Consider the following 111360-nt stretch of genomic DNA (forward strand, 5'->3'; position numbering starts at 1 on the left):
AACCACACCCTCAATAGAAAACTGCCGCGCTAAGCGCTGCACACCTATTACAGAGAGATCTGAGCCTGTCCAAAGACCAGGGAAACCACCTCCGGGAAGAGACGCTTGAGTTGAGATGTGTAGGATGGGTAGGTGCTGATTCTGTGGCAGGAGGGAGGGGGGGAGCGGGAGAGGGTGCTCCAGGTGGCGGGAACAGCGTGGGAGGAGAGAGTGATGGCGAGGGGCTGAAGGGGATGAGGGCTGCGGCCGAGGGAGTAGAATGAGCCCACAACAGATAGGATGGAGAAGAGAGCAGGGGAGGCCGTGGGCAGGGCAGGCCACGCTCCGATCGGCATCTTGCCGTGATGCCCAATGCCCGGGGCTGCTCTGGGCAGGGCAGGATGGGAAGGGCCAAAGGGGAAGCCGGGAGGATGGGAGCAGAGGGAGAGCTCGAGAGAAGTGGACTATTCAAGAGATACTTAAAAGCTACCCAAGCTTTCTCAGGGGAGCGGTTAGCGGGAAGCCAACCCAGGGCCCATTTCAGCTGCACAGAGGCCTCGGTGCGTTGCTTTATTGATGGAAATTAATTGTAAATATTATTCAAATTTACCTCCCAGTGCACAATTACATTTCTCAGGGGAGCCCTCTGAGCACATAATAAAGCCCTATAAATAATACATATATTAACCTAAGAGGAACGGAGGCATATTAATGTGCACTTGTGGGTGGCGGCTGGGGGGAATTTATGCAGACAAGACACTAAGTGCCTGGACTAGGGTTTGACTTTGGAGGTCACCTGAGCTCTGTCCCAGGGAGCTTCCAGAAGTCTCTCCCCCCGGGGGGCAGCCAGTTACTGCCCAAAGGCCTGGTCAACGGGCAGGTGTGGGCAAGGAGACAGGTAGTCCAGGGGGGAGGAAGCACACGTGCACTGGACGCTTATCTTGGGCCCAAAGCCTCAAGAAAGCACGACCCATAATAATAATAGTAGGTCGTATTAATTGAGCATGCCCGGGGCTTGGGTACCCTCCATGTGCTTTGGTGTCATTATCTCGTTGAATCCTTAGGACGAACTTTGTGGTAACAGCCATCCCTATCCCCATTCCCCATGAGGAAATGAAGGTTCAGAGAGGTTCAGTGTCTTGCCCAGTGTTACACAGCTAATAAGTGACAGAGCTAGGATTCCAACCCAAGTGTGTTTGACTCGAAAGCAACTTGGAAACACAGACTGTCCTCTAACGAGACTCCTCCCTGGAGAGAGGCAAGCATACACTCTCTGTCCGGTGTCAGATTTTAAGGAGGTGGGAACCCGGGGTGGGGGGGATCTGACGGATTGCTTTTTCCTCTCGGAGGAAGGAAACAGTGTCTGGATGGGCTTGTCATTTCCTCACAGCCCTAGGAATCTTAAAAACCGCATCCCTTCCCATCCCCCCCTCCTTTTACAGACGGTGAAACTGAGGTTCTTTGCAGATCAGAATGGGACCTCCCACCTCCCTGACTGTTGGGACAGGAGATGTGTGGGAAAATGCCCACGTGAGCGACTTTTCTGAGCACCGCTGTTCTAGAACAGACCTGGGCATTCACCGAGCTGCCAGTTTGTCAGCAAGGGCTTTGGTACTGAGCTGCCCCGAAGGACCCCTGTCTGGGATCTGGGCGGGGGGGGGGGGGGTCGTCATTGGGGCATTTCCAGCGGAATCCTATAAAGGGGAAGCAGGGAACCTTGGGAAACCCTGGTACAGGGCAGAGACAGGCCGTGTTTGTTATCCCTCACAGTTGTCCTGCACAGGGGAGACGATGTGCTCTACCTGGATCTAGGTGGTAGGTACGTGGCTATCTTCATCAAACCATCCATCATTTGTCTATACGTATATGATTATTGCACTTTATACTGTAGTAAGTTAGGCCTCAATAAAAGTATTTTGAAAAATAAATTTTAAAATGTAAAATTTAGGGGCGCCTGGGTGGCTCAGTTGGTTAAGCGACTGCCTTCGGCTCAGGTCATGATCCTGGAGTTCCGGGATCGAGTCCCGCATCGGGCTCTCTGCTCAGCGGGGAGTCTGCTTCTCCCTCTGACCCTTCTCCTTCTCGTGCTCTCTGTCTCTCATTCTCTCTTGCAAATAAATAAATAAAATCTTTAAAAAAAAAAGTAAAATTTATGAACTAATTCATGGTGCCTGCAGGAGGGACGCCCCACTCCCTTTGGCACTCTGAACAGAATCAGATTCAAGAGAGCAAGTCAGGGGGAGATTACGTAGGCTCAGCAGGGTCCATCCAGGGAGGCAGCATCTCAGGAAGGACTGAGCTTTGCCAGGGGTCACCCCAGCCCTGTCCCCATAGCCTTTGACGGCTACGACAGGGTCATGTGGGCTCAGGTGTCAGAAGGCTTGGGCTTGAATCCCAGTTCCACCATTGACATCGGCTAGGGTTAGGGCTTCAGTTAAGGCTCTATGACTTGGACAAGCAGCTCGTCATCTCCAAAGCTTCAGTTTTCTCATCTGTAAAATGGGTATAAGAAGAATCTGCAGCTCACGGGGTTGCCGTGAGGATTCAAGAGGTCACACATAAGCACTTAGCAGGTGCCGGGCTCGCATACACCACCCACTTTCATCTGGAAGTACGTCAGCCTCCTCCCTGGTCTCCGTGCTCCCAGCCTTGCCCCCCACAATCCACCCTCCACGAAGCAGCGGGAGTGAGCTTCCATCACGGAGCCCAGCAATCCAAACCGCTTGAGCCTGTCCAAAGACCAGGGAAACATCCTTGGGGAAGAGACGCTTGAGTTGGGATGTGTAGGATGGGGCTTGCGAAGTCCTAGAGGATTGTCACCGCCTCCTCCGTCTTCAGCTCGTGCTGCTCCCCATCCAGGCGTCCCTCCCTGCCTTTGTATTTGCTGTTCCCAGACCGCTGATAGCATGACCGGGCCCCCCTCCTCTTGCCAGTCCCAGCCTCTCCCGAGTGAGGCCCTTCCTGACCCCTCTGACCCCTCCCTGCAGATAAAGCAGCCCCATCCCTATTCACTGTCTATCAGATCTCCTGTTTTCCATCCCTGACACTATTTCCTGCCATCTGGAAGAAATTTGTGTATTTGTGTTTAGCTGCCTTCAGTCTGTCCCTCTGCTGGGCGGAGGAGCCCTTGTCTGTCTGGTACAACTCTGAATCCTCAGCACCCAGAGCGGAGCTCAGCCCAGGAAACGTGCTCACGATCCTTTGCTGTACAAATGGAGAAATAACCATAAACGGACGTTCCTTTGATCAAATCCTCACCATCATCGAGTTTTGAGACGATCGCTATTACAATACACCGTTTCCAAAGTGTTTTCACTTTTTTTTTTTTTTCCTATCCCGAGGAAACTTGCGGGAGGGGACTATCGCCCATTTCACAGACGTGGATACTGAGCCCTCCCTGCCCCAACCTGGGCTCGCTTGCTTCAGAAGCAGGGAAGCCAGCACGGAGGTCTTGCCCCGGTACCATCAGGAGCGCTCCCAAACCGAGGAGGTTTCCATTCAGTGCTTTTATCTCCCCTGGCCTTTTCCTTTCCCCTTTGTCTGATTAACTGCAGCCTGAAAATAAAGGAACCAGATGCCTCCCCTCCCACCCACCACACCCCGCCCCCCGCATTGTTTTGTAGTTCTTTTCCGGACCAGGACTCTGTTAAGGATTTGGCTGGTACAACCGCAACCACAAACTTCCTGTGTTTATCCTTCCACTTAGAAATCATGGATGGAGCAATCAGCCGGGCGCCAGGTCTGTGCTGGGCACTGGGCGAAGCCACGGCAGAAAGTCCAGCTAGACACCTGATGCTCGAGGACCCTTGGAGCCCAGAGGTGGACCCCAGGATTTTCTTTTCCCTGGTTTCCACCATGCAGCTGTTTGGCGCCCATGCAGCAAATATCGGGGTGATTGACTGAGTTTCTGGTTGGCGCCCAGACGTTGGAGCTGTGGAGGAAGGACACACACGCACACGGGGAGGTGGGAAAGGGGGCTCTCCGCCGTGGCTGGTGGGTGGTAATAGCTGGCGAGCCCCCGGTTGATGGCAGGCAGCTTACTATGATGCCCAGGCCACGGCCGAGACCCTAGTGCTTGACTGGGAAGGACTGACTTGTGATGGCATTTCAGGCACTGTGACAAGCAGCCAGACGCCACGCCACATCCATCATCTCGTCTCATCCTCATTAAAAACCCGCTGGCAGGGCGCCTGGGTGGCTCAGTCGTTAAGCGTCTGCCTTCGGCTCAGGTCATGATCCCGGGGTCCTGGGATCGAGTCCCGCATCCGGCTCCCTGCTCTGCGGGGAGCCTGCTTCTCCCTCCCCCACTCCCCCTGCTTGTGTTCCCTCTCTCGCTGTGTCTCTCTCTGTCATATAAATAAATAAAATCTTTAAAAAAAAAAAAAAAAAAACCCGCTGGCAAAAACCACCTTCCCTTCAGAGATGAAGACGCTGAAGTTCAAAGGGGTCAAGGACGTTTCCCAGAACCACACTGATAGCCACCCATTGATTTTTTTGTTGAGCACCTACTATGTGCCCCAGACTGTGCTGGGCTCTGGGGACACCTCAGCAGGCACCGCCCTAACGTTCGTGAATCTCGCGTTAGTATGTACAAAAGCTGGGATTTGAACCCACGTCTGGAGAGCTTTGTGGCTTCTTCTATTCCTCCACTAGGCATGCTGCTTCTTGAGTTACAGAACCGTACAGAGGAATCGGTACGGAATGCAGAGAAAAGCTTCCTGTTGCAACGCCTCCAACCTCTCGGGAGTTAGAGAGAGAAAACTCACATCTTGGCTGGGAACTGAGATCGATTCTGGGAACCAGGAAGCCGCTGTCAGCAACTGCTCTCCGCTCCCTGACTCCTCAGAATAGGACAGTGATTGATCCCCCAGCTCTTTCCCTCCTTTGAAAGACCAGCAGGGAGATGGCACTGCTTAACCCCAGAGAATGGCATGCTCGAGCTGGACTTGCAGGAGCTGGGGCAGACCGACAGAACATGAAATTGGGAATGGAATGGCTTCCACGGTCCCCTCCCAGACTCACGATAGGATCAATAGGGTTTTCATCTGAAATGTCACCTTTTCTAGATCCCGGATTATAAGCCTCGTCCTGATCCCCTGGCCGCAGCATCATCAAGGATGCCGATAGATCGATGGAAATGGCTTGTTCAATCTTAATATGTCAGATGACCAGGTCCTTATGGTCAGTCGAGTCAGAGCCCTGTCCAGGGGAGGGAGGTTAGTCCCACAATCCATCAGGGTGAGCCAGGACAGGAACCCAGAGGTCCCCATGCCCAGTGATCTTGTTCCCAGCTCTTGCATGTGATCATTGGTGCCCTTCAGTGGCTCGGTCTTTTGTCACAGTCTGGTTCAGACACATCAATCCGTGTAAACTTGAGAAGCAGAGAAACAGACAATCAGTGTATCTTCCAAGGCCGGCAATATAAATAACACAAATAAAAGTCCTAATAATCCATGCTGGCTGGCATTCATCTTCGGACTCACCATGTGAAATAAACCCAAGTGAAGGCTGAAAGAAATAAGATTACAGCAATCAGGATGCATTTGGCTGCAAGTAACAGAAACCACAACTCCAAATGTCTGATGCAACAAGGAAAGCGCATTCCTTCACGCGATGAGAACGCCTGTAGGTTGGGAATTCAGCAGCTGGGTGATGACGTCAAGGGCCCAGAGTGTTCTCTTCTCTCTGCTCTGTCATCTTCAGAGGTTAGGGTTTGTCCCCGGGATGGCATCCCTCCTGGTCATAAGAGTTTCCACGCATGTGACATCAAGCAGAAGGGAGAGATGGTTTCAGAATGTTGCAAGGGCCCCTAGCATGCTCCCCCCGCATCTCATTGGCCAGAACTGGGTCGCATGCTACCGCTGAACCAATCGCTGGCAGGCAAAGGAGATGGCTTAGACCAATCAGGATCCACCCAGGAACCACACGTGAGAGGAGTGGACAAACACAATCAGGGCTCTACCCCGAAGAAGGGGTGGGGGTCAGGGACAGGCATCCAGTGGTGTCTCCTACAGAGGAGGTAGGAGATGTAAGTTGATCAGCCTCCAGATTTGCCTTCTTGTCCTGGGGAAACAGAAATTCTCAGATTGGAGCGTTTTAAAACTACAGAGGGGCCTGGGCGGGGGAGTGGGGGGGGGACAGCTCTTAGAAATTAAGAACTTATTTCTTAGGAAAGAGCGTGCTTTATCCTTTGAGAGTAATGATTCCTTCCTGTTCTTTATATTAAGTAAAGCATAATCTTTGGCAAAAAAAAACTTAAAATATATGAACGAGCAAAAATCAAAGGAAAATCACTTACGATCCCAGAGATCACCCAGGTATCATCATTATTAGCATCTACAGTCTAGTCTGTTTTTCTTTATCTTACAATATCTATCAGTCTAGCAAAAAAAGATTTGTATATATTTTCTCTTCTATAACATTTTTGTCCTTTTTTTTTTAAATCAGGTCATCCAGTGTACCCTAGCATTGCTTATTCAAGTTGCCAGGCAGATCTGGTAGTCCCACAGTTAATTTAGCCAACCTCCTCTTGATGGACATTAGGTTGTTTCCTTTTTAGAAGTATGATTTTTGTTGTTTTTGTCATCCCCTGATGGGTTTTCCCAGGAGAAGCTACTATAGAACCCAAGCCCTGGGTGGCCCCCAGATCTAAGCTGAGCTTTCTGCCCACCAGCCCAGCCTCTGGGGTCCCTGCACTCTCATCTCCCCTCAGAGGAGGGAAGAGTTCTTGAGGCTTTAAGAAGAGGTCAGCCGGCTCAGGAAAGATGGGTTGGCGGGGTGGGCAGTGACCTCACATACAGGCTCTGGACTCGGGCCAGATTGATCGGGACAAATAACTGTTGCTCTCTGAGCCCCCGTTTACCCATCTGTGAGATCAGGAGTGTAATAGAAAAAGCCTTGTAGGGCTGCAGGAGGATTCAATAAAATAATCCATTTAAAGAGCTTATCACGGCACCTGGAAAATATTATGTGCTTAAAAAGTTGCTAGAGCTCGCTTTTGTAATGTTCGATTCCAGTTTTCCCTCTTACCAGGGCTACAAGACTGCATTTGTTTTGTTATCTCGGGGGGCCATGCTTAATCCAGGCCAGTGATTTGGGAGACTGTGCAAATCTGCCTAAATTGTATATTGGGGTTGCACATTGAATGCTTGCTACAATTTGGCTGTGTGAAGAAAAGGTAATTTCTTTGTAGCCCTCGTGGTCTGACTTATGACGTCTCTCCCAGCCCCTCCCACCCCCCACCCCACATTGGCATAAAACAAAACAAAAACCAGAAAACAAAAAATTAAGCTTCACCCATGTTATGGGTCGAATTGGGCCCCCCTAAAATTCATGTGTTGACGTCCTCACTCCCAGCACCTCAGAATGTGACCTGCTTTGGAGACAGACCCTTTACAGACGTCATCGAGTTAAAATCGGGTCATTAGAGTGGGTCCTAATCCAGTATGACGGGTGTCCTTAGAAAAGGGGGATATTTGAGTGCAGACACGTAGAGGGAGGTGATATGAAGAGATACTGGCCGAAGAAGGCCATCGACAAGCCAAGGAGAGGAGCCTCAGAAGGAGCCAACCCTGCCGGCACCTTGACCTTGGACTCCCAGCCTCCAGAACTATGAGACCTTACGTTCCTGTTGTTTGAGCCCTCCGGTGCCCTCCGGTCTGTGGTGCTTTGCTATAGCGGCCCTAGCAAACTAAAATAGCCAGTTTTAGCATTTTAGTTCAAATGTTAGTTTTACAGGTTCCTGAGCTAAGTCTCCCTTGGATAAACATAGTCATTCTCTCCCAGGTGCTGCCCTCACCTGCCTTTCTCCTGGGCTTGTTGGGGCACATGGCGGGCAGGGTTTGCTCTGATGTCTCCGGAGCCTGGCAGAGCACAGAGGTCCCCAGGGTCCTCTGCCTCCTGGTGCAGAGAGGTGTCCCACACATGCAGGTGGAAACTCGTGGAAAGAGGATCTGGCTCTGGGCGTGGCTGACTAGTTTCCCCTTGGATCCCCTCTACCCCCGCCCATGCAAACGTCCCACCCCTGATGCCCCAGAGCCCTGCCATCCTCCCAGCTGGGATGGGGATGAGCATCCTCCGTGTACCAGGAGCATAGCAAACGCCTGGCCAATCCTCTCTCCAGAATCCCTCTCCCCTTCTACAAGTCCTGGTTCTGGGAAAGAAGCAGCTTTTCTTCTCCTCTGCCTGCGCTCTGTGTTCCCATCATCCGGTGGTCAGCCTCAGAGTTGTACAGGGAAGGGGGTCAGCTGCTTGCCCGGGCAGAATCCGGGAGCTGGGCTTTTGTGTGTCGGAGAAGGGGAATAAAGGAAATTGGAAAATCCTCCCTCGAGACAGTGGCCTGACTTGAGTCCATAGCTTTGCGGCATGACCCCTCGTAGCCCCCCAGCGCAGAGCATCCCCCTCCCCCATCCTCCCTCTTCTGTAACAGAGCCTGCCCTCTTCCCCTGCACACGGGCTCATCAGAACACTAACAAGAACAGCTTCTTCGTGATTTCCAGAAAAGCCACCCATTACCATTACTTCTCGATACCTTCTGCTGTTCCCAACAGGCTTTGGGGCTTAAAAATTGGAATGAGAAAGTCAGAATGATACTATTACGATGAGGATTGACAACCCTTCAGTGGTTACCGATGAGGATTCCATGCCTCGCAGTTGGGGAGGAGGTGAGTCACCCGCCTAAGGTGACCCGGCTGGGACCTGCGGTGGAGACGGACGTGGAAGCCACCTTGTCTGACTTCAGAGGGCTTCTCTTTGCACGTCGAAGGCTGTGCCGTGGCAGCCCGGCGGGGCGTCGGCCCGGCTGTGAGCAGCGTCTGTGCCCTGTTTCTGCTCGCTGATGTCGAGTTGCTCACCAGACTTCTGGGAAGCTGGGGATGGACCAGCAACGGGGTTGGAAAAGCTCCGTGGGGAGGGTGGTGCTTCGTGCGATCCCCTAAGGTTCATAGTGTATCTGTAATAGGATTAGGGTTGCCTGGAATCCTGGGCGTCTGCCCTCCCTTCCAGAGCGGCCTGTGGCCCCTGGGTCTGAGGGTTGCCAGGAATGAGGAGCCCACCCGGGGCTGTTGCAGCTACAGGAACAGATGTGCAAGCCGTCCTCTGAACGCTCCGTGCGCAGAGCTGCCTACGGGCAGTTGCGTTGTCTACCACGGGGCTTTCACACCACCTCTTGACCTCACACCACCCCGGAGGTCCACTGGGACGGCCTGATGGGCCCCGCTTTTATTTATTTATTTATTTATTTTTTTAATTCTTATGTTAATCCCCATACATTCCATCATTAGTTTTAGATGTAGTGTTCCATGATTCATTGTTTGTGCACAACACCCAGTGCTCCATGCAGAACGTGCCCTCCTCAATACCCACCACCAGGCTAACCCAGCCTCCCACCCCCCTCCCCTCTAGAACCCTCAGTTTGTTTTTCAGAGTCCATCGTCTCTCATGGTTCGTCTACCCCTCCGATTTCCCCCCCTTCATTCTTCCCCTCCTGCTATCTTTTTTTTTCTTAACATATATTGCATTATTTGTTTCAGAGGTACAGATCTGAGATGCAACAGTCTTGCACAATTCACAGCGCTTACCAGAGCACATACCCTCCCCAGTGTCTATCACCCAGTCACCCCATCCCTCCCACCCCGCCCCCCACTCCAGCAACCCTCAGTTTGTTTCCTGCGATTAAGAATTCCTCATATCAGTGAGGTCATAGGATACATGTCTTTCTCTGTTTGACTTATTTCACTCAACATAATACCCTCCAGTTCCATCCACATCGTTGCAAATGGCAAGATCTCATTCCTTTTGATGGCTGCATAATATTCCATTGTATATATATACCACATCTTCTTTATCCATTCATCTGTCGATGGACATCTTGGCTCTTTCCACAGTTTGGCTATTGTGGACATTGCTGCTATAAACATCGGGGTGCACATACCCTTTCGGATCCCTACTTTTGTATCTTTGGGGTAAATACCCAGTAGTGCAATTGCTGGATCATATGGTAGCTCTATTTTCAACTTTTTGAGGAACCTCCATACAGTTTTCCAGAGTTGGGCCCCGCTTTTAAAGAGGAGGAACCAGACGCTCAGGGAGGTCAAGGTATGTGCCCAAGCAATGCTGAAGAACAGTGGGTGCCAAGACCTGAGTCCAGGGCCTGGTGGCTGTGGAGCTCCTGTGCTCAGCACCCTACTGGGTGACCTTGGCCACTGAGTGCCCACTGCTCTGTGTGCCTCAGTTGTCTCATCTGCAAAATGGAGAGGCAGCTCAGGATCTGAAATGAGATGCCAAATCAGGGGGCAAGAGACTCGTGTTTGAGTCCCAGCTCTGTTACGGGGTCTCTGTGTAACCTTGAGGTCTCCTTCCCTTTCTGGGTCTCCGCCTTCCCTTCGGAAGAGTGGGAGATGATGGGTTTTGACAAGAGTGCGGTTATCAGAAGTTAGCATATAACAAGTACCTACTATGTGCCTAAGGTGCTTAAGACACACAGCATTTCACAGACCCCCCTCCCCAAGCCCTGGTCGGCCGGCCGGCATGGTTCTGCACATTTTACAGGTGCAGAGACTCAGGTCTGTGTGTTTGCAGAGCCTTGCTCTTGGACAGGACAGCCTCTGAGGACCCCATAAGATCTGGCTTTCCAAGATTCCAGGCAGAGGGTTTAGACAGATCAGGGTTCAAATCCTGCCTCTGCCACTTCCCAGCTGTGTGACGTTCTGGACAAATTGCCTCTCTGAGCCTCAGTTCGTTCATCTGCAAAATGGGTCCATTGGGTCCACCTTGCAGAGTTACTGGGATAATTATATGATCTGCTACAAGTCCACTCTCAGGCTCACAGTTAGGTAGTGGCTCTTTCTGCCCTTTCCCTGCCCACATTTGAGGGGATGCTTGAGAGGAGCCACATAAGCCAGGAGGCCAGAAGAGTTCTTCTCTCCCAGCAAAATCCCGGCCGCCCCTCCCTCGTTTCTGTTCTGCTCTGCCGCACTCCAGCTCCAGCAGCTGCATTTAATTGGATTTAACTTAATAGTTTTATTGATGCCTTTTGGTTCAGGGGACAAAGAGGCTTCTGGGTAATTTGCACGTTTCTAACAAACCAAATAAAGAGCTGATAAGCATAAACAAGTCCGTTTTAATTGGATTAAGGGAAGCCTTGGCTTGGGGACTGCTAAACCATGGAGGAGCTAGAGAAAAAAGGACTCAGATTTCAGATTTTCTGCTTCCTTGGACCTCCCGAGCACTCTGCACAAGGCGCTCATTTCCTTCTCAGGAACTGTGGGCTGGCGTGTTTGCATCCATCCCTGCCTTGTTCCATACGTTGCACAGGGCTTCCCCCCACCCCACCCCCGCCGCCACCCATCCTTCCGCACCTGCTGTGTGCCCTGTGACAGGTGGTGCCACCCTCCGGCTTGGTCTCAGACGCCCTGAAGTTCAAGTCCTGCCCTGCCTGTTCCATGTTCATCTTGAGCAATGCATTGAATCCTGTCAGCCCAATTTCCTTCGTTGTAAGAGGGGATTGTGGTGGTTTCTACCCTGCAGGGTTAGTGTGAGAATTACACGCTGGTAGATGACCTGCTACTAAAAAGGTTCACCAAAGTGGTAGCCTCTGATAACCAGAGTCAGAATGAGGGAGGGATCACAGTCCCTGCTGTCACCGGGGTCCCAGCCAAGGAAAGAAACAGCTGCCCAAGGGTATGACACTTGCTAAATAGAGGGCCACCTAACCCAGCCTAGGGGATCCAGGGGACAGCTTTGTGGACCAAGAGAAGAGACAGAGCTAAAGCAAAAAAGCATTTATTTGGGGTCTCACAGTTGGGATTTGGGGAGCGCAGATTTGGGCAGGAACCCAAATAGTGTTTCTCTCCACCCACCTCCAGAACAAGTCAAGGCTTTTTAAAGATAAAAGAGAACACTGGTTTTTGTCAGAATTCTGATTGGTGTTGGTGGCGGAAAACTCATCTTGGCTGAATATAATCGGTTTTAAAGCAAAGTCTCTTAAGCTGTAGCAAGTTGCAGGTGTTGTGGTTTGCCCTGGTTCATGGTGCCGCCGGGGGAGGACGTGCATGAGGCCCACCTCCTTATGGCCTCCCGGCTCTGTTTGAAAATCCCTTGACATAAGTTACCCCACTTTATTTCACTTTTCACAGCTTTCAGGTGGGTCTTGAGGAATGAATAGGAGTTGCCTGCAGTCTCGCATCTCAGACTTGACTGCACGTGCAAATTCCGGGCGATTTTCTTGTTAGAATGTAGATTCTGATTCCATGGGTCGGAGGTGGAGCCTGAGATTGAGTTCACGTTTCTGATCAGCTCCCAGGTGATGCTAGGAGGCTGTTTAGAGGACCACGCCTTGAATAACAAGAGGCCAGAGGGTTGATGGGGTCCAGCTCTGGGGCCAGTCTGACCTCAAAACCTGCCTTCTCGTGAGCCCACCAGGAGGACGGGGTGCAGGTATGTGGGGGCATCTGGCAGGGGAGGTGGGCCAGGGATGCTTGTACTTTGGCATTGCTTTATTTTATCTTGAACCTCTATGGCTGATTTGCATTTGACTCTGCGCTGCGTTCGAGCCTTTTATGATATAAAAAAGAACTGTGTCCTGCGTTTTCACTGCAAGCATGTATATATATATTTTGCCATGTAACTAATTGGCCATAGCTCAATTTTGCCGTAAAAGATAAAATCACGAGAAATAAAAGGGCATTCATTAAGGACATCATAAAACATAAAAAATGAATAACAAAACTAAAACGGCTCTATTGCGAAATAACAAAATATGTGAGTGCATTTTAAGTGGGTGTAGATTCACGGCAATGCTATGGAAACTGGATTTTATTTGGGGGGCTGTACTTAAGCCCTTGACTTCAAAGTCTTTCATTCATAGTATTATACTTTTTTTTTTTCTTGGTTCATCTCGTTCCACATCACACTTTTTCTTTTTTCACTAAAATTTCTTCCTTTGTTAAGAGAGGTATCTATCCCCTTCCAAATACCAGGATGCGTATTTGTAACTGAGCTTCATTTGCGTTGTGAAAGCCATCTAGACCGTTGTTTGTTCTTGGCACATTGTCCCATGTCCCCTGATAAACCTTGTAAAGTTCTGTGGGAAATGTGGGTTCCAAACTTTGCACCAGTGTTTAGACCATTAGGAGGGCTGAGATTTATAGAATATACAAACGGGAGCACTGTGTCGGTGGAGAAATGAAAACAGTCAATCACTTTTTTTTTAAACTTTTTACAGCTGAATTGCCTTACCACTAAGGAGATACGTAATGAAAATGTTTATGGCAAAGATGCATTTGGCAAAACTATCTAGAACCAAAAATCACAATCCCCTCCCTGAAGAGTCTTCTTATATTCTAGTAAAATGGATGCTCCAGGAAGCAGCGACTCCCCTATTCGTTTCCTCCGATGAGTGGTGGTCATGAGTGATTGCTGGGCTGGGCACCCATTTACTGGCTCTTCCTGGGACGGTACAGTCTGCCCTGGGCCCCGTCTCAGCCTGACTATATTAACTCCTGGAGGTGTGTGTCCTGAGACACATGTGGTGGGTTTTGTTAATGCAGGAATCCGGCGTGGAGGATGTTCTATAGGAAAATCCCAGCACATACCTCTGGTTGAAAATGTGTTTGTATTTTAGAGAAGGGGGAGAGAGAGCAATGAGAGGTGGAGGGAATCTTAAGCAGGCTCCATGCCCAGTGCGGAGCCCAGTGCGGGGACTGGACCTCACGACCCTGACATCATGACCTGAGTCGAAATCAAAAGTCGGACCTTTAACCGACTAAGCCACCCAGGTGCCCCACTGTGCCTCTGACCTTCTCTGTAAATTGGGACTCTGCTATGAGGCCTAAGTGAAAAAAAAGGGATCCAGGACTGAGCACACACCTCATTTTAAGTGCACATTGAACATATTATCACAATTTGAACATACCTGTGTCCAGGGTATCTAAGTGCCTTAAATGTGATTTTCATTGAAGTGCTTAGCCCAATATGCAGAAGGTAATTTATACCAAAAAGCCCACCGTCTAGCACCTGGTTGCCACTCAGCAAATGTTAATTCTTTCCTCTCTGGGGGCTCAGTTTGCTCAACTATAAAATAGGAGCATTGATCTAGTCCAAGGGTTGGCACACAGCCTATTTTTGCAAATTTTGCAAATATAAAACATCAGGGGTTTGGGGTGCAGGGTCGAAACTCCACATGTAACTTTTGGCTCCCCAGAAAGTAACTTCTAATAGGATTGGAGGCCTTGGTGATAATATAAACAGTGATTCACACATATTTGTGTGTTCTACGCATTATGCCCTGTATTCTCACAGTAAAGGAAGCTAGAGAAAAGAAAATGTTACTAGGGAAATCATAAGAGAAATTAAATCTACAGTACTGTGCTGTAAAACAAAAACAAAAACTACGTCTAGGTGGACCCGTGCAGTTCAAATCCATGTTGTTCAAGGTCAGCTGTATGGTTTTGTTGGCCCACGACCACGCCCCTTCTTTACATACTGTCTGGCAGCTTCCCTGCTACAAAGATTGAGGTGAGCAGTCTCAACAGAGACCTTATGGCCACAAAGCCTAAAATATTTGCTATCTGACCGTTGACATAAAATGTTTACTGATCTCCTCCAGTGCATTGCAGAGTTTTATTAGCTGATGGGACATTTTTAGTTGCCTTTCATTGCACATCGGGTTTTCAGAGAAGCAGGCTCTGAGATGGAGCTGAATGTGCAGGACATTCTTTAAGGCGTGCACTTGGGGAAGGTGGGGAAGGAAGTAGAAGTCGATCTGCAATGCCAGGCTTGATGACAGCCAGCTGACCCCATAGAGAAATAAGATGGCCTTTGGGGGTTGTCCCAAGTTGGGCTGAGGTGTTGAAGCCTTTAAACCCTATGGCAGTCAGTTGTTGGGTGTGGGATGCGTGGCCTTGGGCAAGGTGGCTCTCTGCAGCTGAATCAGTCCTTAAAGGGGCTGACCGCTGAGGTCAAGGCCTTTATTGAAAGAGTATATTGAAGGGGAGGCAAGAGATTCCAGAGTCGTCACTACCCCATGGCCGTTCTTACCTCTTCCTTGCTGACAGAATTCTGGTTTGGGGCAGCAACATGACCAGCCCCTGGGATGCTTCCTGACTTTATTAAGACTCTCCTGCCTCTCCTCTTCTCCTGTACCACGTATTTACTTTTTTCAGCCTCCTTCACAGCCAGCAGTGGTTTACCTGAGTCTAGTTCTGGCCAATAGAGGATAAGGGGAAGTTTGCAGGGACAGGGCAGTGTGGTTCTGAGAAAGATCATTTGTTTTCTAATTAAAAGGGACAGGCATGAGAGTAGGAAGAGTTGGCTGCTAGTCCCTCTCCACTTTCTTCCTGCCCCAAATGCAGGCATTTATGCTTTGATCTATGGCAGCCATCTTGAGCCCATGAGGCAACATACATGAGTTCATCAAAAGATGAACACACTAAGAATGGCAAAAAAAAAAAAAAAAAATCCTTGGTGTCATTATTGAGACATTGAATTGGGCCTGGAACACTCTACCTCCAACCCTCTTGTTAAGTGGAATAATAGTTATTGTATAAAGTACTGCAAATCTAGGCTTTGGAGTCAGGCAGAACAAGGCTGAATTCCATGTACCTCTAAGCTGTGTGACTTTGGGCAAGTCTCCCTCCTCCACCTGGGCGTTAGGTTTTTCATTCCCAGTCTGTAAGATGGGATAAGAATAACACTTCCCTTGTAGAGCTGCTGTGAATCCTCAAATATCTCGGCATATTTGAAGTGAACTATATGGGAAATAGGAAAGCTCAGAAGGATTCTATGATAACTGAGCTAAAGAGAGGAATGACAAATATAGTAAAAGGCATCATTACCAATGAGGATCACCAAATTCGTAGAAATAAGGTAGCAGCTTGAGGCAGTTAGCTCTACAAGATTTTTCTTGCCTTTTAAATATATATAATACAGATATGCACATAAAGCTATATATTACTATACACACACACTGAGTTAGATATAGTCTAGTACTTACTGTCCAAAGCATTCCAAACTGATAGGGCAAGGAATTGTTTTGTCATATGAAACCCTACACAAAACTTCAATATGTAAAACCGAAAACTAATAGTATTCTAGTTAAAACTAAATTGGGGGTTTATACTACCCCCTTATACTCACCTCCCTCTGGACACTTCCACAGACCTTTAGAACTCTAAGGAACCCTATTTTCAAACCCTTAGAATGGGTAGTATATCTGTTACCTATTGCTACCATAATGCTGTCTAACAACCCCAAATTTCAATACATATAACAATCAGGGTTTGTTTGCTGTGTTGCTCACTCCTCTGAGCTAGTTGGCTGGGCAATTCTGCTGATCTTGGTTGGGCTCACTCAGATATGTGGGGATGGCTGATGGTTGGTTGATCTGGGATGGCCTACACTTGGGCAGTTGGGATCACTAAGCTTTGCTCTCATCTTTCAGGGGTGGCAGACATGCAAGAGGGAGATCAAGTCTAGTCATGCAAGTACATTTCCCACCTCTGGTTACATCATATTTACTAACCTCTCTTTGACCAAAGCAAATTATGTGGCTAAGCCCAGAGTCAGAGTGGGAGGGTAATTCAAAGTCACATGGTGACAGGTATAAGGAGAGATGAAAAACTATGGCTTTAAAAAAATAATATAGGGGCACCTAGGTAGCTTAGTCAGTTAAGCGTCCTGACTCTTGAATTTTGGCTCAGGTCGTGATCTCAGGTCCTGGGATCAAGCCCTGCATCAGGCTCTGTGCCCAGTGTGGAGTCTGCTTGAGATTCTCCCTCTCCTTCTGCCCCTCCCCCTGCTTGCAAGCTTGCTTGCTCGCTTGCTCTTTCTCTCTAATGATATCTTTTTAAAAAAGATTTTATTTATTTGAGAGAGCTAGAGAATGAGAGAGAGAGAGAGCACATGAGAGGGGGGAGGGTCAGAGGGAGAAGCAGACTCCTTGCCAAGCAGGGAGCCTGATGTGGGACTCGATCCAGGGACTCCAGGATTATGACCTGAGCCGAAGGCAGTCGCTTAACCAACTGAGCCACCAGGCGCCCCTCTAATAAATGAAATCTTAAATAATGTAACACATGTGGTCTCTGAGAATCCTCCTGATTTTAAACACATGACCTTGAAAGCTCCATAGAAACACCTTAAGAAGATAGCTTTTTCTATTTCACAGGTTGGGCCACATAGTTTTGGGGGTTATTTCTTAGGGCTTGTGCTGCAAAAAGTACAAGCTCTCAGATGCTCAGGCCAGCTAGTTGTTGGTCAGTTCCCCCATTTGTATGGCTACAAATATGACCTATCTGCCATCTATATCTCTAAGTTTAAGCATAAGACTAGAAGCATTGCACTAGGAGGATCAAAGAGCTTATGACCCCAACTCAAATTGCCTAGAGTGGAGAGGGGGCGACTCATAGTTCAGGAACATGGGAAGACTATCAAACATCCATGAAATCAGCCATATAAAATCGTGGAACTTAAGTCACAGTTCGACTTGTTCTATGATGCATAAATTTCACCAAGATGAAAAGGAAAACCCCAAGGATGCTTGTATAACTAACTGAGGCTGACACAGCAAGTATGCCCTGTTGGTGTGGGGCTTGGTTTACTTTCTTGCCCCCAAGAACTTCTTTGTGTGGCACCCACACAGCTTTGTGCTCCTGAGTACATGTGTTCTCACTCTGCTTCAAATACTTGATTTCCTAGTCCTGCTCACATGTGGTTTCTTTCCTGGGAACTGCTACCACTTCAGAATTTGTCCAAACAAAAGTCTATCCTTACCTCATCAGTCTTTTAAGGGAACTGTCTGCCTCTGTGCATTTATGCATCTTATTTTTATTCCTGCCTTTCATTCTCTCTTCTTTCACCTGGATTAAAATTCCCAGGACGGTTGGCTTGACGTTAAGGGAGTTTCGAAAGAAACCATGGTTCCTTAGCATAAATGATGTTTCAGAACCATGGACAGAGCACCTCCCACTCTGTAGATATGGTATGCCTACAATGCAGCCTGTAGAGAACACTTAATTTTCCTCTATGTAGGTCACCATTTCATCAAAAGTTGGTTCAGTGGTTAACAGCTTGAGTCTGGGGTTAGAATGTCTGCGTGTAATTCTGCCATCCCTCCCATTACTAACGGCTTGACTCAGCTGTAGTTTCTCATCAGTAAAATAGAAATCACTGAAAGTGTCTAACACCTAGAGTTGTCAGGATTACATGGCATGGTATATTGAATTATTGACCTTGATTCTTCATCCCTACTGGTTTGCATGCTATGTAACTTGGCATTTAATTCTGCAAGAGTCAAGAGTCAAAGCCTACCTCTTGACCTCAGGCTTGGCCATATGGCTTGTTCAGCATATAGGATGTTTGCAGATGTGATGTAAACAGTGACCACAAATATGCTTGGAAATGCTCTCTTGTGCTTCTGTCATTACTATGAGCAAAGCTTCCCACAGGCTGTTGCTGCCTCTCTAGCTTGGGCCCTAGAATAAGCATATGGGAACACATTTGAACTTAACTTTCAGTCTGAAGCCTGGAGTCCCATCTGTCCCTGCCAAGTTGCAGCCCACACCCAAACCCATGAGAATAAATGGTTGCTGTATTAAATCACTGAGTTTTGGGGCTATTTGCTATGCAGCATTGTTGAGGCAGTAGCCAACCAATACAAGTAGAACAATGCATGTAAAACACTTAAAACAGTGCCCGTGCAAAGTAAGTGCACCATTCCTTTTGGCTCTCAAGGTCATTGTCAGGAGGAGATGTGAAGATCAGTGGTACATTACTAAGATCTGGCTGTCTGACCCTGGGCAAGTCATTTAACCACACTGGTCCTTACTTTGCTTGTGTACAAACTGAAGCTAGGAATACCCTTCTGAGTATATCTGAAATCCTCAAAAGGGACATGAACCTAAAACAGCATTGGAAACTATGGATTGGTCAACAATGAAGGCAATGTGATCAGGTGCTTCTAACATCTCCCACGTGTTAGCAACAACATTCAGATTCCATCTGAAGACACACTAGTACCAATGAGGGCAACAGCCATGAAATCAACAAGCTACCAGCTTTAAACTAATTTGTCAACACTACACTTCCTACAGATTTGATGCTAATTCCCATGTACAGAGTCAGGTCTCATCAGAGACCTCACACATGTTGTATAATTTAGCATCAGGAGAAGATCGAAGTAGCTCCCACCAATTTCTTGTGATAGCTGGGGAAAAAAATGCTTCCAGGGGCATTCTTTTGGAGTAAGGAGCTTGCTTTTGCAGGTCCCCTTGAAAAGGTGTCTAAGTCACTAAGAACAGAGACACAATGATAATTACACATCTACAAAAGATTAGCAAGCTATCCGCCAACTGGGAAAGGGAATGAGATAAGTGCAGATGTATTTTGATGGTGGGCATGAGGTAGGCTGGAGGAACAAAACACAAAGCGTGAAATCCGGTCAAGGAGTAGGAATTGGAGGGGGAGGATAGAGGAAACAGACAGTGGTGTTCGTGAAAGGTGGTAGGAATTGGGTCTCAATATGCCTGGGTGCAAGCGTATGTGGAATTTACACAAAGATTTCTTCAATAGGATGCAAGAAGTACAAACTGAAACAGAAGAACTGAGAAGTTGGGCTTTGTTAAAATGAACAATTCTTCCTCTTCAAAGATAATGTTAGGAAAATGAAAAGGAAAGCCACAGACTTGCAGTGAAGCCCTTATACCTCGAATATATAAAGAATGCCTCTAATTCATTGATAAGAAGGCAGCACATTTTTAAAGGGCAGAATATTTTTATTTTAAATTCCAGTATAATTAACACATAGTGTTACATTAGTTACAGATATACAATATAGTGATTCAGAGTCCAGAGTGCTAACCATTACACCATGGAACCGCCATTACAAAATAGTGATTCAGCAAGTTCATACAATACTCCATGCTCATTACGACAAATGTACTCTTAATTCACTTCACCTATATCAACCATCTCCCCTCCTCCCCTCTGGCAAAAACCAGTTTGTTCTCTATAGTTAGGGGTCTGTTTTTTGTTTTTTTTGTTGTCCTTTTTTGTTTCTTAATTTCCACATGAGTGAACTCCTATTATATTTGTCTTTCTCTGATTTATTTTCCTTAGCATCATATCTTCTAGATCCATCCATATTGTTGTGAAAAGTTCCAGTACTACATTGAGTAAAAGTGGTGAGAGTGAACCTCCTTGTCTTGTTCCTCATCTTAGGGGAAAGGTTCTCCGTTTTTCACCATTGAGTATCTGGATTTTCCATATTTGGCCTTTATTATGTTGAGGTATGTTTTCTCTAAACTTGCTTTGTTGAAGGTTTTTATCATGAAATGTTGTATCTTATCAAATGCTTTTTTCTGCATCTGTTAAAACGATCCTATGATCTTTATCCTTTCTCTTGTTGTGATGTATCACGTTGATTGATTTGTGAATATTGAACCACACTTGCATCCTAAGAATAAATCCCACTTGATTGTGGTGAATTTTTTTTTTAATGTATTGTTGTATTTGGTTTGCTAATATTTTTCGGGATTCTTGTATCTATGTTCATCAGAGATATTGGCCTGTAGTGTGTTTGTTTTTGTAGTATAACTGGGTTTTGGTATCAGGGTAATGCTGGCCTCCTAGAATGAATTTGGAAGCTTTCCTTCCTCTTCTATTTTTGGGACTAGTTTGAGAAGAATAGGTATTAAGACTTTAAATATTTGGAATTCACCTGTGAAGCCATTTGGTCTTGGACTTTTGGGAGGGATTTTTTTTTTTTTTCTCATCCAGTTTCATTGCTAGTAATCATCTGTTCAAACGTCTATTAATGATTCATTTTGAGGCCATATGTTTCTAGAACTTCCTTCTAGGTTGTCCAACTTGTTGGCATATAATTTTTCATAATACTATAATCCTTTGTATTTCTCTGGTGTTGGTTATTTCTCTGCTTTAATTTCTGATTTTGAGTCCTTTTTTTTGGAGTCTGGCTAGAGGTTTATCAATTTTGTTGATTTTTTTCAAAGAATAAGCTCCTGGTTTCATTGATCTGTTCTATTGGTCTTTTAATTTCTATTTCATTTATTTCTAATTTACTCTTTATTATTTCCTTCTACTGGTTTTGGGTTTTGTTCTTTTTTTTTTTCTGGTTTCTTTAGGTGTAAGAATAGATGTTTACTTGAGTTGATTCTTGAGTTAGGCCTGTATTGCTCTCATCTTCCCTCTGAGAACAGCTTTTGCTGCATCCCAAAGATTTTGGTCCATGGTGTTTTCATTTTCTTTGGTCTCCATGTATTTTTTTTTTTAATTTCCTCCTTGATTTCTTGGTTGACCCATTCACTGTTTAGTAGCATGTTATTTAGCCTTCATGTATTTGTGTTCTTTCCTGATTTTTTTTCTTGTGGTTGATTTCTAGTTTTATAGTGTTGTGGTCAGAAAAGATGCATGGTATAATTTTCACCATTTTGAATTTGCTGAAACTTGTTTTGTGGCCTAACATGTGATCTGTTCTGGAGAATGTTCCATGTGCATTTGAAAAGAATGTGTATTCCACTGTTTGGGGATGAGATGTTCTGAGTATACCTATTAGATTCATCAGGTCCAATATGTCATTCAAAGCCACTGTTTGCTTGTTAATTTTCTGTTTGGATTATCCATTTATGTAAGTGGGGTGTCAAAGTCCCCTACTATTATCGTATTTCTATCAATTTCTTCCTTTATGTTTGTTAATAGCTGCATTATGTATTTGGATGCTCCCATGTTGGGTGCATAAATATTTACAATTGTTATATCTTCTTGTTGGATTGTTCCCTTTATGAGTATGTAGTGTCCTTCTTTGTCTCGTTACAGTCTTTGTTTTAAAGTCTGTTTTTTCTGGGGTGCCTAGGTGGCACAGTTGGTTGAACATCCAACTCTTGGTTTCAGCTCAGGTCGTGATCGTAGGGTCATGAGATTGAGCTCCAAGTCAGGCTACACGTTTAACACAGAGTTTGCATAGAACTCCCTCTCTCTCACCCTCTGCCCCTACCCCCCCCCCCCAAATAAACAAATCTTTTTTTAAAAAATTCTATTTTGTCTGATAAAAGTATTGCTACCCCAACTTTCTTTTCACTCCCATTTGCATAATCAATATTTTTTCATCCCCTCACTTTCAATCTGCATGTGTCTTTAGGTCTGAAATGAGTTTATTGTAGGTAGCATATAGATGGATCTTTTTTATCTATTCTGTCACCATGAGTCTTTTGATTGGAGTGTCCATTTATATTCAAAGTAATATTCATGTACTTATTGCCATCTTTATGGTTGTTTTTATAGTTCTCAGTTTCTTCTCTTGCTCTCTTGTGGTTTAATGGCTTTTTTTTTTAGTAATATGCTTAGATTCCTTTCTCTTTTTTTGTGTATCTATTACAGGTTTTTAATTGGTTACCATTAGGTTTATATATAATATCCTATGTATAGGAGTCTATATTAAGTTGATGGTTACTTAAGTTTGAACCCATTCTAAAAGCACTAAGTTTTTGCTCCTCCCCCTCCTGCCCCCACAACACACATGTTTTAGGTATATGGTGTCCTATTTTACATCCTTTTTTTGGTGAATCTCTTGACTGATTTTTATAGATATATTTAATTTCCATGATTTTTGTGCTTCCTACTTTTCTTACTCCTGCTTTTGGTCTTTCCTTTCCACTCAGAGTCCCCTTTAACATTTCTTGTAAGGCTGGTTTAGCGCTGATGAATTCCTTTCACTTTTGGGGAAACTCTATCTCTCCTTCTATTCTGAATGATAGCATAGCTGGATAGAGTATTCTTGGTTGCAGGTTTTTTTTCCTTTTAGCACTTTGAATATATCATGGCACTCTCTTCTGGCCTGCAAAGTTTCTGCTGAAATATCGGTTGATAGCCTTATGGGGTTTCTCTTTATATGTAACTGTTTCGTTTTCTCTTGCTGCTTTTAAAATTCTTTATCACTACTTTTTGCCATTTTAATTATTATGTCTTGGAGTGGACATCCTTGGGTTGATTTTGTTGGGGGATTTTTGCACCTCCTTGGTCTGGATGTCTGTTTCCTTCCCCAGATTTGGGAAGTTTTCAGCTATTTTTTATTCAAATTTTCTGCCCCCTTTTCTCCTCCTTCTGGGATCTCTATAATGAAAATGTTATTAGACTTAATGGTGTCACTGAGTTCTCTTAACCTATTTTCATTTTTTATCCTTATTTTGTTTTCCTTTTCAGCTTGCTTGCTTTCCATTACTGTTTTCCAGCTCACTAATCTGTTCTTCTGCTTCTTCTACTCTACTATTTATTCCCTCTAGTGTATTTTTAATTTCAGTTACTGAGTTAATCTGATTCTTTTGTATATTTTCTGTCTTTTTCTGTTGAGGGTCTCCCTGAGATCCTCCACTCTTAAGTCCAGTGAATATCTTTAGGACCATTACTTTATATTCTCTATCAGGCATATTGATTATCTCTGTTTGATTTAGCTCTATTGCTGTGATTTTTATCCTGTTCTTTCATTTGGGACTTATACCTCTGTCTCCTCATTTTGTCTAACTGTTGGTGTCTGTTTCTACGTGTTAGGCAAGTCAGCTCTGTTTCCTGCTCTTGAAAATAATGGCCTTATGAGGAGGGCACAGTATTTGAATAAACACTTCAAAGAAAATATAGAGCTAGTAAGTACATGAAAAGATGTGCAACACCATTCACCATTAGAGATGAAAATTCAAACCACAGTGAGATGCCACTCACATGTACTAGAATATCTAGAAACAAAAAGGCAATACCAAGGGTTGGTGAGAATGTGAGCAATTGAACTCTCATACACTGCTGGTAGAAATACAAAATGGGCTGGCCTTTTTGGAAAACAGTTTGGCAGGTTTTTTGTTTTTGTTTTTATAAAGTTAAACATATTTGTGACCCAGCAGCAGTTCCACTCTTAGGCATTTACTCAAGAAAATGAAAACTTATGTCAGCACAAAGACTTGTATGCCAACTTTACTGATAATAACCCCAAACTGGAAAGAAGCCAAACTGCTATCAGTTGGTGAATTGGTTAAAAAAAAAAAAAAAAGATGTGGTATGTCCATACAATGGAATACTACTCAGCAATGGAAAGGAACAAACTACTGATACTGATCATGCAACAATTTGGATAAATCACAAAAGCATTGTTAGCTGAAAGAAGAGAGACTTGTACGATTCCATTTATATGAAATTCTGGAAAATTATAAGGATAGAAAGCAAACCAGTGGTTGCCAGGGGCCAAGGGGAAGAGCACAGTGGAAGGAGGGAATTAACTGCGAAGGGCATGAAAGAACTTTTTGAAGAAACGGTTATGTTCTATAGCATTATAGTGATGGTAGTCCTATGATTATATCATGAGTATTAAAATTCGTCAACTCATATACCTGAAATTGGCAAATTTTGTCATATATAAAATATGTTTCAATAAAACTGACCAAAAAGCAAAAGAAAACACTGAGCTCATGGTAAAAGAAATACTAATATTGACAACAATAATTAAATTGCTTCAATGGGTCAGATACTCAGCATATATTTGTCTCCTTTTCTAGACTAGATAGCAGATGCTCAAAGACATGAAGCAACATTCCTAATGCCACACATCAGGGAAGTAAGTGGCAGGGCTGGGACTTGAACCTGCAAAGGTAAAGGCACAGCCTATACACTTTCAGCAGGAGTCCTCATCTGGGTTCTGAGACCAACCAGCCTGCCATCCTATGGTTTAGAAATTGGATGAATTGCTGGAGAAAGATGCAGCCCTAACACCTGAGGGGCTTCTGGTTTCTCCGCAGGAATTAGCTAACAATTACCAAATCCATGCATTTAATGAGGTGGAAAGTGGCCTATGATAATAATAATTAGCACTTGAACATTGCTCTTTAACATTAGCTTGCTTTAAAGGCATGTTTATTAAACACTTTGCACAGCCTTAGGAGGCAAGAGAAGGATGGGGTGGCTGGCTTTCCAGAAAAGCCAACTGAGGCGAGGAAGTGGGTATGGTATCTCCCAGGTCAGGCTCCTGTCAGCCTCCCCTCAGGAAACAATGACCTCAGTTCATTCAACCCATCAACATACAGAGAAAGGGCACATGGTGGGTGAAACCTCTCTGATTCATAGCTTTGACATCAGGGAAAGTAGGTGTGAAATACCTTTGCCTTTGGACAAAGCCCTTCTCCTCTTTGGGCCTCGTTCCCCCAGTGGGTTGGTGTGTATGATTCCAAGTCCTGCATATGCCCTTAGTCTTCTCAATCCAGGGATGATTGAATCCTTGGGGGATTGCCCAGTTCAGCACACTGGTTTTGCAGTGGTCTTTCTGAAGCAAAGTTTAGTTCCATGAAGGAGGAGTCCCTGAAAACGCCACTCTGTGGTTCAGTCCTTGTAGGATAGCCTGGATCTGAGGGAGGGCTGGATACATTTGTCGAGTGTGTTGGATAAATAGAACTCACTGGTGAGTGAGTAAGGGGGTGGTGATGAGTAGATTATGAGCCAATAATTTCGTGAATAAGCAAATGAATGAATTGATGGGTGATGGGGCATACTTTCCTGTTTCTTTGCATGCCTTGTAATTTTTTGTGGACAGCATTTTGAGTATTATAATGTGGTAACTCTGGAAATCAGATTTTCCCCCACCCTCTTCCCTAAGGTTTGCACTTGTTGATGGTTGGGGGCTGCAACTGTCTGTTTAGGGACTTTTCCAACCATCCAGGTCTGCCCCCACCCTGCAAAGATGGTATTCCTTGTCATGTGTGGTCACCGAAGTGTCATCTCCATGGTCAGAGATCTGAGTCCTGTCACTTCCTTAAAATGCAGAAATCCAGTCCTTAAATTGTTTTCTTCATTAAGCATGCCCTGGTTGTTGGAAGTCTTAGATTAGATTTCAAAGCTTTGACTTTGTCCAGAGTTGATTTTTGTCAGTCTTTGCAAGTTAATGGTTGTTTCAGTGAAGAGTCTGATTCTTTGAGTGGCCTACTCCATGATTTTTTGTGATGCCAGTGGGATATAGAATTCCCACTTCATCAGTTCCCAGCCCCCCTTTTGCCTCCCCCCAGCCCCCACCAATGCCAAGTTGGCTGCTATGTAATACCACACTGGTGTATTTTTCTTAGAGTAGAGAATGAGTTCTCTGGACATGTCTCTAGTAAAAGTGTGAAAATTAGGGATATGAGAGCCCTATGTTTCAAGAAAATAAAAGGGGGAGAGTATATTTCTTTATGGAGAAGAGGAATATTCCTTTGTGTTCAGTATGTGGACTTACTGTATACTTAACTCATGTATGGTACTCAACTGGCTCCCCCAGGCATTCGAATTTGAGACCTTCTACCAAAGCTGGTCTCATGATTTTTTACTTGGAAGAATGGAAAAAGGAAGATTTTCGTGTGTTCTCACTGAGCCGAAGTCAGCTGGAACCTGCTCTGGAAGTGAGCTGCAGATAGGGACTGGGGATGTATCAAATGAGCTCCTCCGTGAAGACCATTATTGTGGCATTAATCCCCAAAGAGCCTCCTAGCGACTCCCTCCTTCCCTCCCTCCCCTGCCAACCTGCCCTCCATTTCACCCTTTGTCACAGAGTCCCTCAGAGGCACCCAATTTTGCTTCCTAGGAATTCATTCTGTGGCATAAATCACATCAGACAGGCTCCTGAAAGTGAGGCAGATTGCAGAGCGGAGAAAAACTGCTTTTGGATCAGGGCTCCTGCTCTGGCAGTAAGGGGAGAGCACCTACTGTATGCTTTAAAAAAACGTAAGCTCAGCCCCTCCTCCCAGCAGCTCTGTGAGAGAGGTACCATCATTCCTACCTTACAGAAGGGAACACAGAGACTCTGAGAGTTTCATCCTCAGCGGGGATGAGATTTGAGCCCAGAAAGGGAATCGTATGTCCACGGTGCCACACCCTTATTTGCTCACTTTGGCTTTCAGTCGTGGCTGGTGTGGACAGTTCTGTTGGGGGGGCCTCCCTTCACGTCCTTGTTCCCGTCTTGCCTCAAGCATGCGCCACACACCTTACTTTTGGTCCTGGGCCTCTCCAGTGCCATGAACTCCTGCTGCATCTCATGTGGGCCCATACAAGGGAGTTTGAACCCCCACTGATGACCCCTGACCAGTGAAGGTGGAGAGCTGATGGGCAGATGCTCCCAGCTCCATTCAGTGCATGGTCTGGGAGGTCTTCTGTTAACTCTTGAGGAGGTCCTGGTGGGATAGCCGCTTCCCTTCCCCACCGTGGCCTCCAGCTGAGACCTTCATAAGATACCAAACATTGGCCTTTTCTTCCTGTCTCATCTTTCCTGCTCCCAGGAGTTGCCTCTTGATTAAATGGCCTGCACACAAATCCTTGGCCCAGGCTCTGCTTTCAGGAGACACCACCCACCCCCCAAGCAAAGGCAAGCAACATGGATATCTTAAATCAAGAATCATCCCCAAAGATGGATGTTGGGGTTCTAATTGGTGAATGTAGGAAGTGTAGGTATACAATTATAAGGCAGAGTTTTCTACAAACTGCCAGACCAGACATGCCCACAAGGGGGTTGTCTGTCATCTTCAAGGCAGTCCTTGTGACAAGTGTCGCATTTGACATTGATGAGAGACGTTCATCTAATTTGGGGCTAGTTTATAAGCTACACAGGGGGAAACAGTCCCGTGACCATGCTGTTATGGTAGGTTTTCGGTCTGACAAGACAACTCTCGGCTTCATCACGTCCGTGGAGGCTGCTGTAACAGAACATCACAGACTGAGGGGCTTAAACAAGACCTTTATTTCTCATGGTCTGGAGGCTGGGAAGGACCCTCTTCCTGCCTTCTTGCTGGGTCCTCACATAGTGGAGGGAGGGAGAGGGGTAGAGCGACCTCAGTCTCGTGTCTTTTCCTCCTTTTATAAGGGCATGCATACCATTGTGACTTAATCTAATCCTGATTCCATCCAAAGGCTCCACATCCTGATACCATCACACTGGGGATGAGGATGATGCATTTTGGGAGGACCCCTTCAGTCCCTAGCAGTCCTTGGTCCCTCAGGCTAGCCAGGGAGAGATGCTTCTCTGAGTTATTACAAACTGAATCCCTCATTTGTGAAATCTTCCACACCACCATTAATAATGTCCTGACAATAAAGAGTACAATACCCTTGTTCTTTGCTTCCCCTATACATATGGTCCTGTGCCCAGTACAGCAAGCCCCGTGGTTATAGTTCACGATAACCTCCGTTTTAGAGATGAAGATACTAAAGCTCAGAGATGTTGAGCGGCTAGCCCCAGGTCACACAGCCGAGTCCCCACTCCTCGCCCACTTTACTGAATCAACGAACGAACGAACGAATGAATGAATAGCTCCCTTTTTTTGATATTACACCAGGGTTTGTCAACCTTGGTGCTACTAACCTTTTTGGGCAGATCCTTGTGTCGTGGCGGGAGCTGCTCGTGCTTTCTGGGATGTTGAGCGGCATCCCCAGACTTTACCCAGTACATGCCAGTGGCACCTCTCCCTCCCCCAGTTGTGACAACACAAAATATCTCCAGACATTGTTAAATCCCTGGGGTGCAAGATCGCCCCTGATGAGAACCCCACTATTAGAGACCTCAGATTTGGTTTTGATTAAAGATAGGATTCCGTTGCCCTAATTTGGAAACCACTAGATTAGATGATTTAATTTCCTACTTTAGGTCCCAAGGGATCTGCACAGTCCCTGAAACTACACAAAACTCTGCGTGGGAATAGGTGCGTGCTCACACTCTTCTAGGGAGGTAATGCATGGTTTGCATGAGATTTTTATGGTGGTCTGAAAACCGCCTTCTGCAGTCCCTTCCCAGTCTGATGATTGGACCTTTGGGGTTTTAAGCCCCTCTTTCTCTTTTCTGCTGCCCCCTACTCCAATGTCCCTTCTCCACTGTCCTAATAAAAGGGCCTTGGCTCATCTTCTCCAGCACAGTTTCTCCTGGGGAAGAAGCTGTCACCTTGCCTCCGTGGGCTGGGGGGGAGTGACAGTGAAGGGAGGAGGAAAGAATTTCTAGAGAATCACTGAGCTGTGGAGTAAGAGATTATTGCTTAGCAGTTGCCATGGGGATCTATAAATCAGCCTCGCTGCTTAGAACCCAGCAACGTCTGGCACACCACCTCCCTGCCTGCTTCCCCGCCCCACCCCGAGGGTCCTCAGCCCCAGAAAGGCCAACCCTTCCCCTGGCTTATTTTCCTCTCTCGCCTCTTGTGCTATACTGCCTGTCTTCTCTCCATTGCCTTGCCTTCCTTCTCGGCTTGGGGCTCATTTCTCCCCCTAGGATGCAGGGTAATGGTTAAATTTATGGACTCTGAAGCTAGACTGCTTGAGTTCAAAGTCCAGTTCCATCATTTCCCAGCTGTGAGACTTTGGGCAAATTATTTACCTTCCCCGAGCCTCCATTCCTTAATGGTAAAATGGGGATACTGAGTCTCTGCCTCCCAGAGAGCATTGGTGATTCAGTACATTACGCATGTGAAGCTCCTACCTTAGTAGATATATAATTAGCACTCCAGCATATAATTTGTCCTCAATAAATATTAGTTACTCTCATGAGGAGTTTCTCATTTCCCTTATTGGCCACTGTCTGGGCAGGTGGATCCTTCTACCCATTCCTTGCAAAGTTTGTGAGCACTGAGGTTGGGGGATAGTGTTAAATGGGATCTTTCATTCTTTCATTGGCTCAATATTTGCTTACTACCTAGTTTGTGTTGGGGGCCATGGAAATTCAGAGGTAAAGACATGGTTTCTGCCCTAATAGAGCTCATGCCCTGGTGAGAAGAGCGAGGTAGAGAGAGAGATCGATCCCAAATTACTCAAGTGATCACAACAATGGCCATGTCTAAAGCTGTGATCAAGGTTAGAGGAAGAGCTGAATTTGGTCTGCGTAGTCCGGGGAGGCTGCCTGGAGGAGGAAGAGCCTGAGCCAAGTCCTAAGGAGGCGAAGATATTAACCAGATAAAGGCTTTCCCGGAAGAGGGGATAGTATGAGGGTGTGTGTCTGTGTGCTGTGAGCAGTGGTGTGCTGGTAAATACTTAACAACGGCTGTCCCCACCCCCCAGAAAGACAACTCTGCCTGACTTGTAGCAGTCGCCAATTTCCATGGTATAATACCCTCACCACAGCCAATTTCAAGCTACCAGCGCGACATCACTGAACACGAATTTGAGAAGAGATGTGCACACTTGTTTCTCAAGAGCCAGTAGGAGTGGGCTGGGCTGAGCCATTGGCTTTGGGGATTCAAGCAGGGGGTCAGTGATTAATTCAGTATTACTGCAGATAAGATTCAGGGCAGCTAAGGGAATAACAACTCAAGTCTGCTTTGGCTGATGACTTGTGGCTTTTCTCTGAGTATCCTTTAGTATTCCTTAATTCGCTTACTCAGCCCCACACACATTTTCTTTGCACTTACTATGTGCCAGGTACTGAGCTAGTTCGAGGTGTACAGAGATCCCAATGCATGAAAAGCCGGGATGCGTGGATGATAGCAACAATCCTTTGTAGGCTTCGGCTGTGGTGATGCCCAGAGTGGGGCCAGTGGTCATCAGTAAGACCACCATAAGCGCACCTTTGCCTCTTCCGCGCCCCGTGGCCCCCCCCCCCCCCCCCGCCCCGAGCTCCCATCTTTGGGAAAATCTGACTCAGAAAGTCTGACCTAAGGCCTGGTGGACATTCTGAGCTTCGAAAGCCCAGGTAACTGATTACACGTTGGGTGCGAACTCAGGTCACAGAAGAGAATTTGGCCCCAAGGTTGCCTTCCCCTTCCTGGTGCCCCTACCCACCCCCCCTCCCCGTTTAGGACACACAGGAATCTGGTCCACACCGAGATGGACCCTCTCACTTCTGGTTGACTGTTCATTCCCCGTAATTGTTGAGCAAATGACTCCAGAATACACAAAAATCCTCTCGTTACCCCCGCATTCCATTCCATTCCATTCCATAAGGACTGTTCGTTTCAATTAGCCGTCAGAGGCCCGAAGCAGAGATGCAAGGCCCTGCTCCGATCAATCCCCACCTTTGTTGGAAATTGGATTTAAGGCAGCTGGGGCGGGGGGAGGGGGTGGAGTGGGGGGATAAATATTTTATCATTTCTTCCTCCCCGATGTTCTGCCAGTTCTCATTTCCATGTTTCTCCCCCTGCACGCCGGCAGACTGCAGACTGTAAATTTGAGAGGAAATGGTAAACGCACAAACATGATAAATAAACATGTTGCTTTTGCGAGGACAGATATCATCTGGATTTGTAGCTTTCCTCGCCTGCACGTTTTATTGCATTTTGGGAAAAGCAGAGCGAGGTTTCCGTGTTACATTGATCAACTTTCTGCCCTTCGCCCCTGTCACCCCCCTGCCACCCCCCACTGAGTCACTGAAATATCAACCTGGACCGGGGACACAATTTCTCTCCCAGGAAGGGAATGCATCTTGACAGGTGTTTTCTTTGGGGACTGTTATTTATAACTGCAACAGCGATCGTGCTGCTGGGCACTGTGGTCTACTCCCTCCCCTTCCTCAATTCTCAAAAATGGAACATATATTTGTTTTCCTGGTGGGGAAAAAGTGGCAAATCAGTGATTTAAATCTCTTCTCTGTTCCTCTGTCTCTCTGCCTGTGTCTCTCTCTCTGCCTCTCCATAGTCTACCCTCTCTGCCTTCCACCTTCTGGTGGACAGGCTCTGGATCATGCCCAGGTTCGAATCCAAGTGTTGCCACCAATTTGTGTGTCATATGAGCAAATTACTGACCTTCTCTTGCAGGGAGAATTGCAGGAGGTATTTCTGTGCCTGTCTCACCTTCCCTCTCCCGGTCTCAGCCCAACTAGATGGTGAAGGCTTGGGGCCAGGGAGCTGTATCAGCTTGCCATCTTTTTCTCCCACCCTCACCTGCTCCTCAGGCCCCACGTTCTCCATCTGTCATGGGCACAACCTTGGAGGCCCCGCTCACCACATCCAGCCTGTCCCCCGGTCCTGTGGATTCCTCTGCATGCCTCTCTGTGCTTCCCCCACCCCTCCTATGTTGGAGTGTCCCCAGAGTGCCAGGCACTGACCACTGTCCCCTCCCAGGGTCCCGACAGTGGTGTCTTTCCGGGGACTCCTGGCCTGGCGCCCCCTTCCCCCTCCCAGTACTTACTGTAACAGCTAAGGGACGGGGCAGTGGAGCCCGTCCTGCAGTTCTGTTGCTAAGGAAACCACTTCCTTGGTTACCGGCCTGGGTAGCATTTGTCTCACTGTGTCTGCCTCCTGCAGAGTCGCCCCCACTCTCCGGGAAGATGATGAGGAGGAGGAGGAGACAGGAGAGGACAACCGGGCTGGGGGGCGAGCAAGAGACAGGGAGACAGAGATCAAGAGATGAACAGGTGCTGGCACAGAGCAGAAATCAAGGAAGAGATAAGAATGGGGGCGTTGAGAACAAGACAGAAGAGGTTTAATGAGCAACAGGAAGAAATAAAAGCAGAAAGAGGGAAATGGAGCCCAGGAGGCATGTGGAGAAAAATGGAGAGAAACCAATGAGAGAGAGAAGGGGTCTGGGCCTCTGGGAGGAGCTGGGTCCTTGTGGGACATGCTCCCCGTATTCCCTCTGTGCCCCCCCACCCCTGCATCCCCTTTGCGCCACCTCCCCCTGCACCGGGCAACCCCTGGAATCCCCCGGCTCTCTCCCCTCCACAGATGCGAGGGTGCCGTCTGTGTGTGTGTGTGTGTGTGTGTGTGTGCGCGCGCATGGAAGCACTTTCTGGAGAAGGCCCGGTTCTGCTGTGACCTCTGTGGGGCTTGGGCCAGTTCCGGCCAGTCTCAGGCACTGGTGTGCGTTGCTCCCATGCGTTAGGGTCGTCAGTAACCCCCGGGATTTGGCCGGGACCTACCTAGGTAGGGCCTTTGCCTTCTTGCCCCGCCATCCCATCCTCAAAAGCTTTCTGCCACTTACAGGTATCTGGTTGGTACTTGGTAAAATGTAAGCTGTGCAGGAACGGGGATTTTTGTCTGTTCTGTTCCTCTTTAAGTCTCTAGAAGCTAGAGCAGGGCCAGGCACACAGTGGATGCCCAGTAAATATTTGTGGAAGGAATGAGCCCTTGGGCCCTTCTGGGTCTGAAGTACAGATTTGTATTGAGAGGGTTGCTGAAGTTGCAGTGAAGATGGGCAGAGACTGGCTAGAGAAGAGGCTGCTAAACTGTCCACCTCGCCACCCCCCTGCCCTGCAGTGCTCTGTGGTGGGGAGGAGGACACGGTACAGGATCTGTGAGATCTGTGGCGGAGCGTCCAGCAAAGCGTGGGTCTGGATGATCCCTGGCTTCCCTCCCTTCTGGTCAGGGAGGGAGAGATCGTAGAAAAGGTCAAAGAAATTGGCACAGGGCTTCAGGGCTCAATTTGGGACCAGAGTCAAGGCTCGATCTGAGGTTGGATGAGGGCCCAGAGGGACCAAGGGAAAGACTCCTCCAGGGCCAGGACTGAGGCTCAGTCTCCAACCAGAATCAGAGTTGTGGCAGATTCGGGCTCAGTCCAGACACACACCATCAGCACTGGTTTGGGGGCAGGTCAGGATTTAGCCTATGACCTCGTTTGGTGTGTCACCAATGACCTGGGTCGGGACTCAGTATGGGTAGGGCCAAGGTTCGACATGGGGCTGGAATCGGGCATCAGTATGAGACAGGATCATGGATCAGTAGGTGTTGAGAACTAGGGCTCAGCTGTCCAACAAGATCAAGACTGTAGGATTGGGACTCAGTCTGTGACCAGGTCAGACTGGGTTGGAGCATTCAGCCTGGGGCTGGTGAGTCCTCAGAGAATTTCTGAAGCCAACACCAAGCCTCAGAAGAGAAAGACCCTGCCCTTGGTCCTGGAGCAACCTCACCCCCTTCCCCCCCCCCCCCCCCCCGCCCTCTCTGAGCTTTTTCCCTTCAGAGAACCCAGGGCTGGGGCCAGGTAGGCTGCCTCCCCCACTCCTCCAGAGCTCTCCCCACTGCTGCGGAGAAGTCTCTGCCTCCCCCAGCTCTGCTTACCACCTCCCTCCCCGGTTCTGTCCACAAGGCAGTATATAAACCCTCGTTCCTCCCAGAAGCCTTTGCTTCTTCTCCCTTGTGCCTTCACTGGTTTTTCTCTGCACACACAAGTGCACAGCACTGCACACTTGCTCACACACAGGACACCCCTCCTAGATCCCCTCTTCCATACCTACGCACCACCCCCCCCCGCACACACGCACACTTACCGAGGACAAAGGGCGGAGGCAGGAAACCCCCCTCCATGACAGGCCCCTTCTCTGGCCCGGGGCTCCCACACTCTGGCCCGTTCCCCCCTCTACACACGCTCAAGTCCACACACGGGAGCCTGCACTCACAGCTTAGAAATGGGGCAGTCACTGCGTCAACATGGGGGACAGTCTCGAGACCCAGAAGGGCAGGTGACCACAATTTTACACACACACACACACAACCCCCCCCCCCCTTACTTCCCAGGCACAGAAGCAACCACCAGCCCCAGAACAATTGCCTTACACCAAAAAAAGAAAAGCCCATTTGTGAACTCGCCTTATACAACACTCTACCCTGCGGTAGAATAATCAACAAAACTCGCTTTTAATGATGTTGACCTGAGGAATCTTCAGACAGAGGCTTGTGGCCCGAGGTGACCACCCGCAGAATGGGCCCAGGTCTTGGACCCGGGGTCTCCCAGAGAGCACGGACATCCACGTGGGAGGGGAGGCCACACCCTCTACGGCTTCTTGAAAGACTAGAAATTAGCTGGGGGAAAGAAACATGGTACAAAATACATTCAGGGCCCCCTGGCTGGGCCCTGGGGGGGCCGCCAAATCCCACAGATGAGGGGATCAGGGAGGAGAACCACAGGCCCAATCCCTAAGCCCTTCTTCTCTTTGCGTGGCCAGGTGCCAAGGGGCAGAATGTATTCGTTATATTCCTCTTAAAAAAATATATCTCTTTACACTCGCCTTCTCCAGTCTCTCGGGTATTTGGGAACAAGCATTTACCTGCACCCCAAGCCTTCAGAGGGGCTGACGGGGGGGTTGCTCCAGACAGAATAGCAAAGATCTGGGACCTATGGCTTTTGCATCTACGTGGTAGGGGAAGGCGCAGGTGTGGGCTGGCGGTAAAACCACTGGTATCCGAGGTGGCGCAGGGGGGGAACGATGGGATCCTGAATTAGGGCTTTCTAAGACCGGTGACTAGCACCCCAGGTCCTTGAGAATCCTTTGGTTTGATGTCTTACCACCAAGGGAAGAGTGTTTCTATGGAAATGGAAGAACCATCCTCTTCCTTCAAGAACCATCTCCAGGAAGCTGGCCCCATGGGACTATGACCAAGGGGAAGTCTGGGAAGCTAGTGGGGGTCTCTGGGGGTCAAGGTCCCACCTGATTTTGGAGTACTCCTGGCTCTCTAACCTGGATAGTAAAGGACCCCCTGGTAAGGGTCGGAGGGCAGTGTAGGATCAGTGGGCCCCACCATGGAGAGAGGCCCCTGGGGCCGTCAGTCTTACTCAAGGTTCTGCATGTGGTGTGTGGCCATCCTGGGGTTAACTGCTGGCGCCTGAGGAACCCTGGAAGCGGGATCAAAGATGCCAAGGTCCCCTCCTGGCTACAGCGGGGCGGGGGGGGAAGAAAAGGGCAGCATTCTGGCCCTTGAGGTGGTCCGGCAACCAAATTGTTTCTCAGGAGCTGGGGCCCACATTGGGGGACCCGTTCACCTCCTGGGAGCACCACTGCCTCCGTAGCCCACCGGGCATGTCAGAGACCCTTCTTCCAGCGGAAGGGGCCTGGGTCCATGTTGGTGCCTCTGCTTGCCCGGGGGTGGAGGAGAAAAGGGGAGGCCGTGAGTGCTCAGCCCAGAAGGGAAGAGCATCCGGGACCACTTTCTCCTGCAACAGTCCCTTTAGCGCTTGAATCAAGATCCTTGTCTTCTGCAATGGGGCACCCACGTCTCGGGGACACCGTGAGCCCTCCCTCCCACAGGTGGGACCCCCAAGGGGGTGGGGTCAGGGGCACGGGAGACAGGAAAGGGTCCATGTGGCTGGAGCGCCCCCAAACCGGCGGCCCCCTCCGCCTCCAAGAGTGGGACTGGGAGTAGGGTGGGGAGTGCCCAGACGGTCTCTTGCCTTGAGCTTCCTTCGTCATGCAGGAAACTCCCTGAGGGCCACCAGCAGCCATAGGGATTGTCCCCAAACCAGAGAGGACAGGCGGGTGGGGGGTCCCCAGGGCGTCTCGAGACCCCCCGGCTGGGTGGGGACTCCCGGCCCCCCCCCACCCGACGCATCATCTGGGGTAGTAGTCATTGGGGACGCCTGTGAGGTTCCTCCCCTTGAGGGCCGCGTCCACCATCTTGATGTAGGCAGAGATGACCTTGTGCATGTCGGCCGTGTAGGGGTCGTACTCGAGCTTGCGCAGCCCCGAGCGCTTGAAGTTGCCGTCCTTCTGGCCCTCCACGCACAGCAGCCGGTCCTCCCTGACAGCCACGCCCAGCAGGCTGACCATGCGGCCCAGCTGGACGAAGAGCTCCTGCTTCAGGTCCTCGAAGTGCACCACCAGCACCTTCTTGCCGAACTTGAGCCAGTCCAGCGTGTGAGTGGCCCACCACGGGGCGTAGTTCCTCACGAACTCCGGCCACTCTGGGGGGGAGAAGAGGCAGGGCCCAGTCAGAGGAGGGGCTCAAAGGATCAGGGTCAGACGGCGGTGGCCGTGAACAAGTTAGTTACAGCAACACCCTTCGCTCCTTCCCATCCCAGACTGGCCCGGTCCCTCCCACCTCCATGCTGTAGCTTGCGGCCTGGAACGTTCTCAGCCTTTCCTTCTCTTTGGGGAGAACAGTAACCCCTGCGGGGTGCTTACCGCAGGCCCGGCCCAGGCTTCTCCATAAATGCGTGTGACTCTATTTTTATATACATTTGTATTAGTATAACTAGTAAATGCCTCACGACAGCCCTGTGAGACAGGTTATCAGCCTTTTCTTTGTTTAATAGAGAAGTGAGGCACAGAGAGGTCAAGTAACTTGCTCAAGGTCACACAGCTACTAATTGGCAGAGCCAGGATTTGAAACCAAACAGCCTGGTTTCAAAGTCTGGGCTTTTAACTATCAAGTTATCCTGTGTAGTCCTAGCTACCCTGTTTAGTAATGGTATCTACTCTCAGGGTGCTAATAGGACCTTTGTATAGAGAAGTGGATAAAAGCATACGAGGTTTGGATGGGGGGAATGAGGTCACTGAGTGAAGGGCATTAAGGAGGGCACTTGATGTAATGAGTACTGGGTGTTATATGCAACTGATGACTCCCTAAATTCTACCCCGAAATGAATAATACACTATGTGGTAACTAACTTGCATTTAAATAAAAAATAAAAAGGACTTGCCCAGAAACAAACAAAGCATATGAGGGTTTTAGCATGGTGCCCCGTACCCAGTAGGTGCTCAGTAAATGTTGCCTATTACTCTTCCCGCCATTATTCTGTTCTGAGATGGGACATCGTCTTCCTGGACTCCCCAAGCTCAGGCGGGTGCAGTCTCTGGGCTTCACTGCCCCCTCCACACCCCCCACATATGTTGTCGGTCTCCCCAGTAGACTGGGCTGGGGTATAGTTTAAGTCGGATTATCTGTACTGTTATCCTTGCCTTACTGTTCTACTTTTTATTACGGTTTGGGTGGTTTTGTTTTGTTTTGTTTTTTTTGCAGTTTATTACCTTGCTGTGGTAATCTGGCAGGGGGGACTGCCACCAGCCTGGGGAAGGTGTGTTAGGATGGTCTGACTTGAAGGCAGGCTACAACAGAATGTGGGTGATTGCTTGGGGAGCCCCAGAGAGAACCTCAAAGAGCCACCAGCCAGCCCTGGAGCTGCTGAAAGGGGCAGAACGAGAAGCCAGGTAACTGCAGGGGTGGGGGGTGTCATGGAGGACGTCGGGAAGGGAGAAAGGGATCCTGAGCCCCACTGGACAGTCACGGGGCAGGTGCTCCGAAACCCTGAAGCCAGACCCACTGCTTCTCACAGTGGCAACACCACCCTGCACCCTCCAGAGGGATCTGCTTATTGAACGAGGGTCTGTGAGTCTCCTAAGCAAGGCTGGGGGAGCCCTTTTCGTTCTTAGTAACTCAATCCTCCTCCTTTGCTGGGTGATGGGTACCTACGATCTCATTTAATCCTAAAGACTACCCTGAAAGGAAAGGGCTACTGTTGACTTGTATCACCAGTGAGGAAATGGGAGGCTCAGAGAGGGGAAGTGACTGGCCCAAGGGCACACAGCCAGGCAGCACCATCCAAACTAGGCCTGTCTGAGGCCAGGTCCTGATCTTTCCCAGGCACCAGCAGCCTCAGCCCCACTTCCTCCCCCTGCCGTACCCCCAGCAGGGGCTCAATAAATGGCTGTTGAACTAAATTGGAATTCCCCACCGCCCAACTGTGACATGATAAAGGGTTCCTATTTCTTTGCAAAACACATCAGACCCTGTGGTGAGGCTCCTTCTCCCCCCGCACCCCCCTGGACCACCACTGCTGCTAGGGAAACACGGATGCTGGGGACGAGGATAGCTTTTCTCTTTACGATAGTTGATTTACAAGGTATCTGGCTAATTGGGCCCACACTGTTGTAATGGGTTAAGACCAGATGTATCTGAGTGATTAGAAAAACATAGAGCATGTACATAATCTGTTGTAATTTTTTTTTTTTTTTTTCTTTTTAGCATCTGCCCCCTCCTGAGTCCCCTGCTGCATCCCTGCTGGTTGAGCACTCTTACGGTAGAGGCCCAGGTGGATGAAGGCGGGACTCTGTCGCCCAGGAGCATGCAGGTCGGATTTCTAGGCTTGGCCACTTTTGACCAACCATCTCAAGTATTTGCTGGAGGGGGGCTGCACAGTGGTCCTCAAGGAAGAGGGAGGACCTGTCTGCATGGTGGTTGGGGTCCTGCAGAGGGTGGCCCCAGCCTTGGGTGCAGATGGGCTGGAGATGGCACGGCCCCCTTGTTGATGGCAGATCGCCCTGGGATGGGAGCCTATGGGGCCTGAGCACCTGCTGTGTGTCCATCACTTTACGTTTTCTGCTCCCAAGAAGCCTGGAGAGGGGGGATTACTAGCCCCATTTTATACACGGGGAGGTTCGGGGGGGAGGGAAGGAGGCTGCTCCAGGCCATACCTTGCTTGCCCGAGACAGGATTCGAACCCTGTCTATCCAGACTGAGCCTGGCTCCCGCCCTCCTACAAGCCCTTCCAGAGCTCCTGTTCGGATCAGCTCCTTCAGGTGTCATCCAAGACTCGGGGTCTGTGCACAGCCCACTTTGGAGGCAGACTGGCAGCATTCACAACCCTCTTCCTCTCTACGTTAGCTGTGACAGTGTGGGGACCTCAGTCGGTCTCCTTGCGGCTCAGTTTACCCATCCGCAAAACTGTGCTAAGACCTGCATCCTGCATGTACAGATGGAATGGAAGCACAGGGCCAAGGACCGCGGGCCTGGGAACCAGGAGGTCGTCCCTCAATGCCGACTGCCGTCACGAGGACTGTTGAGGTGGGTGCCCTGGCGTCACCAAGATGCACCCCCTCATGTCCCATCAGCTGGGTCAGAGCTTCCCGCCGACAACACCTGAGCGCCCCAAGCTGCTTCAGCAACAGCTGTTTGCCTACCCCCCGGATTCCTCCCTGGGGGCTCCTGAACTACTTCATTGGAAAGAAGAAAATTAAAAAAGCCCTGATGAGTACAGGATCCCCTTCACCGTGGGTCACGGTGCCGGTTCTGCCAAACTGTCACCCGCAGCACCTAGCAGGGTCCCGCCGGCCCCTCTGCGCTCCCTCGTGTCTGGAGGAACCGGGGCCTGATGAATAGCCTAACTGCGCTTAATGCCCCGCAGAATCATTAAACACAGTCTGTTTCATTAAACAGATCCAGGACAATTCACCTTGTGTAATCGTATCACATAAAACTTTGTTTTGGCCCCACTCCAGGGAGATTGTAAAATTAACGTTATGGAACCAAAAATGGGGGGGTGCAAGGGCCTTTCCCCAGCTCTACATGGGAAGGGGGCACCGGCAGGGTGGGGTGGATGTGCTCAGCAGCTGGGGGAACTCTATTCTTGGGGGGGGGACCCTCACATACTAAAGCAGTGATGCTCAAACCTTCAAGTGCATGGGAAGCTTCTGGGGGTGGGGGTAGAGATCTTGTTCAAATGCAGATTCCCATTCAGGGAGCCTGAGGGCTCAGACAGGCTTTTCTAAGAGGTCTTCCAGGTGGGGTCTAGGCTCTGCTGCAGAGACCCCACTCTGAGCAGCACGGGTTTAAAGTGGTGGTTCTTAAATTGGAGGATGCGTCAGAAACATCTGGAGGGATTAGGAAAACACAGCTTGCCAGGCCCCCTCCCAGAGTTTCTGACTCAGCAGGTCGGGGTGGGGCCAGAGAATCTGCATTTCTAACCAGTTTCCCAGGGCTACTGCTGCGGCTGGTGTGGGTACCCCAAAGCCAGGGTCTCAGACTCCAGTGCCCAGGGACCAGATGGGAAAGCAGAGCGCAAAGAAAGAAATGGGTTCTTTGGGGGAAGGCTCCCGGAGCCCTGAAGACCTGGGTCAGCCTGGGAGGGGATGCAGGGAGAAGGCTCCCCATCCCCAACTACTGTGGGGGACCCGAGGCCCCCGCCAGCAGATGTGCGTGCTGGAACCTCCTCTCTCCCTTGCCCTGCAGCCCCGTGGTTCCGCCTGTCCTGACTCCTCCCTAATCTGCGGTTTGAAAGCTCCCAGTTGCCCTGAGGAAGACTGGAACTGCCTGGACCTGAGACCAGGTGCCAAGCCCGTCCGAAGCTGTGAACTCATCACAAAGTCACCCCCAGGTTAAGAGACGGCCTGGGAGCGGATGCCTGGGATTGAATCCCAGTTCAGTCAAGCCTGGGGTGGGGAAGGCTTAGCCATGTGATTGCGCCCTTCCTGGGATGGTTTTCTCACCTGTGCAATGGAATGCCACCTGGATGGGCAGCCTTTCTTACCTCCTCTGGGCATTAGGTTTAGATGACCTAATGAATGCAAAGTGCTCAGAGTTCAGAGCTTCCCAAATGAGGTCCCTCCCTTATCCCTGGGGGCAGCAGGATGCCTGGGAGGCAGAGAGCTGGATTCTACTCCCTCCCCTAAGGTCCTGAATGACCGTGGCAGGTCCCTGCCTCTCTCTGGGCCTCAGTTTCCCTGTTAATCAACAGAGGATCAATCAGTGGTTTTTGGTCCTACCTGCACTCCAGAAGCAGCAGGGAGCTTTAAAAAAAAAAAAATACAGATGCCCAGATTCCGCTCTAGCAATGGTCCTGGTATGATTGGGGCCCTGGGATTTGCCCACACTCCTCCAGGGATGTGTGGCTGCCATGCGGCTGGGCTGACGACCCTTGGGCTTGGTCCTCCAGGTCCTTTGGGCAGGAAAGGACTCTGCTCAGGCCAGGCCTCTGCCAAGTGCACCTGCAGACTTCTCAGCCTGGCCCTGAGGAGTGTTCATTTTCAACTGTTCCCAGAAGAGGTTTCTGATTTATTTGTGGAACAATAGAACAAATGTCACCACCTGTCTAAGCTTCCACCCTCGGAGATGGGGAGTGAAGCAAGGGGAGGGACAGAGGACCCCCTTGACTGAACTGGGAACCCAGGGCACAGTTGGCCAGACAGGTGCAAGGGTTTTAAGGAATGACATCATTAACCGCTGGATTGCTGCATTAACACCATGCTGCCAAGCGCAGGACCTCTTTGCGGGGGGAGGGGGGGAGCTTTAGAGCAGCTTTAGGAGGGGTGAAGTAGAAAGCACCCCTCAAGGCTGAGGCTGGAGCAGCCTGATTCCTGGAGGCTAAGGTGGAGGGAGCTCACATTTACGGAGCACGTCCTGGACTGAGTGATCCCACTGTTCCATCGACATATTGTCCCATCCATTATCACAGTGGTTAAGGGCTTGGGCTCAGGAGCAAAACTGTCTGGGGTCAAACCCCAGGTCCACTACCTCCTGGAAAAGCCTCTTCACCTCCCTGAACTTAGCTTGTCCCATCTCTAAAACAGGGTTAATTATGGGTTTTAAAGACTCTCCCTACAGTGATGGAGATGTGGGTGATATTGGATATGGGATTTTGAGAGCCAGAGGAGTTAAAGATACTCAAGATGCTAGAGGTTGGGTCTGACTTCAAAGCTCTCACCATTATCGTGGGCCACCGGCTCTGGAGTGAGACCTTCCGTCACACAGCCGTCATCTACTAAGTGCCAGAGGTGAGTCTCAAACCCCAATCATATTAAGATTCACTGCTGGGGGGCCAACATTGTCACTTCCTGGCTGTGTGACTTGGTACAAGTCACTTAACATCTCTGAGCCTCACAACCCGGAGTTGGATTCTCAGGACCATGGGCTGGATTCTTGTCTCCTGACTCCCAGGAAAGGGCTCTTAAAACCATTTCCATCCATCCCGTATCAATTACATGAGCACCTTCGTCTCCATAATGAGTCACGTTTACTGTTTTTAAGGGATTGAATTCTTAGAGCCCCGCCATTATTACCCCCATTTTATAGAAGGGACAAGCCTAAGTTCAGGGAGGTAGTGATGGAGCTAGGGTTTGAACCCAGGGAGTCTTGCTCTTGAGCCCAGGCCCTTGACGGCTGGGCTAGGACATCACCCGTCTCCCAGCAGGTGCTGCTCAGGCGGCGGTGGGCCCTGGGGAGCCCTTCTGGGTCCCTCGCAGCAGACAGCACTGGCTGCACCCCACCCCCTCCACCCCCTCCACCCCAGCTGTACCTTTGCCCTTCCAGTGGGCATGCGCAGCAAAGCCGATGTGCCCGCCGTACTTGCGGTTGAACTCCGCCATGAGCGCCTTGTAGGGGTTACGGATGAGCAGGATGGCGGCATCGAAGGCCTCGATCTCCTTCTGGCCGCTCTCGTGCGTCTTGATGCAGATGGTCCTGCCGCTGCGCCAGTGGTCCCGCTCGCCCTTGAACCCTGCCACCATCAAGGAGGGGGGCGGGGTAGTGAGCCCAGGGAGGTGAGTCCCGCCCAGTCCCCCCGGCCACCTCAGGAATCCTCCCGTCTTCACTCGTTTCCTTCCATATTTACTGAGCACCTACTCTGTGCCGGGCACTGTGCTGACGTTTGGGAGTAAAATCTGCAAAAATAGTCATGGGTCTTGCTGTCTTTGGGAGCCAGATAAGGCAGATCATGACATCCACGAACACAGTGAGCCAGCAAGCTGCAGAGGAGGCAGCGATTTAATGCCCACATGCCCCAAGAAGCACCTGACAGGGACACACTGGGGGAGTCCTCTTTGGGTGGCATCTCCATCCCCGGGGAATGGCCGTATGACTCGCTCTGGCCAGTGGAAGGAGGACAGAAGTACGTCTCTGTCGCAGTCCCAAGGTGCATCACAGGTTCCTGTGTGCTTCTGCCATCAGGGTGAGGAGGCGCTAGAAGGCTACTGCTCCCAGGTGGTGAGAGACTCACGGAACAGACATGGGCACAACCTGCAGGCGGGTGCTGAGCAGCCCCAACAGCCTAGCCCAGATCACTGACCTAGTGAGGCGGCATCCAGAAAGGTTTCCTGCAGGGAGAGCGGCTTAAGCTGACATGTGAAGGAGAAGGAGGAATTTACTAGCCCAAGAGAGGATGGGAAAGGTGCTGGGAATGGCACATGCGAAGGTCCTGGGGTGGGTCAGAAGAAATGTCTCACTGCATGACTTCTGAGAGCAGAAAAGAGGGGAGTGTGAAGCCGGATGGGATTGTAGTGGTTGCGATGGAGAGCTCAGTACTAAGACCACAAAGATTAGACAGCCCTGAAAAAGGATTTAAGCAAAAGAAGGCGGGACATGATCAGATTTTCCTTTCAAAAGCTGAGAAACTGAGAAAAGTTGTGGGTTGTTGGAGAATGTTTCTCTGGCGCCAACTGTGTGCTGGACGCTGGTCTGAGCCTTTTATTAGTTAGGCAACTCCATGCTCTCAATGATCCTAGGAGAGATTTTATAGATAAGGAAACTGAGGCACAGGGAGATCAAAGAATTTCCCCAAGCTCTAGAGCGAGCAGGATGCAGAGCTGAGATTCAAACCCAAGCCATCCAGGCACCTGAGACTGAGTTCTTGGGCCTCCTGCTCTCCCGGGAGCTAAGGCACTTGGATGGCATCTTGAAAGCCAAGTAGAAATATTCTCAGATGAGGCCTTCAAGATAACGGCTGTGTTTCCAACTCCGTGTTATTTCTTTGGGCCTCTGTTTCCTCATCTATAAAACAGAACCATGCCGCTTCTCTCTCACAGAGCTGTTCGAGAAAATCAATGAGGCACAGAGGACGACTTCCATCAATGGCAGCTCAATGAGAACAAGTCTTGGGGGGCCATGATGGGCCGAGAAGCCACCCTACCTCCCCTTTTCTCCCTTTGCCCCAAGTACAAAGGTTTCTGAGGCTTTTAAGGTGGATTCAAATGAGGCCAGCATGGTATCTACTCCTGTTCCTGGAGATCGGGTTTCAGGAAAGGTACACCCCCCCCCCCCCCCCCCCCCCCCCCCCGCCGCCAGGGTCACAAGGAATGGAATGTCATTTCCTGACATTTCCTGAGCCAGAGTCCATCCTGGGACTTGCCAAGTGAGGCTGCAGGAAGTACACTGGCCCCTGCCCACAAGGAAATAATCACCCAAAGCCTTTGAGGCCCATGGACCAATTGTCATGGGACAATGAGGAGTGGTGTCTGGGAGCCTGAGAACTGAGCCTGGGACACAGACTTGTCCCACAAGGTGGCACTGGAGCCGATTTCAAGGTACATAGTCATGCATGCCATCGGTAAAGAGCCTCATGATGCAGACAAGGACCTTCCCATCTAGAATTATGTTTTATCTTTGCCAAAATGTATTTCAGCACGAGCACAGCAAGAGAAAAACATGCGTGGGGATTACACAAGAACACATACAAGTTTTCAGAGAAGACATAAATAGAAACCTGGCAGAGTGGTCGCACTAGTTTAAATCAGCTCTCCTGCTTTGTGAGACCTAGATCCCATTTCTCTCTGTTACATGATGGAGTCAACCTAGCACCACGTTTACCAAGATACAAAGACTATGTACATCGGAAAAGACCTGCTCTAGATTCCAGATGTGGTTCGCCTAAGAAGTTAGTCTGTAAGGTGCACTGGAAAAGCTGGGAGGTGGAGACAAATCCATTTAGCACAATGCCTCCCAGAGAGAGGATTTCCGTGTCTGGGAAGGAGCCTTTAAGAAGTCGCGTGGGATCCGCTTGCCTGAGAAACTAGGGTTGCTCCGTGGTCCTCCAGGGAGGGTCCTCTAGGTGATTACGGAGCAATGAGGGATGCAAGCCGGGGGCCAGAGCGGAATTGCTGAACTCCACCACCAGGAGGCCCCCTCTCCGCTCTCCCTGATGCAGGACCCAGCTCCTCCATTGCCTCAGTGTGGTATATTTCAATCCCATTCCTTTGAGGGTTCCCCACAATAGCAGCTCATCTGGGGCACCCACGGGACCTCAGAGGGATTGAGGAGCCAGGCAACGGTCCGAGGCTTTGGAGAAATAAACTTGGGGGTTTAGGGCCACAGAGAGAATAAGCTATGTGTTCTCCTTTCCCCCTTCCCAGCCCCCCCGCCCCCACTATGACAGTTGCCTGTGCATTTTGCCGTTAAGGAAGCCGTCGTGGAGAAGGGCAGGAAAGGCCCCCCACCCTGGCTCTGCACATGGATACCCGGGAGGCTGCTGGTCCTCCAGGGATTATGGGCTCTATTTTGAGGCAGTCCTCAGGAATCCAAGGGCCTGCCTCATGGATACCCTGCGGCATCTGTGGGCCCCCAGGAGCAGAGAAGGGCCCTGCCAACTCTGGGCAGTCATCCCAGCCCCTCCTGCCTCTGCATTCTTTCAGGCCACAGAGCTGGAGCCTGCACTCGGGGGCAGTGGGATCCCTGAGATGGGGAGGGGGACAGAGAGGGGAGAGGAGGCCTAGGGAGAGGGAGGAGGAAGGGGAGACGCAGACACAGAAACAAAAGAAAAAGATCAAAGAGAGACAAGGAAGGAAAAAGAGGGAGACAGAGCAAGACCAAGAAAGAGAAACGGACAGAGGGACACAGACACCAAGAAAATCATGTTTTGCAGATGACCAGCCTCTCTGGGTAATGGGAAGAGGAGGCAGAACTCAAGTGGTACGACACTTGGATTCCAGGAGGGGAGAATCCATCTACCCACCCACCCACCCACTCATGCTCTCCCTCCATCCCTCCTTCACTCAGCAGTCCCTAAGGGGGGCAGGCTGTTGCCAGGATGAGAGAAGAGACGGATGCAGAGAAAGTGCCAAGCAGCCCATCAGACCTAGGAGGGCTCGGGGGGTCACCCACCCAATGCAAGCTTGTTACAGAGGATGAAATCGAGGTTTCAAGCCGGGGTGGGGGTTATCGAGCTAGTTAGTGGCAGGGACGAGGGAGGAAACTAAAAAATCCTCCAATCAGCAGGAGTCCCTGGATCATCAGCTCATTCTACAGAAACCAGCCCCTCCGGGCCCATCACCAAGGCCCCTCACTTCCAATCAATGGGCTCCTAATGTCCTTCCCACTGTCCCCTTGTCCCCCACTGCTGTCCCTGCAGCTGAACATCCTATCCAAGCTCTGTGGCCAGAGGGGTATTTCACACATGCCCATCTCAGCACACCACTCCTCGGCCTGAAATCCCTCCATACCCCACTCCCTGCCGGGCCTGTGACCCCAGGAGAGTGTGCATTCAGGGCCCTTGCCTACCCAGTCCTGGCTGCCCCTCCTGTGTCACGCTCCCAGCCCTCACCTCTCCCATCGTCCAATGCCACCAAACTGGGACATTGATCGATCCCACTGTTTCCTCCTGCGCCTCTGCCTGGGACTCCCTCCGCTCCTCTTGGGGGAGTCCTGTCCACTTTTGCACACCCCCGCCCAAGCCGGAATCACAAAATATATAAAGCACCCACCCCAGAGCTGGGCCCATTGCAGACATTCAATAAACACCCACGATGCTTAGTATTATTAATAGGTACATGACGTATTCATAATAATAAGGACCACGATGAAGGAGGGCCCTGGGTACAAGGAAGATAAGACAGGAGGACACGTGGGTCTGCCAGAGATACTGCAGAGGGGGTGTGACCTGCGGCTTGGGGAGCAGGTTTCCAGGCAGAAGAGCTAGGACGGGCTGGGGGCGGGGACTGACGTCCCAGGGCGAGGAAAGCCGCCTGCACACGGCTAGCATGCTTTCAAACTACGAAGACCTCCTCCTACCTGGAGTCCGATGCGCTAAAGGGGCAGCAGATCGGCCAGCCAGGGGGGGCAAATCCTGCCCCCATGCTCCACCCCCCAGGGTTTGAGGGCTTCCTTAAGCTAAGTATCTCTCAGCTGCAAAGGTGATGTGGGGAGGGACTTGGGGTTAGCAGGACGGACTGAAGCTATTTTAACACCATAGCTTCACACACATTGTCTTATATTTTTTTTTTCAAAACCACTGTGCATTCACTATTGACATCCCCATATTATAAATGGGGAAACTGAACCTCAGAGAAGTAAAGAAATCTTGCCCAAGGTCCCATACCTGATAAGTGACAGAGTTCAGTCTGAAGATTCAAGCCCCTGACTCCCTCTTAAGATTGTTTCCCTTTGTCTGAAGTTAGGAGGTTGAGTTAGATCAGAGGTGCTAATATCTGGCACATAGCCCACCATTCCCCCTTCTACTCCCTCAACAGGCATCACTACTAGATTAAGGCACTTTGTTTCTGAAAGACAAGAGAACCTCAGAATCCTTCTTAACACATCAACCTAAAACAGGGGTTCACTGGAATGGACACATGAGATGAAACCACTTTGCATCCCTGGATTGATGATCCTGAAGGACCCATATATTTGTCACATTGTAGAGTTCCATGAACAGGGTTCCTGCCTCAGCCACAGGGAGGTTAGGATGTGGGCCAGCCATGGGATGCTTCCTGAGTCTGCTTCTCCCTGCCACTCTCCAGGACAAGCCAGAGAGATTCCAGACCCTGCCTGGGTTCCTCCCAGCAACCCCCATAAAGGCAGCACAACGTAGTGTTTAAAAGCATAGAGACTGCTGGCAGCCAAGCCTGGGTTCAAATCCTGGTATAAGAGTGACAAACCCTCAGCTTGGAGCCTCGAACATAGTACGTGCTCAATAAATGACGGCTTAAGCCCAAACCAAAAATTCATCAGCATACAAAAAGTCGGGATTCTAAGGCAGACCCTACCCCTTGCTAACTCCATCCTTCAACCTGCCCCTTTCCATCCTTCTTGACCTTCCGCCCTCCTGCTTCTCACCCTCAGACGGATGCCCCCCCTGGCTCTCCCTGAGCTGGGATTCAGGGATGTCAACACCAGCTGCGCCTGGCCAGTGCCTGGCCCCCAGACCGTACTAGTCACAGCCTACATCGACAGCACACTTACTCTGGGCTAAGCGTATTACACGTAGCAACTCATTACCTTTCAAATGACCTCACCAGGTACATACTGTGATCTCTGATTTGCGCATGATGACGCAAGATCAGAGAGGTGCAGAAACTTGCTCAAAGTCACACAGCCAGGAAGGGGGTCTTCATCTGGTTTGCAGACACAAACATCCACAGCCACGGGCTGCCCCACATATAGACAAAACCTCTCACAAACAGAGCTGCTTCCCTGATACTCCCCTCTGCCAGACCTGGGAGGGGGCCTCACATCCAATGGGCATTACACGCACGGTTTTCAGTTCCCCAGTAAGAACCCCCAGGGCCTTCTTGCCTGGGTGATGGGAATTGTAAGAATGCGGGCTTTGAAACTGGGACACCCTAGGGTAGAATCCCTCACCAGCCCGTTGAAAACAATCTGTGTGACTTGGAGTAAGTTACCTCTTCTCTCCAAGTCTCGGTTTTTGCATCTGGGAAATGGTACCACATCCTGTGTCCCAGGGTTACTATGCAGAGCTAACTAAAACTGGAGCACCTAGCACAGCTCTCGGCACCCAGTAGGTGGGCCAAGGAAGTCTGTCCGTGGCCATCTGAACCCACACGAAGCTCCCGGCACACAGTTGGTGCTGCATAAATGCCTGCTGGGAGACCACACTTAGGATGTGCGTCTGGAGCACGGCAGTGCTCGGTAAACATCCGTGAGCAGAATGAAAATAAAACACCCGCACGACAGATACCCCTGGCTTCCGGGTAGATAAGACACCTGATGCGTAGTAGGTGCTCAGTAAATGTCCCCCCAAATGAACCTAGTTTTGTTCCTCTGTATACAGCACAGAGTTGCTGGTCACTCAACGTCTGCAGGGAGGGACCTGCCTAGAGCAGGCGCTCAAGACATGTTTGTGGCACCCCAACCAGACAGAGAAGGTGGCACGCACATAGTAGGTGCTTGATCCATGCCCGTTACTGAACAGATGCGGCTCAGGCGACGTTTGTGGGGTGTACGCGGAGGCAGGGTACCAAGCACCCAGTGGGTCTTGGCAACCACGCCCGGGCGAGCTGAGCGGCACACAGTAGGTACTCGAGAAGAAGGGTCTTCCCCTGCCCTCCCGGTGGGTCCTCTCCGCTCCCCACTGGCCTCCTCACCTTTGTTGTAGAGAGAACCGTCAAAGTAGTAGCTGCCCGTGTAGAAGCCGGTGGCCAGCTCGATGAGGTGGCGAGCCCACGTGTTGCCGGCGCCGGGGAAGCTGGCCAGAGCGATGAGCTGCTTGGACTTGGCTGGGAGGAACCTTCTGTCCATGCAGCGGTTGTCTGCAAAAGGCAGGACACAGTCAGGGGCGGGGGCGGACGGAGCCGGACCAGGAAGGACCAGGTGTGAGTCTCGCCCCCCGCCCCTTCCCAGCCAGGCGGCCCAGGGTGACTTCCTCATGGTTAAAAGGAGGAAAACGGTTCCTCGTCACAGGGTTGACATGAGGGCTGGGAGCGGGGAAGAGCCCTTCTCCCCCGGGAGCGGGAGGGAAGGAAGAGCGTGTAGAGGGCAGGCAGTCTGGTGGGCTCAGGGGCAGGAGAACTGTGGCAGGGGAGAGGACAGGTCTGCTGTCCCTTTGTGGTAACTAAGGATCAAGGTCGTTGGCCCAGAGTGAGAAAGCAGGGCTGGAACCCCCAATCTAGGATTCTCTCCTCTCCCTCTTCCGCTGCAGAGTCCCCTATGCTGGGCCTTCCCTCAGGTTCTCTTGCATCTTGAGGGGTCCTCACGCCTGGGTCCCCATCTCCTCCCTGACCCCCCCTTCTCTCTCACCCAGCTGGCTCCATCACATCTGCACTCACACATGAAAAAAATCACGCCATCATTACAAAAATCTCTTTCGAGGAACCACTCTCTGTCCTCACCCCATTCCCATCCCACTTCCGACTGAGCTGTCCACACTCGCCCTTCTACCTTCTCCTCCTCCTTGCTCCCAGGGGCGCCACTCTGGGCTCTGCCCTGCTCACGCACAGAGCCAGTCCCGCTGGAGGCACTGGTCAGCACTCCTTGCAGCCTCTGACACCACCCCCCATCCTGCCCTTCGCAGGGTGGTCTCTCCGGTCCTGCAGGACCCGCCGTTACCGAGATCTTACTGTGAGTCACACTCATGTCTTGTGACAGCCCATCAAGGGAAACGTCTGAGTTCCTAAATTGAAATTCCAATTCTGCCACCTATCTGCCGGGTGCCCTGGGAAAAATGATGGGTCTGAGCCTCAGTTTCCTCGCCTATAAAATGGGACTACTGACAACAGTGGTGCCCTCGGGAGGGTCGCGGGAGGGAGGGTGTGTTAACACGGGGCTCACACACTAGGAGTGCCGATCGACCACACCTCCTCATGCTATGACTTCCAGCCAGGGGGCCCCAGCTCCCCCCACCGCCCCCCAGCCAGGTTCAATCTGTTCAGAGCAGACTTTGGGAAAAATAAATCCGGTCTTTGTCTCTGTTGAAGCCAAGGAGGTGTCTGGGAATGGTTTTCCTGGAAACACACTGCAGAAAAAGCCTCAGTATGTAACTTTCTTGTCTTATGTTTTGATAGGGGTACGGATTATCCAGTTGTCTTTGCATAATACCCTTAAAAATCTGTGCATTCCACGCTATGTAAATGTTACTTAAAAAAATCATTAGCGGGGTTCCTGGGTGGCTCAGTCGGTTAAGCATCTGCCTTCGGCTCAGGTCATGATTCCAGGGTCCTGGGATCGAGCCCCACGTCCCCCCACCCCCACCCCGCTCAGTGGGGAGCCTGCTTTTCCCTCTCCCTCTGCCTGCCGCTCACTCCCCGGCTTGTGCGTGTGCTCGCACTCTGTCAGATAAATAAAATCTTTAAGAAAAAAATCAAATAGCAAAATTCAAAAAATTTTGTAAAAAATCAAAAATAGCAAATATTGAATTATAATTAAGGATATGTACACGGACATGTAAAATGGCTGCAACTTACAGCTGACCCTCAAACAACCTGGGTTTGAACTGGGCAAGATGTTTTATAAATCTAGTACCCTACCATAAATGTGTTTTCCTTAAGATTTTCTTAATAACATTTTTCTTTTCTCCAGCTTATTTATTGGGATACAGTGTATAACATAGGTAACATACAAAATGGAGGTTAACTGACCCATTGGGGTTACCAGTATGGCTTCTGATCAACAGCAGGCTGTTGGGAGTTAAATTTCTGGGGAGTCCAAAGTTAGATGCGGGGATACCTGGCTGGCTCAGTTGGAAGAGCATGCAACTCTTGATCTCCAGCTTGTGAGTTTGAGCCTCACGCTGAGCATAGAGATTACTTAAAAATAAATAAAATTTTTTTTTAAAGTGTGGATTTTTCAACTGCGCTGGGGGGGGGGTCATCATCACCCCTAACGCCCGTGTCCTTCAAGGGTCAACGGTGCTTTGAAATGCATGAAAAAAAATAAGAAGGATCTAGGGATGGTGAAATGGAGAGATGGATGATCAAGTCAATATAACAAAATGTTGGCAAACGTAAAGGCTACGAGATGCATTATGGTCATTCACGGTGTGATTCTAGTTTTTTCCTGGAGGTTTGACATTTTTTTCCCCATCACAAAATGTTGGGAGGGAGAAAAAAAAAACAAACCTGGCCCCCTCAATTTCTCCAGAAAACAGCATTCTCGATTCAAATGCTGCCTGGGAGGCCAAGACCCACTCCAAGGTAAAGGCTGTTGTTTTCAGCCCTAAAAAAGAAAGTTTATTTCAGCCCTAAAAAAAAAAAGCTCCGTAAATCAAAGCAGGACCGTGTGGGGCTCTGGAATCAGACAGAGCTGGGTCTTACTCCAAGGCTCTTCCCTCTCGGAGACCGTTTCCTCCTGGAAAATGGGGCTAATCACCTTACAGGAGGAAATGGAGAGTACATGGGAAGCATTTTCAAAGTGTACTGAGAGGGTGTGGTTCAGAGCACAGCCCAGGATCCAGACCCCACCTGGGTCTGAAGCCCAGCTCTGCCCCGTCCTAGCTGTGCCACTCGGGCCCAGCTACCCAACCTCTCTGTGCCAAGTTGTAAGATCATCATTTGGGAGCTTTTGTAAATGTTAGAACATTTGTGTTTAGAATTTTTGAACATTTGTAAAATAGGAATAATAGCGGCACCTAGGTCATTGTGAGGACTGAATGAATGAATTCAGTCTCAAGGGCTTAGACGACACCTGGCACACAGTAGGTGTTCGAGAATTCCATTCTCGGCAGGAATGTCAGGGTTTAGCACGCAGCAAATGCAGGATAAATGGCAGCCGTGAGAGACCAGGCTCTTGGCAACCTAATAAACCACGGGCCTCTCAAACCTCGCCGGTGTGAGGGACTGCACGCCTGACGTGGAAAAACCGAAGAACAGTTTTGGCCTGGGGACGTGGCCCAGGGAACGAGCAAAACCATCAATTAGGGGCTCTTTATCTGCTTTTGAAAAGGCTCCAATGTCTGTTCCATCCACATCAAAGCCATTCACGGTCACGGAATAATTAATCTGTGCATGACTCTCCCTTAGGCTAGGGCAACACGGTTCTGCACAGAGTAACCAACACTTCCTAAAAGCTAACAAATATTCATCCCTCCTCGCTGGACTATAAACAAAGCCAAGAGCCGCACTTACTAGATTCCTGCTCACTGGGCTCTTAGCAGGACTTTAAGTGCCACAGGAGGAGCCACAGGTGGCTACCACTGGTACCCCCATCAGACCAAATAGGGTATGAGCTCTTGATGGGGCTGCCACTAGCTCTTTTGACACTTTTGTACCCATCAGAAAAAGGCACCCTCTCCTTCTTCTGGGCAGAGGCACTGGTATCCAGAGTGCGGAGCATGGGCTGGCTTTTGGGCACCACTTTTCCTACAGGTTTTGACTGTGCAGTGCCCAACCTGCCCAACTGTACACGGAGGCCCGGTTCCTGGGAGATGAAGAGGAGGTCTAGCCCAATCGTGTTTTATTGCGTCTCCAGGCTTCAGGGGGTAGGGATGATGTTTCCCTGACTGTAGGCTTATTGTAGGCTTTACATCGTTCAGTGAGCTGAGGTGGGGCACAAGACGAGCGCATAGTAGGTGGTCCACATATTCAGATACTGGGGTAACCCTTCAGGGGTTTCCTTCGGATGGAGTGTCCCAGCAAAGCACCTCTCTAAGCGCCACCCACCCTTCATGATGCCTCGGTCAGAGGAAATTGCTTTCAGCTAGAAATTTTATAAGCAGTGTGACCTCAGGCAAGGCCCTTAACCGTTCCGTGTCCGTTTCCCCGCCTGTAAAGCGGCTGTGATCATTATTCCCACCTCCCAGGAGAGCCGAGGGGCTTCAGTGAGAAAGTGTGAACTGAGAACTCAACACGGACTCCAGCACCAAGAACGTCCTGGAAAGACCCTTAGCACTGCCACCACCACGGGCCAGCAGCCCCAAGAGACGGGAGAGGAGCCAAGCGGGAAGCAGAGTTCCCACCAGCAAAGGGAGGAGGACAGAAGATGGAGAAAGAGAAGATTTTTATAAATAAATTGACAGAATCCTAGAATTGAAAGGGCTCCTGGAGGTCAACAATCTACCGCTGCGTTTTGCAGATGGGGAAACTGAGGCTCAGAAAGGGGAAGAGACTTGCCCGGGATCCTGCTGCAGCTCTGGGTTGTCACCCGGGTTCCCCACTCCCAGCCCAGCTGACATCACACTCAATCTCACCACCTTCACGACAGGAGAAGAGCCACCAAGGTGGGGGCTCAGTAGGAGGGACAGAGATGAGGGTCTCCGGAACCCAACACCCCTTGCCTGGGGCCCTTGCCTCTGTTGTTGTCCCTGAGCCAGGCCAAGTTCCCCAGCCCTGCCCTTGCCCCCTGCCCTGCTCAGCCCGAGTGGGATGGGATGGGTTGGGCTGGCCGGGGCCCCTCTGGGAAGGAAGCCACTGGAGAGCCTCCGGGGGAGGGTTCCGCTGGGGGAGCCCTGGCTTACCTTGGACCTGTGTCTGGTACACGATGAAGTAACGGGGAGTCCCGCAGCTCTCAAACTCCTCCGCGCTGCACTTCTGGGCACAGAGCTGCTCGTCCTCCCTCTCATGGAGGGGGAACCGCGTGGTGGGGAACCCGCAGTGGCAGGCGGTGCCCGCGAGGGCGGCCAGTGGGTACTCCTGCAGGGGAGACGGGAAGGAAGAATGTCCCGAAATCCCTGGACTGCCCCGACTCCCCATGCAGAGGAGGGCTGGTGTTCCAAACATCCCTTCTCCACCGCTCTCCCCGGCCTGAGGGTCCCCCAACTTCACTTTGACGGGTCTGCCCCATTTGCGCACCTCCCATGCTATCGTTTCCTTCCAGCTTAATTAAGGTATAATTGACAAATGAAACCGGCAACCGGCACTTCGGTACATTTCCACGCTCTAGACTCTAGACGCAAATACTACAGAAACAAAACAATGTAATTACTTTCTAAGGAGGCCCTGCCAAGACGCTGAGCCCCGGTGGGCTCTGCTCTTCCTGCAAAGGGGAGATTAGTGGAGGGTTGAGAGGTGTTAAAGACACCTGAGCACGGAGACGGAGCTTTTTCCTGGAGGGCTGGAAAGGAGACTGAAAAGAAACTGCTTTTCTCAGTCCTGCGCCCTGCCACCGGAAATCCCCGGGTCTCAGAGTGATACAAAGCCCACGCTTTGGGAAAAGCTGTCTGAGCCGGTTCTTTTAAGCCAAAAAGGATATGGATCCCCACGTTAGCTCCGCTCTTCGCTCTTCGTGGGCACAGCTGCTCCTATCTGCTTTATTCTGCGGAGCGGCTAAGCCAGAGCAAGGTGGGACTCAGGTTCGGAAGGCAGGGGGCTGTCCTTTGTCTGCTTCACCTCTACTCCAGACCCGAAGCCCTGAATCCTCCCCGATAGGACTAAGCTAGTAATACACCAAGATCACACCTCGGTGGCCAATCCAGCAAATTTTGCACAATAGGTTTGGTTTCTTCCTAACACATATTAAAAAGCAACTTTACCTCTTAGCTGAAGAGCAGAGACAGAGAAATGCTGATACGCAGATGGGTCTGCGTGGGCCATGACTGATGGCATTTCTAACAGGTGATACGTATCGAGCCTCCGCTGATAGCCTAAATCTGCTACCCTCCACCCCGTGGCCCAGGCAGCTCTATACACTCGCCCACGTAATCCCCTCAATTTTTCTCCTATGACCCCTAAGGAGATCAGAAGAAACTGGAAGAGGGAGCTCTGCAGAGGGGCCTTCCTGTCCACCCACACACCCTCGCTTCCCTCCAGTCCTATGTACAGTCTGACCCTTTGTTACACTGCTTTGCCCGGGACTTCATTGTCTCACGTGTTTGCGTCCCACCTGCAGCTGATCTGCCGGCTCCAGGGTCATCAAGGACTGAGAAATGTCCACGGAGGGGATGCCGTGGGGGAGGGGTATTCCCGCCCGGGAGAGAAAGCTTGATCAAAAGCTGGTCAAACCTCCTCAACTTAAGAACTTCCTCCCTGACCTTCCAGGATGCCTCTTAGGAGCAGAGTAAGTGCTCAGGAAATGCTTGGTGACTTGAAGTTGCCTGGCTGCCCTTGAACGGCTCTGGCAGCCTCTCCAGGGTAGCTCCGAAATTCAGGGGGCAGGCCCAGGTGTCAGCTCTACTTGCTTGTGCTATGAGCTCGGGCAAGTGACTTCACCTGTTCGGGCATTGGTTTTGTCATCTGTGACATAGGGCGGAAAATCCTCAACTCCAAGCCTTCAGGTGAGAGGTAAACTGAGACCCGTGGTGCAGAAGACTGCATGGAGAACGTGCTCAGTAAGCAACAGCCTCTCAGCAATCCCGCGAGGTGCTTCGTGCATCGGGAGACTCGATGAGGGTTGAGCCAAGCAGGGCAACTCAGAGCAGGTGGGGCATTTGGGAGTTGGGGGGCAGGCTTGAGCAGCCGGCAGGGGCCACAAGGCAGGCCCCCAGCAAGTGCCAGCATCTTTGAGGACAGACTCTACATCTGGTTGACCCTGCATCCCCAGCACTAAGCATGGGGGCCTGGCACAAAGTAGTTTCTCGGTAAATATTAGCCAAGCAAATGAATGAAATGGGCAACCACGTTTTTGTGGTGGGGAAGGGGTTGTTCTTTGGCCCCTCATGTAATGAGCTCATCTTGAAAGAAGGCTAGAGCTCCTCGGACATCACTGAGTGCCAACGATATGCCTAGCCCTGCTCTGGGTATTGGGAGGGCACCAATGTTCAAGGCACAGCCCCTACTCTTGTGGAGTTCACTGTCTGGTCAGGGAGGAAGGATCTCAGGCTGAGAAAGGACCCACAGGCCATCTAGTCCAACTTCAATCCAACACCCGAAGTTCTGGATGCCACACCTGCCCTGACTCTACTTGCATGCCTCCAGTGACGGGGAGCTCACTCTGTCCCAAAGTGGGGTTACCCTTGCCTTTCCCTGACAACCTTCTACTCACGCTTGTGGGCCCAAGTTAGAACGTTACCCTCATTCCTGTGCATTCCTGACAATTAGAACAAACCCACCTCCTCAGAGAGAAAGAAATCGACCCCAAGTAACTTCTACCCCTTAGATCCACATGAAACCGTCGTGTCCCTCTCCTGTGTCACAGATCACAGAGATGATCCCCTCGTCCTGGCTGGGCTGCTGCCAAGCCCCCCCCTTCCTGCAGCTGTTCCACACCGCCCCTCCCCGGAGTTCTGTGAGCAGGACCCCGGGCTCACCTTCTCGGTGCAGAGGTCCACGCACTTGTCCACAGACATGTTCGGCATAGCGGCCGTCACAGGCAAGGCCAGGGAGAGGTTGTCGGGCCTGCGGAAGCAGCCTCGGAAGACCGCGCTCCCATCTGGAGAGCCGGAGGGAAAAGCAGGAGTCAGATCTCAGCTGGAGAACCACCTTCTGAAGAAAGCACTTTTATTTATTTGTTTCTTTTAACAATTTTATTTATTTATTTATTTGAGAGAGCGTGTGCACACCAGCTGGGGGGAGGGGCAGAGGGAGAAGCAGACTCCCTGCCGAGCAGGGACCCCGATGCAGGACTCGATCCCAGGACCCTGGGATCATGAGCTGAAGGCAGACACTTAGCCACTAAGCCACCCAGGTGCCCCAGAAAGAGCTTTTAAATGAAAGCCCAGAGAAGGCAAGAGTCTTGCCCAAGGTCACACAGTGAACCAAAGTGGAGACTAATCAACTGAAAAATTCCCAGTGCTCTCCTCAGCCCTGGCATCTTTGTCGACAGCCCAGGTCACTGAGATGTTCTTGCAGGGCCACATCATTCCCTTTTCTTTGCCAGCCTCCCTGGGCCTTGCCTCCTCATGGTCAACAATGGTTACTCCCCATTCAGGGACGTGACAGATGTCATGGAGGATTTTCACAATCGCATCAGGAGATGGCCATTTGAGGATCGAGGGAAGCGAGGTACTCAGGGCTATCCTGTCCCTCCTCACAGCACCGGGGTGCCCTCTCCCTCCCACCCTCCTGGGTGTTAGGGGACAAATCCTGGGCCTCAGGAGTCTCCACCCACCAGTGCTGAGCACCTACAGGCTACAAGGGACTGATCTGCGGGAAGGACTGCCTTGAAGATAACCAAATCGGGGAAACACCCCAGGCACACACAACAGGAAATCTGTGGAGGCCATAGCAGTCACCCCAAAACCCTACTCAGAGATACTGCCTTGGGTCAGGTTTCCTAGAAGCAGCACCTGAGATGGTGTTTTATTGAGGTGCACTCTCAGGAGGGGACAGGGGGCAAGCAGGACAGGGCTGGCAGGAGCTAAGCAAGCGTGTGACCTCGGCTGGGTCTCACCCCGAGCATGGGGGATGAGCTCTACCACAGTCGGTCCCGCTGTAAGGAATGGGGTCCGGGCTCGGCCCTGTGTTCCCCCCTCCCCATAGCTCATAGGTTCTTTGCTGTCCTAGAGAGCCTGCTCCTCTTGGGCCAATGGTCATTTTCACCCAAGGGGGCAGGTGTGAACCACTGGCCACCCAGAGTCACCGCCGGTAAGGGGGGTTTGGGTGGCCCCCCTGTGGCGCCCACCGCGGGTGCACACAATTATGAATAAGGATATACGCAGTGGCATTTAGTTAAAGCAACACGTGAAAGACGGGGCACAGCCTAGGTGTCCAACAAGGAAGTGCTGGACAGGTAAAGTACGGAACGACAAGACAACGGGGTTCTGCACCCCCATCAATAATAAATAGCATTCAGGTGTACTTTAGAGAGAAGAAGATGTGTTCAAGAGATTAAATATAAACTGAAATTATGAAACTCCACATATTATATCAATTTTATATAACAATTCTCTCTCAATATTAATCTCTAGCAGGACCTATGCTAACATGTTGATAACCAGGCTCATCTCTGAAGAGCAAGCACGATGGTTGTTTTCGTTGTTGTTGTTTTTTAAAGATTTATTTGAGAGAGAGAAAGCAGTGGGGAGGGGCAGAGAGAGAGAGAGAAGCAAACTCCCTGCTGAGCAGGGAGCTGGACACAGACAAAGGGCTCGATCCCAGGACCCGGAGATCATGACCTGAGCCGAAGGCAGACACTTAACTGATTGAGCCACCCAGGCGCCCCATGATGGTTGTTTTAGGTCAACATGGCTAGGCTACAGCGCCCTGTTGTTTGATCAAACATACGTGTAGGTGTGGCTGTGAAGGTATTTTGTAGCTGCGACTAACATTTATACGCACTGGACTTTAGGGAGACTTATAGGGGATTACCCTTGAGCATGTGGGTGGGCCTCATCCAATCAGTGGAAGGCCTCCAGAGCAAAACCTGAGGTTTCCCAGAGAAGGAATTCTGCCTCAAGGCTGCAGCATTAACTGCTATCTGAGTTCCCAGCCTGCTGGTCTGCCCTACAAATTTTAGGCTTGCCAGCTTCCACAACTGCACGAGCCAATTCCTTAAATAAATCTCCTAACATACATACAAATATATAAAACTCCTACAGATTCTGTTTCTCTGAAGAACACTGACTAATAGACTAGCATTATAGGCAATTTTTATTTCCATCTTTTTAAAACCTTTTCTAGCTTTTTCTACAGTGAACATGTATTTTTAATGTAATTAAGACAAATCAAAAAAATTTTTAGGGGTGCCTGGGGGACTCAGTCAGTTGAGTGTCTGCCTTCGGCTCGGGTCATGATCCCGGGGTCCTGGGATCGAGCCCCACATCAGATCCCTGCTCAGCGGGGAGCCTGCTTCTCCCTCTCCCGCTCACCCCTGCTTATGCTCGCTCATGCTCCCTCTCTCTCTCCCCCCCCCGTCAAATAAATAAATCTTTAAAAAAAATTTTTTTAGGGGCACCTGCGCAGCTAAGTCAGTTGAGCGTCAGACTCTTGATTTCAGCTCAGGTCATGATCTCAGGGTCGTGAGATCGAGCCCTGCATCAGGCTCCGTGGGCAGCACGGAGTCTGCTTGGGATTCTCTCTCTCCCTCTGTACCTCCCTCCCCTGCCGCCCACATGCTCTCTTGTTCTCTCTCTCTGAAATAAATAAATAAATAAATCTTTAAAAAAAACTTTTTAATGCCCCTGTCAAATTTATCAAAAGGCTCATGATGCCCATTTAAAATTAAGGTCAGCTGTCCTCAAATTTGAGTTGCATGAACCTTTCCAGAACACAGCTGTCACGGAAAACCAAGGACAGCGTTCATACAGCGCAGATCAAAACCAGGAGCACAGAAGTAGGTGTCATTTACCGAGTACCTGCCATGTGTGATCTACTCTGCTGGGAACTTTACTGACAGCATCTCATTGCCCCTTCTGGAAAACTCTGAGAGGTCTGGAGTAAACTCTGGTTGGGCAGCTGAGAGTAGCAGGGCTCAGACAGACAGGTTATGGGACAAACCTAAGGACCCGCTGTTGGCAAGAACTTACTGCGGATCATCGCAGAAACAAGATGTCAGCCCTTGGGAAAAAGGGAAGCAAGCTGCAACCACCTACACCTCCATCTAGGTCTGTCTCCGGGTCTGTCTAGAGCATCAAACTTCCCTGTTGGCACACCCACGTACGTTGACGTTTGCGTGCAGGGAAAAGGACATGGAATTGCTCCCAGGGCAGAAGGATGGCGGAGGAGGGGGAGGGAGGGAGTTAGCGAGTGCTCGTTTTAAATGTCAGCTGTCACGCTAGTGATTATTTCTACCACCTAGCACCCAGTAGCCCACAGTCGCTCCTGGCAGAGGCAAATCTAGCAAACTGAGAAGACATCTGGAATTTGGGTAAACGGCTATTTCCAGAGCACGCTGCAGGCTCGCACCATCCAGTCCTCTCTCCCCCGCGGTCCTCAGCCGTTGCTCCAGGCTGGTGAGGGAGCTGGCGGTGGCTGGGGGTGGTCAGGGTGTTGCGGACCCACCCCGAGGTCCTCCAGGCCTCAGTTTCCCCATGTATCAATGGCAGGGAGGTGGACAGACCACGCAGATTCTCTTCTGGACAGGGTGGCACTCCACCCTCCCTAAGTGAGGAACTGTCAGACGCCAAATGCCACTAGCATCCCATCCCGTGGCCCAGGGTGCTCAGAGGGAAGCCCCGGAAACTCATCAGTCACCTCGAGGAAGGTTCGATGATGCTCAGAGAATGTGCCATCCAAGGTGAGGCCAGGGAGGGGAGTCAGGCATTTGAGCTAAAGACTCACGGCTACGAGGTGGGACTCGCAAAGCAGGTGCGCAGACCCTCACTTAACCGGAAAACTCCTTTAGCTGGAAACCCCCTCCGGTCCCAGGGCAGAGAGACACTGCCTCGCTTCTAGGAAGAAGAAGCTCGCTTTCTCTCTCCACGCTGGGTGCCTGGCCTCTCTTCACGGCAGCCACCCGGGTAGATGCTGCAGCTCTCCCCACTTATAGTCAGGGAGCCAGAGACTCAAGGAGTCTCTCTGCCTTCTGGTGTCACCAAGCAGCTCAGTGACAGAGTGGAATGAAGCCAGGTTGCTCTGTCTTCCAAGTCCCTGCTTCTTCCAGTAAGAATGATGTGGTTATGATGATTAGGTGCTTATAGGAGTATCGGGGTACGGCTGGTATCACCGTGGCTCCCGCATACCGGCCACATTGCTGTCTGCTGGGAACCAGGCTGAGCTGCTCCCACGTGTGGCCTTGTTGAACACTCGCATCACCGTGAGTTTCCCCTGGGTGTCCCCATTTGTACGGATGCAGAAACAAGGCTCAGAGGGCTGAAACCACTTGACACAAATCAGCCAGCATAGAAGACGCAGGGCTGATTTTGGAACTGAAATGAGACACCTGCTCTGCTCTGGATGGTATTATCGGCTGCTCTCTGGGCGCCAGCCACTGGGGAAACATCTGTCCCCTGCAAGGAAGGTCTCATTCTTCCCATTACACAGAAGGGGGAACTGAGGCTCAGAGGGGGAGAGTGACTTGCCCAAGGCCACACAGCCGACAAGGAGTGGCTTCTGGATTCCGAACCCAGGAATGTCTGAGCTCCACGGCCTCACACTCTCCAGGCTGTCCCTCTTTAAGAAGCCACCCCCGGGCCTCGTATTAGCCTTTGCAAAACACTGTGATGCTTATTCTGCCTCTCCTGCCCTTCACACTCATTCCACAAAGTCAAGGCTGTCACTCTGGGTTATGTGGACACTGGAGTCAAATTTTAAGTACCAAAAGATAAAAAAACAAAACCGCCCAGCTCTTGACCCTGAGTCTGCAAAACCATATTCAAATTGTTAACGTTCCTCTTCCCCACTGGGATTCCATTCAGGAGACCGTCTGATAGGCCCCTGGGTCATGGTTGAGGCCGGGAGGGTTGCTACGGGAAATCATTCCAGGGTTGAGGCTCATGGAGTCCCCTCCGGGACTGGGACAGGCCTGGGACACTGTAAAGCTCTGGAACCCACCGCCTCTTCCCCTCTAGGTGCTTCCTTCCTGAATGCCCCTACTGCTCCCTTAAGACCAGGCGGGGAGAGGTCGGAGTTGTGTTAGAAGGGGTCAAGGGTGTCAGGGCCCCTGTGGGGTGACAGCATCTGTCTGTGCATCAGTGAGGCAAGAGAGCCCGGCCATGAGGTTAGCTGTGGGCCTGGCTGTAGTGAAGGTGTGTCTGGGAGGTGGGACAAGTGTGCACAGAGTGTGTGACAGGGAGGCAGCGTGTGCATGACTGCGGCCAAGTGAGTACAGAGCGACCTGTGTGGGCGTGCGGACGCTGAGCACCGAGACCGCGAACCTGGCCATGGGGGTCTGTCTATGTGGGCATCTCTACATGACTGCGGCTGGGGGTGGGACCTCCACCACAGGGTGGAGACGTACCCTAGGGGATCTCTCTGGGTTGCCTGGCAACCGTGTAGCTGAGGGGAGGGCTCCCTGTCTCCTAGCAGAGAGCCAGGCTGAGCCTCAGCCACCCTCCCACCAGACAGGCCCAGTGCCACCAGGAATTGGGCATTTCTCTAAAATCCCCTGAACAGCCAGCACCTAGGTTCCAGCAGATATGTCTGTTTCCCCAGTGCACCATGCAAGAGAGAGGAACAGGAGGGGGCAGGTCCCTCTAGTGAGCCCAGCCTGGGCAGAGTCTCTCCCCAGGATGCTGAGAGCATGGGGACCCTCCCCCCTGGAGCTCACAGCTGGACAATACTGGTGTCTGTCTGGGTCCTGTGTATCACGGGACCTGACATACGGGTCTCCGGACAGCAGCATTTGTCTGCCCGTGGGCATGTGAGAGCTGGCGTCCACCCACAGTGCTCTCTGGGGTCACCCCTGCTAGGAGTCACCCCTGCATCCTCTTGCAGACATGACCTTGAGTAACTGAGGTCACCAGGGCATCACTCAGGGTCCTGTGAGCCCACACATGCATCTCGACCCCCCTGGCCGAATGCTCTGCCCTTCATCACCCCCAGGCCGATGCCCATGTCTGGGGCTCCACCTGCTGACAGGGCCACATCAGCATGCATCTGCAGGGGGCCTCGAGGGGCTCGGCCCTGACCTAGGGGCTCTGGAAGAGGCTGTCCAGTCTGGCCCCACACTCGAAAGCCACAGTACTTCCCTGCAACCGACAGGCTCGGGACGAGCTGCCTGGCCAAGGAGCAGAAACCCAGCGGTCAGCAGACACGAACTCTGCCACCCACTTTGCTTCTCTTCTTGGAGTCCTGACCTGTCACACAGGCAGCTCTGCCCTTCCTCGATGTTGGGTAAGTTTCCCCTCCTTTTGGAGCCTCGACCTTCTCATCTCTAAAATGGAGGCATGGATACTGGGTGATGACACAGAGACAGAGATGCAGGAGCCTGGTGAGCCAGAAGTAGAGTGGAAAGGGCAGGTGAAGGTCTATGGACATATCTCCTTGCCGCCCGCCCTGAGACTTAAATGGAAAAGCAGGTGGAGAAGTTGAATCTTTTCCCTGGTGGAAGGGGAAGGAAGACTCTGCCAGCCCAGCTCTACTGAGGTGGTGGTCTCCCTTTGACATTTAAGCATCTGCTAATGAGCCCCTGACCCTCCCAGCTTACAGAGGAGAGCTGAGCTGAATGCTCTGAATAGCAAATAAGGTGAGGTTTTTAGAGGACAGGAGCTGGAGTGGGATCAGGAGGCACTGCTGTGAGTCTCTCTTTGGGCAAGGTGGGTGCTAGGGGTGGGGGGAGGAGGGGACCAGGTGTGGGAAGGCGGTTCCAGGAGCAGCTGACCTGTTGGATGTGAGGTGTTCTTACAGTCCTGCCCATGTCAAACCCATATGGTCCCTGGGGGGCTTCATGATGTCTGGCAGAAAGGCGGGGCTCCCAGGGATCTGGGAAGCAGGCCTTGGAAGCCACTTCTCTCTGCAGCTTGCTCTCCATCATGGTTTGGTGATTGAACATGGAGAAAACCCATGATGGCCAAGACCTTTAACTCTCCCTCTACCCTCATTTCCTCCATCTATAAAATGGACCACCTGGTTCTCCCCATCAGTGGTGAGAGGCCCTCTCACTACTTACGTCTGAATGAAGCAGAAGTGGCCAGCCCAGGTCCATTGACCTTCCTAACACTCTTCTGTGATAGAAAGGATTTTGCATTGCCACAGCAGTGGGGGGATGCCTTCCTGTTTGCAAAAAGCCCTGGTGCCCAGCAGAAAGGGAACTGGTTTTAATTTCAGACAGACCTGGGCCAGATATTGACTAAGCGGTGTGTCCTTGGGCAGGAGTCTTCACCTCCCGAGCCTTGGTTTCCTGAGGAGATAAATGGGGATCATATCTGTGCCACATAATGACGGTGGAAGTCCATGTATGGTATCTACGGTGCCTGAGACCTAACCAGGCCTCCCAGCTGCTTTCTCCTTCGCTCGTCTGTGATGTGTGAAGGGTGTCTGGATCCTATGTGGTAGCTCCGTCGGTGCCCCATTAATGAGCCCCTGGCACTCCCTATCCTGATACAGATGGACAATGACCAACAATAAACACCCATGGCTCAGTCTTAGGGCCAGGGAGGAACGGGCTGGACCTGCCAGGGAGTTCATCTCCCCAGGAGCCACCCTCAGCCAATGATGGGGGAGTGTGGGACAGTAAACAAGGCAGCTTCCTGCCCCTCTGGAGGGACAGCTCTGAAACACATTCACCACCGTCTCCCAGAGCCCCGCAGTGGGATTAAGCTTCAGCTGTCCTCAGTGGTGACCTGCTTTGTAAAAGACCTTGTAAGGGCTCCCTCCCTTCCTTGTCTCACCTCTTCGTCCCTCTACAGGTACATCCTGGGCTGGCTTCCCAAGCAAACCAAGGGTCACATCCTTGCCTCTGGGGGAACCCAACTTAAAATGTCTTCGGATCTTGGAACATTTTTAATCCATAAGGGAAATTCCACATGGAGTTCAGGGCCGTTGCTCTTCCCAGCCTGCAGTCTGTGAGAATCGTGCTTCAGGAGTAGTGCGATACCCAGCCTCTCTGGACAAGGGCAGTGACCCTGGGTACTGTCTCCCTCATGACCGACACTAAAGACCAACAGAACATCAGCTGTTTGCTCTGTGTCACTAGTGGTGTGGGTTACGTGTACAGTATCTATGAGGTCGGCCAGACTATTAATCTGTTTTGCAGATTATTAATCTGAGATGTAACGAGAATTCAGTTGCTTTTCCAGGTCACACAGCTAGCAGGAATTGGGATATGAGCCCCATCCTGCTTGACATCTCCTCTTGGTTTCCCACCCCTCTGCCATTCAACAGTAGGCCTGCCCCATTCTCACAAGGCTGGGGGCTCCAGAGACCCCACAGCAGCCCCCTGAATTTCCCAGAAACCCTCTCAAGCCCCACAGCAGGGGTCTAGGCAGCACAAAAGCTCATGCCCCACATTCTCATAATGTCAGCTCTTCATTGCCGGGCCAACTGGGATGGTGCGTGACCTCAGCAGCTTGAGGCTTTTACTAGCAAGAGGTGAGCAGAGCAACTGTTTGGCGACTCTCTTTGCTGGGGGCAGATGAAGAACAGCCCGGAACCAGCTGCAAGTGTCTCTGAAGTCCTATCATCTCTTTGTTCTGGGGCTTCACAAAAATGAGGTAAATGTCACCAGGCGTCAGCTTAAAGGCAGGTGTGGAAGAGTTCCCCTTGGTTTGAAAGAGGCCACCACCCCCTGGGTAATTAGGCCAGGCTCTACTGCATTAAAGATGCCATCGAGGAGGAAAGGCAGTGAGCTGGGAGCTGTTAACAGCTACCTATAATCAGAGAGATTGAATTACACAGAGAGCCTAACTGTCCGAGAATTCAAACCAGCTATTTTTAGGCATCACCAAAGGCTCCTGCAGGCTGTTGCAAATTCAGAGAACGTGAATTGGGTGCTGCTTGGAGTGCATTGAGGAGTTTTCATTTCAGGAAGAAAGGGGCATATCACAACTGCTCAATAACACTGTGCTAGATGCTTCCTCGACTTTACCTCACTCGGTGGTCACAGCCATCTTTAAAGGTTGGAACTGTCCCCATTTTACTGATGGGGCTCTTGAGGCTCAGAGAGTCAGCAGCCTGGCCAAAGGCAACATGGCAAGTAAGTGAGAAAGCTGGGATAGAAACCATGTCTGCCTGAGTTCAAGACCTACAATGTCCCTATCAGCCTTTGTGGACTTCACTGAGGGGATAAGAGCAAACCAATTCTTCCCCATTGTGACGCAGAAGGAAATTTTTCTACCTATCACCTCCTTGACCCTACAGAGCAGAACTCCTGAAGACCCATATACATTATAAAATTCAGGGGTTCTGGGCACATATCAAGGGGAAGGAGAGACCTCCAGAACTGGCAAAGGAGGAGCAAGGGATCGTCCCTCGAGCCAGTGTGATTTTACACGATCATCTGCGGCTCCCCTTGGCAGAAGTGGCTGGAATGGAGTTGTCAATGAGCATAACACAAGCATGACACAAAACTCCCCTTCGAACTTTCAAAGACAACAAACTGCCAAAACTCACAGTACACAAAATACACTATGTAAATTGTGAGCCCTAAGTCAAGGGTCTATTTTTTTTTTCTGTGATCATGTAATACTTCCACCATAATAATACTTCATAATACTTCCCCCAAGATAGAAAACAAAAAAACAAGAGGAAAATGTGCTGAGTCTTGGGAGAAGCTAGTCTGTCTGCAGTCCTGGGGGTTTTAGGTAACACTAAAGGACGGTCAGCACCACGGACAGCCACCCAATGGGCACAATATGTATATAACAGGTTCAATGTAGTTCTAAGAAACCTTGTAACACAAATCTTGCAAGAATCTTCCAGGCAAATGGCAATTCTTGCAACATCCTATAAAGCTATAATGTTCTCAAATCACTGGCAGGTCTCTGCCCCTGGGAGGAGAGCTACACTTGCTGACACATTTAGCAAACTTCTGTGAAAAATGTAATCCAACCAAGAAGGAAGTCCATTTCTCGCTTCTTTTGTAACAAGAGCAAAGAGTCCATGTGCCTGAGAGTCTGTGTCAAGGAAGAATAGCAGGGTGCCTGCAGACATTTGCTCTGCCAACCTTTTAATGCTCTTGCTACTATAGGAGCATTCCATCACCTCAGAAACATGCAGGCTGCCTCCCTATGCAAGGCGTATGCCCTACCAGAGTGGTGCTTGGAGATAATAAGCCTCCTTTAAATCTCTCCAATCATTAAGAATTCTGTGCCACTGCTCAGGGAAACACAATTAGGACACAGCGTTAATACCAACTAATGACTATACAAATGGGAGTCTGGTTTCTACCATACCTGTTTCCTGGTGCGTTTGCTCATTTCCCTGCCTAGTGTTGTGTGCCAGTAACTTGGAAGGCCTCCCTTGCTGATTTGTGTATAAATCAGATCCAGAAATGGGAAGCCCAAGGTGCCACTGCATCAGAACAAAGACACTGGTGATTCTGTTTCGCTTGGAGTCAGCGAACGGGGCAGAAGGAGAGATCAGAGGTCAGGGAAAGTAGGAGGTAAGCTAGATCCAAGGAGTTCTCCCAGAAGAGAGGAGATGAGGTCCAGAATCCAATACAAGAGGTCAAGGTGTCTACAGCGCCCAAACTAGGAGTCAGAGGGCTGGCTTCCAGCCCATGCTCAGTCCCTAGGAAGCACTGTGGGCTTAGAAAAATCATGCTTGTTCATCATTTCCTGAAGTCACCTTTAAACTTTCACACACTCATTCCCTCTTCCTAGATTTCTCTACCAACCCCTTCGCAACTTGAGTCTGGATATCCTCCTCTCCTACACCAGGCAAAATCCTATGTGTCTTTCAAGGCCCTAATCAAACAGCTCTCTTCTGTGAAGCCTCCCTCCATGGCTGTTCAACTCAGCCACTTATGCTCTCTGGGCTTCAGTCTCTAAAGCTGTAAAAGGGGACATCAGCAAGGAAGGTGCTTCCAACAGGGTACTCAACATAAGACCTCTGCTGACCCTGCACTATTTGCTCATGGTTGGAATATAGGGCTCTCCCTTTTATCTGGAAATCTCCTTAGAACGAGATTCAGCTCAAATGTTGCTCCCTTGCCTCCTGCAGACAGAGCCCTTGCAATCCCCGAACACATACCCCCAGTGGTGTTGGGTCTGTATCTCCACTGCACGGTGAGCTCCCGAAGGCAGGGACTGTGCTTTATTCTCCACTCATCCTCCCCATGCCTAATCCACGAGATTGCTTCTCAAGCATTTTGGTTCAATGAATGGTCCTCAGGCTCTCTCCAGATACCATGTTGCCAACCGGGAGCCCACCAGGAATCTCAATCTGACACATCATCAACCATCCATCCCCTTATCCAAGCCACTTCCATTCTTGTCTCCAGCCTTGAGGTTTAATAAGGCTTCAGTTTTCTTCTGGAGGCTCCAGCTGAAGGTGCCCAAGCTTCAAATTTTGTAGAGTGGTGATTCAGGACAATGTGGTGGACTTAGAGAATCCAGGACGCCACCCTCAGTAGACATGATTAATGTTCCCCTCTTGGACATCAATGCAGAAGACTCCTTTCTCAGATGGAACAAAACACCATCGCAGGTAATTTTGCTGCTGCAGATGTGCGTAAGCTGAGGGGTGCAGCAGCATCCCTTCCAGCCTCCGGGGCTGTCTTCAGCAACCACCAGCCCTCCCACTGCTACAAGGGCAAGACCCACCCTATTATACAGAATCTAGTGTCTTTCTGTGCTGAGGCTTGTATATTTCAGCTGATTGAAAAATCTTCGATGGCCTATGACAGTGTTACTCGTATCAGATGATCACAGTAGTTTGTGTGTGTGTATGTGAGAGAGAGAGAGAGAGACAGAGTCAGGGGTTGGGGGGCAGAACATGTCCAGATTATCCAGCCAATCTGAACACTAACCAATAGGAGGTCTGGCTGCTATCTGGCTAATGACCTACATGGCCTAATTTCTTGTGCTCCAGCTCATCCTCATCCACTAGGATGTAGTGGCAACAGCTTTCTCACTAAATAGCCATGACTCTAAGACCATCTCTTCGGATAGTCAGAGTCACCATCAAAAGAACATAAATATTGGCATAAAGGGATCTGTGTGAGGATGGTAAATCTGCCATCAAATTAAAATCTCATTACACTAACGGCCAAACCAGAGACTCGCTGTGTGGACATTCTCCAGCCTGGATTTCACACACCACCTGTGCCCGCTGCCAGACAGGACTTCAGCCCCGGGTGAACCGAGGCGACTCTGGGGTGGTAGGCGGCGCACCCATTTGCAGCAATCAGCACCTTTGCAAATGGGCAGCATGCTCGACCCTCCTGTAGAGCAAAGCTTGAGCAGGGGCTTTAAAAGCACGGGATTTGGAAAACGGAACGCATTATCAGGCAAACCAACCAACGGATTTTTATCAACAACGGCACTCCCGCGGAAGACTGGCACAGCCGCCCGCGATGACAGGCCAACGTTCTGGGCAGGGCGTGTCGGCTCTGCTGAGGTCTGAGGCCTTATTATTCAAAGTGTAGTCCCTGGCCCAGCAGCCTAGCATCACCTGGGAGCTCCTCAGAAATGCAAAATCTCACCCTGACCAGCTGAAACAGAATCTGCATGGTAACAACATCTCCATAGGGTTTACAGGCACATTCTAATTTGGGAAGCCCTGGCCCAAGGGTCAGAGATGCGGTTGTGGGTTCCTGTCTCTGCCTCGGGTCTGCATCAAAAAGGTAACTGGGAGAAACCCAGCCCTCTGTCTTTTGTCCAGGCCCTTCGCAGTTTTCACAGGTTTGTGGGTCACCTTTAAATAAACTGGGTGACCTTGGGCACTTAAACTCGGTGAGCCTCCGTTTCCCCACTGTAAAATGGGAATTAACACTGGTAACCGCCTGAAGAAGCTACAGGGAAGGGATACGAATTCGGTCCTGCAGTGGGCTTGGCACAGTGCCTGGCACACAGCGGATTCTTGCTAAACAGACATTAACTGTGAGGAAGCAGCCAGAGGGGGGACACGGGACGATGTCTGCAGAAGATGGGCCAGCGCCCACACTCTCCTGCTCACCTCCCTCTCTCCTTCTCCCTCCCTCCGTGTGGAAACTGGAGAGCTTTTCCAACAAGACTGAAGCACCAACAAGCAAGAAATTCTCTCTATGGGAGGACTGAAGACGTAAGCTCCAGAGCTGGTTTAAATCCTCTGCGGCTTATGTGACATTGACCCTCGGTTTCCTGGTCTATAAAACGGGAGTCAGAGAAGAATAGTGCCGACTCACAGGGTCACTGTGAGGATGGGCTACTCCGCATAAGACATTTAAAAAAGGACCAGGTGTCTGCTCTTGCCCTCATTATGGTCCTCATCCTCGTCCGCATCACTGTTACAGACAATATGCTTTCAGAAAATCAGGAAGGCCAACAGCTCAGGCTCTAGCTCACTTTGCCCCGGAGGAAGACAGGGTTCTCAAGAAGGAGGGCTGCCCCTGACACAGGAGGCTGCTCCGTGTGGGAGGGAGAGGACACGGACAGGTGGAAACACTTGGGAGTAGATGGAGCAGAGAGCTCTGCAAGGGCTGTGGCGGAAGTTGGGGCAGGACAATGGGGGTGCTGGGGAGCCACGGAAGGCGCAGGGCAGGGAGCAGCAGGCCGCGGAGGAGCCGCGGGGAGGGGCGGGGCCGACTCACGTACACCTGCGCGCAGACTCCTGGGCCAGCTGCAGCCGGTAGACGGAGAGGCGGTTGGCGCCACCGCACACGCTGCCGCGCTCGCCCTTGCACCCCATGTCACACTCGGCCTCGCTCACGTTTGTCGCCTGGATCTTGTGGCCGCAGTAGCACTCGGCTCCGAACTCCAGCCCGGCATACAGGTAACCCCTGGGGAAGGCTGCGGTCAGGCCCGGGTAGCTGCCCCCATGCAGACCCCCGGGGGGCCAGGAGACTCAGGGGGGATGGGAGGGCTCTGGGGCCCAGGACCCCCAGGACCACCCCCTGCCTTCCTCCCCATACACGTACCCACGTGGCCACACGTGTCCTACTTACACCCACCTTATACACTTCAAACACACACACGCCCCTCCGAGCCTGGGGTCCCTCCATCCCAGCACTCTCTTGCCCCTCCCGTCTAGAGCCATGCGCTAATTATATCTCCAGAGTCCAGCCCCTTTTTTCCAGGAAACGTCCCCTAGGAATGATGCCTCCATGTTCCTTGAGAAGAGCTGGAATGAAGGGAGGAGGCAGGGATCTCGTATCCCCTCGGAAGATGGCAAAACCAGGGTCACATATCCAGCCAAGGAAAAAATTCCTTCCCCTAAAACAAAACAAAAAATCCAGGCACTGCAAGGTTTTCAACTTCTTTTTTTTTCCCCATAGCCATCGGACTATTTCCTAAAAAGGACTCTCAGTGGACACCCATTCTGTAAACAGACGAAAAGGCATGGCCTGCTTTGGCTGCAGGGGGTGGGGACGGAGGGAGAGGGTCTGGGCAAGCCCCGCTCAGCCCTCTCGCCTGTGAGGCATTCTCCAGAACCAGGAAGGCTTGGCCTGCAGGCCCCTGGTCATGCAAGGCGGCCCCAAGGGGAGCAGTCAGCTCGCATCTTCACCCTGGACGCCTGTGGGCAGCCGGACAGACGGACCCAGCAGACACGTGCCTCCACACACCTCCGCTACCCGGGTGGCAGGTGCCATGCTCTGCTCCACACACTCATCTGGGCAGGTGCAGCACGAGCAGCTTAAACTAAATGGGCATCTTGGTGCCTGAACCCCACCGGCATTCTGGGGCTGGGCCAGCCTGCCTTCTGTCTGTCTGTCTGTCTCACACATCCCGTCTCTCTGAAGCCCTGGTTCTGGGGTGCCCTGAGCCCCTCTCGTGTAACTGGACCCACTGACAGAAGGAACATTTTCCAAGGTGGGGGGAAACACTTCCAGTGGGTGTTACAATGCCAGGGCAAGTGGTAGCTTCCCCCAGCCCCCTCCCTGGGATGGCTCACAGTGGGGAGGGTGGGGGACAGCTGCTGTGGGAGGACGCAGCCACCAGCTGTGAGTGCCGTCTGAGAGGGGGATTCTCCAGCCCCATCCACGCCCTCAGACAGCTGCAGTCCCGGCCCTCTCTTGACCGCAAACTCATGGAGACACTGAGGCAGAATCACCTGGCTAACCCCACTCCCCGATCGTAGTTTCTGGCACTCAGAAACTTGGGAGATGATAAATGTTTGTTGGTTTAAGATGCTAAATTTGGGGATGATTTGTGGCCCAGCGATGGATAACTAATATAGGAAGGGAAATGGAGTTGGTCTCGCTATCCTTAGGGTCACCAGTGGTCCCTGGGAAGACCTTAGACTGTTAATCCTGATGTCCCTGTGGTGGCCTTCACCAGAAGGATCTTTCCAGAATTAAAACAGATCCCACCTCTCTACTCCCTAACCGCCCCCACCCCCAGGCTTCCACTGCCTGCAGATAAGCTTCCAGATGGCTTGGCTCAGTCTACAAACCCTCCTATCAGTGGTTCTTTAACATGGACAGCCATTAGGATCACCTGGGGAACATTTTTTAAATGTCACACCCAGCTCCCACTTCCGGAGGGTCTAATTTAATTGGCCCTGTGATTCTAACGTGCTGCTTTGTGTGAAAATCAGAGCAGTGGTGCCCCCGCCGTGGGCCTGGGCCCCGCAGGCCTGGGCCCCGCAGAGTCCGTATGGTCTCTGTCTTGGAACTCAGGAAAAATGCAAATTCTTGCAAATTCTTGCCGCCATCTGCCCCCTCACCCCCCACCCCCGCCCAAACCTACTGAACCAGAAAGTGGGAATGGAGTCCAGCAATCTATTTTACCAGAGTCCAGGTGATGTGGATATTCACTCCAGGCTGAGGACCCCTGTCCTAGATGATGTGCTCCCACCACCCCCATCTTCCCCCAACCTACCTCTTCATTCTCAACACCTGGTGTACGGTAAGTATTTAACAAATACTTGTTGAATGAATGTACACCAATCCTCTGATTAACACCCTCCAGCAGTTTCCCCCTTGCCCATGGCCAATCCGGATGCTTCAGATGGCATTCAAGGCTCCGCATCAGCAGGCATCAGCCAGCCTGCAGCTTCCCCTCCCTCCTGACAGCTCCCTGTTGGACTTCCTGTGCATCCCCACCCTGCCAACCTGAGGATGCTGGGTGTTGAGGATCTTGCAGGAGGTCTGGTCTTTGAATATGCTGTTCTTTCCATCCTACCGTGACTCCCTAGAAAACTCCTATTCATGCTTCAAAACTCAGCTCTAGATCTCACCTTTGTAACTCTTGCTGAGCCCTGCATTCCATCAGCCTTCGCAAGGCCCCCATAGTCTAGACAGCACAGCCCGCCCAGCACCTATCATGCTTGAAGTCTCCGTACTCTGGTTTCCTCATCTGCCTCATAGGGGTCATGCGGGAGAGGAAGGGGGGCTAAGAGTTAATATTTGCAAAGTGCCGAGAACAGTGCCTGGCACGGAGCAAACACCCACCACGTGTAAACTGCTCCTTTTCTACCGCCCCAGCCTGTGCCTGCCTCCGTCTTCCCAACTGGCTGGGGAGCCCCCAGAGGGCAGGGCTGCGGCTGACTCATGGCTGCATTTCCAGCATCTGGACGCACACGTGGGCAGCAATCAATATTTGCTGAACTCAAGTGGATTACGTGACTCAAGTCTGGACTCTGGTAAAATAGATTGCTGGACTCCATTCCCACTTTCTGGTTCAGTAGGTTTGGGCAGGGGTGGGGGGTGAGGGGGCAGACGGCGGCAAGAATTTGCATTTTTCCTGAGTTCCAAGACAGAGACCATACGGACTCTGCGGGGCCCAGGCCCACGGCTGGGGCAGATGAATCAAGTGGATTCATCTGACTCATCCTCTGAAGCTCATCTTGGCTGTCACCCCCTCCGAGTCTTTCCTGACACCCCAGGCAGGCTGGGGGCCTCTTCTGCATTTCCACAGTCTGCAGTTCATGCCATCTGAACCCTCATCCCGCTACACGGCCCTTTTCTGTGTACGTGTCGGTCTCCCCATCAAAGCTGTGACTCCACGGGGGCCATGAACTCTGTGGAATTCACCTGTGTCTCCCCACAGTTTGATACATGAGCGAACTGATCATCCTCAAGGGCTCAGAGTCTTTCCCAAGCTGGAGAGGAACCTAGGCTCAGGGAGATGATTATAAAGGGGACAGTGCTTCCTAATCAAGGACAGAGGGAGGAGTCCCTTGGCCACCCACGTGCTCATTTTCACGACAGCCATGCAGCTGAGGTCCTTCAGACTTTGTGACCTCAGAGCCAGGCAGCTAGAGTCTGAAGGTGGGCAAGCTAGCAGCCTCTTCACAAGCCACCCCAGGTCAAGGTGGCAATGCTGGGGCCTAGGCCCAGACTGAGGGTCCTGTCCCCACTTGCCTGTCCTATGGGGCCTCATCCACCCTTGGAAAGTCCGCTGCCTCCCCCAGTATGTGTCCTCATCAAGAACCTCACTTTCTTCAACTGGAAAAACACTGTGGGTACAGCCGAGTGTTTCGCCCTACAAGATGTCCCATGGGCGTCATACAAGCCTCCTGCTCACCGAGTCACACCCGCAGGCTTTTCCTACACATGAGCACAAGTCTGGACCCTTGCACACAGATTCACAAAGTCTCCTGCACACACAACCACTATTACTTAAAGATCATGACACATGTGCATGAAGCTTCCAAACATAAGCTGCTGACCCTGCACACTGTACAAACTCACACCGAGGCACCGTGTCACACGACTACGCGATCATTAACTCCCACAGACCAACGATCCTGCTCATTTGCATACACACACACGCACACGCATGCACCCCGGTGTCACCCTTTCCTTGTGGCCACATGCTCATCCTCTACTGTGCCCTTCCACGGAAAAGCAAGGGACACCGCCGAAGGAAAGGAGTCTGAAATGAATGGAGCGTGGGACATCAGGGCCCTACCGTTCTGCACAGTTGTCCTGGCAACGGAAGATGGTCATCTTTTTGTAGTCGAAAAAGGACACGCCTCGCAGGGCCCGGCTCTGGGTGTCATCCAGGTAGCAGCCGATGTACTTGGCTTTGGGGAGAGGAGAAAAGTCAGATCTGGCTGGGGACAGAGCAGAAAAGGGTTTGCAAACCAGTGGTAACCAGTGTCCTTGTGGCTACGTGGCCTTCTTGACCTTTTGGTACCAGTTCCTTCCTCTGGGCAGAAACACAGAAATGACAGACTGAAAGTCACGTGGGCTGGCAGACCCTGACCCATAAGGGCAGTGGAGGCCAAGAGAGGAGGAAGGGACCGTTCTGCGGCCAGGGTTGAGGCCAAGCCCCTGGGTTCTACTGGTGACAACTGAGCACCCAGGGAGCCAAGCCAGGGTCACTGTCCAAGCACCACACAGACGAGACCCATATGGAGACAGCTCTGAAGAGCCTGACACAGCTAACGGCGTGTTCTCATTTCTACAGGCTGCCTTAAGATAGTTACTTTTCCTCGGACATGTGGACTCGGATACCTCCGAGGATAGCCTCAAAGGCTTCCCACTTTGGTCAGTTCCAGGCACTAGCCTAGTCAGTTTGGGCCAGGGTACCTCTCTAAGGTCTAGTTCCCTTCACTGTGGGGATGAAAATACTAACCCAGTGAGGTCAAAATGGAATGATCTGCATAAATGTTTCTACCATAGCGTCTTGTGCGTAATAGGCACAAAGGAAAACGAGTGCAATATGAATCTGGCCATTCACAGTGCTGTGCAGGTACTTTACAGTTTGCTTACATGCAGGCCAAGGGGAGTGCTTTCATCCAAAGAACTTTTAAATGACGTATAAAAACCAATTGTAAACCATACACAGAGTTTTCTTAAAGTAGTAAATATGTTCTTGTACTTCACAGTAAATAGTCATTCTTGCACATGAAGACCACAATTCAGTTTATAAAACAGTATTTCCCTGTATGTTCTTAGAATTGGGACACGCGCTTTGCTAAGTGGGTTACACAGACCGTCTCGCTGAATCCTTACGATGATCTTCCAAGTACTAATATTCCCACTCTATACAGAAGAGGAAGCTGAGGCCCAGAGGGGTGAAGTCACTTGCCCAAGGAAACACAGCTGGTATGTGCGGAGCTGGGGTGGACCCGGGTGATGTGGCCGCAGAGCCCGTTTTCTGAATCCCTGCTTACTTCTGGAATCCAGAGATCCTTGCAAGGACCCAGGTGAAGTGGGAAGTGCTGGTAAGTCCATGCTCTCTGATGACTCAGCAGAGGCCCGGGAAGGTCCAGTGTCTGGCCTAAAGCCCGAGGCTCAGTGGTGGCAGAAGGAAGATTTAAGTTCAGGTCTAGGGGACCCCCAAACCAGCACTCTTTCCACTATTCCATTTGTAGGTAACGGGAGGATGTCACCAGCCCTTGCAGAGAATGACTGAGGACAATATGACGTGCCATGGGTCACTTTCCCTGGCTGGTCTACTCTTTCAGCTGTGGGCTGGCGCCCCCCTCGTTTATGGTGGAGAACGGGCTCTAGCAGAGGGTGCAGGCTCCTTCCCGAGCAATCGTGCCCCTCAGTGCCAGCCTGCTAAGTGCAGAATTTGTCAGCCCCGCTGGAGACGGGCCTCATCCTGATCACTCTGAATTTCTTTTAGAAGATGAGGTTGACTAAAAAGAGTCCAGCTTAAACAGAAAGATTGCTTCCCTGGAGTGGGCACATCAGATGGGGACAGCTGTGGAGAAGCCCACGTCCTGTCCCCGTGCTTGCTCTATGGTGTGTGGCCTTCCTGTCACAGAGGGAGTCCTGGCCCCATAACTGGGGCATGGGTGCTGTTCGCAACTGAGCTGCGGGGGCGGAGCCTCTGGTGAACTTCGGGCTCAGTAAACACAGTTCAGTAAAGGACAGAGTATCCTGGATGGATTGGAGAAGGTGGGGGGGTGAGTGGGAGGAGGGAGAGAGGAAGCGGGGGAAAGTTATTTTGGCAGCATGAGGTCTTTGCTGTCAGATCAAAAGACTGTGTGGGGAGCCATGTACTGAGCACCTACTATATGCTGTGTACTATGGGCAATTCCTTTTAATTTTTAAAAATTTTTAAAGTTTTGGGGCACCTGGGGGGCTCAGTCAGTTAAGCATCTGCCTTCAGCTCAGGTCATGATCCCCAGGTCCTGGGATGAGTCCCGCATTGGGCTCCCTGCTCAGCGGGGAGCCTGCTTCTCCCTCTGCCCCTCCTCCCGCGTGCACGTGCGCGCACTCTCTCTCTAACAGGTAATTCCCGTACAGTTAACGTACAGTGTTACATTAGTTTCAGGTGCACAATACAGTGATTCAACAATTCTGTACATTACTCAGTGCTCATCATGATAAATGCACTCTTAATCCCCATCCCCTATTTCCCCCAGCCCCCCACCCACCTCCCTTCTGGTCACCATCAGTTTGTTCTCTATAGTTAAGAGTTGCGTTTGTTTTCTTGGTTTGTCTCCCTCTCCTTTTTTTTTCCCCCTTCGCTCCTCTGTTTTGTTTCTGAAATTCCACATAGGAGTGAAATCCTATGGTATGTCTTTCTCTGACTGGCTCATTTTGCTTAGCATTATTTTTTTTTTTTTACATTCACACCCTCACAAGCTTCTTATTAACCCATTTTACAGATGAAGAAACTGATCCTAATGACAATTACACCTGCCTGCCTTAGAAGTGAGTCTGAGTTTTGGCATATGGTGTATGTTCTGACCAGTCACCACAAATGTTACTTCTGCTTTTCCTCTTTTCTAAGTAGAATTAGAAGCTATGACATCTGCCCCAAGTTCCTACACCCTATAAGCGTCTTGATTAAAATTTAAGCCCAGGTCTGTCCTCCAACTGTTTTACTTGTGGGGAGGGTCTGCTTCCTTCCGGTCCAGGATGACTAAGAGCCACATTGAGACCTGATGGGGAGAAATGCTAATGCCCCTGGATCCACCAGGCTTGAAATGAGATGTGCTATGGCTTCGGCTGGTCTCACCTAAGGGTGAGGGTAGGGGCATTTGGCTCTATGTGGGATAGTGGATCCTGCTAGATGAAATTTTGATCCTCAGAGTAACAACAGTCAGAGGATACATGTGTCCACTTTGGAGTGAAGGGGGGACTGTCATGATATCATTTGCACCTTCAAAGCACCACCTCTTCTATTTTTCTCTTAACAGACCTTACCCGCCCCTGACCTTGGCAGGCCAATTATATTGCCCCTCCCACCAGCCAGTGACTGCTTGATTGTTCCAGGGAAGGGCACATGACGCACTCTGGATTCTTGCAGATCAAAGCTAGGAGAAAGAAATCTGTTTCCCTTGGGTTAATGACACTGGCAAGTCTCTGTAAGCCCAGAGCGACCAAGAGCCATACTCCCTAGCACCAAAGTCAGCCTGTTTGGGAGCATGAAGCCAATGCAGAGGCGAGCAGAGAGGAGAGTCACAGAGAGACAAAGGGCACAAGTCACTCCTTCGAAAACTCCAGTCCCTTCCGCAGCTGGGTGACAAGACACAATGCATTTTCCTCTTTAGCTTAAGCTGGTTCAAGATGGGTTTTTGTCCCTTGCCACCAAAGTGGTACTGATTCACATGTTAATGCTCAAGCTAAGTTGCCTGAATCCACCCAGCTCTGAGGGTCTAGAGCAAATCCACGTCCAGGCCTGTCCGTTCCAAAGCTGCCCCTTCCCCCTGTAACACAGCGAGTCTCAGCTTGGGAGGAGAACTTCTCTGTCCTTGCCAGAGAGACTGCCCAGGGGAGAGGCTGCAGGGGGGGCAGGGAAGAGGGGCCCTTGGAAGAGAGCTGGGATTTGACCTTAGGTCCATCTGCCCCAAAGCTTGGGCTTTTAAATGCTGTGCCACCTCCTCTCAGTCCTCCCACCAGGCCAGACATCAGGCTTCGAGGTCTCACACAACAGGTGCTCAAAGCGGGGTGTGTTGGGGGAGATACACAGTCCCTCATGAATACCCTGGAGAAACACGGGCGTGTTACACACTTTGACCTGATGAATGGGCTGAGCTCTGTGAGTCAGGAAACAAACACTGAATCAGTTTCCTCCCTGTCCTGGGCGAGTGCTGGTGCATCCTTCCCCACGGACCCTTCCGAACAGGCTGTGGTCATCACAACTGTCATCCCTTCCCCTGGTGCCTGCCACCTGCTGACCCCATCAGTGTGGTTCCCGCCAACCCGCCTCAGTGGTTTCCCCAGTGACCTGCCTTCGGATCCTGCTGGGGTGGCACGATGTCTCCAAGACGAGGGGGATGTTAGGTATGTAATACGGGGACAAAATCACAGGCCACTTGAAGGGGGAGAAATGACCGAGTTCACACCATCTATCAGCTCATCTCTGCAACTATCCAAATATTGCTGAAATGGCAGAGTCGCCCTGGCCACACTATTTATCTCCAGCGCAGGAATCAAGGAGGGGGGAGCCCTGGAGAACGCAGGCATCTGGAATAGAGCCCTCCCGACTGCATTTTTTTTACCCCTTTCCTTTCCTTTTCAATTAATCTTCCTTTTCAAGAAATTTTGCTTTCTTTGATAAAGGTAATTTGTTAAAAGGATAACTAAACCTGAACGGATCTGTACTCCTCTTCTTTACTGTCTGTGATTAGATTCACAAACAGGGGGCATTACGTATGGAGTGCGGGAAGAAAACCAGCTCAGGAGTCAACCAGATCTGGGTTCCAGTCCAAGCTCTTGGAGGTATCATTCTCCTGCCTGGAAAGCGGGAATAACAAAGAAGGGAGATGGGTTGAATTGTGTTGTCCCCTGACCCCTCACCCCAACCAAAAAAAAAAAAAAAAAAAGGCTGAGATCCTGAGCTCAGAACTTAAGGATGTGACCTCATTTGGAAACAGGGTCATTGCAGATGTGATTCATTAAGGTATGAGCACATATCGGAGTGGGGGCAGGGCAATCAATAGGACTGGGGTCCTTATAAAAAGATGGCCATCTGAGGACACAGAGCCACAAGGAGAAGGCATGTGAAAAGAGGCAGAAGCTGGAGTTTTGCAGATGCAAGCCAGGGAATGTCAATGGTTGCTAGCGATGTCAAAAGCCAGGAGAAAGGCATGGAACAGGTTCTCCCCTGGTGTCTTTAAGAGCGCACGCCCTGGCTGACATCTTGATTTTGAACCTCTGGCCTCCTGAACTGCAAGAGAATACATTCCTGTTGCTTTAAGCTACCTAGTTCCACTACTTTCTTATAGCAGCGCTGGAACAGGAATACAAGGGGTATTGTTAAAACGGACTGTAAGTCGGCTTAACCTATACACTGAGCCTTGAAACCAGGCTTGGCACAGGGCAGAGACTCAAGAGTTATTTTCCCTGCCATCCTGGATTTTCCATCCTTCAAGAGGACCATTCCAGTGCTGTCTGGGTTTCCTAATGCAGAGAATGAAATTTTCTGCTCATACCCGGGTTTCTGTGGGGTACAAGGGATGCATCTTTCACTTTGTTCAAAGCCTACAGATCCCACAGACTCAGCTCAACAATCTCTTTCTCCAGGAAGGCACCCCCATGGCTGAACGGGATCCCTCCCTTGGGATGCCAGATCCCCTGGCCCACCACTCCCTAATGCTGTTCTAAACAATTCTCCAGATACTGTCCATTACTTTTTCAACTTGGAAATAATTTAGGCTCATGGCAGAAAAATTTTTACCACAAGGAAAATGTGCTAGCATGGGGGAAAGCAAGATACAATGCTATCTAAATACAGTATGTGCTTTGTAAATACGCACAGGAAGGAAAGAGGCAGGAGGGCAAGACACCCAGTGTGGACTGTGGCTGCAGGTGGATGAGGCTCGGGCCATTTTTATTTTCATCTCTCTTTCTATACATTTTAAGTTTTCTACAATGAGCAGGTGTGATTTTGATAATCAGGACCAAGTTTTTTTTGAACATATAAATTTATCATTTTACTTGCCTGTCTGCCCCCCAGGGGCTGTGAATGTTCCTCAGAGGAGAAAACTGTGCTTGAATCATTCCTGTGTCTCCACCAACTAGCACTGGGCAGGGCACATAGTAGGCGTGTGATGAATATGGGATGGATGGATGGATGGATGGATGGAGTGTGTTGGGGGTTGTACAGCTCAGCGGTTAAGAATAAGAGCTTAGGCTCAGACTCGGGTTGGAGTCAGCTCTGCCTCTTGGCAGCTGTGTGACATTGAGTAAGTCACTTAACCTCTCTGAGCTTCTGTTTCTTCATCCGTGAAAGGGGCTCCACTTGCTGCCTGATGGGAAGCTGAGGGTATGCATGCATAGTCCCTGACACAGACCAGACCCTCAACAGCCTGCAAAGACTGGATCTTCAACTGGAGGAGATGGGGAATGGGTGCCCTGCTGCTTCTTCCAAAAATGCAGACTGATTCTCTCCCTGTCCTTCTTCATGCCCAGGCTTCAAATTCAAACTGGATTTGGCTTCCGCACAGGCTCTGCCTATGACTAGCTGTGTCCCCTTGGGCAAGCCCCATCACCTCTATGCTTCTCTGTTTTCTTCTGGATTACAGTATCGATAATAATAGCGGACATGTCTTAAGTGCTTACTGTTTGCCAGGCTCTGTGCTGAGCACCTCCTGTATACTGAGAAGTGAGGTGCTATGATGGTTAAGGTTCACATTGCTAGTTTACTCCCTCCTCCAGCTGGACAACCTTGGGCAAGTGCCTTAACCTCTCTGTGCCTCCCTTTCCTCCCTGTAAGATGGAGTTAACAACAGCGTGCACCTCACTGGGTTCCTTATGAAGATTACGTGATGTAATAGGTACAAAGTGTTTCAGAGAGTGCCTGGCACTTAGCACACAATTGACTCATCTTAGGTAATCATCATGAGAGCTGGCTGTTCTTAAGTACTTCTTAGCCCCAAAAGGAATCGGGAGGCTCAGAGAGGTGAAGTGACCTGCCCAAAGCTGCATAGTCAGCAAGCTATAGAACGGGAAGGGGGACCCTGATTTGGTTGCTCAGAGCACAGGCTCTCCCAGGGCTGGGGGAGGTTAAAGGAGCCGGCAAGGTGTGTGGCACATCCAAGGGGCCAGCTCCACCCGGGGAAGTCAGACTTCCCACCCGGCCCCAGCCCAGCCCCGTGAGCGGCTCCTCCCTCCCCTCCCAGCCCATGATGGGCTCTGAATCCTTTACAGCTCCAGGCCCGCATCACTGCATCAAGCAGAGCCCTTGCCAGCTTCAGAGAAAAACCAAATGTGTTCAGCGTCAGGTCAAAGCAGCGTCTTGTTTTTATTAGCGTTAATCTAATACGTTGTCTTTCCTTGCTGAACTCTGAATAAGTTAATCAAGGACAGGCTGGATTTGTGTTTTCTTAATAACGCCGCCTGATTCCGAAGGCTGCCTGCTGTGAGCTCTAGGCTCTGGGCTTCTTTGTTTCTCTTCCTTCTCTCCTTACATTTTATAAAATATATCCGATGTCCAGGGGCAGAGGGGTTAGTATGGTATAGGAAAAGGCTCATAAGCTTTGGAATGAAATGGATCTTGTTTCAGGGCGCCTGGGTGGCTCAGTCGTTAGGCGTCTGCCTTCGGCTCAGGTCATGATCCCAGGGTCCTGGGATCGAGCCCCGCATAGGGCTCCCTGCTCCATGGGAAGCCTGCTTCTCCCTCTCCCACTGCCCCCTGCTTGTGTTACCTCTCTCGCTGTGTCTCTGTCAAATAAATAAAATCTTTAAAAAAAAAAAAAAAGAAATGGACCTTGTTTCAAATCTTAGTGACCTGGGTTTCTGAGTTTAAAAGTTTCCCCATTTGTGACACAGAACAACAGTGGCCTCTAACTTCCTATGTCGTGATAATTAAATAAGGCAATGAAGCACTTACAACGTGGTCTAGCCCCTAATGATCACTCAAGAGATGGTAGCTATTATTACTGCTATGGATAATAACACCACCGATTAAAGTGACCTATTATTATGAACCAGGAGATGTGATAAGCATCTTACATGTATCATTCCATTCAAATAATATGTGAAAAACAGGGTGCCTGGGTGGCTCAGTCGGTTAACTGTTTGCCTTCGGCTCGGGTTGTGACCTCGGGATCCTTGGATCCAGACCCGTGTCAGGCTCCCTGCTCAGAGGGGGAGTCTGCTTCTCCCTCTCCCTATGCCCTTTCCCCCACTCATTCTCTCTCTCTCTCTCAAAAATAAAATTTAAAAAAATCTTTAATATGTGAAAAACTGGACAGTGGCTGGCATGACGTAGGTGTTCAAGAAATGATAGTAATCGTTAGTAGTAATGGCAGTGAGAGTTCACTCTCACAACAACTGGGAGGTGTTGTGAGTGTTGTTATCAACTGCACTACAAGGAATTCATATTCTGTCTGGAACCTTGACAAGCACAGGCGATTATCACTTAACCTAAAGACCCTGACAAGGACCAGAGAAGAAGGAGGAGCATTTGATCAAGCCTGGCCAGGCGGGGGGTGGGGGGGTGGTGTTAGGGACAATTTCCTGGAGGTGAACGAAGATGAGAGCTGGAGGAAGAGTGGAGTTGACCCTTGGAGGCACTCCAGACAGAGGGATGGTCATTCATTCATGGGTCCATCCAGTCTTTCATTCATTCACCAAGTGGTACTGAGCACCAGGGCTGTGCTGGGTGCTGTCCCAGGTGCTGAATGAACAGACACCCACCCACCCCCCTCAGGGAGGGGGGAATGATGGGAATAAGACTGGCAACATCTCTGCCCTCATGGACCTGACAGTCTAGGAGGGGAGGCAGACTACAAACGAGGAAGCAAACACATCAAGAGGATGCTTCTGGATGATGGTAAGTGCCATCACAAAAATAAAACCGGGGAATATGGTTGTGACCAGGTACAAAGTGGGGCTATTGTACTTAGGAAGCCTCTATGGGACGGCGAGGTTTGACTGGGGACCCAAAGGAAGGGAGGAAGGGAGCCATGGAAAGATACAGAGGAAGAGCATCCCACATAGAAGGAACTGGCCATACAAAGACCCTGCGTTAGGAATGGGCTTGGTGCATTCAGCAAAAGGGAAGAAGGACAGTGGGGCAGGGTGTGGTGGTGAGGGGGACAGGGGGAGTGTTACAAGATGAGATTGGAGAGATAGCCACAGTAGGAGACTCTGGAATTTATCCTAGGTGGGGTGACAGTATATCCTAAGGTGTGGGCTTGTGACAAACTTTGGGGCTTGCAAACTACCAGAAGGAGTTGGGAGTGGCTGGAGAGAGAGACAACCAGGTGGGTGGAGAAGGAAAGAAAAGCCACTTCCCGATTTCTCCATCAGTGCAGCAACTCACACCTCACCCGTGCCTACAAGATGGGGTCCCTTCCACAGGCAGATCCATGAGAGTTTCCTGGTCACCTTTAAGAACCTATTATGTGCCAAGTGCTGTCTCAGTGAGCTCTCAGGAAAAGCCCAGATGGGAGGGATCGCTGTCCCTACTTCACAAACGACAAAACTGAAGCATGAGGAGGTAAAGCCATGTGCCTAGACACACGGCTGGCTGGGACAGAACTGGAATACAAATCCAAGTGCCCCAATCTGTTCTGCCACCTCCCACCTTCTCCTTCACCTCCCTGTGAACGCTGCATTCTTGGAAGAGGCAGCTTCTAGGAAATCCCCGAGGGTGGGAAGGTGGGGTCTCCTGGCTGGCTCCTGAGCCAGGTATGGGGTGGGACTGAAGCAGGGGAACGTGCTCCCCTGGGTGAGTCCCCGCTGCTAATCCCGTTTCCCTCAGTGGTGATAGAAGGGGTTTTCTAGGAGCTGAATCACAGCGGAAGTGTGACATGTGGCAGGAAACACAAAGGCTGGGGAGGTTTTCCTTCTGCCCTGATTGGTGGTGGATCTTCCCAAACCATCTGGTCCGGACTCCCAAAACGTGCGTTTGTGTTCATCTCCGGAGCTGCAGGGTTGCGGGCTCCGCCCCTGCACGCTGGGCAGACGCTGGGCAGACCTCAGCCCACTCTGGGAGATGGTTAGCAGGCCGAGTACTCAGGCCAGGCAGGTTTGAGTTCAACTCTACTGCTCTACGGCCTTGGGCAAGGGTCTCCCTTCACCAAGACTCAGTTTCCAGAAGTGTAACCTGGGTATAGGATCACGCTCCTTGCTCAAGTCCGTGGGGCCAAGCGGAAATCAGGTAAGGTACTGCACTCACAGAGGAGAGCCCTTTTTGACTGAAAGGCTAAGAAATTGCAAGGAAATATGCCCAGGGCCATGATGCCCTCCAGGAGCCATCCCCAAGAGATCCAGCGAGGAGGACCGACAGGCCACATGGTAGAGCAGAAGCTCTCACAGCCCTGGGCTCATGGTGCCTCAGTTTCCTCATCCCTAAAATGGGAATGGAGCACCATCCACGCAGAATCGTGGCAACACTTCAATACACGTAGAGGGCTTAGAAAAGTACCTGGCACACAGTAAGTGCTCAGCCGATGCTGCTTCATTTTCATGTGTATTTATTTAACAAGCCTGAGAAGGCTGCGAGGAAGTGTCAGACTTTGAACTCTGACAGATGTAGGGTCCAAATCCATGCTTGGCTGTTTACAAGCTGTGTGACCTTCGGCAAGTTACTTTACCTCTCTGAGCTTCCCATTTCTCCTCTGAAATGGGGGTGACATCGGAGCCCCTGTCATGTCGATAGTGGTAACTGCATGGCAGGTGGTTCCCATTAAACACTGAGACCTGGTGGTTTTTCCTTTATTCTTCTCAGCCCCTCCCTTATCCTTGGCCACCGTCCCTGTCTACCCCTCTTACCTCGCTCCTCCTCCTTCTCCCGGACGATCCTCCCCTTGAGGGCTCGGCTCCAGGCTCCACCGTAATCACCCAGCTTGGTCCTCTCGCTCCCGTCCTTGGCCTTGAACCAGGGTCCGTACCGGCGGGCGAGGCTCAAGGCCTCACCTGTGTCCCGGAAGCCTCTGCCCAGACGCAGGTCACCCAAGAAGGGCAGCTCGGCGCCCTCAGCCGGGACCCCCGCGGCGGGGCTGGCCTGGTTCTGGGAGACAGCAGGCTGGCCCACGAAGCCAGAATGCAGGAAGACCAGGCTCCCCGCCGTCAGGTAGAGCACCAGGAAGGTAAAGAAACGCACGGGCTTCCTGCGGAAGTACCGCTGGAATTTGAACCAGAGCTTGGCCATAGCAGGATCATTCCGGACTGGCTCGCTGGGGCTCGGCTGGTGGGGCGTTGGGGGGTGGGGGTGTTCAGGAAGAGGAGGGAGGGGGCTGTGTTTCCCAAGCTTCCCTCAGGGATGGAACCCCTGGGGGTGTGCAGCCTTCTTCCCTCTGTGAAGGTGAGGGCCGAAACCAGAGTGGTAGGCCAAGTCTGGCCCTCCTGAGGTCAAGGCGAGCTTCTCTGGCCCACAAAAGGGGCCCAACACCCGGGAGTTGGTCCCATTTTCCTACATCTTGTTCTCTGCGTCAGAGAGTTCCCAAAGAACTTTGACCATAGCAATCGCAGGAGAATTCCACCGGCCACCAGCACTGCGGCTCGCTTCTCGCCTCTTCTTGGCTCCTCAGGCCTGTCAGGGCTGGATGATTTCACTCAGGGCGGTTTCCTGGCCCCTTCCCCAGCTGGGGGCCAACCTCAGTGTGTCCACCTCATGGAAACAGAAGCTGGCAGGCTTCCATCGGCTCAAGCATTAAGGCTCGGGGCTGCCACCTGCAAAACAGTATGGACACAGATTTAAGAAGCCCCTTCACAGAGGCCAGAGCTCAAAAGGTTCCTGAACCTTCTCAAGGGGGATGCAGAGGCCCAGAGAAGGGAGGGGACCAATGTCCTGAAGCACCCAGCAGTGCTGGGTCTTCTGGAATCCCTGCCTTTTTTCAAACCACACTGGGAATTTGGGGGCTTGACTCCTACAGGGCCCACATTTTGGGACAAGCTTTATCTTGGACAAGCACAAGTTCTTATGCCCCGCATTTCCTATGTATTTGTCAAATATACACAGATTCATGAATTAAAATAATTTTAAGTCCAAAAAGTACCTTCTAGGGTCCTTGCTGAACTGCCTGATGGACCTGGCTGATTCTGAACCAGATGAAATTCATACCCCCCCCCCCGCCCCGGGAAATACTTACTGAGCCCCTACAATGCAACAGGCGCTGTCCTAAGTTCTGGAGAGAAGTCCCTTCCTTCACAGGGCTCACATTCTAGAGTGGGAGACATCAAAGCCCTAGCCCCTCTCCTCTATCCAAGGAAGAAAAGGAAATCAGGATTATTTAGCCACAGAGTCACTTGCTCTGCATTTACTTAGCATCTACAGTATGCCCAGCTTTGTGCCAAGCCCTCCACGTGTATTACTCATTCATTCTTCCCAGTGTTCCTAAAGGAGGTAACAATTTCCCCACTTTACAGATTAGGAAACTGAGGCCACACAGCCAACCCAGAGTTGGGATTTCAACCCAGGACAGTCCAAATGCAAAACCACAGCTCATAACCACTGCCTTTGTGACTCAGCTTTGTCCCACGTGGACTGGATATCAGCTGGGGGTTCAGAGAGAGACCCTGAGGCAGCAGCCCGTCTCCACTGCCTCCCAGCGACCAGCGGCTCACTCTTTGACAGGGGGCCCCTCAGAGTGTGGTCCAAGGAGCATCCAATTCATAATCACCTGAGAGTCTGGTCAAGTAGGAAGATTCTGGATTTCTCCAACCAGAATTTCTGGTAGAAGGGGAAACCTACAGGTGTAACGAGGTGCCCTCAGGTAATGGTGATGGGCACGGAGGGCCAAGGGCACTGCTTTATGAGTAAACGTTAAGGATCATTAGCCAGGAGGAAAACAGAATGTAAATTAGGAAACAGCCTTCTGGCCGATGTGATTTCCTATTATCACCAGCAGGGGGCCTCGTGACAATCTTGGCCAATGCACAGGATTAACTGGCAGCCAATGGAGGATCAGAATGGTAACAGCCCCTCCTAATCCAGAGCAGCAGGGGAGGGTTTTTTTTGTTTTTTTTTTTTTGTTTTTTTTTTTAAGATTTTATTTATTTATTTGAGAGAGAGAATGAGAGAGAGGAGGGTCAGAGGGAGAAGCAGACTCCCTGCCGAGCAGGGAGCCCGACAGCATGGGAGTTTTAACTGTGGTTCAAGGTAGATTCCGTCGGTCCTCCATATGCCATCCTACTCATTCCAGGACAAAGCACTAAGCACCTACTGGGCACCAGTTATTGTTCTAGGCACTTGGAATAGATCAATAAACAAAACAGCCCCAAATCCATGCTTTTGTGGAGTCAAACCACCTGTTCATCCATGGATTCATCTATCTGCCCATCATCCTTTAATCCATCCATCAGTCCACCTACTCATCCATCCACAGACCTGTACCTCTGAAACAAATAATCTATTATATGTTTTAAAAAAAATAGTAGGAAGGGAAAAATGACGGGGGGGAATCGGAGTGGAGACGAACCATGAGAGACTATGGACTCTGAGAAACAAACTGAGGGTTCTAGAGGGGAGGGAGATGAGGGGATGGGTTAGCCTGGTGGTGGGTATTAAGGAGGGCACGTACTGCATGGAGCACTGGGTGTTATACGCAAACAATGAATCATGGAACCCTACATCAAAAACTAATGATGTGCTGTATGGTGATTAACATAATAAAATAAAAAAAACATAATCTATCCATCCATCCATTGTCCATTCCTTAGCCCATCCATCAATTCACCTACCCATCCATCCATCCATCCACCATTCATCTCTCCATCCATCTGAACTATAGCAGCCCATTCATCCATGCAGCTCTCCGTGCATCCAGCCGTCTACCCATTCTTCCATTCATTCAAAAATGTGTGTTGCTTGCCCACTGTGTGTGCTTGGGATGCAGGAATAAATCATCCAGAGTCCCACTTTCAGAGAATTCAGAGTCTACTGAGGGGGACAGCAACTGCATCAACCACCACAATAAATCACTATACTAGATAGTGATAAATCCTGCAAGAGATGTATGTAAAAGATATAGAACAGCAATTAATATTAATAGCTAATGTTTACTGAACATTTATTATGTGCCGGACACTGCTCTCAACACATAGGTACTCTGACTTAATCCTCATACCAGTTCTACGAGGGAGATCTGTAGCCAATTTTACAGAGGAGAGAAATGAGGCTCAGAGAGATTAAGTAATCTATCCAGGGCCACACAGCCATGGCAAGCCTTGAAGGCCAAGCTCAGGAGTCTGGATGATGTTCTAACTGCATGCGTGGGGAACCAGTGACATTTCATGGTCACAGCTCGAAAACCTCCAGGCAGTGGGTGGTGACCCATGGTATTCCATGCAGATCACATACATGCCAGATGTTTCTGCAGCTGGGCCAGGATGAAGAAAAGCCAGCAGCCATCATGGGGATGGGCAGGGGAACACCAGCCCTTCTAGAAGTAGACAGGCAAGAGCATGGGCTCTGGAGGTGGACTGACCTGGGTTCAAGACCTGCCTCTTCCACCCACCTGCTGTGTGACTAGGTCAAGACACCTGTTCTCACCAACTGAAGATCCTCGCCTGTGAAGTGGGTGTAAGAATCTTGACACCTCCCAAAAGATGTACTGCTGGGAGGACTGCATTTAAAGATGTCCACAGAGTGCCTGGCACATAGTAGGTGCTCCAGGAAAGCACCCCCCGCCCCGCTTCTCTCAAGGGCGCATGTGAACAGCCTTCAAAGACATTTGCCTCAGCAGCACGTTTGCTGCTGTGGAGACGGCAGAGATTCTGGCTGTCGTGTTCCCTGTGGCTTTTTGTCTCTCTGAGGATATTTCTGGGTCTTGTCCTTTTTTGTTGTTCCCTTCTTGTTCTTTTCTATTTCAACACATTTTTTCTCTAAGTGGGCGCCAAATGGGTTTTAAGAGGATAATGAGCTCATTAGAAGCTGGCAGGGAACAGAGAGAGATGGAGGCATTGGTGATGTGGGGAGTGAACGGGGCCCACCCGGGAAGGGACTCTGAGGAGGGGGGCTCCTCCAGAGGACCGGGGGCGGTGCTGACTTGAGCCACCCATGCACCTGCCAGTGCTGGGAGGGAGGGCACCCTGGTAGCTGGACTCCACAGAAGTGGGGGCATCCTGTCTGTCCTCTCTCCGAGTGAGCCCCAACATCTGGAGCACAGGCAGTCCCCAAGAGGTACAGGACATGAGTGAAAAGAGTCGGGGGACTGACCTCCCCTGGCGGCTTAAACCTAAACCCTGTCACCAGAACACTGGGGACAGCCTCAGAGAACAATGTTCAGGGCTCTGTGGAGACAGTTTCTTCCATTTCTCAGCTCTGGGTGGTCCTGGGGTTCAGGGGTCCCCCCTGAGCCACAGTCCCACCTCCCCAAGGGAACCCCAAAGACTTCTCTGCCTCTCATGACCCTCTGTCATTCTCTCCCCATTCCCAAGTTGCTGTCTCTTTCCCTCTCTCTGTGTCTCTCTCCAGACAGAAATTCTAACCCCAAAGGGAATGGGGACATGAAGCGAACTGTCATTTGTTGAATGCCGGTCCCATGCCGGACACTGCATGCAAAAGCTTTGCAAACACATTCTCACCAACTCCTCCCTCCCAGCAACCCGTAAGGCAGGTGATGGTTCTCCCCAGCCCACAGACGGCGCATCTACAACCCCGAGCAGGGGACACACGTGGGCCTTCACCTCTCGGTCTTCATTTGCCCATTATGTGTTGGAAACCACAATCCCGTCAGCATTCTCTCCTGTTGCTTACAGGTGTGAGACTCGGGGCAGGTGCCCTCACCTCTGTGAACTGCGGTTTCCTCTCTATGAAATGGGTCAACCACAGAGTCTTCTTCTTGGGGTTTTGGGAGGGTCCGATGTGACAGCCCACACAAGGCTGGAGCTGGCGCTCACTATGAGCTCCATCCCTCTCCATTCTGCATGAGAACTCTCAGAGCCTCAGTTTCCCCATTGACCGAATGTGGTGGATGACATGATCCCTGTCTCCCTCCGAGGCCCAGTGTGAGTTTCCACAAGGGGGAGGGCAAGAGGCCCCCTTTGCAAGAATGGCAGCATTTGGTTACTGCAGCTCGTGTTTCCAGCTGGAGCCTCAGAGTGTCTAAACACAGCCTATTTTTAGCACCGACTGAACCTCTGGTGCCAAGCTGCCAAGAAAATGACTGGTGAGGCAGAGCTGCCCCGCAGGGAGGGAAAATGGGAGCTACAGCAGCCCTGGGGCTCCCTCCCCTGGGGGGGTGGCGTAGAGCTGCCCCTCCAGATTGCGGAGGCAGGTAAGTCTGGCTGGAAGCCCATGAGCCTGGGCAGCGGGCACTCCCTCTCTCTCTCTCCAGCCCCCTGAACTTGACTTGAGGGCACCAGCCCAGGGACCAGCTGACCCCTCGGACACCATCCAGGTTTGTGAAGTTGTGATTTCTTCACACTCTGGGTAGGAGACGCAGCGGGGGGAGGGGGGAGGCGGTTCTCCAAGAAACTGGGAGCCCAGACCAGAGACGAAGTTTTAGTCTTGGCCCAATGATAACAATTATCACATAGAAATCACCAGTATTTGCTGAGCATTCACTTTGTGCCAGGCACTGTGCCAAGCATCTTATCCCCATTGGGCCATTTAATCCCTTTGAGAACGCTTTGAGGTGGTTATTAACCTCTCTGTCCCTCAGCTTCTCCATCCCTAGAATGGGGGAAACAATAGTACTTTTCTCAGGGCGCCTGGGTGGCTCAGTCGGTTAAGCGACTGCCTTCGGCTCAGGTCATGATCCTGGAGTCCCTGGATCGAGTCCCGCATCGGGCTCCCTGCTCGGCGGGGAGTCCGCTTCTCCCTCTGACCCTCCCCTCTCTCATGTGTGCTCTCTCTCTCTCTCAAATAAATGAATAAAAAAAAAAAATAGTACTTTTCTCAGAGGATTTGTGTGAGGACCAAATGAGTTCATATATACAAGTGTTGCCTATGTGTTACCTCTTACTGTAGTAACTTGTAGGTCACGTATGTGGTTTTGCCTGCCTGGCACCCATTTTTTCTGGAAGAAGGACGCTATTTTCCCACACAGAGCTTCTCTGTCATCAATTCTTAGCTTGTATGGCCGGGGTAGAATGAATCCCCCTCGGGGCGCCTGGGTGGCTCAGTTGGTTGAGCAACTGCCTTCGGCTCAGGTCATGATCCTGGAGTCCCGGGATCGAGTCCCGCATCGGGCTCCCTGCTCGGCAGGGAGTCTGCTTCTCCCTCTGATCCTCCCCCCTCTCATGAGCTCTCTCTCTCTCAAATAAATAAATAAAATCTTTAAAAAAAAAAAAAGACCTTTCCTGTCGGGGCACCTGGGTGGCTCAGTTGGTGAAACGACTGCCTTTGGCTCAGGTCATGATCCTGGAGTCCCTGGATCAAGTCCCGCATCGGGCTCCCTGCTCGGCGGGAAGCCTGCTTCTCCCTCTGACCTTCCCCCCTCTCATGTACTCTCTCTCTCTCTCATTCTCTCTCTCTCAAATAAACAAATAAAATCTTTAAAAAAAAAAAGAATGAATCCCCCTCACCAGCTGCTGCAGTCACTCGAACCTGTCATCTCCTGATACCGGTGCTCAGGAATGTAGGGCGTAGACCCAGGGGTGGAATTCCCAGGGCCGACTGTGTGAGCATCTCAGGACAACCCGAAGGAAGGCTGACTGGTTGTCCACGGGGCTGTACCGTATGGGTGTTCCATGGCTCCAAGTCGGCATCAACACTCTACGTTGCCAGCCTTTTGCAGTTCTGCCAACCTGACAGGTCTTTAACCGACTTTGTATGTGCCCCGCCCAGAGACTTGGCTCCCGAATGCCATTTGGAAGCAATGGTGGGAGGTGGGGAGTCAACACCCCGGCTCCCTCACCCCTGGGATGGGGTAACTGTCAGGTAGAGTTTACATAGTCTCCTTCACTCTCCCCAGAGGGATTCAGCCTCGGTCTCCCTCAGTGGGAGCTGACCTGACAGCACACCCTGTGTTGGTGTCTTCCCTTCCCTGTCCCTCTTCCCCCCTCAGGGAAGGAAATGAGTCAGGATGCTCTTCGCCTCTGAAATTAACTACTTCTGAATATATTGTGATTTATTCAACCTTTTCCTTACCAATAGGTCTGTAAAGTATCTCCAGGTTTCTTCCCTTATAAATAAGTAATGCTACGATTAACCTCCTGTATGGAGATCTTTGTCCAGATTCCTGGAAGGCGACATAGGACCTCTCAATAATGAGGAGACGTAGTTATGATTATACCCATTTTCTAGATGGGGAAAGCCAAGGCTCACAGAGATGACGTGATGTGCCCAAGCACACAGCTTGCAGGACACGGAGCATGAATCCAAGTGCACAACTGTCTAAATCTCAAATGTTGTGATGTGCAGACACCAGGTAGACCACCGGAACAGCGAGCTCCCCCTTACCCACTCCACCATTTCAGTGGAATCCCAGCCTCAATGGAAGGATCCTTCCTGAGCTTGGAGACACAGAAAACCATCTCTCAAACACTTCTTCCCCAGGGAGTCTAATCAAAGTTCTTCTTTCTCATCTTTCCTGCGCCCGGACCAGCCATTTGGCCAATGAAAGATGTCCTGAAGTAGCCCCCCAAATACATTATAAATTATATGCCAGTCTCGTGGTTTTCACCCATGGTCTTTAGGAATCTAGAATTTTCTTAACCCAACGAACCCTGGGGGAGAACTTCACATGCCTACATGGTGTGTGGACCCCCCTCTGGGACATATCCTTCCCCTCATGGGTGTCCGCAGTATGATGATGCCACTGGGTCCATGATGGACCTGCTGTGTTGGTTCTCCCCAGATTCTGGCTGCTCTGGGCAAAGGTGCAATGGGAGCTTTAATACATACAGACTTGCTTTGGGGGCCCAAAAAGTGGGATTACAGTGTCCAAGATTGTGCACATTTGTGTGTGTGCCCACAGGGAAAACCTTGCTCCAGTCTCCTAAAATCAAAACCTGTGTTGACTTCCTCGTGCCCACGCAGCTGCCAGGAAGAGTCCCAGAGCCTCCACACTTCCTTCCTTCCGTTCCTAGGACGGCACTCACCCGCCACCACCCAGCATCCACAGCTCACCATCCGTGTCCATTATCATTCATCTTTCCCCAAACTCAGGAAAATAAATGAGAAGGCAAAGTGCCATTAGCTTAATGGCCTTTAACACCCAGCCATCTGCCATGATGTAATTAAATAAAAAAATCAAAAAGAGCATATGGTGCCCATTAAAAATAAATATTAAAATTTTGTTTCCCTGGGTAATGATTCTAGTACCTCTTGCTCCACGGGCAAACTTTATGGCCTTTTTCACTTGTTGCAGAGACTCAGGCTGGGGCCACAGTGAGTAGAAACCAGCAGGGGAGAACCATGGAAAGGGGTCCGATCGAGAGGCAGACATTTCTGGTCTGAGCCTGCCTCACCCATTTGGTGGCTGTGGGATCTTCGGCAAGTGGCCTGCCTCTCCAAGACTCAGTTTCCTCACGTGCAAAATATGGCCAATCTACCCTGCCTCACTGAAAATGTATGAAGATACGAGCTAATGTGTGTCAAATACAGAGTACCATAATCATCGTATGTGCTCATGTTTATCGAGCACCTGCTATGTGTCAGGCACTTTTAACCATCCTAAAAGAAAGGTCATATTGGTTAGCCCCATTTTACAGATGAGAAAACTGAGGTTTAGAGAGGTTATGGTATCTGTGCAAGGTCACAGGGCTAGGCAGCAGTGGAGCTGGGTTCACACCCAGGCAGCCTGGTTCTGGACCCTGCATTCCACTGAGCCTGACACAACAATTTCTCAAAAGATGGTCATACTCTGCCCCAACTTTGGCCAACTCAACAGACCATCTCCTCCCCTTCTCATGACCAATACCATTTGCCCAGACTTCATCTCAGAAAAGGATGAAGATTCAGTGAGTTGTTTTGATGAGTCTTGACCGCCCAAGGTAGGTGTGGAGGACCCATTTTGTGTGTGTGTGGGGGGTCCATCTAGTGAGTGACCTCCAAGCCCCTGCTCACGGGGGCAGGCCCCAGTGGTCATGTTTGTACCACATAACAAGCCCACTGGCATTGCTGGTGACCACAGGTGTACTCAGATATAAAACTGGCCAATCAATTCTTTTTTTTTTCTTTTAAAGATTTTATTTATTTATTTGAGAGAGAGAGAATGAGAGACAGAGAGCACGAGAGGGAAGAGGGCAGAGGGAGAAGCAGACCCCCTGCTGAGCAGGAAGCCCGATGTGGGACTCGATCCCGGGATTCTAGGATCATGACCTGAGCCGAAGGCAGTGGCTTAACCAACTGAGCCACCCAGGCGCCCTGGCCAATCAATTCTTGCCCCCCTCCCCCAGAATGTGGAATTGGGATCTGAGACATGACCATCTCTGCTTGTCGCTTGGACTACAATCTGTCATCACATGGCCAAAGAAAGAGCTAAAGTTAGTCTGCAAAGAGAGGAAGAAGAAAACAGACGGAGACAGAGGAGCCAAGAAAGCTTTGGGTTCCTGACTCATGGCAGGCCAAGTGCCAGCCTCCCAGGCCTAGAGATAGCATTGAATGAGAAGATGTGGGTCCTTTGCTTACTATGGTGCTAGGTATACAGCAGGGACTCAATAAGAGTTAGCTGGGGGTAGGTTCAAAGGGCAACCATACAAAACTAAACATACTCTAACCATGTGATTCAGCACTCATGCTCCTTGGTATTCATCCAAAGGAGCCGAACACTTAGGTCCACACAAAAACCTGCACACAGATGCTTACAGCAACTTGATTTGTAACTGGAATAATGTGGAGTCAGCCAAGATGTCCTTCAGTAGGCAAATGGATAAACAAACTGTAGTACATCCGGACAACGGAATATTCCTCAGTGCTAAGAAGAACTCTCAAGCCATGAAAAGACATGGTGGAACCTTAAATGCATCTTACTAAGTGAAAGAAACCAACCCGAAGAGGCTACGTTCCGTATGATTCCAACCACAAGACATTCTAGAAAAGGCCAAACTATAGAGACAATAAAAAGATCAGTGGTTGCCAAGGGTTGGGGTGGGGGGGAAGGAGGAAAGATTGGGGGGGAAACACAGAGGATTTTTAGGGCAGGGCAGTATTTTGCGTGATACCAGAGTAGTGGATATAGGTCATTATAGATCTGTCCAAATCCATAGGATGTCCACCAACCTCCATGAGTGAGCCTGAACGTAAACTATGGAATCTGGGTGACAGTGACGGGTCAGTGTAGATCTACCCAATATAACAAATATCCCACTCTGCTGCAGGATGTTGACGGTGGGGGAGGCTGTGCAGGGGTGGGGCCGGAGGTATCCGGGCAGTCTCTGTACTTTCTGCTCCATTTTGCTGTGAACCTAAAACTGCTTTAAAAAGTAAAAATCTATTAAAAAGGGAGACTGCCTTCATACACCTGAAAAGGTGGGACCCACCAGAGTAGATGTCCACGAGCCATTAAAACTCTGGGCTGGGGGAAGGAATGGAGGTACAGGAAGGGACAGAGTGGGGGAGGCGGGTTCAGAGGGGGAAGTGACAGCTCCCCTTGTCCAAGGGTTTGATGAAAGGGGCCCAAGGTGCAGCTCGCCCAATCCCCTGGCCTTTTCTGTCACATGGGCAGCTGGCAGCCCTTCTCAGAGCCCAGATCACTTTCCTCCCCAAGAGGGACTTCTAAAGAAAGGCCCTAAATCCCTATCATTAAGCCATCTGGAGTCATCCTTCTCCTCCAGGGGCTGCTCTGTCATAGGTCAATTAGGGCACATTTCCATAGAGTTCCTTAATAGGTTGCTAATTGTCTGGGGGAGATAATGGATGGCTTTCTGGTGGTTCTGGGCCGAATGTTTACCCACAGGGGCAGACCTACAGGGGTATCAGAGAATGGGGAGGAAGGCAGGAAGGGAGGGGAAAGGAGGGGAGGGGAGGGAAAGAGAAGGCAGGCGGAGGGAACAGAGTGAAAAGTTACTGCCTCACGTGCAGTAAAGAAGTATTGTGAAACTTTTGCTTCGGTTGTGTGCGTGTGCGTGTGTGTGTGTGTGTATGTGCGTGCTGTAAAGTGCCTTTCTCGCTGTAGGTCCATTAAAATTACTTGAAAGCCCTAGTGATGGAGAAGAGCAGGGGGAGAGACACTCTGGGGGGCGCGGCTGCAGAAGGACCCACTGAAAATCAGGTGGCGTTGGAGCGGAGACCTCATCAATGAGAAAGGGGGCGACCATGGGAAGATGTGGGGCAAGGATGTCACAGGCAGAGGGGTGACAGTGCAGAGTGGGAGGTGGGAAGGGGCCCAGCACATCCCAGAAGCGAGTGGGCAGGGTCAGAGCAGGGAGGACAGGGGCTGGGTGTTGGGGCGTGGACCCTGTACACAGGGGCCTTTTGGAGGAACTGTGGTGTGAGCCATGCCTGTCTCCTACAGTGAACAGTGAGGAGGTGGCGGAGGACGCCTCAAAGGACCCTTCCTGTCCCCTTGGACTGTGGCCACGACTCTGTGGCTCTGAGGTGGGCCGGAGTCGAGAAATGTTTGTTGAGGGGCAGAGCTGCGAACTGGCTGAGCGATCAGTGGTGGCTCAAGAGTTTCTTTCTAGGTGGGGCTCAGGAGAAAACTCTGGCCGCAAGGGCAGGCTCAGGGCTCGACCTGGCCGTATTGGGATGCCAAGCACTTAGATGAGGTGAGAACATTCGTCACTATCAGGGGTTGGCAAACTGTGACCTTGGGCCAAACTGGCTCTTGGCCTGTTTTCGTCCACCCTAGAGCTAAGAATGGCTTTTATATTTTAAAGCGTTATGAAGAAGAAGGATAAGCAGCAGCAGACCCCATGTGACCCCCCCAAAGCCTCAAATATTTACTATCAGGCCCTTTCTTGGCAACTGAAGCTGACAGTGGAGATCCCAGGGGATAAAGAAGGCGTAGGGCCTTCTGACCCCAGAGCTCAAAGACCCTGCCCTCTCTGGTCTCCTAGCAAGTTCCTTAAAGCAGGTGACAAAGGGCTGGAAGTCTGGAAATCCTTGACCTCAAAACAGTCTCCTTTTACAGAAGGGGAAACTGAGGCCCACAGACACTCAGACGAAAGAACCCCCATCCGTATGCAATGCCTCCCATGGACCTGAACCCAAAAGGGTTCAGTAAGTTTTAGCTATTCCCATCATTACTACTGTTTTTATGCCACCATAGAGTTGTAGAGTCAAAGGGTCCTTAGAAGCCAGTTAGAGCAGGTCTGAGACTTTACAGATGAGGAACCTGAGGTTCAGAGAGGTTCAAGGGTTGCCCAGGGTCACACAGCCAGGCCAGGGCCGCGCGGTTCCCAGACCAAGCCTGCAGCCCTACGATTTTCTTCCCCGTGCTCGTGCCTCTCTCCCTGCCAGGCCGCCCCCCTCCCCATGAACCCATCGACACTTGCTGGCTCCCGGGTGGCCAAGGCGGATTACACTCTAATTTAGGACCAGCGACAGCTCCTGTGAGCAACCAGGGGATTCCCCAGTAAGAACCCCACTCCCACCCCCAAATCCCCCAGCCCAGTCTTTCTGCCCAAACTAATATGCATGTGTGTGCACGTGTGAGGATGTGTGCGCCTGGGAATGTGTAGGTGTGTCTGTGTGTCTGTGTGTGTCTGGGCGCAGGTGTGTGTATGTCTGAGTGTGTGTATATGTGTGTGTGTGTGTGTGAGCCCCCAGCCTAGCTGCTCACATTCACTCTCTCCCCTTCCAGTGCACCCACCCCCCAGTCTCAGAGCAGGACTAAGAGGTGGGCTCTCCGCCCATCAGAGCTGGAGGGAGGACCCTTCACGATCCCAGGGCTACTTTCCTCACTGACCCGAAGGGGAAGGTGGAGTCAGCCAGCGACACTAGCCAGACCTAGGCCTCCTGGACCCCCACCAAAAGCCTTGACGCTCTCCCTGGGGGAAAAGGACAATGTATAAACTACTATTTATTGCACACCTACTATGTGCCGGACCCTTCCATTTACACCATGTCACTGCTTCTCCCCAGAGGCTCTATTCGGCAGCTTGGCTTTATTCTCACTTAACAGCTGAGCCAATCGGGGTGGGGGTGGGGGAGGCCAGTCACCTGGGCTGAAGGCAGAACTGGTGAGTAAAGCAGAGCAAGACCTGACCCTGGGCCTGTTCGACTCCAGAACCTTAATCACAACGTCCCCGTGATATTGCCTCTGGCCGCAGCACCGACCTCCGACCTCTGCGGGGTGAGTGCATGGATTTTGAAGACCTCCAGGCCCAAAGGCCTTTCTCCGGAGAGCCTGCTCAGCCAGATGGTGCCCCTCTTGAGGCCCCTCAGCTGGGAATGAGGGAAAGGAGCCCCTTCTACAAGGGTTGCCCAGGGTCACACAGCCAGAAGGGGTCTGGGGCCTTCAGTGTGGCCTTCAGTGGCCCAGGGAGATCAGCTGGCATCCAACAGAGAGATGTCCCCTCCCAGGAGGGTAACCACCGCCGGAAACCACACTACAGCCCCCCGGTTCACCATCTGGACACCATCGAGAAGGTGACGCATGCGTGCATGAACACGGACACCCCCGTGCCTGTCACCCTCCCTCACAGCAGGCGCACATATGCACCTGCCCCTGCTTCTCCATCCCCTTTCATGGCACATGGCAGGAAGCCTTCCACTCTACTCCCAAATCACAAAGAGCAGACACTGGGTGATGCCCAGGCATGTTTAGGGCTGCACCTAAAGCCAGAAACCAAAGCTTCTCGTTGGGACCAAACATGGTTTCTTATCCCCTGGGACTGCCAAAAGAAGAGAGGAGTGGACCAGAACACTACTCTGGGACCCTCTGACTCCAGAGGTACAGAGTGAAGTCTCTGTTTCCAGAGCTCAGCTCTAAGATTTTACCCCACTGCTCTGCCGTCAGAATGATCGTTAAGTTTCCACGCCAGGATCCCTGACACCTAGCATTCTGTGCTGGGACACCGGGGTCCGTTTCAATGTTGGCAGGTTCTCAGATTCTGAAATTCTGTTCTGAGCCCCTAAGATCCCATTTCCTCCCGTGTCAAGGTTGAAATTGTCCCTGGGTGACAGCCATGCCTCGCTGCCTTCCAGTGACCAGGATGAAAGATGTGCGTATGAATTATGTATTTCCAGGCCTCTCTAAATTGCTCAGCAATTACAGAACACCAAAGGTCAGCTGCCTGGAGCAAGAATGTCCCCTTTGGCAGAGAAAAACAGCTGGATGGAAACTCACCAATGTACATAAAGACATTACCTCTTGCAGGGTAAGTGTAGGAGTGATTTTTTTTTTTTTTTTTTCCATTTTGCCTGTCTTTTCTTTTTTCCCCTACTGGCTGTGGTTTAAAGAAAGAGATGGAGAGCACATGAGTTTCGAGGTCAATGAGACTTGAGTTGGGATCTTGGCTTCATCACTAGCGCTGAGAAGGTGAGGAAGCCACTTATCTCCCCAAGCTCCAGGCTCCTCATCCATAAAATGGGATGAGCATGGTTGTCCCACTGCATGGGTTGTCTTAAAGGGTTTGCTCAAGGGGTGCCTGGGTGGCTCAGTTGGTTAAGCATCCAACTTTTTTTTTTTTTTTTAAAGATTTTATTTATTTATTTGACAGAGAGAGACACAGCGAGAGAGGGAACACAAGCGGGGGGAGTGGGGAGGGAGAAGCAGGCTCCCCGCAGAGCAGGGAGCCCGATGCGGGACTTGATCCCAGGACCCTGGGATCATGACCTGAGCCGAAGGCAGTCGCTCAACCGATTGAGCCACCCAGGTGCCCAGCATCCAACTTTTGATTTCAGCTCAGGTCTTGGTCTCAGGGTTGTAAGTTCGGGGCCTGTGCTGGGTTCCACGCTGGGTATGGAGTCTTACTTTAAAAAAATTAAAAAAAAAAAAAAAAAAGGTTTGCTCCAGTAATGCACGTAAAATGCTTATTATTAGCACAGGGCCGGGCACCCTGCTGGGTCTCAACACAACCACAACTATTGCTAACTTCATGTTTGAGTCCACACAGATAGCCAAGGCTTGGCTGAGAATATGGGGGTTCCGGAACATACTGGCATCACTGGAACCCTACTTCAGATGTCACTTCATAAATCAAGACCTCAGCAGGGCATGGCCCCTCTCTGAGGCTCCGTTTTCCCAACTTGTAAAATGGGCACAAGCATGCCCCTTCTCGAGGTCCCCCCCGGGCATCTAGCACCAGCAACTTTGCCTTACCATCGTGATGACCATTCCAGCTGGTCAATATACAGTGTTGTATTAGCTTCAGGTGAACGATAAGGTGATTCAGCACTTCCATACATCACCCACTGCTCATCACGACAAATGCTCTCCTTCATCCCCATCTCCTGTTATGACCCCCTGCTGCCAGAGGGCTGGGGCGGGCCTGGGGCAGAAATCAGAACCGGGGGCAACACCTGCTCCATCAACTTATTCATGATTCTTCGTAAGGACAGACCTCACCAGTCTCAACATTAATAGGCTGTTGCTGTCATGATGGCTTTAAATTTAGACAAAGAGCCCCCACATAAACACGCATCCGCCCACGCATCCCCAGGAATAAATCTTCCCCCAGGGAGGAGGGAGGGAGGTCTGTCTCCTTATATCCTGGGAGGGAGAGGGAAGCAGGGGAGCAGTCAGGCCCCTGGGGGCAGGGAAGCTCCTGTCCTCCCCACCCAGACCTCCAGACAGCAAGTCAGGGCACTCAGATGCTCAGCCCCCGGGGTGCTCAGGGGCAGGTTAGCACAATGAAGGAGCAGACCAGATGACCACTAAGGTCCGTGGGTTCGAATCCGGGCGCCCGAGGACAGGTGGGGTGTCCTGGGTGAACTCTGCAGCCTGTGTGAGCTGGGGCTCCCTCACCTGTAAATGAAGTGGTCACAGGGCCCTCTCCCTGGGCGTGCTCCCCGCGTGGTCCCCTGAGACCCTGCACTTGGTTTATGGCTCCGCGGCCACCATCTTGAAATTCTTAACAATTACTGAACAGGGAAGCATCCGCATTTTGCAGGAGACCCTGCAAATTACGTAGCTGGTCCAGGGTGGCTGCGAAGGTGGAATTAGGCTCAGGACTGAAGCCCCGAGCCCAGTGCAAGCGGCAGGTGAAGATTCAGATTCAACTCTGGTCTCTCACTCCCTTTCCTTCTCCTCCCCAACCTTTCAAGCTCCTTCTATGCGTATGTGTCCCAAGGCAAGTGGATTATCCTTTGGAAAACACAGAGACTACCTAAAATGTCTTCCGTTTTCTACTTACTGCCCCCCTCCCATTCAAACAACAATTCACTCACTCATTGATTCAATACTCCCTGAGCGCCAGCCACCTGACAAGCCAAGGTTTGCCCCCCGGGCCTGACCCAAACCAGGGGATCTATCTATGGTGAGAGCTTATCCTGCAGGAACTTCACAAATGCATCATCTCTGGGGAAAACTTCTCCTTCCTCACCTCAAGAGACGTCTGCTCTGAGCCACAGAAGCCCAATACGCTCCCTCAAACCTCCACCACCTGGGGGTGCAACATGCTTTCATTTCTTCATCCGGCAAAGCATTTATTGGGTACCTGTTGTATTGCTGGGTGCTACGGCGACCCCCCTGAAGAAGATGGGGCCTCTACCATGAGGAAGAGAACACCCTGACTTTTTAGCTTTTACACTCTTGGGGTCTGGGGTGGGGGGAGGTGTGAAATAGGTGATGGGGATTAAAGAGTACAGTTACCATGGGGAGCACAGAGTAATGCATAGAATTTTTGAATCACTGTATTGCCCACCTCAAACTAACACTGTATGTTAACTCTACTAGAATTAAAAGCTTCTAGACCTTGTAATGCATAATTTCAAATGCTCATAGTTTTGTAAGGTGGGTACTATTCTCTCCATTGTACAGATGAGAAACTGAGGCTTGGGTAGGTCAGGGGACTCACTCAAGGTCACTAAGCTCACAAGAGGCAGAGCTGGGATTTCAGCCCAGGGCTCTGCAGTTCCAAAGGGCTTTTGGTGACACCACTGCCTCTCGGATAGAAGTTTATCTTCCCCCAAAGGGAACATGCACTCCTCAGGGCCGGCGACCCTGCCTCCGACTCTTCTCATGTCCGTGGCTGACTTGTAGCTTGGGACACGGAACCTTCCAGCAAGTCCTGATTGAGTGGAGCACACCATTTCTGAAGGAATCCCAAATACAAACGCCAGCCCCATCAGCCAAAGCTTTTCTGTGCTACTCGAACAGTACGTTGGTTCCCGGAGTCCCCGGAATCAGGGAAAGGAAGCCATTCAAGGCCAGAGAGCCACAGGCAGTAAGCCAGGTGGGACTGTAGCTTTAGGTCCCATCTGGGATCTGATGTGGCCTTTTGATCCAATTCAGTTAGGCAACTCAGTGCTTCCATGTGATCCTCAGGGTACAAAGCAGGGGTTCTCAAGCTGGAGCGAGCACGGAAGTCCTCTGGAGGGCGCTGGGCCCTGCCCCCAGAGCTCCTGATTCAGCAGGCCCGGGGTGCAGAGCCTGACAACATGTGTTTCTTTTTTTTTTTTAAGATTTTATTTTTATTATTTATTTGAGAGAGCAAGAGCAAGCATGGGGAGGGAGAAGGACAAGCGGACTCTGCACGGAGGGCTGAGCCCGACACAGGGACTTGATCCCAGGACCCTGAGATCATGACCTGAGCCGATATCAAGAGTCAGACGCTCAACTGACTAAGACACCCAGGCGTCCCGTTGCCTTTTTTTTTTTTTTTTTTTTTAACAAGAGAATCTGCATACAGTAGGTAAAAACCACACATCTTAAGTGCACAGGAGTCCTATGGAATCATATATACACATGTGTCCACATTCATGTGACCCCACCCAGATCAAGACCTAGGACATTCCCCGCACCCCAGAGAGGATCCTTCACGCCCCCTCTCTAGCAGCAGTCGCCTGGTCTATCACGATACCTCAGTTTGGCATGTTCTTGAGCCTCGTGAAGGGTTGAACAATGCGGAACAGAAGGAGACAGCCCTTCACATTTAAACCCACTTGACCCTCACAAAAATCCATCCCCCTCCCCAAAAAAGGTACTATGATGATCTCCATGGTACAGATGAGGAGTCAGAGGGCCAGAGAGGTCCTGTAACTTGCCCAAGATCACACAGCTAGGATGTAGGAGGCAGAGCCAGGATGGGAACCCAAGTAGTCTAGCTCCACTCCCTGTATTTACTGCTTTTATAATACACAGTGAGTGCGTGCCCAGTAAATGTAATCACAGTGACTTCTACCAAGCCAGATACACTAAATCTATAATATATACGTAATATATATAATATGCGTGTGTGTGTACAATACATACATATATATATACATACAGACATATACACGCACACACACACTATGTAGCACAACTACTTGTAAATATTAGCACCGTCCCCTTTTATGGAGGGAAAACTGAGGCTCAGAGCAGCTGAGAATGCACATCCAAGGTCACGGGCCTCTACAGTGGCACAGCGGGGATGGAGTACGCCTGTTTGCCAACGTCATGCTCTTGACCACTGACGTCACCAGCCCCCTGCCAGCCTCGCTTAAGCGGCAGCACCAGGACTAGAACCCAACAAACTGCACTTCTGTTAAAATCGCAGTGAGAGGGCGCCTGGGTGGCTCAGTTGGTTAAGCGACTGCCTTCGGCTCAGGTCATGATCCTGGAGTCCCGGGATCGAGTCCCACATCGGGCTCCCTGCTCAGCGGGGAGTCTGCTTCTCCCTCTGACCCTCCTCCCTCTCATGCTCTCTGTCTCTCATTCTCTCTGTCTCAAATAAATAAATAAAATCTTTAAAAAAAAAAAAAAACCGCAGTGAGATACCACAGCATGTCCACTAGAAGGACTCCAACACGTAACCCAACAATCCAAGTGCCGGAGGGGATACAGAGCAAAGGACATGCTCACGCATCCACGGGGCGATGCAAAAGGGGATACGGACACCCGGGCAGGCAGTTTGATGGCTTCTTAGAAAATTAAAGGTCCACGTACCATACGACCCAGCAATCTCACTCCCCGGTACTGCCCCAGGAGAAAGGAGAACCCATGCTCACACGAAAACCTGTATGCAAATGTCGAAGGCAGCCTCAGTGTCATTGCTGAAAATAAAAACCACCCAAATGTCCTTCCAGGGTAAAGGGACACCCTCTGAGGCATTTATACAAATGGGAGTACCACTTGGCCATTAAAAGGGATCAACTACTAGGGCGCCTGGGTGGCTCAGCTGGTTAAGCGGCTGCCTTCAGCTCAGGTCATGATCCGGGGGTCCTGGGATCGAGCCCCATGTTGGGCTCCCTGCTCCGCGGAGAGTCTGCTTCTCCCTCTCCCTCTGCCCGCCTCTCTGCTTACTTGTGCTATCTCTCTGCCAAATAAAATAAATAAAATCTTTAAAAAGGGGGGGGGGGGATCAACTACTGATACATGCAATGGCATTGATGAATCTCAAGGCATTATGCTGGGCGGAAGGAACCAGACTCAAAAGGCTGTATGATTCCATTTATAGGACATTCTAGAAAAAGCCAAAGGCAAAGAGATTGGTCGTTGCCAGGGGCTAGGATGGGGGGTGGGCGGGTGGAATGACTACAAAGGAGCACAGAGAAATTTTGAAGGTGATGAACTCCGGAGGTGGTTACGTGGCTGAATGCATTTGTTAAAACTTGCAGAACTATCAACTACCATGGGCGAATTTTACTGTAGGTAAATTATACTCAAAAAACTGTGCTTTTTCCTGCTATGCTGGCTGAGCTCCGAAGGAAGGGAGGCTTCCAAGAGAATCAACACCTGCTCTCTTCTCGTCCTGGAGCCCCTGCGATGCTCACCTGGAGGGAAGGGAGGGCTCAGCCGGGGGCAGGGACAGCTCCCATGAGCACCTGGGTGCCCACATGATCCTCCTCTCCATCGCCCGCTCTGCTCCGAGAGAAGGAACAGTCAGGGTTATTTTTGCTCTGAGAAGTACCAGCCATAGGGTACTTTCTCCACAGGCAGCCACCACCCCCTGCTGTGTTTACATAAAAACACATTTGCCCAGGGTTTTGTTTTTACATTTGCCTTAGCAGCCTGGATTCTATTAAACATGGGGAGGTCTGATTATCTGGCTGCAGGCAGCTGATGGGAGAGGGCACAGGCTGAAGGCAGGTGGTTCAGGCTCGAGCTCCCTCCCAGTCCCATGGAGCCCTGGGGTCTCCGTGCAGAGGGGACAAAAGTGCTCACCGCGCTCCCTCGTGCACACACCAGCCATTTCTCAACCTTGGCATCTGGGGCTGGATGAGCCATTGTTGTAGGGGGGGAGGGGACTGCCCTAGGCATTGCAAGATGTTTATAAGCATCCCCGCTTCTGCCTACCAGCGCCCCTCTGCTAGTCACGACAATCAAACAAGTCTCTAGACGTTGCCAAATGTCTCCTGGGGGGCAAAACTGACCCCCAGTTAAGAATCACCAGTGCACACACACAGAGTCACAGACACCAGCTTGGCTCGGCATCCCTCTACTGTCCAAGACCCACCTAAGGAGACAGCTGCCCCTTTCTCTGTCACGTCGGCATCCCCGACTCCTTCCACAGTGCCTGACACATTCGTATCTCAGAGGCTCAAAGCCATTTGTGGGATGGGCTACCCACGGCAGCAGGAGTGATGCCCGTGGTCACCAGCTGCCTTGGTTTGGAGGACACGGTCCAGGCCATGTACGTATCTGAACCCTGTGCCAGGCGGTTCCCACACCACTGCAACCAGCCCCGGGACGGAGGTCCGTGACTGCCCCCATTGGACAGGTCAGGAAACCGAGGCAAGTGTGAGGAACCTGAGGCATTCAGCTAGTGGGTGCTAGAGTTGGATCTTGAGCCTACAAATGTCTGACACCGGCACCCAATCTCTTCATCATCAAACTCCACTTAAGGCAACTGTAGCCTTGAATATTTTTTAAGGACGAGATGGAGAATAAATAGTGACAAAAATTCTCTGCTTAGCGAAGCTCTACTCAGCCTTCCCTGAACTTGTCTTCAAGTAGGCGTCTCTACATTGTCCAATTTTAGCAAGAATCCTGTCAAGTCAGCTTAGCAGAATCCCCATCCTCCGTGGCTGATCACCTTCAATACCTCATCGGGTTCCTCATCTCTTGCCACCGCCCAGGTAATAATGTCTGATCACCGGGCCCATCTGCAGCACGAATCCTGTTGGGTCGGGGTAGCCAGAATCCCACCCTATTCCTGACTTTTCCCAATCTCCCACCGACTGACCGCCCCCCCACCCCCGGTTTTGGCTCTAAGTTCCCATTTGCCCATACGGGATTCAGAGTTGAGCTGGTTCTATCCATGTGTCTCTTTCCCCTTATTGCCACAGTCTTGGATAAAATCTGCTTTTATCCCTTCAACTACCATTCAGCTCTGGGGAGGGAATGTGATCAGAAGGCAGACACCCTCCCAAGATTACTGCAGTCAGGAAGTGTGGACTTCGGAGGAAGACAGACCCACGTCCAAACTCCGCTGGGCAACTTAACCAGCTCTGTGAACTTGGGTGAGGGACTGAGCATTGATTTTTGTCATCTGTAAAATGGGGACCATAACAATAATACAGCTCAGGATTTCTGGAATGGTTAAATGAGACAAAGCTGCAAAGGGCTTTGCTAGAGCCTGGAAAACAGCCCATGCACCATAAATATTGGTTGGATGAGTGTGCAGATAGGCTTAGGGGAGAATGGCCCCAGCGAAGGTGGAACCAGAGGTAGAAGTGAGTTTATCCCATCAACCAACAAGGCAAAGGTGTTCAAATCCCAGATAGTCCCCAACACACACACACACACACACACACACAGTGAGCCAGAAGCCAGCTATTCCTCTGAGAGTGGCCTCCTGCTCATCTGATTGGACCAAGTGAAGGTCCACAGGCTGTGAGGCTGGGTGAGAGGCCCACTCCGGCCCCTCTGCAGAGGCGTCAGAAGGCTGCTGACCCCTTGGAAATGGCAGAGCCTAATTCAGCATCTTTTGACCCTTTCTATACAGACACGCCAAACCCTGGAGACTCTGACCTGGTCTCAGCTGAGACTGCTCTTCTGGGAACCACGGAAAGGCACCACTGTCCCTCCCAGGCCTGCCCACAGGCCAGGACAAAGGCGGGGGTGGGGTGGGGTGGGGGTGGGAGCTCCCGGCCATCAGTCATGGAAGGTTCCGCTTCTCCTCGTTAATTCAAGAGCATCCATGGCTCCTGCTGAGCAGCTGAAGAGCTCTCTGGAACCTCTTTTCAACTGAAAACAGTAATTTGTAAGAGCTCACAATGCAAGCAGCAGACGGGATGCCCAGTTGAGCCCCAGGCGCAGCCGGCCTTTCTCACAGCCTGGGCTCCGTGGAGCCTCTCTGAGGCTCGGCAGCTGCCACGGGCCGGCAGGAGGGTCCGGGACGGGAGGGGAGCCCACGTCAACAGCTGCCCGGGATAAGCTGGGGCGCTTACCGTGAAGGGGCAGCAAGCCTATCACGCCCGGAGTATTCGTTTCCTAGGGCTGCTCTCACAAATGACCACTCTGCAGGCCGTAAGACAACAGAAATTCATCCTCTCCCAGATCCCGAGGCCAGAAGACCAAAATCCAGGTGTCGGCAGGGCTGGTTCCTTCTAGAAGTTCTGAGGGAACATCCATTCTGTGCCTGCTTCCTAACTTCGGCTGGCTTCTGGCAATCTCTGGCGTTCCTTGGCTTGTAGGTGCATCAATCCAGTCTCTGTCTCCATCTCCACGTGTGTCCTCTTTGGGTGTCTGTTTCCTCTTCTTAGAAGAACACCAGGCACTGGGTTGGGGCCCACTTGATTCCAGTAGCACTTCGTCTTAACTCATTCTACCTAGTTCCACCTAATGTCCAATTCTGAGGTTCCTGATGGACACGCATGGCGGGGGGACACTATTCAATGCAGTCTACACTGTACTGAATTCCACTTCTGCCACTTGATGCTGTGTGATGGAAGACAAGTGACTTAACCTCTCTGATCCTATGTCCTCATCTTTAAATAGGAATAACTTTAAGACTGTTGTGATGGCTAGACCATGAGGCACTACAGCAAGGGGTTATGAGCAAAGACTCTGGAGCTGGATGAACTGCCACCTACTTGCTGTATGACCCTGGCCAGGTCGCCTAACCTCTCTGGTTATCCGCTCCCCTGTCTGTAAAAGGAGGAGGTTAAAAGAGATCATGGTCCTCCTCCCCCTCCCACAGTCCCAAGTTCTTAAAGATCCCTAAAGGTACCACAGAGGTCGAAGGGACCTCTTAGGATTTCCAAAACCCTAGAAATTACACATCAACCATGGTACAACTCAATGTTTGGGGGCTGGAACTGGATTGACTTAGTGCTACATTCCATCCTTTCTCAAGACAGGCAGAATTCCTCATCAAGAATTATCCTTGTAGGGGGGCCTAGGTGACGCAGTGGTTCAAGCGTCTGACTCTTGGTCTCCCCTCAGGTTGTGATCTCAGGGTCATGAGATCAAGCCCCACATCGGGCTCCACACTCAGCACGGAGTCTGCTTATGACTCTCTCCCCCTCTTCCTCTGCCCCTCTCCCTGCTCTCTTTCTCGCTAAAATCAATCAATCAATCTTAAAAAATATTGATCAGCGTCTCTGATAGTTTTTTTTTTAATATAGTGAAAAAAAATTCTTACTTAAAATCATGCAGTTTGTTTAAGAAACAAAAATCTTTCTGGTCACAGAAGGGACAAGTAATAAGAACATTGTCAAGGCTGGAGAGGTTTGGGCTCCACGGGGTCAGCCCAGATCAGCTCATAATAAATGACAACAGCTCTGTTATGGAATGCTCACTTGATGCCAGATGCTATTTTCATTCCCGTCCACCTTGTCTCTCATTTACCCACAAGATAACCCTACGAGGTACGTATTCTTCTTCCCTTTATTTTACAGTTGAACAAACTAAGGCCCAGAGAGGGACAGTGAGTCGCCCAAGGTCACACAGCTGGTTAGGAGCTAGGTGGAGATCTGAATTCAGGTCTGAAACTCTCTTAAGCAAGCTGTTCAACCATGAAACTATTAAAGCTCAGCTAACTGTAAGCTCTAGAGCAGAGAAATACGACGTCAGCCATATGCAGAACCAAAAATGTTCAAGCAGCCACATTAAAAAGGAAAAACAGCAGAAATTAGCTTTAATCATGTCCTTTAGTGGAGCCCCCAAATCGAGAATATTGCCATGCCAGCACGAAATAAATACAAACATTATTATTAACAACGTATTTTATATTCTTTTCTCCACACGAAGACCCCCAAATCTGGGGTGTGTCTTACAACCTACAGCACAGCTCGGATCAGACTAGCCCCATCTCGACTGCTCAGTAGGCGAGCGGGGCTAGTGGCCCCACAAAGGATGGGGTAGCTTAGCAGATCCGGAGATCTGTCTGTGGGTTTGCAGAGCTGGAAAAAATATCTAGATGCAGCTGACTCCAAATCAAGAAACATCCCTGCTGCCTCGTTAGGTGGGAGGCGAGGGAAGTGGCAAACAGTGTCCCTAGCATCCAGACTGTCCAGGTACCAGGCATGCTGTGTGCCCCAGAGCTCCAGCCGCCCCCGCATTACCCACTCCAACCCTGCGGGCAGCCCCAGGCCACTCGGTTGAGGGCCTGCCCGGGGCGGACTGAGCTCAGCTTGCTTGGGGGCCCACATGGGCTCGTGTGGACCCAGCCCAGGCACCCTATGGATCCGAAACCACCCTGCAGGGACGACTGAAACCGCTTCTGCAGGCCAACGGGACCGGCCACCCACGCCTGGCTTTGGACCCCAGCTCGGCCACTCCTGCCTGGGAGAGCGCGCCCTGCTCTCTAAGACGGGGGTCATCATAATATCTCCTCCCTCACAGGGTTGGCAGGAGGGCCCCATGAGGAACTCTAAGAATCGCCTTTATCTGGGGCGCCTGGGTGGCTCAGTCGGTTAAGCATCTGGCCCTTGATTTCAGCTCAGGTTGTGATCTCAGCGTCGTGGATCGAGCCCCGCCATCGGGCTCCACGCTCAGCAGGGAATCTGCTTGAGATTCTCTCTTTCTCTCTCTCCCTCTGCCCCTCCCCCTGCTCAAGCTCTCTCTCAAATAAATAAGTAAATATTAAAAAACAAAAAAGAACCACCTTTATCTCTTGAACACTTATGTTAAACACTGAATGTGTTCCAGAGACGTGCCATTTTACGGGTAGGGGAGCCGAGGCTCTGAGAGATGAAATCACTTGCCCAGCATCACCCAGCTAGCAGAGGCCGGATCCAATGACAACAGACCCGTGCTCACAGAGGGGCTGCGAGGATTAAACCAATTAGTACATTAAATGAAAGCACTTCGAAGCGTGCTGGGCATCTCGTGGGCTCGGTACTGGGTTTTTGCTCTGTCATCGCCACTGTCACCATCACCATTTATATCCTTGTCACCATCAGTCATCATCGTCGCTGTCAACACTGTTACCATCATTACTGTCATCGTCATCACCACCGTCATTGTCATCGTCACTGTCAACATTGTCATCAGTCACCATCATCATTGTCATCACCATCACTGTCACCATCACCATCGTCTTCATCACC

General features: G+C 50.8%; 1 protein-coding gene across 2 annotated transcripts; it reads right to left on the bottom strand.

Moving 5' to 3' along the window:
* Positions 1-34499: 34499 nt before the first annotated feature.
* On the bottom strand, positions 34500-86636 carry WSCD2 (WSC domain containing 2). 2 transcript variants are annotated; one of them, XM_035017234.1, is made up of 8 exons: positions 85716-86636; positions 74995-75109; positions 70735-70919; positions 56992-57113; positions 54265-54439; positions 49463-49627; positions 42670-42870; positions 34500-36564 (listed from the first exon to the last, which is right to left on the bottom strand). In XM_035017234.1, exons 1-8 carry the CDS (start codon positions 86092-86094, stop codon positions 36212-36214), a joined length of 1695 nt encoding a protein of 564 aa, XP_034873125.1. In that variant the 5' UTR covers positions 86095-86636; the 3' UTR covers positions 34500-36211. The 2 variants fall into 2 exon arrangements, with proteins under 2 accessions (XP_034873125.1, XP_034873126.1); XM_035017235.1 differs by lacking the exon at positions 42670-42870.
* Between the last annotated feature and the right edge of the window lie 24724 nt (positions 86637-111360).

Source organism: Mirounga leonina, unplaced genomic scaffold, assembly GCF_011800145.1.
Source record: "Mirounga leonina isolate KUSES-001 unplaced genomic scaffold, KU_Mleo_1.0 Mir_171, whole genome shotgun sequence".
In the NCBI taxonomy this organism is placed as follows: Eukaryota; Metazoa; Chordata; class Mammalia; order Carnivora; family Phocidae; genus Mirounga; species Mirounga leonina.

What these genes read in the sequence shown, in the direction of transcription:
- WSCD2 (XM_035017234.1), bottom strand. Translation starts at nt 86,094, where the DNA reads ATGGCCAAGCTCTGGTTCAAATTCCAGCGGTACTTCCGCAGGAAGCCC. An exon ending in GGAGAAGGAGGAGGAGCGAG is followed by an intron (nt 75,110 to 85,715) that starts GTAAGAGGGGTA and finishes CTCTCCCCAAAG; the next exon opens with CCAAGTACATCGGCTGCTAC. An exon ending in CAGGACAACTGTGCAGAACG is followed by an intron (nt 70,920 to 74,994) that starts GTAGGGCCCTGA and finishes AGCCTTCCCCAG; the next exon opens with GGGTTACCTGTATGCCGGGC.